The sequence below is a fragment of the Macrobrachium rosenbergii genome, chromosome 43 (assembly GCF_040412425.1).
Source record: "Macrobrachium rosenbergii isolate ZJJX-2024 chromosome 43, ASM4041242v1, whole genome shotgun sequence".
In the NCBI taxonomy this organism is placed as follows: Eukaryota; Metazoa; Arthropoda; class Malacostraca; order Decapoda; family Palaemonidae; genus Macrobrachium; species Macrobrachium rosenbergii.
Genome location: NC_089783.1, coordinates 28660863 through 28805041, shown reverse-complemented (window position 1 = coordinate 28805041; position 144179 = coordinate 28660863). Strand labels below are relative to the sequence as shown.

The following is a 144179-nucleotide window of genomic DNA, read 5'->3' as shown; positions in this document are numbered from 1 at the left end:
GGTGATAGAAATTTTCTCGCTTTAATGTGGTTCAGATTCCACAATAAGCTGTAGGTCTCATTGGTAGGTAACCAATTGGTTCTTAGCCACGTAAAATAAATCTAATCCTTCGGGCCAGCCCTACGAGAGCTGTTAATCATCACAGTGGTCTGGTTAAACTAAGGTATACAGTGCTTAACTTTTTCCGAGGAAGTGAGAGAGGACCTAGACTGGTGGATGGACGACAGGAACCTCTTAATAGGAGTATTTCTACATACTCCCCCTTCGGAAATGCTTCTGTTCTCGGACGCATTGACGGAGGGATGGGGCACACACCTGGAGGAGTTGCTGACTTCCGTTCTATTTCCGCTCAGGATTATAGAAGCAACCTCCACTCCTTCACCTGGCAAAAAGGGGAAGGAGACCATGACAATAAGACAAACCCAATGCTTGTGATTGCCTTAATGTCACCAACTTTAAAGTTCTTCCTAGCCTACTTTGCATGAACTGAGCTTCCTCTTTCATGCAAAGGGACCCTGAAGTCTGGCAATTGATCTTGCGCGTCTTACAACCCAATCATTTTGTTGGAGGCAGTTTTCCCTCCCTCACTGTATTGTCCAGGAGGGGAACACAAGGTGTGGTGAATTCCAGTCAGTTCATAGAGACTCACTCAGATTCCTCCCTCTAACTAGTGAGTCTTCCTAATGTAAAGGACTGCCCACCTCATGCCACCCCTCAATCTGACACCTGGACTGAAAGGCAAATTGGAATGTTTACATCCGGGCAGGCGGTACTCTCACCTCCCGGATGGTAGTTAACTGCCTAACCACCTTGTTTGAAAGTTCAATGGCCGTTTCCAGCTCCGCTGAAAGTAATTCCTAATGTAAAGGACCTCAGGTTTGTATAGTTAAGAAAAATACAGTTTACTTTAAAAAACTGTGATTTTTTAAATTAAATTGTATTTTTCCTAAATATACAAACCTGAGGTCCTTTACATTACATTTCATGCCCACCTCATGCCACCCCTCAATCTGACACCTGGGCCAAAAGGCAAATTAGAATGTTTACATCCGGGCAGGCGATACTCCCGCCTACCGGACTGTAGTTAACTGCATAAACACCATGTTCGAAAGTTCAACGGCCGTTTCCAGCTCTGCTGAAAGTAATTCCTAATGTAAAGGACCTCAGGTTTGTATAGTTAGGAAAAATACAATTTGCTTTAAAAAATTGTGATATCTTCGTGTGGCTTTCTCCTTAACATATACCGATACAGGGTTACATATACCGATACAGGGATTTTTTATGGAAGTTAAATGAAAATGAGTCGGTTGTGCCAACCCCCATAGCACATTGTAAAAGAAGAAAATGTGTAAGGCCATTTATAGGGATTCATTCCAGCCTAACAAGGGTGCTGTGCCATACATGGGTGTAAAGGTAACACCACTGCCCAAACTAACCTAGAGTGTCGTAGGCTAAGTCATAGTGTAAAATACAGGGATGCATCCTAACCTTTCCTTCTATAGTATAACCCAGGGTGCCAGCGCTGAACCCCCATCTCAAACTGACCTTAACCATAGATGAAATACAGAAACTGATTACATCCTAACCTCACTCAGCAGATCTTGACTGGCAGGGTGGGACCCCCTCCCTCCCTCAGCCTTGCAAAGTCTGGTACTTCTAGTCTACATCAAGTTTGGATTAGCCTAGGTAGTAAATGCATATACTTGTGGAGGAGAGGCATTCATGAGTGGAAGGCATTTTGGTACTGCCAAACAAATAGTAGTAGTTTTGTTGGTTTTTTACACATAAGTAATAGTTAGCCTTGTGCTATTCCATTGCTATCATTAATTTTTACACATTAGGGATTAGTTGTTAAATAATATTCGGTATCGGGTGTTATTTTTAGTTATTCCCAATGTAAAGACCTCAGGTTTGTATATTAGGAAAAATACAAATTACTTTAAAAATTTGTCATTTTAGGTTATTTGGTTATGGGAAGCTTTGTTAACAGAAGATTTTTTTCAGCAGATACTGGAAGGATTTTTGACCTACTTGCACCGCATGAGTTTGGATAAGCTAGTGCAATGTTACACCACTGAAAAGAAGTAGTGTTATTTTGTTGAAACAAGATAACTTGTTCAATTTTCTCCACTTCCTTCTTCCATTTCTAAGGTAAATTAAAATTTGTTTTTCTTAATATATTTGTATCAACAGTGTTGTTTCAATAAATGTTTTTCTTGTATTCATTTCGTAGTGATTGTGTCAACAGTTTCGTGTCAGTATGTTTTTCTTGTATTCGGTATGAAACTATGAAAATCTGCATTGGAATGTAATTAATTTTAGTGGAGTGGTGCCTGTATTGATGTCTTAAGTAATAGTAACTGAGCTGCTTACATACAAGTAACTGGTTATTTAACACTTTTAACAAAGACATAAAAGTTTTGTGAGACTGAAGTTACTGAACTAAAGTTGAAATCTGATTGACATATTAACTGTTAATGTTAGGCAGTAATTAACGTGATTGTGTTGTTTATTGGTTCAAGTATAACAAATATTTTTAATGTGTTTATTGGTTCAAGTGTAGCAAATAATGTTTTTAACAAATGCATTCTTGTTAAGTTTAATAAGGAAAATATTTGTCACTGATTTTAGTATACTGTCTGTTGAATAGGAAGAAAGATGGTAACTACTAAGCTTTTTATGTTACTGATTTACAAATTTGATGTAAGTAACTTACCAGGGAATTACATAGCTGTTGGTTCCTAACCTATGGCAGCTTAAAAAATTCAAATTTTGCGCGGCAGCACTTCTGTCGTTTGTGTGTAGGTGACAAGGTCCCCCCCACTATCCAGGACTCAAAGGAACAAGTCGTCAGAGAGCTCAATTTTTTTCCTGCCGGCTACCTATCAAAATTGGCAGTTTTCCTCAACTACTTCATCTCTTTTCAGATAGTTATTTACCCGATCTTGGTGAAGTAATCAGAATTATTGTTGTGCGGTTTTCAATCATTGGTGGATTGTTTTTCTGGTGAACTTTAGGAATTACTTTAGTTAACGATGCCGGATTCCAGTTCATCCAGTATTCGCTTCTGAGTGTTGTAAAACTAGTTTGAAAGTTTTCTAATGATTCTCATACTAAATGCACTAAATGTAGGGGGCAAGAATGTAGTAAGGATAATACTTGCATAGAGTGTCAGGATTGGGAGGATAAAAAATGGAAAACCGTAAAATCTCGTCCAGAAAAACTTGAAAAAGAGAAAAAGAGGAAAGCAGCCCTTAGGGCTGAAAATAGGGCCAGTGTAGATTCTACTCCTTATGCTAATGTAGGGGATGATAGGGCTGTTACTCCTACAATTCCTCCTGTTTCTCCCATTGTAAGTCCTCTTACTTTACCATCTACTCCTGTTCCAGGTTCACATGATTCCTCTCTCCATGCCATTACCAGCCTCGAATCAAGGTTCAATCAGAAGTTTGGATTATTATTGAATACCATTATAGAGATGGGATCTGCTATTAGATCTCTGATGGAGAAAATGTGAATAATGACAGGGCAGTGAGAAGTGATAGTGTTGTGAATGAGGAGGTGGCTGTCCGTCCCACCAGTGCTCCTAGACAAAGGTCCCTATCCCACTCCCCTGCACCGGGGAGAAGACATACCGGAGGTCCAAGGGAGGCTGGTGGGGTTTGCCTACAGGCAGTCGCCCCCTCTGTCAAGCCTGTCGTTGGTTCCCAGGCTTCGACTAAGCGCCATTGGAAAGGTGTTCCAGTGCATCAGCTTTCGTCAGATTTGGAAGCTTCCCTCGGACAAGAAGCGCCTGTATCGCTTCCCTGCTTCTTCGCGCCCTCTCAAGAGACGTGCGGATCTTGGCAATACCTCTCCTCTGGCAGTCAAGATTGTACACAACCTTCCTGCAGCTTTCAGGACCAGCCTGCTTCTCCAGTCCACCCTCGTCATTCGTTGGGAGATGGTCCTGAGCGCTATAAGCGCCCAAAGTGCCTGACTTCTTCCGAGTGCCCAGCGCCCACTGACTCGCACCTGACTTCTGCTTTTGAGCGCCCGGCGCCAACTCCTGAGCTTCCAGCACCAGCAGCCGAGCGCCCAGCCACTTCTTCCAGGCGCCAAGTACCTTCCTCTTGTCAGCCGCCATCATTATCAGTTCAAGAAGATTCATTGGCCCCACTCCAGCATCAGTTGACGGAACTTACAGGTTTTTTGAAGAAAACCTCATGAGTTCCCGAAACCAAGGACAAGTTTTTGTCTTCTGTCCCTTCAGAGGAGGAAGAGGTTGTTCAGCATACTCCTCTCTTCTGCAATTTCTCCTGGATAGCTTTCCAGATTTCTTCGTTCCTGCTGCTCCTACTTCTCCAGGTCTTACCTTCCTCTTGAGAAAGCAGTCATGGGAGGGTACCAGGTTATCCTAACTATTTCTTTCCTCCTCCTCGAAGAAGGCTCTCCAAGAGGTTCATGACTGGTTGGCCTTTAAGCTCTGAGCCCTGATCTAGACTTTTACTCCAACGCCTCAGACTTTGGCTGGGGAGCCCTACTGGGAGTCGGATAGTATCTGGTATGTGGACCCCGAATCAGCCAAGCCTTGTATATAAACATGAGACAACTGAAAGCAGTCCAGCTAGGCCTTAAGAGGTTTTCGTCCATGGTCTGCAACAAGACAGTAATAGTTCATGTGGACAATACCACGGCCTTAGCATATACAGTATCTGCAAACAAGGTGGGACCAATTCCTTTTCTCTCTGCCAGGCAGCAAGAGAGCTACTCCTGTTTGCAGAACAAAATAGTGACTCTGGTCACCTTATTTATCCAGGGAAAGTTGAGCATGTTGGCGGGCAAGCAGAGCCATCGGAAGCAGGTCCTTCCCACCAAGTGGACCCTGGATCCCCTTGTTTGCCTAGATCTTTGGAAACGGTGGGGCAGGCCAATGATAGACCTGTTTGCCACCTCCAAGAACCATCGCCTTCCTCTATTTTGCTCTCCAGCCCCAGGTCCTCTTGCATGGGCAACAGACACCATGCTGCAAGATTGGTCCAACCGGGACTTGAGTAGAGGTGACCCACGACTCAACAGCCACCCCACTACGCGTTAAGATGAGAGCCACCCAGAGGCAGTATTCACCTACAGCAAGGTCAGGGAGGTGTTAAACAAGTTTGACACACCACAACGCAACTATGACCCTCATAGCCCCGTTTTTGCCCCTGAGGGAGTGGTTTCCAGACTTTTGGCTACTGGTAGATTATCCAAGACTCCTTCCCCAAAAATCTTCTTTACTCAGACAACCCCACTTCAGAAGACACCACCAAGTGTTGTCCGCTCTTGCTCTGACAGACTTCAGACTGTTCGTAAGCTTGTCAGAGGGAAAGGTTTTTCAAGGGGAACTGCAGAGACTATTGCAAGATGCAGGCGAAAATCTTATAGCCTCGTCTACCAGGCCAAGTGGTCAGTCTTCTGTCGGTGGTTCCACGACCACAATGTCTCATCCTCTGATGCCTTTGTAACACAGATTGCAGATATCCTCCTTTACCTGAGAAACTCCAGAAATTTGTCTTCCTCCACAGTTGAAGGTATCGGGCTATCCTTAGCTCAGTATTTAAACTTAAAGGCCTGGATCTTTCGTCGAACTTAGATATCAGCGACCTGCTAAAGCCCTTCGATACAATGAAACAGGAAGGACAATTTGGTCTCCTGAAATCTGGATGCGGTCCTAAAATGGCTGACTGGTCCAGCTTTTTTTGAGCCCCCTTCGTTCTGCTTCCCTTAGGAATCTCACATGCAAGACTCCTCTTCTATGTGTTAGCGAAGTCTAAACATATTAGTGAGATTCAAGCCTTTGATATAAGGGTAGGTTTTCCTAAGGAGATGCAGTTTGCTCCTTCACCCTAGGCTTTTTGGCCAAGAACGAGGACCCGTCCAAGCCCTGGCCTCGTTCATTTACCATTAACCCTTAATGCCGACTGGACGTATCGTAAGTTGACTAAAATTGTCTGTCGGGTGATGAGTGGACGTACCGTACGTCGACAACAAAAAATTTCAAGCTTCGGTCAACTTTGACTCAACCGAAATGGTCAAAAAACGCAATTGTAAGCTAAAACTTTTACATTCTAGTAATATTCAATAATTTACCTTCATTTTGCAACAAATTGGAAGTCTCTAGCACAATATTTCAATTTATGGAGAATTTTTTTTAAAAACTTTCCTTACGTCCGCGCGGTAACTCAGCCGAACATCTCAGAAATTCTTTCGTCACTTTGTCGTAATGTTTGCACCGTTTTTATATTAGTTGTTACATAAAGTTTTATATATGAAAATGTGTGCAATTTCATGTAGAATACAAAAAATAACTCATGGTTGTAGCTTTTATCAATTTTGAAATATTTTCATATAAATCACGATAAATAGAAAAAATTCGACCTTCGGTCAACTTTAACTCGACCGAAATGGTCGAAAACTGCAATTGTAAGCTAAAACACTTACAGTCTAGTAATATGCAATCAATTACCTTCATTTTGCAACAAACGGGAAGTCTCTAGCACAATATTTCGATTTATGGTGAATTTAAAAAAAAACTTTTTTTACGTCCGCTCGTTATGAATTCATGCATCATTTTGTGGTAATATTTTCTCTGTGTTGCTTTGATCGTTTTACAATTTATATACCAAAATCATCACAATTTAGTGTACAATACAAAGAAAAAAAATAACTCCTTAGCTTTAACCGTTTTGCTCACAGCGCGATTTGTATACAATTATATGAAATTTTTTTTCGCGCTGTCATATATTTCAATATTTATATATGATAATAATATTTTTTTTCATTTATGATGGTTGCATACTAAACTTCAGGCAATGACAAAAAAGGAGCCAAAAATGAACTCTTAATCTTGAAAACTAAGCGTGCTGTGATTTTTTGAAAAAAACTTTTTTTCCGCTTCGGCACTAACTCCCGAACGCCACCGGCATATGGCAGACACTTTTGTAAATAGAGGCTCAGTGTTTAAGGGTTAAGGATTTAATAGATGTTCTTGGTCATGACGAAGAAGAAAGACAACTTTGTCCAGTCAGAGCTGTTAGATATTATCTGAAAAGGACAGAAAAGATCAGGGGTCCATCCAGTAACCTCCGGTGTTCGGTTAAGAACCCTGCTCATCCTTTCAAAGAGCGCCTTTTTGTTCTTCCTGAGAGATTTGATTTGAGAGGCACATTGGTTCCCAGAACCAGGAGGATGTTTTACCAAATTTTAAAGTGAAAGCCCATGAGATCAGAGCGGGGTCGGCCTCTTTGGCTTTCAGGCATAATATGTCCCTGACTTCCATTATTCAGTCGACCTACTGGAAGTGCAGGTCTATTTTTGCCTCTCACTATTTGAAGGAAGTGGAAACAGTTTGATAATTGTGTAGAGTTTTCAAGTTTTGGGGAGCCTGGGGGTACAATGTATCTGAAGTATCCACCAGTCTTAGTGGATAGGTTGTGGTGTTTTTTATAAGTGTTTTCAGAGTAGGTGACAGCGTTGTCTTCTCGTTTTTAATTTTTGGTACTGCACCCAGGGCAAGGGCACCTTTTGTATGGTTTGCTAATGATCAGGCCTTTCCTCGGCTGCAAAGCTCCCACTTAAGTAGAGGTGACCCACGACTCAACAGCCACGCCACTACGGGTTAAGATCAGCACCACCCAGAGGCAGTATTCACCTGGAGTAGCTCTCTTACCAGGTAAGGAAACAACAAGCATTGCATTCAGTGCTGGCAAATTTTGTATTTCAAAGTCATTACCATGCCTTAATGTTTTGGAGTAGAATATGTCCATGTATCCCACCTCCATTCAATGTGGGGTTCAGCTGTGTAATTACTTGGTAAGGTGCTTATATGAAAATGACATTTTCATACAATAAAATAAAGTTTCATATATACTTAACAAGTAATTACAGAATCAGCACCCACCCTTCTCCCCTCTTATGGACATAAGGGCACAGATAAATTGAGCTTACCTGCCAGGTTGTTTCCTGTGATCCCCGATAGTAGCTAGGGCCTGTCACCTACATAAAACATAGGAAGCGCTACCAGAAATTTGTTTTAAAAAGTTGCCCCCCGAGATAGAAACATTAGGCCTAGCTGCTTAATTACATGGTAAGTATATATGAAACTTTATTTTATGAGTGCCATTTTTGTCATGAAAGATAAGCATGGTTTAATGCTGCATGTAAAGTTGCTTACCATGGAAAACAAAAAATTAAGTATACCTTAGTTTTACCAGACCAATGAACTGATTGACAGCTCTCCCAGGGCTGGCCTGAAGGATTAGACTTATTTTACGTGGCTAAGAACCAATTGGTTACTTAGCAACGGGACCTACAGCTTATTGTGGAATCCGAACTACACTATAGCGAGAAATGAATTTCTATCACCAGAAATAAATTCCTCTAATTTTTCATTGGCCGGCCAGAGACTCGAACTCGGGCCTAGCGAGTTCTAGCCAACAACTCTACCGACTCGCCCAACGAAGAACTACCCCATGAAAAACAAGAAGCCTATCTTCTATGAAGGAACAATCGATTGGACTTTGGTAGCGTAATTTCACTGCCCTTAGAAGTCAAGCTCAGTTTGTCTTGGAGAGAGCTGAGAGAGCTTATAGTGAGGGTGTGAGAGAGATCATACGCTCCAGTGGTGGTGACTCTGGGTGGTGGTCTACCCTTGAGTGATCACTCTTTGGAGTTGATTCTAGCTTTCCTCCCCTTGTAGGAGCTGACTGAACTGATGTATATTGCCCTAAACAGAAGGCAGAGCTGTTGGTCAAAGTCTTTTTGAGCAAACAGTGTGGGCTTCTCCATCGTTTTTAAAAAGATTGCTGATTTCATTGCTGTTATGATTACTACCAAATTTTGAAAAATAGTTGGATTTGCAAGTTTTCCTTCTGTCTGGAGGAAGGGAAACATTGCTGCATTACTTTAGGGATTAAGTCTTATCCCTCAGAATACAGGGTGATTTCAGTTACCACTATTTTATCCAAGGTTTTCTAGCTGTTGCTCATTAGGCATCTTATTGAAGATAGCTTGCTACCAGTGTTACAGTATGGAATTTGTAAAGGCTTTGGTATTTGTGACTCATTCTTGTCAATATCTACCATCTTGCAGAGTGCCCTTGATGGGGGTGCAGATGCATACATGGTTAGTTTAGATTTTTGTGCAGTCTTTGATTCTGTGAATCATAACACATTTATCTACTAACTAAGATTAGTGGGAATTGGGGGATCTTTTTTTTTCTTTTAAGTGAATTTTCAATAGGCAGAACCTAAAGTGTCTGTGTTGATGGCCAATATTGTAGCGCTAGCAATGTGATTTCAGATGTGCTATATATTATCTGTTAGTGACAGGTTTGCATACACCAACAGTGCAACTGCTATTTCTTCTCCTGACCTGAGGTCTGTGGTTGCAGAATCCTTGAACAGAGATCTGGTACATATTCATTGACAGAGTAGGTTTTGGGCATGAAGCGTACCCATTATAAAACTCAAAGTATAATAGTAGTTTTTCGATCCAGAACACTTGCCTTTGGAGACTGATTTACATATAAATGTTATTGTTTTAGATGTCAGTTAGTCTCCTTAGATTTTAGGTGTAATTCTTGATAAGAAATTGAGTTTTTATTAGCATATACATAATACGGTATCGCTTCCTCTGCTTCTCAAAAGCTTAGTATCTTGCAGAAATGTTTGTGAATGGTTGTGGTGAAGCTGTTATTTAAGGTTTTATTCTTCCATGTTTGTTCTTTGTATTCAGGTGCTGACTCCTCTCAACTCTTGGATAGTTATGTCACTGTAAAATATGTTTTGCCAGCTCTAAATGTTGACTTCTTGGATAATGTAACAAGCATTCATTATTTTGTATAAAATGTACTATGACAAATATCCTTTACACTCTTATTTACTTGACCCAGCTGTATTAGCTGGCAGCACTATTCAGGCTGCTGCTGCAAACGTATAATTTTCTATTTTTAGGTTTAATACTACTTAGTTTTTCTTAGAAGTTTTACTTTGGCTACAATCAGAATGTGAAGTAGTTTACTAAGTGCAGTTGTGGAGTCTTTTGAGCTCCAAATGCTTAAGTGAGAAACAAATTGTACTTTTTATTAGCATTTCCTGAATTCAAGTATCAATTTTGTTTTTGTTCCATCATATTATTATCACCTTTTTCTTTAACTTCTCTCTCTTTGCAGGCTGATTGTTCTTTGGATTTCTCTTTGGATCCCTTTTGGGATTGCAGTCTGTTGACTTTCCTAAGGATTTCCAGCTGAAGATTAAAGAAAGTTAGTTAGGAAGTGACTCCAAAGATGCTGTGGGTGAAATGACAAAGAAATCAATCTCACACAAATTTAATTGATGGCGTCACAAGAGATCGCTTATTATTTTAAATTATAACTGGAAGAGATGGTAGGAGCAGCACCATTTGTCTGGAAAGGCAGGTATTTATATATTGTATTCTTGTTGCCCAGAACATCCTGAACTGTGAAGCAGGTATTGAGAAGGGAATATCTTCTAGGCAGGAGGCATAGGTACCAGAAGTTGTTTTTGTTTTAAATTTTTTGCAAGTCTCATTCCCATGTTTTGGTCTCTCTTTAAGTTTTTGTAATGGCCTATGGTCTTAGGGACACTCCATGTAAGTTTTTTCATGAAGGTTGGTGGTTTTGTTGTTTTGAGATTAAGATAAAGTAGTCATCATTATGCATAGGTGATTGACATTTCTAAAACTGTTTTCTTTTCAAGAATTTTATAAATCATGTCTCTTGTAGACTGCATTATTTGTTCATTGGTATTTCCTGTTTTCATGACATTATTTAAGCACTATATTACCTACTTTTTATAGAGAAATGTTTTTTATCCGTGGGAATTGAGTCTTATGACAATATTTGTTCCTACAGGGACACAAACTTGACACCTTTCATATATGGAGTATCCTTCAATGTATGTTCAATACTGGCTGAGAACTGACTAACAAGGAGGATATCCTGATGGGGGAGGGGATGGGGTTACCCACACTGTTCTCATGCACATCCTACATTGTCCCTTTAGCCACTGTTGTGTATGGATGTAGCACATTGCCCTCTTTCTGATTTGGCTGTTTTGCTGCCTGTGTGGCTCATTACCATTATCTTTCTTTCTTTCTTTCTTTTTTTTTTTTTTTTTTTTTTTTTGCCTTGACACTGTGTGTGTGTGCGTGCGTGCGCGCGCTTCTCTGAGCACAGTATGGGGAATAAACAGAACTAAGGCTGCTTTTGGGGTTGTGGCCACCCATATAACTTGTTCATGTCCCCCCATTGCAGTGGATCTGTGCATGGTGTGTACATCATGTAGAGATAGGGCTTGCATTTGTGCACTCCCATGATAAGTGTATACAGTATGTATTTGGGTCTTCCCCTCAATGGAATCATTGTTTGGGGGTGTTAGAAGGGCAAGGAAAGGCTCCCAGTTATTCCTAGAGAGAGTCCCTATGCCAGAAGTAACTGTTTAGTCCTCCGCAATCTTTCCTACTCTCAATTGCAATCTTCTTCCCCCCTCCCCTAGCACTTCCACTTCTGGGAAAGAGCAGTCACCTCTTTGCAAACCCATTAACCCCGCATCAGATGATGAGGAAGTTGAGGATAAATCTTTCATGTACCTACAGGTTTGGCATTTCTCCCAGAATACTGTATTGCTGATCCTATGGAGGGACTCTGTTTTCTCCCTGCTTTCTCAGCAAATATCGTACAGAAGGGCTTTCATTGCATGATAGCACAATCTTAGGACCCCAGTTCTACTTTACCCCAAGTAAAGTTGATGTGGCCATAGAAGTGAAGAAAGAAGATCCCTGACATAACCTGATCTTCTTCTTAGCCACCTTCGAGCCATTACTGGGAGGCAAAGCACTGCCTGTGAGTACTATCTAATCATCAACTCTGGGTACCCAGAGGAAGCCTCAGCCCCAGGAGACTAAGTAAGAACAGGCCTGTCTTCTTCTGCAAAAGGGCTCAAACATTTCCCAGCTCTTTTGGCCCCTGTTCCAGGGCCAGTCAAAGAGAGAAGGCAGAGGAAAGAAGAAAAGAGGGAGTTGCTGAAAATGTCAATCCCCATTCTCTTTCTGCCATAGGTTAGGGGTTGCCTGTCGTGCTGTTGGACAGTGTGGCGGCAGCAGCAGCAGGCATTGAATTCTTGGGTAATCTCCATTCTTCAGGATGGGAACAGACTTCCATTACGAAACCTGACCCACCCACCTGTCAGTGGGCCATGTGGGCGGATGTAAAACTGTTGCAGAAAGATGCAATCAAGATCATTTTATATGGTCCCTGAAGTTCTATAGCTGCCTTTTCCTAGTGGAGAAGGCCTCTGGAGAATAAAGATTAGTCATAGACCTCTCAGCACTGGACAAGTAAATATGTCAGACTTCATTCACCATGGAGGCAGCTCACATAGTTTACGAGAAGATGACGTCATGATCCCAGTCAACCTACAGGATGCTTATTTTTATATCCCCAACCATTAGGACTCGAGGCAGTCTCTCTGCCTCACATGCAATGGGACTGTGTTCCATTCAAGGCGCTCTTGCATCAACATAGACACATCTCAGGTATGCACCTGGGTCCTAACCCTGTTCTCTGCTTGGGCTCACTTGAAGGGCATCTGCCTTCAACACTACTTGGATGATGGCTTATTCTTGTTCCTTCCAAGGAGTGACTTGTCTAAGACAAACTCCATCTCTAATCTATATGCCATGATCAAGGTGTGGTTATAAACTGGCAGAAGTCAGATACAGGCAGTCCCCGGTTAATGGCGATCCGGTTTTATGGGGCTTGTCTAGCGATGAAAATCGGCAATTTTTGGCGCCGAAAATCACCAATTTCCGCTTATCGGTGCCCATAATTGGGTATTGGAGCCAATACATACCTAACAGAGGCGCCAATAACCAAAAATCAGCACTTTTCGGCGCCGATAAGCCGAAAAAGCGCCAGAAAATGGCGATTTTCGGTTATCACACCCCCAGAATGGACCCCCCGATGATAACCGAGGACTGCTTATATAGTCCCCAAGCAATGGATCAGGTAGCTGGGGCTGGTTCTGGACATCGTTGTAGTGAAGGCCTTCTCAGTCAGTTCTGCAGGGAAGTGGTTTCCTGTCAGAGAAAGAACAGCTGTTCCTGTGTCAACCACACATTCACAGGCATCATCTAACGATCCAACCCCTACTGCTTCATGGGTGGACGTTATCCAGTATCTCCTGTGAGAGAGAGGTTTTTCTCACAGGGGAGTGAGGGAGATGTTTTGGTACCTATGCTGCTCCTCTGCAAGTGTGTACCAGGGAAAATGAACCATCTTATGAGATTGGTGTTATAGGAGGAGTTACTCTCTAGTTTGCACATCTCTGCAAATAGCAGGCTTCCTTGTCTCTAGTCACCAAGACAAAGACTTTTTGGTTTCTGCAGTGAAAGGTTACTGTGTAGTTCTCTTAGGTTTCCAGCTAAAAGATTTGGACCCATCTTCCTTAGTAGAATTATTCACATTATTAAGGGATATCGAGCAATCCTACTCTACCTGGGAGGTTTGCCTCATGATGGGATGTTTCCTTGATCCTCTGGAGCTTGACAGTTGCCTCCAACAAAAGGTTATCTCAGTCTTTGAATAGAGACCTTAAAATGGTTTTCAAATCGTGTCTGTAATTGGTGAAGAGAGTTGGGGCATTAAATGGCTTGTTTTATTTTGTTTGGCACTTGGGAGCGTGTTGCTCACTCTCTTTCTTCCTTGGTTCCAGACATGAAACTCTCCTTTGTTCCAGATAAGAAATTTGAGTTTCTTAATCCCTTCTCTCCAAGACTTTGTTGGTGGAGACTTGGCTGAGATGTTGCTGTGTCATTAAGTGCTATCAGAAAATACACTTAAGGCCAGAGTGCAGGTGGCTTTTCATTAGCACTAGTTGTCTTGAGGAGGTCCCTTGGAATACATTTCTCTCTGGTTTCATGAGATCATTATATGGGCATATGGCTCCTCAGAGGAGGAGTTGAGCCTCCTGACTTGTCTAAGATCTCATGATGGTAGGGGCATGGGGGAATCTGACCTTATGGAAGAAATTCTCTGTATAACCCCCTCGACTTGGGACCACCTTGACGTGGTGAGGGGGCTCTTGAGCCCCCAGGAATATGTGCCTGGGTTTGAGTCCAAGAGTCCCATATATTATATATTTGTTTGGAGTAATTTTTGTGGAATTTTCTACTTTTGCTAAAATTTGTTGGACCTGTTAAATAGGAAAAGATGCAACTGTTCCTTAAGGCTGGGCCACAGATTCCAGGGGGGGTCTGGTTCTGGGGATAGGACTCTCGGCATTCTATCTGGTTTGCCCATAACATGATTAGGGTAGGGATGATTGTATTCTTGTAATACTCTCAGTCCTAACAAGTGGGTTTGGCTTACACTTTGGCCACTCCAATCATGTTGTGCCATCCCCTGTGGGGTAGGGTAGGGATGCGGACATTTGGGAGTCAGTTCTCACTTGTGCCATTGGTGGAAGAATAAACTCCATGAAAAGCTGGTGATATCTTTTCAAGGTTTTTTTTTCTTTCTCCCTCTCAAATCTTTATAATAAGTTCAAATAAAGATTCAGGTACCCATGGACCCTTCGATGGTACTGACTCAGCACAGCTGACAACTGCTCCTCTGTCAGACTTTTAGAAAAAACTAAAAAAAAAAAACCATAGAGTAATTACGCTGGAACCCTATGCTCCAGTACAGAGCAAACCTAAAAAAAGTGAATATCGTTTTGACCCAACAGTGACTCTCTTCGACTCCCTCTTGGCGAGTGGAAATTGGTCAAGGTTTCTAACCTTAAAAACAGAACAGAAAATTTCAGCCCCAAAGTTAGAAAACTAGCTATTAAACAGACATTCAATGGCAGAAATGTCACTTAGACAGATAAAAGACGTGGCTTATAGAAGCCACAAGTCACAGCAAAGAGTCAGTCTGAGGACTATGTGTCTATAACGACAATAGATAATACAAATGTAAAAATGAAAAAACATGACACTATGAATAACATTCAGGGTACTATTGTGCTTCCTGAGAACAGTGATGAACCGATCGAAAAGAGTATTCTCTTGGCCTCTCTTAAAATAAAGTTATCTCAAAGTCCAAGGTTATGAGGTACATAATATGCCAAGTAAACAAGGAAGTAAGCAAATGGTAAAAATTGCAAAAATAAAATTTTGAAGTTCAAGATCTACCTCAAAAAGTGAAAATATTAGGCCAAAACAGAGAATAAAACCATTTGTCCCAAAGCCACTAAAGTGTAAAATTGTTGTAAATATGGGCATGCAAAGAAGTATTGTAGAATGAACCAATGTGTGCATATTGTGGATCTGAAGTCAAACTACCTTTACCTCATACTAATTGATGGATGTCGCCCAAAAGTATCTTGATACCTTTTCCTTGACACCTGTGGTGGCTGCTCGACATGGGGTGTGATTACCAGGTTCTGGACCCAGCATCCTACATCATCTTCAAGTACTTAGGCTTGGTAGTTCTCTTTGTGAATGAATGAGGCATGAATGGCTGTTCCGCCTTACTTTCTTTTACATTTCCATACCTGAGAGCATTCAAGCTGAAGTAAGCACTGGACCTGAATAAGTTTGAGACAAGTACAGTATGAACACCTTTTTACTAGGTTAAAATGTTTTGCTCTCTGTTCCCCCTTCTATAACAAGGGGAAGGGGAGACATGGTAGTTTTTTCTGAACCCACCATATATTATCAGCCTGGAAAAGCTGCTGGCTGATGGGACATTTTACTCAGAATCTCCTAGTTCTCCAAACTTTATTCCCAAGAAGTTTCTGCCGTACAGAAACTACAGGAGGGTCCAGACCTTGCAGTCTGTTTTTCATAGTGAGTTAGGCAGCATTGCTAATCCTTCATCCTTAGGTTGCAAGCAATGAGAGGAATGGTCCTACTAGTGGGTACTTCATATATGAAAGGCACCTGATAGGAACAGATTACAAGTGATTTATGTTTTTTGTAGGTCTACAAACCCAAAGCCTTTCATATAGGTTTTACTCGGTCTCTTTTGCCAAAAGGATAATGGCTGGCATCCATAAGGAAGGAGTGGGTAATTTCCCCCCCTCCTCTCTGTCTCCACCAGGTTACCCTCCTTGTTAGGCAGTTTACAGCTGTTACCCTCCTTGTTAGGCAGTTTACAGCTGTTACCCTCCTTGTTAGGCAGTTTACAGCTGTTAGGCAGTTTATAGCTGGTCCAGCACATGCTCTGTGAAATACACCATATATGAAAGGTCTTGCCTTGTATACCTAGGAGATCTAGGTACCATCAAAATTTGTGAGTTTTGACTTGGAATATGTTCATGTGGTCCTCTGTAAGAAATTCAAGCCTCTGCTGATCTATCTATTGCTTATTTTTGATATCCATAGGAGGGAGTGACACATGGATACATGACTATTGTTAAAGGTACTTGAACAGCTCCACTTGTTGTTGGAGGTTTGACACTTTTCTTTCAATGAGAGAGAAAATTTTAAAAAACAAAATATTGATGATACAGGTTTGACACTTTTCTTTCAATGAGAGAGAAAATTTTAAAAAACAAAATATTGATACTAAACTATAATTTGTGGCATTCCTAGGCTTTTGGCATTGTGCAAAATTTCGCTCAAAGTAAAATTAATCTTCCTCAGTTTGAAAGGCAGCAAATTAAAGTTTTTGCAATTAGTAATTTTAAAGCATCTTGTAAGTATACATTTGCCAGTGTCCTTTGGCCTTCTTACTTGGAAGACTCTGTGGTCATCATATAAATTTTAAGCAGCAGTTATAAGAGTAATAGTTCATTACTACCTTACCACATCAATAAAAAGTAGGTATAAATTGGTTAAAGGAATTTGGGTTGTGAAACAAGTAAAAAACTTGTAATTTTTCTTTCAGGAATGGGTGCATGTATGAAGAGGTTTCTCTATTTCAAGACAAGCAATGGCAGTCAAGAACAGTGAAATTGGCATTGCTATGAATTTGGTGGTTCAGCGGCTTTTCAAGCTGTGCCATGATCTTATCATCGAGAGAACTGAGCGAGTATTGGAATTTGGGAGGATTTGGTTTTGAAATCCATTGAATATGAGGAATTTGCAGTAACTTTCTGATCTTAATGACATCCATCTATTGCCAAAAGATAGGAAATAGAATGAAATTTCTCACAAAAGTCCTCCTTGCCTATGGTATGTATGTTTATAACACAGGCCAGGAGTACTTTTTTCAGAGAAGTGCCATTCTATTTCATACTTTAAATAAAGTATGAAATAGAATGGCACTTCACTGAAAAAAGTACTCCTGGCCTGTGTTATAAACATGCATACCATAGGCAAGGAGGACTTTTGTGAGAAATTTCATTCTATTTCCTATCTCCGGGCAATAGATAACCTGTGCATGTGCATAAATACAAATTAAAATGTCCTTTCAGATATTAATAAAATAACCAATTTAATCCCAAGTGAGTTTTAATTCTCTCACTCATATGCAGTAAACAAAAAAATGTAACCATACTATATAAATTTATAACTGCAAATTTAAGTATTTCGGCAAGGTGTATGCTCTTTATCTGTATGTAAAGTTATACTTTCAAAACTGCATTGATGAAATCAGACTGCAAAAGCAGCTTGCACCACTTTTATTATTTCCCTCATCCTTACAGGAGTGCTATAGTTTAATACTTTCTTTTTCCCTCTTACTTGAATTGAATTGAATTCAACACTTTCTATTTTCCCTATAAAGTGTTAAACTAGTGGAGCTGGAGGATTTTTAACTTGTTACAAGCAGATGGATTGCCTGATAATCCAGAAGTTGATCCAACCAAACATTTCCTGATGATAATCAGTAATGACTTCTAGTACAGCAGCGTAGTGGTCATACTGAACTGTCGCAGGATTCTTACGGCATTATTAGGGCAGTTTCAATCTTGACAACTATTCAGGCACAAAAACCAGACCAAAGGATCCTCCTGCTCCTAGTCCAGTGGCGTGCGTAGTGGTCATAGTGAACCATCACAGGATTCTTACTGCATTATTAGTGCTGTTTCAATCTTGACAACTATTCAGGCACAAAAACCAGACCAAAGAATCCTCCTGCTCCTAGTACAGTGGCGTAGTGGTCATAGTGAACAGTCACAGGATTCTTACTGCATTATTAGTGCTGTTTCAATCTTGACAAGCATTCAGGCATGAAAAGACCAAAGAATCATCCTGTCAGTTGCTACATTACAACCAAGTTAACCACCCTTAACATCGAGCTTCCTTGGGCTGCTTGTGCCTGTGGGCAGAAAAATATATTAATGGGTTATTCAATAATGAAAGCTTAAAATACACCTTTTAAAAAATAAAATTTTATGAAACATTGCTGAAAAGTCTTACATTATTTGGTGTATATTTAAATGTCGTCACCTGGCAAAAATATGAAAGTAATACTTCTATTCCAGATCTGGGGTTGCTCACAAAATTTCATCTTAATCCATCCTATTGAAACACCTACTAGATGATTTAACTGTTTCATTCCTATGTGACAGGGTTTTCTTTTATACAGTACAGTATTTTAAGATACAAGAATAAAGATTGATAAATGAGTACTGTTCATTGTCAAGGAGAAGTAGGAGTATAATTAAGTAAATAATCACCTAGAGTAAAGAACAAATGATTTAAGTATAAACTTGATTAGTACAAGTAGGTATAAAATTCATTAATACAACTTCAATAAACACTTTATCAGCAAATAAACACTTTCTTATTAGCAATCAACAAATAAACACTTTCTTCTTAGCAATCAACAAATAAACACTTTCTTATTAGCAATCAACAAATAAACACTTTCTTATTAGCAATAAAGTTTCAAACAAGAAACGTGTATTTTTACTTTAATTCATTTTAGGCATTGAGTGAAAATTTCCCAAAGATACAAGTAAATTCATATACTGTTCAATAAATTATTCCAAGAAAAGCAAATTAAGGTTATTGAATGTCTATCACTGTTTGCCCATCATAGCACTCAAGTTCCATATTTTTCCAGCATAGTACATAAACCAAGTTAAATCTGCCCTTTAGCTACAGGGAAAATGTAATTTACCTTTTGATCAAGAAACTGGGCAGCATACTAGCAAAGCTAGTAATGTAAAAGTACTTCATTCTTAAATTTCCTGAATATTTATGACCAGTCTCACTGGCAAAGGTATATTTGTTAATGGTTCCCAAAACCACAGAATTATTGGAAACCACTAAAGCATGAAATAAAACCAAATCATGTCCCACTGGTGAAGAGGCAGAGTAAAAATATTTTGCCAAGAGATAATAATCAGCACCTGATGAAAGCAGTCATATCAGGACTGTTATCCAATGTTGAATGAATGTAGGCTTGGACCACAGCTTCTGATGAACCTAAAGAATAGGTCACTTCAGTCTGACCAATACTGTTATGTATACTGTACTTATTACATACAACACCACAGTTCCTGAATACTGATATAGCTTAATACTTAAAAGTACAAAGAATAATTTTGTTGAAGCTGCAGCACTTGAATGAAGTGCAGCATTAAATTTCATGGAAAAATTTCAAGGAGGGTAAGCAAGTAGGCCACTTCTTGAAAACAGACCGTCCCAGACTCTAGTTTCACTTTCAAGCCTTGTCAAGATTGCTATATAGAAGTAAAATGAGACTTAAGCTCTCTCTTGGCAAGTGATAGAGCACCAGCTAGCTAAATCTGATTACCAACCGTTTAAGCCATGTTAGCGGTTCTAGCTACACTGGATAACTCCTGTGTATCCCTTGAATATGCCTTACTACTTCTAGAGCCTCAAGGTGTGCCAAGCTTAAGATGCCTTTTTACTCAAGATTTCTAACAACATAACAGGATTATTGCATAGAACTTGGTCTGGACGACACTGTAAGAGCAGTTCACCCATTCTGATAAGCACTTCGTTGATGACTATTCAAGTACTTGAACACAAAATAAGAAAATTAAGTGTCCATTTCCTATGAAACAAAAACTAAACCTCAGAGGACGTTGAAGCCTTTAAGAGGTGAGGAGGAAAGAAAAACTCATATCTGGCCCGTATGGAAACACCTTTTTGAAGCAAATATTGAATGAGTGACCACTTCCCAATTCATATAAAAACATTTAAGAATCAGCCCTATGAGTCACCACCCAAATGGAAGGTAGGAGAAGCAGACTGGAAGAAATTCAGGGAGTCTGTTCTCATGGATAAGGATGTGAAATCATTTCCATCTATCTTGGAGGCATATAATTACTTCAGTGACACCACCATCAACAGTGCAATTGCCTCTATTCCAACAACAAAAGGGAAGCCCTCTAGACCAGCAGTTCCTTGGTGGAACAAAACCTGCAGTAGTATGAGAAAGATCACTAGACAATGCTATAAAAAGTATAAGAGGAGTGGAACTGCCCAAGCCAAATTTATTTACCAACGTGCTGTGGCCAAGCAAAACAAATATTTTTAAAAAGCAAAAAGTCATGGATGTACTACATTAATGGCATTATCTCAAAAACACCATCCAAAACAATTTGGAAAAAAATAAAAAAACTAAATGGCAAGTTCGTCCCTGAACCTCTGCCTACCCTTAAGATAAATGGTGACCTAATCACCCAACCAGAGAGGGTTGTAAAAAAAACTAGAACATTTCTCAAGAATATCAAGTCGCGAGAACTGTTCTCTAGAATTCCAAGACATTAGATATGCCCAGATTTCTCTCGATTTAGGTGAAAATAATTTTGAACCATATAATGCAAAATTTACACTGCAGGAACTCAAAGATGCATTGCAGAATACCAAAGCGTCATCCCCTGGTGAAGATAAAATAGGCTACTCTACGAAATGCTGAAACATCTCCCAGAAAAGTCAAAGAAATTTCTTTTAGATAAAATAAATGAAATCTGGGAAACTGGTAGTATTCCTAAGGGCTGGAAATTATCATTAATCCTCCCTATTAAGAAACCAAATGAGGATCCTCCTTTACCCAGCAGCTACAGACCAATAGCTCTCACCAGCTGTGTTTGTAAGCTGATGGAAAAGATGATTAACACCAGACTTGCATGGCACTTAGAAAAATAAATTGCTTTCTCCATCCCAGTTTGGCTTTAGGAAAAGTAGATCTACTTTAAATCCCTTGCTCAGGCTCTCAAACCAAATACAACAAGGTTTTGCTAAACAAAGCCAGACAATAGGAGTTTTCTTTGATTTGGAAAAGGCATATGACACCACATGGCATTATGGTATTATAAGAAAGTTGTATAAAATGGGCATTAAAGGAAAAATTATCAGATTTATAAATTCGTTTTATCAGAAAGATATATAAAGGTAAGAGTTGGGAATCATGTATCACGACCTTTCTCACAAGAAGAGGGAGTTCCTCAGGGTAGTGTCCTTAGTGTCACCCTCTTCGCTGTTGCCATTAATGGAGTATTAGAAAAGATATTACCAGTAAAAGGCTCTAATAAAGATGATTTGGCTCTTTACTGCACAGGATATGATGCAGCATCTACTAGCAGGTTCATGGAAAGAGCCATCGATAAAGTAAGCAAGTGAGCTAATGAGCAAGGGTTTCGATTTTCCGAATCTAAAACTGTCGCTGTTCGGTTCTGCAGACGCCGAACTAAGGAAGCCATTCCATCTCTTACCTTAAATGGAATTATTTTACCGTACTCTACTGAAGTAAAATTTTTAGGAATGGTCTTTGATGAAAAGCTCACTTGGAATAATCATATTGACCAGTTAAAAGTGAAAAGTGCAGAGATCACTTAAATATTTTAAAAGCCGTATCTAATTTTAATCGGGGTGCTGATAAGAAATCGTTGTTGAGGCTTTATAATGCAGTATGTTTAAGTTAGACTATGGCTGCCAACTATATTCATCTGCTTCAAAGACTAAACTCAAGGAACTGGACGTTGTGCATAATATGGGGCTAAGGATCTGCACTGGAGTTTAGAATTTCGCCCATTGAAAGTATTCATGTAGACTCCCATCAGCTACCACTGGACTTGGGGAGGCATGAGCTAGGTCTGAGACACACCATGCGGCTGAAAAGCTCAAAGGAGAATCCTTCTTTTGAGATCTTAAAACAGTGTGACTAAGTCTTTTTAGATCTAGATCTTCAATACCATGTCAAATCAGACAGCTGGGTGAACTGGAGGATGAAAGTATAAAAACGCAGAAGATCCTACTAGTGAAACATCCTGCTATCCCTCCATGGTTTATTCCAGCAATAGATGTCTGCATTAAAGAGACAAAGAAGAAAGATCATCCGGAAGAAGAAGTCAGAAACAAGTTTTCTGGAGCATGATGAGAGGCATATAAATAACATGAAAATCTATACTGACGGATCAAAATCGGAAGATGGAGTTGGATGTGCAGTGGTGTGTGAGGGGGAATCGTATATAAAAAAGTTAGCAGACTCCTCATCCATATTCACTGCTGAAGCAACGGCCATAGTTGATGCTTTAAATCTTGCATCTGATAAATTCAAATCCACACCAATATATAGTGACTCAAGGAGCGTTTTAGAAGCCCTAAAGAAGTTTAACACTACCCATCCCTTAATTCAAAAGGCTCAGGAATTGCTTTTTTATCTTTCTATTTGCCACAAATCAGTAAAGTTTTGATGGATTCTTGGGCACACTGGCCTAGAAGGGAATGAACTGGCTGATAGTAAAGCAAAGGATGCAGCAAAATGTGATTGCTTAACTAATAAGGTGCCACATTTGGATATGCGTCCAGCTATCAGACGATACATTCGTACAAAATGGCAGCAGAGATGGACTTCCATTTTATCCACAAATAGGAAGTACAGAAACATTAGAAAAAGTATCGATTTTTGGAGTTCGGGTTTTAATCGTAACAGAAGATTTGAGATCATCCTAACACGGCATAGGATTGGCCATACCCGCTTCACTCTTAGCTACATTTTAGAGGGAGCCAGTGTCCCAGTTTCTACCCACTGTGGTGGTCAGCTATCCGTTGAGCGCATGCTGGTGCACAGTCCTAAATTTAATCGCCTTAGGGCAAAGTACTTACAAACAGGGAAGACTATTTTAGAAATTTTAAATGACGACGTTAAGGTAGATAACCTTATGAGTTATCTGAAAGAATCTGGTTATTTTTATGAGATGATTTCAGTATACTTAATAAAGATTTTAGCCATATTTATTCTTATACTAAGTATATATTTTGAATATAAAAGTTTAATATATACTTATTTTTTGTTGGTTCTATCTAATATGATTAATTTTTTACGTTCACATTTTAACACTGAATTTTACTAGTATATCATCATTCACCTATTCATTATCAGTCATATTATTTTGTATATTTCACCTTCGTTACGGCGCTGAATAATCCTGATGGGTTCCGGCGCTTGGTCTTCAAGACCTAAATTTTATAATCAATCAATCAAAAACATGCTCTTTCCTATATTGATGAGCAGTCCACAAAATGCAGTTAACCAGAATATACATCGACTTAAATAAAAAGCTAAAGCAAAAAAAAAAAAAATCATAACAGGGTACTATAGCAGATGCAATGAAGGAAGTTATAAGCAATAAAAATGTTTCGAGTGATTGGTCCTCTCAGTGTTAAAGTTTTGTGTGATTGTTCGCTCAGTGGACAGGTTATCATCTAATTATATAATATTATTGTTTCCAGTTTTCAACCACCAACTACTGACAAGTCTTGTAAACAAATTACTTAAGAAATAGCCAATAAACAAATCACTCAGGAAATGGCCAGTAAACAAATCACTTAAGAAATTACCAGTAAACAAATCACTTAAGAAATGGCCAATAAACAAATCACTCAGGAAATGGCCTGTAAACAAATCACTTAAGAAATTACCAGTAAACAAATCACTTAAGAAATGGCCAATAAACAAATCACTGAAGAAATGGCCAGTAAACAAATCGAAACAGCCAGTCGACAAATCACTTAAGAAACAGCCAGTCAACAAATCACTTAAGAAACAGCCAGTCAACAAATCACTTAAGAAACAGCCAGTCAACAAATCACTTAAGAAACAGCCAGTCAACAAATCACTTAAGAAACAGCCAGTAAACAAATCACTTAATAGCCAGAATCTCTTTCAGTTTATCAACGCATGAAATTTTTAGTTACAGAATTAAGAATGGTCAAATTCATTCTCATTTACTTAGGAAGAAGCCCATACACAAATGAACTGTGAGAGTAATTATCCTTTCTGTACGCAATGCAGCAATCAGCATAAGATGCAAAACCTGCGATACAGAGAAAGAACTTCTCGAATACCTAACCTTAACTAAAGCGACAGAACCAACAGTTCCGGGTGTTGGGTTGGGATTCTTATCACAAAGTCAACAGTTTATAAATACTGCACATTACTGCCGGTCAGGTCAGCGTGCCTGAAGATAAAAGCTGGACCAGATTTCTGCCCGAGATACTGACACATGCCAAAAATGATGTGAAACAGAACCATGAATGTACCAAAAATTAAGGTGTGTTTTCAGCACTGGAAATAAAAACATTTTACCATCTGTCACGAGACTAAATTTTAAGGCCCTGAATAAAACAAGTAGGCAAAATTGAGAACTAACCAGCTATTATGAGGGAAAAGTTATGCTTGAAAGGCTAGAAAACAATTTTATCTGAAACCAACCTCAAAAAATAATTTCAACGTCATCGCCATTAGATATATAGTCTTCTCTCTCTCCATCTGGTGTGCTTCTTGCAAACAATAGAATCTCCGTTCGGTCAGAATCCTCGCTACTAACTACGTCCCACCATTTGGTCTTCCTCATTAATCAACATACCTGTTAAAATATGCATTGTGTAAGTTTAAGAATCTTTAACCATACACAAACTTTTGAGGTTTGAGCAGGTCCTAGGAAGACCCCGAAGTGATATTCATGTAAAAAAAATAACGTCTACATCAACTGGAAATTATGGTCTTAATGATTAATTGCGCTAGTAACTATTAGTTTATGTTGAGTATTGAGAGCTCTTGTTGAGAGTTCTTGTTCAGTCCTATAAATTTAATAAGTTTCTACTGTAGGCTAAGTGGCAACCAAAACTACTTCACTGACTACCGTAAAACTGAAGATGTGACTTAATATTCGCTGGTTGTTCAGCTTGCAGGCATAAAATTTCTGTTCGTTCATTATGCAGACTTCAGGTGATTATCTGTAAAAAAAAAAAAAATTAAATACTAGTAAGCACTGGAAACTTCACTTACGGACCTACAAAAAAAAAAAAAAAACTGGCAGTAAGTCATACTTTCAATCAACCATGCACAATTTATTCATCACTTATACCAGAAAAATCTATCCCGTGCAACTCTCAACTTTCAACACATATTGGTGTATTGCTTTTGTTTATACTGCATGCAGATAGATCACCACAAATCCAACTTAATCCCGGAGTACCCTACCGGACATTATTATATAATAAACGTTGTTTTATGCAAAGAACCACCATCCAAATGCCGCATTACACCAGTACAACCTACATTTTGCCAATTACCACATGAATAATGTACATCACTTTTCAGTAATATTTTTCAGTGGAAAGAAAATTTGACAAATCGTTTTTTAACATAAATGTCTTATTCTACTCCATAAAGGTCTTATTATACCCATCTTACTCTATAGCAGCCATCTCCAACCTATATCATAAGCAGGCCTTATTCAGAGCGTCCTAAAATAATACGAGTTAAACACGGGAGTACCGGGTTGGAGGCTACATGGTTCGTTTTACATTGTTTCCATCGTTTTATCTTAAGAGTGGAAGGCAAAGAACTGCTGGCGACTGAGTTCTGCAGTAGTTCAGTATGTTAATTTTTTTTTTTAGAGAAATGAACTGTTAATTGAAGTTGTCAAGATCGTGTTTGCAGGGAAGTGGATACTGTATATGTCTGATCAATGATGCAATAGGGAATCAGTTTTGATTGAAACCGTACAGCCATACTCAGTAAAAAACCTTAAAGAAATTATCACCTGTCAACAGACACGTTATAAAATGTGGCCTGGTTTATTTTCACACGGAATATCTCAATCGAGACAGTATATATGGCCACGATAACGAATTTATTAATTCTGAAGTTCAAAAAGCACAAAAAAGGCAAATAATTCAAGTTGATAAACAATACATTTTGTGTGTGCACTTTGTTTAGGTTAAATTTTTAAGCTTCTAGTTTTTTTCCCAGCATCATAGAAGTGGAATCAAAGTAACCGCTTTACGTCCAGGGCAAATTTCAACAAAGATGAGGTCTGTCAGAATTCGGGATCAAAGCTGTGACTAGTGCACTGTGCACAAAATTTTCAAGTACAAAATGAGAAAAACATGTCAGAAAATTAAAATAACTATTTCCCACAGCTTTTGGGCCGAGTATTTGCTGCTATATGATCTCTTTATGAAATACTCTATCAATATTACACTATGACTGAAAAGCTGTTGTATCGAAATTGAAATTTTTTCTTTATTAAATTTATATAATTATTTTGCTGCGAGGTCGGGCATCACATTGTAACTACTAAATTTAAGAATTCGCACTGCCTTCAATATTGGGTGTGATTTCAAGAGGGGATGATGACCCATGGGACTTTGTTTAGCCGGGGCAGCTCTCATGTATGTGACATTGAACATGCGTGTTCTTCCCTGGTAAAGACTCTGTGGAAGGCAAGAATATTTTCGGCAAAAGACTGGTATTTAGTGATGTTCATGATACTGATGAACTCAGGTCACAACTGGTAACATATGACCGCAGTTATACATTGCATGAAAACAGTTAAAAAACTTACTTCTGCCATTAATTATTATGGATACACCTCACGGAACAGCTGACATACCGAATTTTGGCATAACATTGAAGTTTGACACCTAAGGTGAAAGCACCACCTCGTCAAACTGACTTCTCAGTGTACAAACTGATAAGAATGAAACAAGACTAAACCCAGATATGCATTTTTTTTTCTTACAAGAAACACGCCATTAGATGGATTGGGCTGAAGTGAAAATTTGCCAGTATTTAGGGAAATACACCAAATCCATCTCTACTTTACCGAGTATGCTTACGCTACATGATCCTTTGTTCAGCCATTCTGTGAGAGCTTCCTATGGCAGAAAGTGAAATATTCAGTCAAAATCCAGTAAATATATGTTGGATTAATACTGTACAATGTCATCAGTATTTACTAGGTTCATATCAACTCATAAGCCCTAAAACTGGTAAAATTGCAACTAATGTTCATATGAAAAACCAAGTATCTGGGCCACCCACAGAGTACGTATAGAAGATGCTTGATTACTCTCGTGTTTTCGTATTCACCTAAAGCTATCACGGTTAACTAGTTTATAGAATCAACATTTATAGAATCAACATTTATTTTTTGCCGTTATAATCGACTGGGCACGAGGATCTCTATGATGCTGAAGCTACCATGAGATGTGTGTTTATAGAGGAGCAAAGACTAACAAATTCCTATTGCTATATATTTCCAACACAAGAACTAATTCTACAGAAAATTAAAACATACCTCAGCCATGCATCAGTGACACCATTCACTACAGTGTATACAAATTTGTTACACAGGCAGCCTGCACTTATGCCCGAGCATCCTGATCAATTTAGCCACCTCACGTTTTGTGTTTTTTGCTAGAAAAATACCCAGAACAATTACTACTGTTGTATGAGTGTTCATGAGTAACTTGATCACGCGTACCAGTGACATACCATCATAGACCAGCACAGACAAAGAGAGCTCCGTAAGTTCTCTTGTTTCTATAAAAATGGGGGGCGAAAAACCCACGGAACATCAAAAGTTGAGAATGGAAACATTCAGTATGATTAAAGAATGAAAGCGAATTAAAGTAACTACTGACTAAAGACTGACCGCCTGTATTACCCACAGGGCTCTATTATCCATAGGGGCAAAATAATGAGTCAAGGTCAAAAGGTTCGTCCAGGCAAGAAGAAACGCTCAAGTTGAGATACATTAAAATTAAAAATTGTTATTTTACAAACTTCGGCTAGAAACAAATACAACGACACTTGAAAACTGAGGGCGTTTGAAATTAAAGGTAGATGACTCAATAATTTCCGATAACTATTTAATTTACATAATGAACAAGCAGCAGAGGCAGAAACAAGTGATGAACTCTAAGACGTGAAAAATGAAGATCACTGGTAAGGAAAGTTCATCTTTCTGAACAAATATTCAGCAATGATTTTTTATTTAGAAGAAAATGCAAGAATGCCAGAGGCTACATCTGACATTAAGGCCTTAAAGTATAAGACCAATGTAGCTGATTTACGGAAATGAGACCGCATAAAGACAAGCCGCCCCTTCCTTACCGTTTGGATAAGCGACATGAAGAATAAAACATACTAAAATGCTTTCCTTAAACTGCCCCGCAAATGCCACGGGACAGCTAACTAGGCAGGTTTCTTAACTGCTTCGTTCCCAGTGTTGGAAATCATTTAGAGAAAGTAATAAATACAAGATCATGCTAAAGCTAGAGACTGGTCTGAAAAGCACTGTGTTGCTGCTCGTCAGGGGAGTATCCCATCCAAGAATTCTACCAAACTGTCTGTCGTTCGGGGGGTGGAAGTAACCTTGTCCCCTAGGTTATAAAATGCGACCTAGCTTGTTCAATCTGCAATGAACCTCCTGCAGTTGTGAAAGTTAGGTGGGTGCCCACTGCAGTAGATAGGAACGAATGATCCCTTCAAGTCTTGTAAACTATTGTCTCGAGGTTTTGTGGGAAGTTTCTTTTTTTATGAACGTTGTCATCCTAGCTACTTAATATCCTCAAAACATCATGGTCCTACCTTTGCAATTAGGACGAGTATTAAAATCCAGGAAAATCAGTTCCCAATCAGAATAGTAATACATACCAGAATTGTTTGATACCATTCAAGAGAAAAACTCTACCTGAAAAACTGGTGATAAATCCACCAAAACCATTACGAAAACGAACGATTTTAAGGGACAAACAAATGAATCCTGTCTACTGTCATAACCTAAGACCACTTTATCAGTCATTTGCTAGACAAATGATCAGAAGTTACCTATTCTTCACCCTTTGAAATATTTGAATGGTTTCTGATGTTCACGAATCTGTCAACTTCAAGCTGAAAACTTGCAAAAAATTGGCCGGTTTTATTATTTATTCATCCAGTGAGCGACAAAATTATCTTGGAATCAACAGTCTACGGAATGTGAAAATTTACCCAAACATATCCCTATCGTACACGACGCAGTCTTAAAATTTTCGCATTACCAAAGACATTCTTGACAATGCAATAATTTTCTAAATATACATGATCATCAGTAACCTTCCACCTGGTTTATGAGTACCTGAGCTTGTTATTATGCCATTACCTGTGCACTAAAGAAACCCCCTATCTGAACATTGTTCTTGTAGAAATCTCCAGAATTCCTATAAACACCCTTTCCTCGTCTACCGAGTACTTAATTTACGCTTGGTAAAAATTCATGGAATATTTAATGTCCCGATTCCTAACAAAACTATACAGTGATAACACCCTACAAATGTGCCAGGTTTCATAAAATATACCAAAACTGCCCCTTGTCACCATGCAATACGTTCACAATGTATTTCATGCATTTCCTCAAATATATTACCCCAGAGTACGCTAGTCCACTAGCTTTAAGAAAAACCACTAAGTAAAAAGGCTGATCCAATATATTACCTTTAAGGTAAGCTATTGGTACTATAATTTTCTTACAAAAATACCCTCGTCTACGTCGTTAGCAGCTGCATCTATTTAGAATCGGGTTTTAACTCAAAACACTTCTTAGTTAACATATATAACTCAAACACTTCAGTTTAGGCCTTCATTTTACTTGTTTGGCCAAATACACAAAACTGTGTTACAGCTAAGTCAGCACAGCTTTAGGTCCACACATTTATTGGATTGCGTCTATGTATTGTCAGCAAAGCCAGACAATACACCTCATATAAAGTCAATGTCTTGCTCTAATCAAAATAAACACGGACTCTTCTTAACTTACCAGTCCAGCAGAGCTTTGAAAATACGTGGTCACACCCGTAACTCCATCGTTTAAATGAAGCAGGCACCCGGTCACCTAGAAAATGTGACGTCATATCCTGGCGGTCAAGAAAATTTCACGCAAACAAACCTGAAAACGGCCACTTACACCAAGACCACCGAGTTCTGGTTTAAACACTACGGCAATTTACCAGTCAGGACTGCCAACGTACATGTCAGTGTGGGAAGAATTTTAAAACCGATTATTTAACTTAATACATGGTATAATTACAAGAAAACTATTATTCTTACGTATTCCTATACAATTGTTTTAGCCTTTATGTTCCTAGCACGCAATCTAGTTTTTCTTAAAAGATCTGTTCTCATATCAACATGGTAATTTTGGTTTATTCCCCTGCTGTGGACATTTTAATACTTTTCCAGAATGCAATAGCCAAATTCCTACCAAATTTTGCCATTCAGTAGGAACATTTAAGACAAGAAGTTAATTAATTTCGTTCCAAACTTACTGTTAAATGCTTATCGAAGTATTTTATGGTCCGTTAACAATAACCACTTGATGACATCAGCGTAGTGAAGTCAATAGCACATTGATTTTGTTTTGCAATGGAATGTAATTCTGTAGTGCTGAATATTTCCTCAGTTCTGCCTACTACGTTTACACAGCTGCAAGTGAATCCAAGTATTTGCTTACGTAAGCCCTAAGTAATTTTCAAACTCTGAGCAACATCTAAGGAATGATTTATGCGGAAATAATACGTCTAAGAAATTAGATGGCTAAAATGATTCACATTTAGTATGGCTAAGTTATTACCTACATAAAAAATAAGGTTAGTCAACGTTTGTTTATCTATGTTGTCATTGCAGTCCAACTCTCTTTCACACACACACGCACACACACACTTGCACGGAGAAAGGGTGCGTGATTATGAAAGTATATGAATAAATGACTCAATCATAATCATGCGTAGTAATGTACTAAAGATTTTACTGAAAACATTGCCCTGTTATCTCTGTAGTTACAAGAAAAATCAAAACGATTTCCAATTTTAAAGAGGTGGTGGGGGGAATCCTAAATTCTTAACCATTCATTGTCATGAGAGAAGCAAAGAAGTCACAATTTGTCTAATTACCGTTGCAGAAAGGGAGAGAGAGAGAGAGAGAGAGAGAGAGAGAGAGAGAGAGAGAGAGAGAGAGAGAGAGAGAGAGAGAACCATGATAAAAAACACCTTATTTTTCTTGGTGCTCTAACAGCCATTATTTTAAAACATTCATTAGAAGTGACTACCTCCATTTCTTATTGCACACCAACTGTAACTGATTCTGTGGGGTAAGAAGATTCCCAAGGATGTCATTTCATGTTAAGGCTTGTTTTTACCACTGTCATCGACCTTTTACTGAAATTTCTTCTTGAATCACGTGAAAAGTGAAAGCAACGTAGCAACAACCCCTAATGATGTACATTACTACCTAATTTTTCAAAGGAGAGGATAAACAGCTCTGTGCTGTTTTAAGATTGTTCGTACAAGTGGTTGGTCATCCTCAGTAGTATGTTAGTTTGTTCAATGCCCAGTTTTAGAGCGTTCAAAAAGCATATAATTTTCCTCATTGACAAGCAGGACAACGGCAACAGTTACCACCTTCTGATTGTACATTTGAATTCGTCAAAGAAGCTGCCCTTCATGGACTGAAAACATTCTTCAGCTGACTATATTCGACTACTTCACAGTGGAGTTCTTGAGTGTTCAGCATAAATGAATAGGTGGTGAATGTTAGACATAGAGTTTTACGGGGGTAAATGACCTATTCACATACAGTATGTGGATACAAGCCAATGCTTGAGAACAAAAGTGATGAAATTATACCCAAATCTCTTCCCGTTGAGTACCACTGAGACTTGATGAAAATGCATTCATATCCAAAGCTTATTTGCTGTTGATTGAGGTTGGACAGTCATTCAAATTGTTATTACATTGTACTGACTGCTTTTTTTTTTTTAGAGAGTCTGGAGAGTTCATTATCAAATGCCTGTGGGTTAAGAGCATGTGTCAAAGTACAAATGGTAAGACAAAATTATTTCACTATATTGATCTCTTCCTACTGAAGAATGCCAAGCCATAATGATATTGACCTTTAGTGGAAGATACTTTTTTGAATTATAATAATCATTTTCATAATTCCGTTAAGTCTGACACATTATTAAGAGCTTTAATGATGCAAACTAATCATATAGGAAGAGCAACATTTAATTATGTCTCACCAGATAGCCATTTCCCTTTTGATCAGTCTGTTACTTTTAATATCTGCAAGAGCATACAACCATCATATCTACACTGCAATATTTATATTCACCTTGTAAAATTTTAAAAATCTCAATTATTTTCATATATACAGCCTTCAAATTTACTTTCATTTTTATATTCACAAATTACAAATACTTTGTTGCTTCCTTTTTCTTCAGACTTAAAGAAATTCATTGTTTCTTTACCCTTAAGTTTAGAAAGTTCACCCCATAAAAATACTGAATTACCAATACATGTGATAAAAGAGGTTGAGGCAATGATTATGTAAAAATCTAAACACCACTACTCGAAGGATGAGAAAACCAGGAGGCTCAAGAGATGTGCTCGACTTTTTATTTCACCAGTATATTATACAACAATTGAATTTTACTTCAGGAGACATCAAAAGTGCTTTAAAAGAAATAAATAAAACTGGTTGACACCACTGACAGCTAATACATGCAAGTAATGACTTGTACTCTGTTACTCCTTGATCGCTACATCAAGTACACGCTGAGTCGACATTACCTTTGCGATGACCAATTGGATACTGTAATATACTGTACCAAGAAAGAAATGGGCCCCTAAATGCTGATTAGTTAATGTCAATGCATTTCTGTTACTAATCATACTCTATTATCTCCTGAACCATACAGCATGTTAGAAATGGAAAACAGATAACTGAATTCATGATAAAACAGATAAAAAATTTGGGCCTATAGGTAACATAATAGAATTTTCAGACTTTCAACGCCAATGCTCTACATTCTAAATCAACAGAATAACACGAACTTGATATTCTTACCCCCAAATATGCATAAGACAATGAACATGAGCGCTGAACGACAAACGATTTTCATGAATTGCAAGTCAATTTGTAAGGGACTTAATAATCTCAAAACTGTACCTGAGAACATTAGCAACTGAAATAAATATTCTATGATTTCACTGTCGATAGTGTACCGGCACTAAGCTAATGTTATCATATACAGCCTATTTTGTAGGAGTTGGGAGCTATTTACATGATATAACAAAGGGTGATTTTTTACCTACAAAATGACTGGCAACACTTTGATAACATGTCTAAACTGTACTACAGAAACAAAAATATACATTTAGTTTATTTCACTTCCACTTTTGTGTTGTCCGTTCTAAAAAACGTTCAATTCTCTTTTAAACAATTTATTTGGCCTTCCACTACAGTTAGGTAGAAATTTCTATCTGGCATCAGCTATAAACCCAGAGATCAAGTGGTATATTTACAAGGTTAATAGGTATAGATCATAAATTATGTAATGTAATGCACTGTCCTGGTGTTTATGATTCATTGTTAAAAAAAAAAGACATAAAAATACACCCAACAAAATGTCAAGTTAAGAAAGGCTTCAGTGCCAACATCATCTTCACTGGGCGGAACATACAAAAATTTGTTGAAGATAACTATTCTATTTACACCAGAGGTCCAATAACCGATGCTGCATATTTATGAAATAAATTCTACTCTATTTTGGAATTCAATGTTTTATTTACAGTAGCATAGTTGAAGGCTTTTCTAGATATTTCTTGAATGCTGCTAACCACTGTGCCCCAACAGCACCATCCACTGTGCGATGATCACAACTTAAGGTTACGGACATCACTTGAGCGGCTCGGAAACTGGGGGAAAAAAGATCAAAATAAAGAAAACAAACTACAGATTGTTGGATAATCACTAATTACATGGTATAAGGATCATTATTTGTAACATATGAAATGAGGATTAGTAATGCAAAGTTGACTTTTTCAAACTACTGTACAATATTGTTTAGGGAATGGTTCCAAAACCCATGTGTACATTTATATTTTACCGTCCAAAAAGATATGATAGCAGAAATCTTCCTAAGCTAACACATGATGTCTTCTCCATCATACAAAGCTAAAATATTAAATCATCCAAAACCACCAAGGTGAAATATAACCTTCAATATTCTCAGATCATGGATGAACTTGTATCTATCACTGGTCCATCCCTTAACGAAATGAGGTGCTGCTACGAGAACCAGTTGTGCATGGGAATCTGTTGACAAATGCACGATAAAGAAGTGCAAGTCAACAACTAATTTTGGCTACCACCTTTCACAGCAGGTTAAATGTCCTTTACATTTCAGTCTTCATATCTCAATGTAAACTGAATACATGACTAAGGGTACAAAGAAAAACTGTTAATTTGAGATTCTGAGTTTTCAAGTTGATAATTTTCAATGTACGCGATAAAAAAGATAAAGTGTCATCACTAATAACTAATGATCACATAAAAACCTAATGAGAGCAGGCCAAAATAAGAAATGACTAGCTATTGGTGTTGTTGAACAAAAACTTCATTGTTCTATTTGAGGACAGAATTACTGTACTTCACTTGTGTTGCCCACTATAGATGGTATTAGGGTTTCATTGCAGTTCCTTTTAACCCCAGCCCCAGCTGGATTACTTTCTATCTTTTAATTTTCACCTGTTCCCCTTGGTCTCTTTCCACTTAACTCTCCAACTTTCTTAATTTTACCTACCTCTAAATTCTGTCTCTCAACTAAGAATAAATCATTCACACTAGCCTTAAAAGTTGAGAAATGTGAACCAATGATCTCCTTCAACAAAACCTACAAAGCATCATCTCTGGTTCACAGTGTTTGTCTGAGAGAGAGAGAGAGAGAGAGAGAGAGAGAGAGAGAGAGAGAGAGAGAGAGAGAGAGAGAGAGAGAGAGAGAGAGAGAGAGAGAGAGATGGGTGATGGTATCCTGAAATGCCCAAGCCACTGGGGTAGTATTTAATGTTACTATCTAATGACTGGTAACATGGGATCACTCTTTACTATGCTTACATGCTTTACAGTCTTACTTTAAATGGTGATTTCCACTTAAAATATTTAAGTATTGCATTTTCTCCTTTTTTTTAAATGAATTTTTTATGTGGTCCACATACCAATTCCTGGTTACAAGCTACAGGGTCTGTGAGGAAAAAGCAAACTATTTCATTACTAAAGAACCTCAAACATGATAAAATTTATGTGGAAGCAAGTAAGCACCACTGTACAATTAAGATAAATTTTAAGGATTTTAAGCTTGAAACGAATAAAATTTGAGTTACAAAACCATGAAATTGTTCTCTCACCCTTGTTCTGTATTTTCATCAACAATGAGTCGCTTTTCAGTTCCACCTACAGCAAGAATACAAGACTGTGGAGGATTGATAATTGCGCTGAAGTTCTTCACACCAAACATACCTAAGTTGGAAACAGAGAATGTGCCACCCTGGAAAAAAAAAAAAATTAAAAAATGAAACAGGAGTCTTAAAATGGATTATATTGAGGTTACATCACTTACAAAGAGTGGGGACACAATGGTGAGTAGGTACAGCAAGCATGTACAGAATACATAAATGTATCACAACACGCTGTTTAAATATCTTCAATACCTCATTTACCGTCTGTTTGTGCACAATTTGAAAAAAACTTGGTTACTATTTTTAAGCTTTTTCAATCATGCAGTTATATTAGGTCATATTTTTTATTTCTACATATTGTACGTATTCATTTGTTAACATCAATTGAATTTGCACATCATTTTGCTGCCTTAACCCTAAATAAAAAATTAACACTTCCAAGGAGTTGTCTTTAGTAGCAGACTGTGCTCTGCTTCTTTAAGTGGTTATAAGCTTTGCAAAAAAAAAAAGCTTTTGGAAGTTTTACTATGTTTCATCAAGTAGAGCGATTCACAGTTAGAAACCTATACATTTTGATATAACTAAATGTATATGAGTATTCCTATGTCTCTTACTTGATAAGGAATGTTGCAAAAGTGCAAAAGCTCATGACTGTATAATTTTAAGTACACAGTACCATATATATGTGTGCATAACTAAGAATACTTTAAACACTTTGAAGGAGCATTGGTAAAACTATTTTACACTACTATAAAGTTAGTTACCATATAATACTTTCTCATATAAAGCAGTATTGATAAAAGTGGATAAAGGCCTTTCATCTTGTTTCTGGCACCACTGAAAATGCCCTGCATCTAGCCAGGAGGTTTGCTGTGAGGACCACCTACCATCTATAGCCTGGAGATGCAGTCTTGTACAAATAAAATGCCATAACTATACATCTTCTAAATTGGTGTATTTAAACACTTTCCTTCTAATCAGTGGTAACAGACAATAAGAAATTTCAGATTCATAACCAATGACATTTGCAGTCAAAAAAATTATGTAAGGTATGTTACATACAAGGAGGACTGAAAAGTTAAAAATAACAGGAATTCATCCACCTGGACAAAGCTACTTCTTCAAATATGCCATCAAATGAATTATGCATTTAATAAAATGCACACTCAGTACCGTACCAAGAAACTGCAACGTACTGTTTCAAAATCCTAATGCAGCGGATTATCTAGTTAGTTACTGGGTGCATTGATTCTCATTAATCAAGAGACCCTTGCAAAATTGTCAAATACCTGGAATTCATGTGGCTGAAGCTTTCCTTCTCTTGCTTTTGCTGCTAAGGCCTTTACATCAGTTGCAATGGTTGCCAAGCCTTTCTGTTCTGCTTTAAACACAATTGGGGTGATGAGACCTCTATCAGTGCTGACAGCAACACTGACATCGACGTTATTGTAACTGAAGGATAAACAGAAAGAAATGAATAACAGCATTGTACCTAAATGGTAAACAGTTCAGCTTTTGATGACATGTAAAAGATGGTTATTATGAAACACAATTTCTATAGCCTAAAGGTGGAGGAAAACTTGAAAGATGTATAGTATAAGGCTAATTACAATTAAGATCATTCACGAATGTAAAAATAAATACATTTATGTTGTAATACAAATCTTACTTTAAACAGTTCACAAAACAGATGTTTGACCATTTTCAGATCATAATATTCACACCAAGTGGGCATAAGTTTCTGATTAAACCCAAGTAAGTACAGTATGGGGATTTTTTAAGATTTGCCACCTTACCTCCTAATGACTGTGTCAAGCCAAGAGGAATTTGCCTCGGGAACTTTCTTGCACGCTAATGCAGAGGCTTTGATTATGAAATCGTTGAAGGATATTTTGACACCTTCCTTTTCTAAGAGTTTATTGAATTCCTGTCGTAACTGGGCTACTTCATCCATACATACGTCTATACTTAGGTAGTAGTGAGGAATTGTCTGAAAAAAAAGGTGTCACCATACAATGTACAATTCAAGGAAGTGCAAACAGATGAATGGAGAATTAAAAGTACAAGTACAATTGCTCAAAATATTAAACTTCTGGAAATCTGTTAACAAAATAAATATTACAGTTCAACAAAGGTATCCTTTTGAATACTGTACTAAGAAAACTAAAATATACTTTAAAGATAATCATTATGACCAAAAAATGTAACTAAATAACAGACAAAACTCAGTAATTAGGAATACTGTAAAATAATTTGACATTTACATTGCCAACCTCACCTGTTTTGACTGACAGAGTCGTTTGGCAATAACATTACGGATGTTGGATATTGGTATGTCTGTGTATGTGGCACCAGGTATAGGGGCAGCGGTAGGAGCAGCAGCAACCTGAGAAAAATTGGCAGAAAAAATAAACAAAATTAATATCTGGAATGGCCTTGCTTCTTATTATAGCTACTTAACATTAACTACACAATTCATCATACAGTACTGAAAATCTTCAGCTGAGTATGATTTTCAAAATCATTTAATCTAATGCCCAAACAGTGTTTTAACAGAGGATATTTTAAGAAATATGAATATCTTGTGCAAACATAATAAACTTTTCAATTGAGAACAATAACCAACATGACAATGCTATACTATATAAAATATTTCATGTGCTACAGCAATAAAAGTTAAATACAGTACACAATTCAAAATATTTTTTACATTCCATATCTTCTTACATTGTATAGAGATAATTGTATTGTCAAGAACTCAGTCAGTAAGTGAAAGACAGCAAGTATATCCCTAAGTTAATATTCCCACCAATACAGTATACAAAAAAAAAACCAGAATTATGCTGATAATCGACTACTGTAGTTACTACTTAGAACTTTGGTGGAATAAAAAACTAACTTAAAACTAGTTTGATACACTCCTAACCATTAGTGATTTAAACATTAAAGCATTCATATATCCAAGTACTCTGCCACAGTGCATGCACACACACACACACACACTCTCTCTCTCTCTCTCTTGTGATTTAACATACAATCGCCAAGGGCAGCCAAATTATTTTCTGCACATCACAATCAAAAATACTAATAAACTATGGTACCCTACTTTTATCCGCACCAATAGGTACAAAAAGAGAAATGGGCAACCGCAAAATGCAACAAAAAAAATAGCAGTATGCTTAGTCTTATGCTTATCCTATGTTAGGATATCTCAGAACTCTAGCCTAACCTTTCAAGATGTCATGCCTACCCTATGAGAACATACAACAGGTTAATTAAACTAAGAATCCATTAAAGAAAGAACAATACAGTATTAAACTGTGGTGTAAAATATACCAAATAAAACCATATTCAACTCAAGAAATTTGTTATGATGCAAACTACATCTCCAATCACGACTGTTTGTATTGCACACACGTGATCCACACATACTGTAAGTACTGTATTCATGTATGTACTCAATATGTACTGAAGAGGAGGAAAGTGAAGAATACCTAGACATCAGAGCTGAGAAAGTAACAACAAACAGAGGAAAATATAAGAAAGTAAGTTCAAGCATGTGATGAATAATGAACAGCAGGTTAAAATTAATAAGCGGGAAAAATGATTCAGCATGAGATTAATAGAGCAGCATCAAGAGAGTAATTTATTAACAATTATATACAAAGATGTTAACATGAGTACAGGGTAAGGTTGACAAAATAATTGTTACACATAAGACCCTGGACTTATCATTTACTCATGTTAATGTCTATTTTATACTTAATTGTTAACAAACTACTTTAATTTGCTCTATTAATTTCCTGCTTAATAATTTTGTCTTATTAATAATTTTCTTCTGCTGTTCTTCTCTCCAATACTCATCTCTTGTTTGAACTTTCTTTCCTATATTTTCCATATACAGTATATGTATGTATACTGTAACAAGACAATGTAATGAACGGTGCATATATACATAAAAATCCAAGAAAAAAAAATCACAACAACCAAAGACTAATAAATTACTACACTACCACAGTCTACCCTTCTGACTGTCTATAGTCATCATTTCCTTTAGTATTCACCAGTTTCCTTTAGTATGAGAGACTACATATAGGAAGCTGTTGTACTGTACCTTACTCCCAACGTCAACTTCGCTCACCTGTCTATAGAGTGCACTGCACTGTACTACACTAAGTACAGTACAATGTGTACTGTACATGCAGTGTACTTTATAAACACATGAAAACAGACAAGGTACAAGCTTAAAAAATAATGAAAATTTAAGACAAAATCCTACCATTCATTATTGTTTTTCTCATCTACCCTACTTATTAGAGAAAGTGTTTCTACATAAAAACTAAATAAGTTTCACTGATATAAGGTATTCATAAGTAAAAATAAAACATACAAGCAGTACATATCAAACCCACTACATATCTACAATCACTCTCTCCCTCTGTCTCTCTCATTCTTACATCTTTCAGCATGGTATCCTCAAAAAAGTAATTGTAACACTTGCCAAATAAGGCATATTCATTTGTAAATCAGCAATAACACTTACTCAAAACCATTTCCAATAAGGTAGTCTAGAATCTCCAGCTTTGTCTTGAGGGATGAGACCTTCTTTAGCCAGTTAGCACATAGAGGTCCATCAAACACAAGAGCATAAGTCCTAACAAAGCATATGCCACACTCACAACTGCTACAACAGACTGGACATTGCTAAATTTCAGTACGCACACTTTCAAAGGATGAATGGCCACAGGACTGAAGGGACTCGGATTGCAGATCATCCTCCACTCACATCCAAGCCATGTGCTTCTTATCACTTTCCCTACTCCAACTCTCTCATCATAAATATGCCAATCAGCACACAAAATTCACATTAAGCAAGCCCACATACAGAGCACTGTCTCTCTGCCCAGCATCTGATCTGGAGTAATCAGCAGTTTATGGTTTTATCTGCACTTTTTGGTTAACTGTTTCCTGATGCACTGAAAAAGTGTTAGTAAAGGTGGGTGCTGGTAAGGGAAAAGCAGATAAGAGGGGATCTTGTATTAACTTTACCTGATGGATAAGCTGAGGATATTTCATGAAAAAAAACACCACACTAGCACATACCCATATCCTTAATAGGTATTTAAGCATACAATGAAGTCTCTGACAGAATCAAAGATTCCCTCTTCTGATAACTATACTTACCTTGGACTGTGACTTAAAAGTCTTGTCAATTACCTCAGCTTCTAATTAAGATACTTCTGCCATGGAAAATTACAGGATTTACATTTTAGCTATGGTAGACCAAAAATTACAGGAGAAAATTATCACTGTAAATACCTGTGGAGCAGCAGCAACCTGAGCTGCAAACTTTTCAACATCGGAGCCCCGTAGCCAATCAGTAGCACTATGACCAATACCAGATGCTTGAGCTATGGCCTGGGGAGTGAGAAATTGAAGAGTTTGAGCTCAAAATAACACACTTGAGTGATCTCAGCAAGGTTAAAAATTGTTAATAAAATCAGTTTACTTCTACAGCAAAAACTTCGCACTAAACAAAAAATTTCTCAAAATGATTTATATTCATGTGACCTTTTGAATTCAGCAGTTGTGTCCGTATATTCCTCATTCACAAAAATATTAACAACAAAGAGCATCAAAGAGCAGGGTTTATGTTAAGTTTATGTTAAGATGTCACAGAAATGGGAACTTATTTTAAATTCACATGTATAGGACTCAGACAATCTAAGGCACATCGATCAAAAGATGAGAGCATTACACAAAGGAGGTTATACAGCATTTGACCTTTATATTGATATATCATTCACTAGTTTAAAGTTCTGGAACAACCCATCAACAACATTATACGTATGATATTTATGAGATAAATTTATGGAAACAAACCTCAAAATAACTAATGAACTGCATAATGACAGTTTTGTAAATAAAATATCCTTCTACAATGGCATTCATCAATTTTAAAGGGTGTGTCAATCTTCATATTTTATGGAATGATCAAAATTGAGTTATTGAAAGCTTTGGACTATTTCATGTCTAAATAAACATAAGCTGAAATGTTATTGCTCAAAGAAATTTTCTAATCGTGTTTAGTTTAAAATAATTTATATACTTGCGTTACCCACTAAAATATCTCTGTTTTCTCTAGTGAAAGTATTGAGGAAAAGTAAGCTCAGAGTAACTCACTCAAATTTTCTGTTCCTCTTGGGACTCGTCAAAGTGGTACCACACATGCACTGCGCCAAACAATTTACATATAATATTTTGTATTTCTTGAATTATTTTTACAGTTTTGTATTTCTTGACTTATTTTTACAGTAAAATAACCATGATATGTAACTCAACACTGTATATACAGACACAACAGACATGCAAATGAATACCAATCTTCCTTATCACCATTCAGGTATAGAAAATTTATGTTGTCATATGTGAAATCATTTACAAATCAATTTATTTTTTGACAAATGGTAAAAACAGTGAATATTATGTTTTACTTCCTCAGGATATCTTTACAGCGTGTCTATTCACAAATAAAAAAATACATAAGTATATGGCAACCTTTCCTTTGGGCACGTCCCATAGTGACACAGTGTGCTTCTAGTCATGTCATGCCCCGCTTTTTAGTGCATTTCTGAGTACAATTTTTTCTGTCATAACAGGAGCAAAGAAGAGATGTATTTTAAGAAAAATAAATAAAAACAATGAGCAGTATGAGAATTGAAAAGACAAAAGAAATCAAAACAAAAGGCAAGTCTCCATTGATGATATGTCACGAATTCAATCACCCAAGAGGAAACCAAGCAGGGAGCACATTTCTTTTCATCTGGCTATTTTCTACGTGTCAGGTGATGTTTCTTAGACGAAGAAATAGTTTTACTGCAAAAATCAGCTTTCTACCTATCAAAGTTTCATAGTTTTTACAAAATAAGCAAAATTTCTCTTTGTTTGCAGTTTTCTCAAAACTTGTATTTCAAAAAAGTTAATAAACATACCTTGGAGAAGACTGAATGAACTTCAATGAAACTTCAATGAAACTTTCACTGGTCTCACGTAAGGAAAATTGTTTTTGACAAACTTTTTTATGTATATTATTTATGAAAAATTAAATAGTTTTTTAATTGTAAAATTTATAAACTTAGAGGTCGAATTTTGTGATTTCCTTATGCATATACTTTCAGTATTAGTTGTTTAATAAATAGTGAATATTTGAAGCAAATCTTTACAACCATAAGGTAGTAATGCTCACCTACTTTATAACTGGGCCTTATGGCATCGGCACACCCCTTAAACATACTTGTGCACTTATCACAGGTTAGATTTGTGCATTACTGCTACCATGAATATTCATGAAAAGGCTCATATTTTCCCATATTCATTTTGGAACAAAACTAAACTGCTTAGAACGCAGCTAACATCTCTGACATCAAAAAATAATCAATGACTGTGCTCTCTCAAGCCTTATCAGATCTTATTAACTCTTAATAAACCATGCATACTCATACCCTTTGCATCAAATATTTCATATTTTCAGAAATTCAAAAGAATTTGTTTGAAGTAAATATTACAATGTTACATGGGAATGCTGTGTCATCTTTCCTGTCCACCCTTTTCATGGCTTTTGTTATGAGAAATGTGGATGGCGATAGAAGAAAATGTTCACATTGGAATAACAATAGAAAGTTAATAGGTTTAGAATATGGAGATAATGCAAAACACCACAATAATCAAAAAGCTTTCTTAATGGAATGCACCCGTTTTATAACGAGAAATGGGACTTGAGATAAATCTAAGAACAGAAAAAAATAACCGAGTATGAGCAAAGGGATGAAACAATACTACAGTAGATGGAGAAAAGATTCAAAATGTAAGGTAGTGAGAAATAATGCTACACAGGAAATCAAAGAGGTTCAACATGTAGCTGGAATAATAATGAAGAGGAGATGAAAATGGCTTAGACATGTAACCTAGGAAGAACTGTACATTACACAGTCAGTTGGGCACCTCTGGGCACTAGAAGATTTGGAAGATCCAGACTTACTTGGATGAGGACAATGAGATGAGAAGTTGGAGATGGAGTAAAGGTAGGGTAAAATGAATGCACAGGAAAGAAAAGAACTGAAGAATTTCAGAGGCCCTTAAAAATGCACTGCACTGGGGCTATAATGATAAGGGACTCTACCAATTCATTTAGATTTCCAAAAGGAATTATCTATTAAAGCAAACTACAGACAGGGAGGTTTCTTACTACTACAACTATATACTTAATACCTTCCGAAGGGTTTTTCTCTGAGGCCCTTAAAAATGAACTGCATTGGGGCTATAATGATAAGGGACTCTACCAATTCATTTAGATTTCCAAAAGGAATTATTTATTAAAGCAAACAGACAAGGAGGTTTCTTACTGCTACGGCTATATACTTAATACCTTCCGAAGGGTTTCTCTCTGCTAATGACAGAAAAATATCAAAGGGCTTCTCCATCCCTTTGTCAGTAAAATTCCAAACAAAAGCAATTATAATAAATAAAAACTAAGAAAAAATACTACCAAATCAACTACTAGAAAGCTACAAAGTTATGAGACTTACTGCCAGGTCCACATTCTGCTCGCCGGCTAACTTCTTTGCATAGGGCGATGCAAAGACAAATCCTCCAGGTGCTGCAGCTGGTGCTGGGGCTGCTACTGGTGGGGGAGGAGGAGGAGGAGGTGCTGCAACAGGTGCAGGAGCAGCTGGTGGGGGAGGAGGTGGTGGTGGAGCAGCTGCTGCTGGAGATGGGGCAGCAGGAGCAGCTGCCTCCTCTGTTGGTTGGTAATCTTTGAAGGCTGCAACATCTTTCTCATCACTCACAATGATGCACAGCAGCTGGAATTGACAACATTCAGGTTATTCCAAATTCAAAAGAAAATCAAACAGGATCATGCAATAACTTGAAGCATCAGGGAACAGATTTCTTCAGTACCAGTAAATGATGGACAATCATTCACTACTTAGATTATCAATATACAGTATACTTTACATGATGAAGAGCTGTGTAGCAGGATTTAGAACTGGAGTTATGGAGTTCAAGTCTGAGTAGGAATCAACTGCTGGGTTACTGGAGTCGAGAGATGACATGGCCAAAATATTCGGACTGACTCAAAGCAACTTGTAATCCTGTTTTAATGCAGTAAATTTCCATTTCTCATTTACACATGTTATCTTTTTTTAAATAATATTGCTAACTAATTTTTTTAAGCATTTCAAGTCTAAAATAGTGAAAGCTATAATAATTACCAATAATGAGTATTTCCATCAGTAACTACTGTACATCAATTTCATGTATGTTTAGATTGGTATGTGGGGGAACACATGTAAGGGTTAATGTGTGTGCTGTCGGTGTGTTATGTAGTATGTTAATAATCAAAAAGCTCTCTTTTCCTCTCTCTTATTTGTAGATATATACTGTACACACATTTACTCAATCTAAAGCACTGACTTCCCATTTGCTTTATATTTTTTATATAATAAGAAAACACTTTTTCCTTTGAACAGATACAACAAATGTTATTATTTTAACAGTTTTATGCTCATCATCATCTTCAATGCTTGATGTAAAGGGCATTAGTTTTGCATTCACATCACGAACAACCTGAAACATGTAATGAGAAGTTCCACTGATAATACTGTAGTACAATCTTGACAATATCACTGGTTTCCAAATCCTAGCATGATTGATTGTGCATTCATGTTGGCTAGCTCTATGTGAATTAATAATGTAAACTCAGTGGTCTGCTAAACTTTTTATTAATGAAAAGACTGAGCATCACATTTGGTTGTGTGAGAGTGTATTTATGCACATGCAAGCTCCAGTGTGTGCACTGCTTGAGCATCAGGAAGTTTATTACTAATAATATGCTATACCTCTTTCTCTTGCTGCAGTTCAAGATCTGTTTTCTCTCTATGAAAATTTTCATTATTGTAATTACAAGAAATATTGAAAATATTATAAGTTCACATCAGGAAAACAAACTGGTATTGAGAGCATCCTCTCTCTGTAGCATGGGAGTGTGTACACATTTGCCTGAGAATCATATCTGGTTGCATAATTACAATCCTTCACTCAACTTCTAATAAATTTTCACATATACAAATGTAACAAGAAGGTAATATTTACCTTTTTACTGAAAATGACAACTAAGGTAATAAGAATCATCATTCCAGAAAGTATGTGGTAACATATACTTTGTAAAAACAAAAAATCTTGAAAAGCTGGTAACACCTATTAGGTATAAGCTTCACACATTTATGTTATAAGTACATATATTATACAAATATTTCAGGCTGTTCAAAGTTTATGCAAGGTATGTTAATACAATATTAGCAGAGCAGTTCATAGATACCATACACTGAGGGGTCTGAGTTGTAAAGGAATGTTTTGTGTGATGATCTCAAGAGCCTTCAATGTCAATCTAACCAGCTAAACACCCACCTACCTCTGTAAATACTGAATACTTCATATAAAATTAAATAGTTAATCATAAAAAAAAGAAGTGAGAACTGTGCTCCAATTACCATCACATGACCAACACAACCAACAGTAACAAATAAAGTTTTAAATCTCTAAGTTCCCTAAATCCAAACCTCTTATTCTATTTGTGCTATACTGGCTGAAACTAAACCACCAACTGAGGAATGAAGACTTGATTCATTACTGATGAGCAATCCTCAATAGAAGGTAATGTCTAATAACAAAATTTGCCTGATCTCAACTTACTCTGTGAGTAAAAGCAACTACACAAAAAGAAGAATAACATCCCAATAAAAAAAATGTAAATGATTAAAAATTTATAAAGGTACCTTCAATGCCCACTCTCTATTTTATGCAAGTTGCTAATAAACTGAATTCAAGACTATTCAGTGACATTTTTTAAACTTGAAAGGCTTGCTCGAAGGATTTTTTCTTAAATGAGGTGAACATCACTGCAAGACAAAGTTAATGAAATTAAGACTTCTAAGTGGGAGGAGAAATTTTTTTGTATTACTCATATGAATATGGTGTACTCTTGCTGCGGCTCAATATTAAGTTATCATTCAAGTAGGATGTGAAACCAGTGTTCAGAAATTATTAGTTTTCAACCAAGATGGATAAAGTTGGTTTTGAGAGCCAATAACTTTAAGAAACTCAGGAACCTTCATCCTATGGTAAAAGTATCTTACAGAAGTGTTTAACATGAACAGACTGAACATATCTAAATGAATGACTCAAAATGGGTATTTATGATTTATGATCCATAAAACATATTCAGGTTTCTGCGATTTGAAATTAGCATCCAAGTGTCAGACTGCACTGGGTATTGCCAATCAAATCTTACGAGTGGCATGCTCTCTTATACGGTATTGGTGTGCATCACTTGTTGTGGTAAAGTGAGACTGTGTAAGGCAATCATGATATGAATGTCTTATGTTTAACAGCTACCTCATTAGCATTCTGAAGCCAGAGATCAATCTTCTAACTTGTCTGCTGTTACATTAAGCAGGCCTTGTGATGCCACATTTCCAGTAGGCTCTATCACTCTACTTGTTTAGCTTCAAAATCACCAGCTTGTATGCATCTCTAAGTTTTCTACTGGTTTTCAAGAATGGGGAGAGAGGGTTTGAAGTTGACGTATCAATACCCATATTAACTATGACATTCCAAAAAAATCCTTCCTTAAAAAAAAAAGGCTCAAATACCTGTAGCAATTAGCCTATACCATATAGCTAAGGGCAAGTTTTCCAAATCCCTTGGAAGCCATTCGTACACAACCTGAAACTTTAGTATACAGTATTCAGTATGATAACTCATTACAGTACTAGGTCTGATGTGCCAACAAACAGGAAGTAATGTACAGACATAAATATAACATTTTTTAAACTAAATTTAATTCTGGTACAAGTCCATTACAGAATAGTAGCCTTGCCCTATGGTCAGCAGCTCCTAGACACTGCAGATAAGCATAAAATGAATAAGAAACAGCTGGTTTCCACTTGATCAGGTAAACACATCTGGACTCCAAAGCTCCTTCTCACTGAAAACGTCACATTCTGTGTGTCTGACCCTGCTACCAAAGAAGTGGGGGATGGGGGCCAGGGCAGGTAAATTAATAATTTATTAAAAAAAAAAAAAAATAAAATGTTAAAAGGGCATAAACATCAAACTCACCATATTCAGCCTAGTACTTCAACAACACCAAACAAATGAATGAAAATACACAATTATAATGAATAACATCACTATAAGCAAATGGCAGATAATGAGATAACTACGGTGAGTCACCAACTTATGGCGACACCAACTAATGGCGGATTTGGTCTTATGGTGCTTTTTCAGCGCCGTAACTTGATGTTGCATCAAGTTACGGTGCCGTTGACGGCACTAACAGCAAGAATAGGCATCAAGTTAACGGCACTTACAGCGCTGTAACTTGATGCAACATTAAGTTACGGAGCTGTAAGCGCCATTAAAGGCAAAACACCGACTTACAGTGAAAATCAACACACCCCTAACCAGCTCTGAGTTGTAAAAAGTCCATCAAAGTCTGCTTTATGCAAATCCTGCAAGCTACATGCAAAAGCAAAAACAAGTGTCTCATTTAGTTTAACCATATTATCTTATGGATGCTAATCAGTAGACTGGTAAATGCTCGAGATCTACATTTGGCAAATATTTGCCCTGAGAGATATGCCAAAGCATTCTAAGGATGTAAATGACCATGATTATGTATATAAACAAGTTTTCCTACCACCCCCGCTAAGCTAAACTTCAGAGTTACATTGTGGCTAGTCAGCTTGCTATTCTTAACTGCCGGGTGTAAATACCCAGTACTACACTAACTTTACCAAAAAATAAGTAAAAGAGAAAACAGGTATTGTTGGAAATATTAAGACCCTAGATAGCCAAGACAGCTAATAACAACAGTGACATCATGAGAATGGAGAACCCACAAATGAAGGTTACTAAAACCATTCTTCAGTTGATGACTATTCTCTGCTAAGACTGCAATATTCCAGGCAGCATAGCAGGAGCCAAATAAGAGGTTTGTACATTGTAAGGGCAAACATACCTTTCCTAGGGGGATGTCTTTGGTACCTGCAGGAATCAAGATTTTTGCAAGATATCCTTCCTCTGGTGTTTCCATACCCATGGTAGCCTTGTCGGTTTCAATTTCAGCCAAAAGGTCACCCTCATTCAAAACATCGCCTGTAAAGGAGTCATTCAGTGCTTTTCAATTTCAAGGCTTAAAAACCTGGCGATAATGCAAGAGAATAACTTTGTATTTTATTCATCTGGATACGAATGAATATATGGAATAACATGCAAAAGTATAAAAGCAAATAAATAACAGTAAAAATGACATTTTTATGATAATATAACGTTTCACTTATACTTACCCGGTAGTTACATATAGCTGTCGTCTTTGACGTCACGGCAGTATTCAAATTTCGCGCTAGCGCTAGCGTTATGAAAGGTGATCCCTCTACCCCCCGCCCTCTATCGGGGTATCGGGAACCGTCCCAAGAACACGTCATAAGTTTTTGCCCAACTGCCCAGGTGAGGGGAGGAGGGAGGGTTATGATTATGTAACTACCGGGTAAGTATAAGTGAAAAGTTATTTTATCATAAAAATGTCATTTTCACTTATACAACTTACCCGGTAGTTACATATAGCTGATTGGCACCTTGAGGAGGTGGGGCACTGGCAGCTAATAAAATTCTTGGAATTATCTACTTGCAACAAGTTAGACATAGGTTCCTTACCTTTAAAGGTAGCTGACTCAGTGGTTACTGCCTCTGTAGTCTGCTGGCCTTTATATTGTGCCGAGAGGATATAAGGGATCCGTGTGTCGGACACAATAAAAAACAGTACCTGCCGTAGAGAACATGGCTGCGTACGGACAAGTCTGATGCCCTTGATCAGGGCGCAGTACGACGAACAACAAAACGAGGGATCACCTAACAATACCATAAAACCAATACCAAAGATTAAAAACTGGAAGATACTAACACACCATGTATCTCCAGGCAACCTTAAAAAACAACAACCCCACCAACAAGGTGAAAATGTTAGTTAAGGAGCGGACTCCTTTTCACCCTCCCCCAACACCGTGTCAGTCGCAATAAAGGGCCCCAGCGTACTGCACTCTTCGAAAACAGTTTGCACGTCCACTAAGTAATGCGATGCAAACACTGACTTGCATCTCCAAAAGGTGGACTTAACCAAGTCTTTCACAGATAAGTTTCTGCTAAAGGCTACAGAAGTCGAAACCGCTCTAATCTCGTGCGCCTTTACCTTAAGAATACTCATCTCCGAGTCAGCACACTGCTCATGAGCTTCTTTTATCAGGCTTCTCAAAAAGAAGGAAAGGGCATTCTTAGAGAGAGGCCTAGAAGGATCTCTAACCGAGCACCAGAGGTGGTCACTGGGACCTCTGAGCTTCTTCGTTCTCTGAACGTAGAACTTGAGAGCTCTCACAGGGCAGAGGTACATCTCGGGTTCTTTGGGACCGACCAATTGGGAAAGGTCCTTAATTTCAAACTCTCTTGGCCAAGGTCTAGACGGGTCTTCGTTCTTGGCTAAGAAACCAAGAGTAGACATACATACTGCCTTCCCCTTAGCAAAGCCTACTCTTTTGTCTATCGCATGTAGCTCACTTACTCTATTGGCCGTAGCCAGAGCTACCAAAAAAAAAAGAGTCTTTTTCGTGAGATCCTTCAAGGAGATGTTCGCCATCGGTTCAAAGGACTGAGACCGTAACCATCTCAGCACTACGTCAAGATTCCACGCCACTGGTCTCTTCTGGTCCCTCTTTGACGTATTAAATGATCTAATCAGATCTGAAAGGTCTTGACTCAAAGACACTTCAAGACCCCTATGTCGAAAGACCGAAGCTAACATGGCTCTATACCCTTTAATGGTAGGTACAGCAAGCTTTTTCTCTCTGTGGAGGAACAAGAGAAAATCGGCCATCTGGGCTATAGATGTCGAAGAAGACGACACACCTTCTCTTCGACACCAGGACCTAAACTGTGTCCACTTCGCCTGGTAAACATTGTCAGAGGAGTCTCTTCTTGGCTTCGCGATAGCTTCCGAAGCCTCTCTTGAAAAGCCTCTCTTTCTGACGAGTCTCCTGACAGTCTGCAGGCGACCAGATGAAGAGCGGACAAGTTTTGGTGGAACCTCTGAAAGTGCGGCTGTCTGAGTAAATCTGGTCTCTCTGGCAGAAGTCTCGGAAAGTCTGACAGTAGGTTTAGAAGGTCCGGGAACCACTCCCTGGACGGCCAGAATGGAGCCACCAGAGTCATCCTTACGTTCCGATGGCTTGAGAACTTCGAGATGACTTGCCGCAGGATCTTGAACGGGGGAAAGGCATAAAGGTCCAGGTCCGACCAGTCCATGAACATTGCATCCACGAAAACCGCTTTGCTGTCTGGAACCGGAGAGCAGTAAAGGGGCAGCCGAAGTCGTTTTATCGGTTGCAAAGAGATCTCTGAGCGGACGCCCCCATACCTTCCATAGCTCCTCGCAAACTAGGGGATGTAAAGTCCACTCGTTGGATAGGACCTGGTTCTTTCTGCTGAGAAGGTCCGCTGCTACATTTCTCTCCCCTTGAATGAATCTCGTTACTAGTCTGGTCCCGATCTCCTCCGCCCAAACTAGTAGCTCCCTCGAGGTCTCGTAGAGGGACCACGAGTGAGTGCCCCCGTTTCCGAATGTATGCCAGAGCGGTCGTGTTGTCCGCCTGGACCAAGACGCATTTGCCTTCCACTTCTTTTTGAAAGGCTAACAGGGCTAAGTGAACTGCTTTTAGTTCCTTTCGATTGATATGCCAGTTTCTCTCTTCTCTTTGCCACTGGCCCGAAACTTCTTTTGTCCCCATAGTCGCTCCCCAGCCCTTGTCCGAGGCGCGGAAAACAGAGTTAGGTCTGGGTTCGGAAGCTGAAGAGGAAGTCCTTTTGACAGCCTTCCTTCTGACCTCCACCAACGGAGGCACTCCTTTATCTTTTCCGAAATGGCGAATGTGAAGGAGTCCGAAACTGTTTCCTGGGCCACTTCTCTTGCAGGTAAAACTGCAGTGGCCTCAGGTTCAAGCGCCCCAGTTTTACAAACTTCTCCACTGAAGTTAAGGTTCCCACGAGGCTCATCCATTCGTTCGCGGAACAAATCTTCCTCTGCAGAAAGTCGTCGATCTTCTGCAGGCATGAGGCTATCCGTTGGCTGGACAGAAAAGCCTGAAAAGTCTGAGAGTCCAGACTCACTCCCAAATAGACAATCTGCTGACTGGGAGTAAGGCAAGACTTCTTCTCGTTGATAATAAGGCCTAGAGACTTCGCTAATTGAAGAGTCTTTGATAGGTCCTCCATACAGCTCTCCCTCGAAGCAGCTTTGAGCAGCCAATCGTCGAGGTACATGGAAACTCGAATTCCTTCCAGGTGAAGATGTCTGGCTACTGATAACAGGACCCTTGTGAAAACTTGCGGGGCTGTCGACAGACCGAAGCAGAGGGAACGGAACTGATACACCTGTCCCTCGAAGACGAACCTCAGGAACTTCCTTGAATCTGGGTGTATCGGGAAGTGAAAATAAGCGTCTTGGAGGTCTATCGAAACCATCCAATCCCCTGATGTAAAGACGCCAAGACCGACTGAGTTGTCTCCATGGAGAATTTTGTCTTCTGAGCGAAGACATTCAACGACTCACGTCCAGGACGGGTCTCCATCCCCTGATGCTTTCGTAACCAGGAACAGACGATTGTAGAAACCTGGAGATAGAGGGGCATGAAGCAGTTCTATCGCTTCCTTCTCCAGCATGGCTCGGACTTCTGCGAAGGGCGTCTAGTTTCGCGGAGTTGTGCGAAACGCCTGTAAAGAAACTGGAGCCTCCACTAAAGGAGGTTTGGAAAGGAAGGGGATGGCATATCCTTCCTTTAAAACTTGGATCGTCCAAGGGTCTGCCGAGATCCGTTGCCACTCTTGCCAGAACCTTTGCAGTCTGGCTCCTACAGCTGAATGGAGGACAAAAGGTTCATTTCTTCTCTGGGGCCGTCGAGGTTCTAGGCGTGGCTTTGCCTTTTCCTCTGGCCCTGCCAAAAACACGTCTAGAGGATCTTCCTTTATACTGTCCAAACGAGAAAGCGGGGGACGAAACACCGCGCACAGAAGCGGTAGAAAGCACAGGTCTTTTCGCTTTCTTGGCAGACTGCGACAAAAGATCCTGGGTTGACTTCTGGGCTAACGCCTGGGAAATTGCAGCAACCAACTCTTGCGGAAACAGATGTGCCTTGTTCAAAGGAGAAAACAAGAGAGCCGACTTCTGGTTTGAAGAAACACCTTTTGCTAAGAAGGAGCACCAAAGTTGCCTCTTTTTGAGAACCCCTGTCGTAAATAAAGAGGCCAGTTCTACTGCACCGTCGCAGATGCCCCTATCAATGCAGTCCACTACTCCTACCACATCATCCAAGAGCTCGGAAGGAAGATTAAAATCCTTAATCTTCCTGGCTAAGGCCACAATCGCCCAGTCCAGGAAGCTCACTATTTCAAGAGTCCGAAACACGCTCTTGAAAACTTGATCCAGTTCAGAGGACGTAAAGAAAACCTTCGCAGAATTAAGTGCGGTCCTCCTACTGGCATCCATGAGACTGGAGAAGTCCCCCTGTGCGGAGGCAGCCACACCCAGGGAAAACATTTCTCCAGTCTCGCACCAACTCCGTTACGGAAGGAACGAGCGAGGAGGAGGAAGACAGAAGACGTTCTTTCCAATTTCCCTCTTCTCGGCCAGCCAAGCATCCATCTTCTTAAGGCCTTTCTTCACCGAGACGGACAGGACAAGTTTCGTAAAGTCCGAAGAAGAAACAGAAGCCTTGTCCCTCTTGTACTGGGACCCAGGAGACGGAGGAGCCGCAGGTGAGAACGAATCAGGGAACTTCTCAATAAAGAACTTCAAGAGCTTCTTGTAAGAAGAGAGTTGCGGAGACTTCTCCTCCTTACACTGCTCCTCTAAGCCCGAGAGGAGTTCGTCAGAAACTGGGGATAAGTCCAGCTGGACAACGTCTTCATCCAAGTCTCCTTGAACTGAAACTTGAGTTACACGAGCGGGGGCTGGAAGGCTCGTGACATATTCTTGCTGTGTCACCGAAAGAGTTTGAGCCTGTTGAGGAGCCATCGGAGGCGCAGTTGATACAGCAACCGAAGGTGGCGCCAAAGGAGGAGCCGTCGGTACCATAACGACAGGTGGCGCCAATGAAGGCGCAAGCGGCGGCGCTACCGGCGGCAGACAGAGTAGTCGAGGCGGGCGCCGCTGGTATCACAGGAAGCGCCAAAGGAGGCGCAATCGGCACAGCAGCCAAAGGTGGCGCCAACGGAGGCGCAAGCGGCGGTGCTACCGGGGCGACAGAAAGAGGAGTCGAGGTGGGCGCCGCTGGCATCGTAGGAGGAGCCAAAGAAGAGACTTGACTTTTAGACAAAAGTTGTAAAATCGAGTCCAAACGGGCGTTGATTCCGTCAATCACAAGCTGTTGAGGACCATCGAATGCTGGAGCAGGCGCCACACGAACAGGAGTGACAGGAGTCGCTGGCGCCAAAGGAGCAGACCTCTCAGATGCAACTGTCTTATAGGGAGGCTCAGCCGAAAACGAATGAGACGAGTCCGACGAAGAAAGCCTCTCCGGTTCTGCCCAAAAGCTACAGGAAGGGGTAGGATCCTCCAGAAGAGCCTTCTTCTTAGGAATCTTCGATGGTGAAAGCAGACGAGACCTCTTCAAAGGTCTAGAAGCGTCGCGAAAACGCCAACCTCTAGGCGGAGAGGAACTCCAACTGGATCCACTCGACACTATCCGCTCCTCACCTTTTCGGTGGTGAGGGCCAGCAGCCTGGGAAGCGGCAACAGGACTGCTTGAGGGGGCAACTGCTCGGGAGCAGGTCCCACTCACCTCCTTTCGGCTTTTGGCATGCCTTCTCCCTGGAACCTGGGAGCCTGACAGGGGCCTAAACCTGGGAGCGTGAATGGGCCGAGAAGCTACCTCCTCCACAACACTTACACAAGGCACAACACTTGCATTATCACTGCGGTCTACTAACCGCTGCAAATTGTCTCCCATTTTCTGCATGGAAGACATAAACACATTAAGGACTGACACGGTATCAGGATTGGGAGAAATGGTGTCCGGGGCAGGTAATACTACAGGAACAACAGGGGGAGCAGGGTTAATAGGGTTTACGAAAACCTCTTGACTACCTCCTGACCTCGAAGACCTAGAAGAGGCCTTCCTAATCCTATCTTTCTCTAGCTTCTTCATGTACTTCCCCAAAGCACTCCAGTCAGACAAAGTTAGTAGTTCACACTCGTTACAAGTCAAGTCAGCAGAACATTTTGCCCCTGCATGAAAAGCACGAAGTGTGCGGATCTAAACTAAGCTTAACAAGCCTGGTTTTGCAGCCTTTGCTGCAAAACCGGATACCACTAGAACCTGAATCAGACATAATAGTCTAACTAATAATAACGCTCAAGCAATAACTAGCGCCAGCAAAAACAACAAACCGAGTACTTCACCAAAAAGGAACTAGAAGTTCGATTTGTTGAGAAAACTACCAGCAGCAGAACCGCATTACGGTTCGCACGGCAAAAACTAATGGCGTGTTCTTGGGACGGTTCCGATACCCGATAGAGGGCGGGGGTAGAGGATCACTTTAAAGAACGCTAGCGCGAAATTTGAATACTGCCGTGGACGCCAAAGACGACAGCTATATGTAACTACCGGGTAAGTTGTATAAGTGAAAATTAAAAAAAGCTTGTATTTAAATTTCTATTTAAGATTCCAGGAGTCAAAGTTCCTTTTCAGAAATTGTCAAACAAGACATCTGACAACTTCAAAACATTTCAAGATGGTACTGTTCAGGTAAATATAAGACGACTTACAAATTTTAAATGCTACATAAATACAAAAACCAAGTACTATATGTATACAGATACCAACATGCAGTGAATCATGAGTGGAAGTATGGTACAAGATCAGCAAACCAACAGTACTGATTTTACTGTACTTCATATATTATTCAAAATGAAAAATTCTGCAGAGCGTAATGGTCACAGGTGAAAATAAAAAACGGAGGGTATAAAATTAATAAATAGAGGAAAATGAACAATCAAACAAATAATTATATGGAACAACTGTAATGAAAGTCTGAAAAGCTAAAGAAATTGTGCACGGTCCTTTAAAGAAGTACTAAAATTCCTTCCTCTTAGATAGATAGAGAAATAAACATAGATAGAATATAGAACTTAGGCCAAAGGCCAAGTGCCGGGACCTATGAGGCCATTCAGCGCTGAAACGGGAATTGACAGTAAGAAGGTCTGAAAGGTGTGACAGGAGGAAAACCTCGCAGTTGCACTATGAATCAATTGTTAGAGAAGGGTGGAAAGTAAGATGGGAGGAAGAGAATATGAACAGAGGTACAGTAAAAGTAATGAAAGGGGTTGGAGCTAGGGGCCAAAGGGATGCTGCAAAGAACCCTAAGTAATGTCTTCAGTGCACTGAAGAGGTTCATTGATGGCCCTAACCCCCCTACGTGATAAGTTCCCCTTAAACTTAACACAGGCATCAGCAGTACTGTCATGAGGGTCATTCCACAGATTTACAGGGGCTGCACTAGCTCTTCGGTGCCAGTGCTAATGATGGAAGTTCCTGCCAAAATAAGAGCTTGCAGATGATGGTCAAAATAGGACATCTTCTGACACAAGTCTAAATTATTATCAACAACTGTGGGAAAAGGAAACCGCTATTTTGAGTTAACTTGTCTACGAGATAATCCTGAGAAGCCCCGCACACATATTCCAATAAATGTAGAATAAAAGTTCTAAATCATGTGGCATCAATGTCATTACCTTTCTTGATATACCAAACATTAAAAACAATATCTGGTTTCTGATGGCATCAGAAGAAATATTTTATTCAGTACTGTGAAAAAGAATCACTAGAGTTGAAGGTCAAACCAAGTATTTTTGAATATTCAAAAATCAAGTAAAATGTTACCTATACAAAATGAAACACATAACAGGAGAATGATGAGATGCACCAAACAATAAAATATTAGTTTGCTGGAGTTGCCCCATGGACTTCAGCCTCACCTATGGCTAATACTTCTGTTGAAACTAAATCCAGTGCAATACCATGTCTGAAAGGGCTCCTTTATCAGCTGAAGACAAGAAGACTTACAGAACTCCACAGCTGACCTGCCTTTCTGATTGATAACACCAGTCACATGCCAATCTCTGGCTTAGCACAAACATCTTAAACATTACCAAAAATACCTTACAAATTCAGCTCAGGGGCTATCAAATATGGCCAAAACTATACTCTCCAAACAATTTCTCTGACAATACACAGGAAGCTGGGCTTACAATGAACAGCCATATCCTATGAAAAGCTGTGGTAGTTCATAAAGGCAATCTGAACAAACCCTGGATTAAGGAACCCTACCTTAAAAATTATCCCCCCCACCTTCCTCAAAAAAATGGCAGAAAAATCAGGCTATGCTTAAACTATGACAATCAATATTGACTGCGAGAAATCCTGTTTATCTTATTAAATAATCCAAGATAAAAACAAATGGAGGTAAATTTTATGACAGCATTCTGAATGCACAGAAAATAAAAATATCTAATAAAGTGATCTGAAAATCCAAAAGAAAATCAACAGTGAATCATGGCAAAGAAAGCTCTCCAGGACAGCCACATCAGCTGGAAAGGACAGTAATGATGGTCTTGAAGTTGGAAAGGACAGTAATGATGGTCTTGAAGTAAGACGAAAGAAATAAATTAAGAAACATGGAAGACATTTTTGATCTTCTATTAAGAAATTTTTTCCTCTATTCAGTCTACCCAACAAACACTGAAAAATAAAACAAGGAAACAGAATAAAAAAAAGAAGTGTTTGCATGCACCCTTGACTACAACACTTTCTGGTCTATTTTAGAGGTCTGTAAGATTAAGAAATATTTCAGTGTGCATTAAAAGGAAGTAAATACTGTAACTAGCCAGAACATACACCTTTTATCAAGGTTGGCAGTCATATCACTAGGCAAGACTAAAAACAATAAAGACCACAGCAAACTACCTTGTGAGACACCTAGCATGACAGGCTTAAGCTTACTTAAAAAAAAAAAAATGTCTGATGTCAGTCACTCAATGACTATATGAACTGTGAAGTTTATACAGGACAGCCTTATGATTAACTAGGTCAAAGGCAGTACCTAACTTAAGATGTCATGATGAGCAAGTCTGGACTGATATTCATTATCAAAGCTGCACTGGTCAACTCAACCACAACTAGCACCAAATTATCTTGTAAATACAAACTAGCTATTAGGAATTACATGTCCAGAAACCAATGAAAAGCTGGAGATTGGCCTGTAAGGAATATGTAATGATATTAACCTTAGGCATACTACTGCACTGAATAAACCTGACTTGTCTGGAAAAGCCATTTTTAAAATTAGAAAAATAATATAGTTTTCAGAAGTAATTACAGGTGAAAACCATCAATTGCAGACCCTCTAAACAGTTATAAAAATCCAACTATTAGCTAATGTGGATAGCATAAGTACCAACAATAATATTAGAGAAGCTTCATCAAAATGGTACCCTTGAACCTTGAGCTTCTAAAAAGAAAACTTCATGAAGCATAACAGAAAAAAGCCCTCTTGAACCTTACCTTCTTTCTTTTCCCATGACACAAGTGTTCCCATTTCCATGGTTGGTGACAAGGCAGGTAACTTGACCTTGACATGATCTGGGTAATCGCCTGAGGCATAATTGCGTACCAAGGGGCTCACAATGGCCGTTGGCTTTGGTGTGCCTGCTGCACGGGTTTCCAAAAATTTTCCTCCCCTGGAAATAATAGAAACTTCCTATAAAAAAGCTATTCATGTCTTGGCGCCAATTTAAAACTAGAATGTTGCAATTTACCACAGTACATTATATCAATAAAAGCAAAATACCCAAAGTACAAGGTTAAAATGACAAATCAAAGTCAAACACAAAAATTTCTATACTTTCAGCAAAGTGATACAGTACAGTTTTGACTAAAAAATACTGTATACAATTAACTGATAAGTACAGTATAAACCAAGTAACTTTCCCTCCACGCAAAACTTTCCAATGATAAGTGGTTTAGTGCTCTTCATACTAACCACTGTACCTTAAAACATATGACTAAATATGAAAACGTTTTTATGATTCTCTAAAGAAAACTTATTAACTTAGTTTTCATGCTAGGATACTCATTTAAGTTATCTTCAAGGCAGTCCTATTAAAAAAGTTAAATGTCAAAATGAAAGTCTGAAGTTAGCCAAAATAAATCATTTTTATACTTGTCCAAAAATATTCAACAACAAAAATTTATAATTAATCTTTTGCACCTTATAAAACTTTGATCAATTACCTTCCCAATAACACAGAGAAATTTATTGCCATGCACAGTAGAGAGTACGTATTGCTTAATATATAACAAGGGCCACAACAAAGGATAATTTTTACTCTGACTTACATTTAGTAACATTCAGGAAGCAGCAAACTTAAAAATGTTTTGTACATAATGCACAAAATGTATTTAGAATACAAGCTCATTGCAACTGCAAAATTTATTATTCTTTGTCATTTTTGATGGCATGTATACACCAGTGTTTTAGTGAAATCTATCAAACTTTCCTTCTCTCATGTATAATAGTAATGCTGAAATAAACTGCTATTCCATGGAAGAAAGCTAAGTATATCTTAGTTTAACCAGACCACTGAGCTGATTAACAGCTCTCCTAGGGCTGGCCCGAAGGATTAGACTTATTTTACGTGGCTAAGAACCAACTGGTTACCTAGCAACGGGACCTACAGCTTATTGTGGAATCTGAACCACATTATACCGAGAAATGAATTTCTATCACCAGAAATAAATTCCCCTAATTCTTCACTGGCCGGCCAGAGACTCGAACTCGGGCCTAGCAGAGTGCTGGCCGAGAACTCTACCGACTCGTCCAACGAGGAACTATTCCATGGAAGAAATCCATAACTAAAATTCAAAAGGTACATATTACTTAAAGAATCATTCCATCGTCTTTAGTATGATAATTTTTCTTCAAATATAAAAATCTCAAGATCTGATTCATAAATTATATTCAGACCTTGCAGACTAAAGGGTACTTTATTTTGCTGTCATTATATAAGACTGAGAAATGAATTATATATTTTAACTAATGAAGCTGTGGTCAAAAGATCGAGAAAAATTCAACATCTTTCAGCAGCCAGAGAGCATCCACAAGAAGTTCATGATCTCTTACAGATGTTATAGAGACTACCTTCCCTTCATCTCTTCATGCAGTCCAAACAGTACTATTGCAAACATGGTAATATTCACCTGAAGTGAGATTATTTACGACATCTAGATGCTGGCTTTGTTCCATGCTTGAAACTTTAATTACTTTAACATCCCTATCATGATACATACCATTTTATCCTATACTATCAGATGGCCATAGGCATTTTCCTCTAAGAGAAACTGCTGTTTGCCTACTTTTTCTATACTTTGCTGGATATTACACGTACCCACCTTAAGAGAAGTTAATTTGTCTATCCACCCTGAAATGCTGTTCTACATTTAACTGATTATAGTTACTAAGCTGAATCTTGCAGAAAGTGATTCTATCACCTTATCACTAATACTCTACACTGTACATGACTGATTTTAACTATACAATGATACTGAGCAACGTTATCATACCAGTGCACTCACTCCATAACTAACTAAGGCTCCACGGAGCATTTTTTCTCACTGTATGAATGCAACACCTCAACTTCTCTTTTACAACACGGGTAGTTTGCAGTTTACGTTGACGCCACATAACGCCGTTTGTCCCGTCCGCCAAGGTAAGTAGTTCCACACAAAACGCCATGTTCTCTATCTTTCTGGGGGGGGGCCCCGGCCAGGTAAGGGCATGCCGCACTAGGTTAGGTTAGGTTGGTTAGTTATGGTTTCATCATTAAAGTACTGATTTCGTATGTTGGTATTCCTCCGCGACTAGAAAACTGGCAGATGACACCCCGCGTCAACGTAAACTGCAGGCGCTCCCAACACAGTCCTCTCTGTCTGAGTACCATCCATTCTGCACATTTCTTTATGCAATACAGCCTCTGGAATTCTGAATTCTAACTGAGCCTAATTAGTCAGATCCAACAAGACCCTACCAACTTCCACAGCCTAATCCTGGTCTAAACTAAAGTAACATGCCCTATGGCATGGGGTGGGATGGGGTAGAGGGAACTCAAAACCTTGGTTAAAAATGTGGCAATTGCAACTGCAGTGATATATACCAACCTAACCCAGGCCACAACTTCCATCCTTTGCTTGGTGGGGGTGGGGGATGAATCTCCTTAACCCACATTTAAAGACGCCTAAATTTTTTATATTGATATTCAGTGGCTGTATGTGCACAACTAAATTATAAGAAAAGAAGGGTAACTCAACAGCTTTGGGATTTTCACCAAGTGCACTTAGGTTTCAGGGATTGGAGTACTGTATGGCAACAATTACATAATAATCAAAAGTATCTCTTAATCATTTTAGGACATAAGAATACAGCATTTTTTGTGCCCAGTTAAGATGTGTTCAGCTCAACATGCATTGCATCTTTATCAGCAAATTAACCCGAAATGATTTAGATAACTTTGCTCTTTTCCATTTAAGCTTCCATTTCAACTTTCAATATTTCTTCAGTTTCTTTAAATTATTATTATCATTTCAGTAGATGAAACCTATTCACATGGAACAAGTACATGTACAGTACACAGGGGCCACTGACTTGAAATTCAAGTTTCCAAGGAATGTTTCAACCTCCCACTGCAGACCCCACACTGCAGCAGTACCTGATCATGATACAGAGCCAGTGATTTTTCATCGTCCTGGGGGAGACGCGAACCTGTGACATCTGAGTGGTATGCCACGACTCTAAACAATATACCAGCGGACCAAACATTAAAAATACAATTCCTTCACTACAAATTAAAACTTTTTTGGAGATACAACACACAGTATGTAATGGAGACAGGCAAGGCTGGAAAACTATGCAGAGTTTGAAAATATTGTACCACTGAACTTCACCTTGAATACTATACTTGTGGAATTCTTGTACGGTAAAAAGTTACCTAACCATAAAGCTAGGTAAGAAAATGATGGATAGCATACGTACGATTAGCCTATTTGGGAAATGAGAACTGGTCACCAAAGACAGTGGGAAGGAACTCTCAAGAGGCTACGGAGCCCTCATGGAAACAGTGAGAAGATGAAAATGAGGCTTACATCATTAAAGCCTTGTTGCATTATCTGATAAACTTCTCCCTTATCAATAATTTCTCTCTCACTTTCTATGAGGAAAAACGCAGCAATAATCATCATACGACCACTGGTGCCACCCAATGCAGTATTAGACAAAACTTAACCTATCACTGTACAGTCGTCTGAACACCAAGGAGCTATTCATAGGCTAAGCCAGTAAGCTTTTTATGAAAACAAGACTGCCAAGATTAATTTTCCCAATCAATGTTATGCCTAACCTTCAAAACAAACCGGGGTAGAACTATGGGGTTGCTCCTCATTGGGTATTATCCTGGAAACTGGCTTTTCCTATGGAATTTTGGTTACCTATTAACAATTTACCGTTAATCTTTCGTGGTCAACTGTAATTAACCTGTAATTAACATCAGAACTGATATATTTTTGTATGCTGACCATCCTGGAATGCTATGGCACATGCGCAGTGTTATAGGGGAGCTTGTGGTAAAAATGGAGTTTCCTTCACCGGGGGGGGCCGGCTAGGTTAAATTAGGTTAGGGTATGTTAGGTTAGTATAGTTCCCTTTGTAATAGGTTCCTTAGCCAATCCCTTCTTGAACATAGGGCTTCCTAACGACTTGCGCATGCTCGGAAACGTTCCATAACAACAACATGGCAGTCCAATCTTTCTCCCAGTGATTTCCCCACCCAAAACCCTGCATTCCCAAAGAGTCCCCAACCATGCTGGGTTGATATGAGGTTAATAATAATTAACCAACAATAAACACCACCACCTCCTTCATCAGCAACACTTAAAAGTATAAGAAAACTCAATTTCCAAGGTAATAGTCTGTACAGAGTTACCCTGGGGTTTTACCCAAATTAGTGAAGGAGAATCTACTGTAGATTTTTAACTTCTGCCAAGCTCTGTGGCCTAGCCTAAGCCCGGTAGACCATGAAGCTTTCCCTGGCAAAATGGCCAAGGTTGAAAGGTTAACATTATGAATTCTGGGCTGTTTATTTTGAAAAAGCTACTGTACCCCGAGAATACATTGAGGTGGAAAATATATCATTAATCTAGCTGATTTTATTGCCAATATTGCGTCACTGACCAAACACTGCCTGCCTTGGACTGGCTAAATTGGGCTTGGGGTTACGAAAGACTGACTCCAGGCCGAATTTTAATGTAAAACTCGGCACGTTGCGAGATCTTACAAAACTGCAGCCAAGCAAACGCTATGATAATAAAAACTACAGCATTTGACATCTTCAAACATCGAAATCTGGCCTATAAATAGACAAAATAGCAATCAAAACAAAATCAGCTGATCGCGCCGGCGGGAGCGGAGATGGCAATTCTCACCTTATTTTCCTGACAGCTGGGGCCGATACCACGGTAAAATGGCGATGGGGTCCCTTCTTCGACACATTCTTGGGTGCAAGTTTGGGCAAAGCCACCCTCAGGGCTGCCGAAGTCCGCAGCATTTCCCTTTACTTAACAACAGACGATACGAAATCGCGTGTCACGGCCCTTCCTCCTGCAGACGACTGGATGAAGCAACGGATGTGACGTCATACCCCGCCCAACAGATGGCACTATAATAGTACTGTAAGCAACATCTCTTGTTTCCATGGCAACCAGGACGCCGCAGCATCCAGTCTCTATACTTACAGTAGTACCTGTATATGCGAACTGATATTATACTGTAAATCAACATTTACAAGGATTTTCGAGTGATTTCATATTAATAGTGAAATGAGTCAATGTACAGCTTTATTCATTTATCTGTTGACTGTTACTGTTTATAGTTAAACATCGAGAACACAAGAGCAGATGCGTCTTACCGAGTAGCACTACAACCACTGGGAATGTAACATTTTTTAATCAGTAAACGAAAATGGTCACTAAAATGGGGAAGAAAGTACACCAGTATGCAACATACATTTCTTTCTAATTGTTTAACAGCAAATGTTCTGCAAGTGGACTCGAAACAACCAAAGGAAACATGAGCAAGAGAGAGATGAAATTAGGTTCTCCCAGCTCCTTTCTGATTTCTGGAAAAAGCGAGCCTAGTTCCTTGTGATAATTCCTTGCCAGTTCTTTTGCATTTCCTTCCTAATTTGACAATTCGCTTTCAGTTCTTTTTCCTTTTTATTATTTCTTCTCAGTTCTTTTTCATTTTGACATTAGCTTTCCAGTCCTTTCCCAGTTCTTTATTAATTTATGAATATATTTTAGTTTTAAAAGAATTTCTCAGGTAAGAACAGAATTAATTTGTGAACTTCCAATGTTTAAGTAGCAACGAATTTACAATAAACAGGGGTTTTGGCACGTATTAGCTAAAAATTTCACCAAGTCTCAAGGAAGCCCCCCGTCCCAAAAAAAGAAAAACACAAAAACAGAGCTGGCAAAGATTATAAGTCAAATAGATGTTCACTCACCTGTGCTGAATCTGAGTAGCTTAACTGTTAGTCTGAAAATTAAGATTCACATTTTCCATCCCTCAAAAGATCGATTAACCGGGGTTTGAATAATTTTTTACATAAATGGTAATGAGCAACTCTATTAATCCTGCTCCAGATCTCCAACCAACTCCAAGCCGAAAGTTAAATGTTCATTTAGTTGACAACAACCTGGTCCGCATGATTTTTTTAAAATTAGAATTTTACCATGTATCAAGGACTCGAAAAGAAACTGGCAATGAATTCAGAAGAAGCTGGCTTACTTCTCATATTAGCTATACACCAGCAGGCATTCACCTGGAAGGAAACATCTTGTTTGTATGTTTTTTTTTTTATTCAATTTTCACAATATCTTAAAGAACTATCTTTGTAAATCTGACATCTAGCCTTATAACCTACCAGCTAAGACCTGTCTATAAGTTAATGAATTGAAAAGGAGCCGTCACAAGCAACTAGTTCAAAATGATAAAAAAAACTAAAAGGAACAGGAAATGAATGACGAGCGAGAAATCAACTACATCTAGATGTAATGTAAATTCTGTTTCAAAGATATGTCGTACAACCAGATGATGGAATGAATCTTCTATGGATTCTTGCGACGTAGATATTTAAAAAAAAAAAATGCTGTCGGTGTCTTTTGGAACTCTTAAAATTATAATGAGAAACGATATCCTGCCACGCAATGTTAACATCGGTGTGGATTTTCCCTACGAGATCAGTGCAAGAGTGCTCCACAAAAAAAGGGTGGTATTTATACTAGTTACCCCTTTCACTATTTGTGAAATGACGAGAGATTTTAATTCGTTTGTTTGTGTGTGTGTGTGTGTGTTTTTTTTAGGCTATCTTCTGAAGATCTTTCTCACACTTATTTAATCTTCTCATGAGCTGTTGAGGGAAATGTATTCTCAATATTTATTGCTTCCGTCATCATGATCGCAACCCGTTACCATTTATCTTTAGTTCTCAGAATAAGGGATGGCGTTAATTTGTATGTTGTTGTCGAAATTACAGTTAATGAACAGTTTAAATGAAGAACAAAGCTAATAAATGTCATACTCTTCATCCCAACACGGTCCTCTTCAAATCTTTGAGTAAACTTGCTTGAAAATCACCGTTTCGTAAAGATGCTGTACACCGACTGGTAGAAGCCGTTGCAAAGATTTGCCATTACTATTGTTTCCTATATGTACAATCGTTTTACTTAAAAAACACAAACAAACGAGGAATAAAACGAGCAAGGGAGCCGTTTCAAAGACAAATCCCTCCTGCTGCTACTACTACTACTACTACTACTACTACTACTACTACTACTACTACTACTTGAAATTAAGCTTTGTTTGAACTTCCTACTTATCCCTTTATAAAAAAAATATAAGCATAAAAGTTGATGAATTTCATGAAATCCAGTACGAAAGATCATTAACTATAAACTGAAAATATTTAGAATCAATAAAACAGAAAAATACTTAAACCAAGTTCTGGGGCATTAGCCTATTTCTCGATGCTAATTAAACATTATATCTCATTGTGCGAAAGCCGGTTATGAGTCTGAGAAATCATAAAGATTACAAAAGAAGTTGTCGAACCATATTGCTTATTTTTTTTTTTTCATAAGTAAACTTAACTCATAAGTAGATATATCCATGTAAAAACATAGATTTTGCTAAATCATTTAGGTCATTCTGTGTCAGAGAAATACTTTTCAAGAATTTGGTCCATTTAATTCGAGAGTAATAGCTTTTATTAAAGGACCTGGGGGCATTCTTTGTAAAAAAAAAAATTAGACTTTACTGAATCATCTGGGTCACTTACTGTCCTACATAAGAGTCAGTCGTAGAATTTGTACTATTTTGTGCACAAGTAATAGACTTCTTTGGAGTAACTGGACCATTCTGTATTTCCTTTGCATTAATAGCATTTCACGTCGAAGGGCGCCCTTTACCTTCCTCTCTCTCTCTCTCTCTCTCTCTCTCTCTCTCTCTCTCTCTCTCTCTCTCTCTCTCTCTCTCTCTCTCTCCTTATAGATAGTTGATAGTTTACTTCCTATATACCTCCCGTAATTACCAGTTGTTTGTCCGCCATTTCAATCTTGCTGTTTATACTAGAATGACAAAATTAAGAACAATCACGGCACATGGAGGAAAATCGAATGCAGAAATAACGGAGACAATATAACAAAATCTTTGTGTGTATGATTTTCATAAAAAACCTGGGTACTGGAAAACAAAATCACGGGACAAGAACGTGTCAAGGAAATTATATTATTGATCAGATAAAGAAGATTGATGAATCACATGTCAAGAACCAAACGCCAAAAGAATGGTATCAAAGGTCATGGTACGATATATAATCCCTTCACACTGATTACAATATAACTTCTCATGATTATCTACTTGTCAAGTATTACATTTTTTTAATTGTTTTGGGGGGGGGTATCTAGTGACACTCCAGAGCACGTCTTTTTTTCTCTTGCGTTACGGTTTCTGTAATTTTTTTATGTAATGACCTTGTTTTTGTGTAAATTTTTTTTTGAAACAATGATTGTAGGAGGCTACTCAGTAAAAGTTAGTTTGGACTTCTGTTATCAGACAAAAAAATAATATAGACATGAAAAAATTTTGGTGTTTAATGTTTAGTCTAACTTGCAAAGAAGTAAAAGTAATACATAGATTGTCAGATTGCCTGAGGGACCAAACTTTAAATTCCAGACTAAAAAAAAAAAGGTTATTCAAAAGGCCAGTCAAAATAGTTATGGCAAAGTTTGTTTCTTCTTAAATAATCTTTTTTATTTTTCTCCAAGGAGAAAGTCGATGATCTGATTAAAGTTCAAGATGAAAATTAGATATCTTGGGAGATCGAAGGGTAATTTTAAGAAAAGAAAGAAAGAGGAAGAAACAAAAAATCCCCAACTGGCACACTAAAGAGTGAACGTCATAGTTCAGAAGAAATGCTTACAAAAGGGAGATATATCAAAGAAGTACGTTCAAGTATGCAGAAATGGAAGAACTGAACTGAATGTGGCGAAAACACGACGAGAGAAGAACAAATAAAAAGAGATGGAAATAGAACGATAACATAAAGAAGATTAATGCAAGTGACTGGCGTAGTAAAATACACACCCAAGCACAAACACACATATACACACACACACACACACAAACACACATACGCCCGCGAACGCGCAAAACCAATCATAGTAACCAAGTAAGTAGGAAAAGATAAACAACCTAAGTATGAGACAAAACAAAGTCATCTAAGAATAAAAAAATACAATAAAATTATGTTTGCAAAAATAAAGACAGGGTAACAACAGAAACAATCTCATGGTACAAAAGACAAGGAGGAGGAGGAGAGAGAGAGAGAGAGAGAGAGAGAGAGAGAGAGAGAGAGAGAGAGAGAGAGAGAGAGAGAGAGAGAGAGAGACTTACAACAGAAGCAAAGACTGAAAGAGGTCAGAATTTAATATTATGGAACAGTAGGGGGGGAAAAAAAAGTAGAAAATGCGCCGAAGTTTCTTCGGCGCAATCGAGTTTTCTGTACAGCGTATAATGCTGTATGAAACTCTCAGCCACGGCCCATGAAACTCTCAGACGCGGCCCATGAAACTTTCAGCCCACGGCTCAGTGGTGGCCTGTGTTGTTGGCACATATAGCGGTGCCAGATGCACAATCATAGCTAACTTTAACCTTAAATAAAATAAAAACTACCACGGCTAGAGGGCTGCAATTTGGTATGGTTGATGATTGGAGGGTAGATGATCAACTTACCAATTTACAGCCCTCTAGCCTCAGTAGTTTTTAAGATCTGAAGGCGGACAGAAAAAGTGCGGACGGACAGACAAATAGCCATCTCAATAGTTTTCTGTTACAGAAAACTAAAATGAATTCACAGAGTATTGCTATAAAAAGAACAATTGCATTATTTTTCTTTGTGATCAAAGGTAGTTTAGGGAGGCCAATAAGTCACGTTTATTTGCTCTCTTGAGCTAAAACTTAAAGAAGTTGTACAGCTATTTAGGAAGAGACCGAAGAGAGCAGAAGGGAAAGTGAAAGGCAGAACGCAAATGCAGTTACTGGGGTTGCTTCCAGTGTGCCACCAAAGGCATGGTGTAAAAAAAAAAAGGCCAGATGAAAAAGAATGCTTTTTAGGCGACAATTAAAAAAAAAGCGACTTAAAGACAATAAAATGGGAAAATGAGTCGTTTTGCAAGACTCCAAAAAAAGTAGATTACTGAAGCTCCGTGGTGCAATCGTAAAGGCAAATGGAGACCAAATATTAATGTCACTACCAAAACAAGAGGCCAAGCTCGAAGAACTGTCATGGTAGAAAGGCAGAAACAAGAACAAAATAGACAAAGGGAGGACGAATAATGTCATCGTGCAAAAACGAAAAAGATGGAAAGCAAATATGGGTATCTGTGGAAAATGAAATAAAAAAATAAATACAAAATTTTTCATTAAAGAATAAAATTTTTTTTTTTTTTTTTGTTTTACTGGGACGGCAGATTCACGTCATGGTGTAAATGGACTATTTATTTTTATTTTTGCCAGGCAGACAAGAGTAAAGCCACGTGCTCGAGAATGAAGACAAACTTAAGCTAGATAAACACATATAAATAAACAAGCAAATGGTAACCTATCTTAAAAACATGTGTTCGTTATTTTTTTTTTTCTGACCACTTGGTTTTTCTGAAGGGAGTCTACCTGTACCAAAGTTTTTCTTGTCAAATTCTTTTTTTTTATAGATAAATGTAATCCAGATTTTTTTTTGTGTTAATGACGTGCCGACTAGAACATGGCTGTGTGCCAAAGTAAACTTTTTTAGTAGGGCACGAACACTGATAAAAAATATACACATAAAAAAAGCAATTTCGCACGTTGACTGGCAATTCTAGTGAGACGAAAGTATTCAGAATGATTAGTAGAACAGGAGCTGAAGGAAAAGAATTTTTTTTTTATTCTTTTTCAGATCATTTAAGAAAGTTGCCTTCAAAACCAGGTAATTACAAAATTGTACAGAAAGTTACTCTTTATAAAAATTACATTTAATTTCTCCCTGCTAAAAGAAACTACCTGAGAAAACGAATCGGATTTTTTGCATTTCTTTTAATGTTTCCATTATGGCCCTCGGCTACAGATGTTGCTACTTTGAATAGTAATAAAAAGAATATCAGATGCTAAGGTATTGAAACTACTCCGAATAATTACATTAAACCACAAGGAAACCAAGTGATGCCCTAAAAAAAAAGTAAACAGTTATATTGTAAAAAAAAACGAATGTTGCAGGTAAAACTGTTTCTCCTCTTTGTTCCACACATAGCACCAAATTCACCCAAACCCAACAGTTCTCAGCAGTAGCAAAGATTCGAGATGTAAATTCTGTCAAGAGTTGCATGATGTAAGAAAAAAAACAATGATCTCTCTCTCTCCGTATTCCGTACGTGGGCCAGGTAGCCGAGATGTATTGTGAGATACTGTACCTGGGATATGAATATCATTGCTGTGAAACAGCAGCTGTTTTGCTGCGTCAGGAAATTTGTTTCGCTCCAGAAATTTTTGTATTATGAAAGTTACTGGACTCCCTGATTAAGAGACTTTAAACTTATTTCCTAAGCTAGTTTCTTATATGGAGGAAATACCGAGAAATAAACCTTATGACTAGTTATCTGGGTGACGGCTGTTACAGCTTGGGTAAACCGGACGTCAATGACGAACTCATGACAAGTCATATTATTTCTGGTGATGAAATTCGTACAACAATGATTGGTCGTGCCTTCTCCTGATAATATGATATTAGGTACAATGGTTCCTCTAATGAAAGGTAAATGGTCTAATGCAAGCATTTCTGATAACTATACGACAATTACTCTAAGCAGCTTATTGGCAAGTTGCTTGAGACAATTATGAAAAGAGAAAAAAGTCATTTAAATACAAATAACCTGCAGTTCAATTTCGAGAAGGGCCATTGCCTAAAGTTATCCGAAAAAATGTTTACCATAAAAATGTCCTGTGATTTGTAGGCTTCTACTGAACAGAGGTTAAGAGTTCGATTTCACGGTGCATTTTCGAAAGTGTTTTTTGTAAGTGATGGGGTGAAACGAGGTGATATTATCTCCCAACTTTTTGGGTTCTTCTTTTATAGACACTTTGCTTCTAAAACCAGAGAGTAGTGGTGTCGTATGTTATGTTGGGAGCATTGCACTAAGTTTTGCTACATTAAAATATGTATAGCTATGCGCGGAAACATGATATTCAGTTTAATTCTAAGAAGAGCCAGCTGATTATATTCAAATATGTTAACAGTCCAGTACCTGACCATAGAATTATGATTAATGGTGAGGTTGTAGAAGTTCCTAATGGTGGACTTCATTTAGAGCACATAATAAATGATAATATCACGCATATGGTAGCACCCGAATTTTTGGCGATTTTGAAAAGCAGTGAATTTTTTATTTTTAACTTGATTTTATGTCTGCTAGCTACGCGTTCTACTCCATTTTATGGTTCACAACTTTTATCTTGCTACGAAGAGTGTTTGGATGATCGTATTAGGCTTCGAGAGTGGGAGTTCGTCAAGTTTGGGGGGTTCCTGGGAGAACCCACTGCTCTCTTCCGTCACACTTGACTGGTGTCATGTTCCCTGAACTCTGGTTTTATAAACGAGCACTGAATGACGATGATAATTTAAACACAATGTTACGATAAGACCTTCTTCCATGACTGGCATGGATGTTAGAAGCCTTGAATATAGGTATGATCTCACTGTTGGTAATATTATCAAATATTACAAACTTCTACGTCTTTAGGAAGAAAGTGTTATGTCATCATATCAGATAAGGGTTTTGTGTGGTTTGAGAGGCCGTAATTCAGGGTAATTTTTATCAAGAGGAGACCGTAAGTATATAATAAATATTTTGTGTTTGAAGTACATGCAACCTTCTTTTAAACACATCTTTAATTGTTGTTTTCTTTACAGTGGCTTTTTATGATTTCTTATGTGTATTGATTGCTTTAATTCTGCTTATTTTAATCTTGTATAGTGCTTTGTGAGAGGCGAATAAAGAGTACTAACAGTCAGTAGATTATAAAATGTTCATCTTGCAGTGTCCTAAGGAATCAGCTGGTGAAGTATAATAGGAAAAGCCAGTGATCTATTACTTTCTCTGGCGTTACAACAACTCGGGGATTTCATTTCTAAATCTAGATAGTAGCAGGCTGGAATCTTGACTACCACTTCCACTCGCAGAGCCTTCCCTAGATTGCTGCAATAATGGTGCCTCTGTGTTATTCTTCAGTTATTTTTGCCAACTAATCACATTGGTCTTAACCTCTGTTTTGGTAGCTTCGAATTAAACAAGTTTATCCAGTTTGTTGAGTATTCAGCTTGCACACCGGCAAACATCAGCTTCTACTTCGGATTACAAAGGTTTCTTAAGCTAAAACCGTATCAGGGAAATCCATGGCATCAAGAAATGTGGAATCATCTGGCAGCGCTTCTGATGAGCACTTTCTTAGTTTCCTCACCATGACTCTCATAACAGTGCAGAGTAGAAATAAGACATGGCTCTCTAAATATAGGTCGTTCACTATACTAAAATTGTTCACTTGGATATGACTTAGTTTACCACAAACTTCTGAACAGCTTGGTCATCACCTAGCATCAAGGAAACATCCCCAGTAAGACTGAGCAGCCTATACTCTTACAGCGGTTCCAGTGATCAAATCTGAGTCCACATGAAGTGGAGGAAGGGGAACATCAAGCGGGGAACTAACAAAAAGTGAAAAAAGTTCTCCAGAAAAAGGTTCTCGGTGGAGTAACAGGCCTTTGTACCAAACAAGAGCTCTATGAGTGCTCACCATATGACGACAGATGATAATGACGTCGTTCCTACAGTAGATAAAGCTGGCCATGTGCTAGCACGGGCTCCTACGAGCAGCCTGAAGATCACACCGGAACCCAGCTGACTCGTGTAGCAATTTTAAACTCTTTTGAAGAGTTTGTTCCGAAAACTATTTTACAGCAATATAGGAGTGGCATGGCAGGCAATGTTGACTCCGTGGGTCGGTCAGATGTAGCTGGCAGTAAACACTGGCGAAGAAAAGCCAAGCGGCTAGCCTTCGAGAATACATCTGCATACAAGCAGAGTTATATGTTTAAAATCAGCTATGAATTCGATAGTGAGTGAGGCAGATACCGTAACTATTTTCTACCGCGATAGTGAAAATTATATTTTCAGGCCAAACGATGAACCTAAATCTAATATTTTAACATTACGATCCCTTCAAAGAGACACGATACATTCTTTGAATAGAAATGAGACAAGTGAAAAATGCGCCAAAGTTTCTTCGGCGCAGTCGAGTTTTCTGTACAGCGTATAATGCTGTATGAAACTCTCAGCCACCGCCCATGAAGCTTTCAGCCGCGGCCCATGAAACTTTCCGCCACGGCTCAGTGTAGCCTGTGTTGTTGGCACCTATAGACGCACGATCATGGCTAACGTTAACCTTAAATAAAATCAAAACTACTGAGGCTGGAGGGCTGCAATTTGGTATGTTTGATGATTGGAGGGTGGATGATCAACATAGCAATTTGCAGCCCTCTAGCCTCAGTAGTTTTTAAGATCTGAAGGCGGACAGAAAAAGTGCGGACGGACAGACAAATAGCCATCTCAATAGTCTTCTTTTACAGAAAATAAAAAGGCAAAGATGGTTAAAGATAAGGAGACATTTGAATAATAAAACATTCCTGGGTGTAAAGGTTTCGTCACTTGTCATGGAAGCAAATGACGAAATACGAGTATAACTGAGAAGAAAGGCAGTCATCCGTAAAAAATCTGACTGCCTTTGTCAGTGTTCACTTTTATTTTCAAAAAAAAAAAAAAAAAATAAAATAAAAACAAACAAAAAACAAAGCAGGAAGACAACTATTCTTCATTTACTGTTTATTGGACGAGAATAGAGAAAATTAACTGGTAACTGAATATCTTCATTGGACTAATAATGATTTATGCAGAGATTTATCATATAATACACACACACACACACATTATATATATATATATATATATATATATATATATATATATATATATATATATATATATATATATATATATATATATATATATATATATATATATATATAATCAGGTATATTTTCTTTCCATTAAGCTATATCATGGATGAACCCCTTGTGCAGTGGACCTCCATAACATTAACTGCTTCATGCATTTTCACAGTTGCTTCATCAGCAGCATGTCAAACCCCCAAACAGACTGCGTCCCTCACCTCTATCCCAGATATTAAGGTCATTCCCTTTCAATACCTCTTTCACACAATCCATTCAGTGGTTTCTTGGTTTTCCTCTCATCCTCTTTTCCTCTCCTCTAACACTTTGGAATTATATACTCTTTCCACCAGCTTATTATCCTACATTCTTTCTACGTGAACGAATCATCTCAGAACAAGCTGATCCTTTCTTTCATCTAAGCTAGCTTTTTACCACCTCTGTCTATCTCCATATTTCTTACCCTCTTGGTTAATCTTACGCTACATATACTGCACAAACGGTTAATCTCAACAGCTTCAATAACCTTTTTCTTTTCATTCACATCTAACATCTTCACTTCCCTTCCAGTAAGCAGAGTTGGCTTAACAATTTCTTCTTACTTGGCCTCCATTAACACTTCAAGAACTTCCGAATCTTTTGCACATACCCTGATGCTTTCATTGCTTCAGCTCTTCTCTCATCCTGCCATTACCCTTTATATTTACTCCCAGATACCTGCGCAAATCTACTGCTTCTATTCTTCTACTTTCAGTGTTAACATTCATTGTTCCACTTTCCTGGTTTTCATTTGCCCTCATAACCTTACTCATGTTCACGTTTTCAGTCAACCTTCTCTTCTTGCAAGCACTTTTAAAATTCTTTTACTAGTTCCCTCAGTTTTTCTTCGTTATCTCTAATTGGTACTGTGTCCTCCATAAACATGTACCATTCCAAAATTCATTCTCGGTTTATTTTCTTATCCCACAGCAGTGCCTCTGTAATTATTATACTTTCTCTGATGTCTTGCATTACTCTGTCCATAAAGATACTAAATGGTTACGAAGCAGGCCTGTAGTGAGGGGTTGTTCAGAGCGTTCAGATGAACCGCCCCCCTACAGAACACCTGGAGTTCCACCTGGCCAGTGTTACTAGAATGGATACGAAAGTATCATTTGGATACTTTTTGAAATCACTGTACATTTTTACGATGCTGACGAAAATAATACGAAATGGTAGAAATTGTTAAAAATTGGATACTATTTTACTTTTTTTTTTGAGAAATTGGAGATGTTTTATTTTTTGTATTTGCTACCCCAGCAGCAGCAGCAGTTAAGGAATGTGACCCACACCTTTTCCCCAACATCAGGATTTTACTTCAAATTACATGCACCCTACCCGTCACATCCTACGAATGTGAGCGGAGTGCCAGTGTTATGAGGCGTGTGTGAATTTTTTTCACATACACTATTTACAAACATTAAGGTACAAGTGCCGTTTAATATCCAATTCACTCAACCTCTGCAATCACACCGAACGGAAATTATAACTGATAAGCAATTCACAGCTGAGGAGACTCGAACTCTTGACAGCGGGAGCCGACGACAACAGTGACGACATTTTGCCATTCAGCTGTCAAGAGAAGTAGAAGTTGATACCGACCCTGCCGTACATATGCCCGTCGAATTCAGCGCATGTACGGCAGAGTCGGCATCAGCTTACACCTCTCCTGACAGCTGAATGGTAAAATGTTGTCACTGTTTCTGTCGGTTCCTGATGTCGGGAATTCGAGTCTCCCTAGCGACGAATCGCTTATTGGTTATAATTCACCTTCGGAGTTATTCCAGAGGTTAAGAGAATGGAACATCGAACGAAATTTGTGGCTCAACGTTTGTGAACATAAAATTCATGAATAGCTTTACAAACTTACCAATCGGCTATCATGGTGGAGGTGGGGTGATGTCGATTCTTAATAGAAAAATAAAAACCAGTATTTCTACTTAAACCATCCGTCATTCAATAATGACTGCCGGTTCCAGAGTAACCTATCGGTGCTACTTTGGCTTGTTATCTACGCGTCACCTACTCCGAGGTGCTAGTACTAAACACAGCATGATAAATGTAAAGTAGACGGCCGCACGAAGATATCGTTTATTAATATAAAATTTGTCGACCACACGATATAGAAATGGGTATATAATACTTTGATCCCCAAGGGCCTAGTACTAAAGACGGTGTCCCAAGGAGCTTCCGCCATGTTTAGTACTAGCACCTTGGAGTAGGTGACGCGTAGATAACAAGCCAAAGTAGCACCAACCTATCTCCATCATCAGGCCTGACAACACAAATACAGAAAGAACAATGGAGCAATCACTAAAAACATACACGAACACTGGAATACAGTAATGTAAAAATAAAGTTATGTAAAAATTGGTAATGTATAGGTATGCTCAAATCTGAGGCGACATGATTCTTTTTGTGTCGTCCAAAATCTCAGACTCAACGTAACGTTGCCAAGTAGTGTTAAACTTTTTTTTTTCTATTTCAAATGCCATACATGTCGACAAGTTCGCGAATTCACAGCTAGCACTATTTTCCCTATGGTCATATAAATATGATCCCTTTTATGCACTGGTATAATTCGCAACTTGTGTGATTTGAACTGATGTTTTTTTTTTATTGCTTAGCTCAAAAGTAAGTATAGCTTAGTTTCTTAGCTCAAAGCACAGCGTGATAAGGATAGCGGTGCCGTCAATGACAGCGCGCTTAACATGCCCCTCGAGCTGGTCAGCGTAACTACCTCTGCATCATTATAACAGTAGACCTAATAAGCCCAACAGTCATAACAACATTTTCAAAACAGGGATATGAATCACAACAAGTTTTCTTTGAATGTTGAAGTTTTAGGCTGTGCTCAAGCTACCTGTATGTTGCAAAATGATTTATATGCCTAAAAAATTAATCTAAGCCTTCTGAGATATAATCTCTGTTACTAAAGAACTTATTTGTAGAGATTATCTGTTCTTTGAGGAATAAAAGGTGATGATGATTTTAATTATATGGAGAAGATGGGTATTAATCGAAATATCTATTAGTATTACTACCAAGGCCTATGGAACAAGTATTTTTTAACTGGCTTAAAATATTATTTTCTTAAAAGTCCTTCTGCTCGCTTTTGGTGTAATTTATTCATTCATAAGGTAACTTGAAGGGCAGGAATGTGTGGATACTTCATATTCTTTCTGGCCAGAAATTGTTAATATAGAGATGTGAATGCTAAGTGTACTGTATTTATAGTAAGTAAAGAAATCTAACACACCTAGGCCTAGGAGCAAAATCTTGGCTTTAACAAAAGAATAATTCCACAGGTGAGTGTTTGCTAGTAAGCCATAATTTTTGAAGCGGTTAAGAAATATAACTTAAATCATTTTATTTTTATGAAAATCCAAATATTCCTCTAACAAATATGAAATAAACGGTTTCAAGATCATTTCATTGTCGCTACTCACTGTAGACCTATGTTGCACCTGGCGATTCATGTTGCGCCACCACTCTAATTGCGTCACACACGCTCCGTTCACCTGTTGATATCAGTGGATGCATGCTAGCTACAGTAATACTTTCATATTTACTTATTTACATTTTTTCACCGTTGAGGCGTAAAAACAATGAAATAAGACTATTTCAAATTTTATGGTTGCATTGGAAGCAATATTAATGTTATGATAAATTTTTTCGGTTTTTTATTTGACATTTCAACTGAGATTTGATGACGACTTTTTTTTTGTTAAATGTACCGGCTATGAGTAAACGAAAGTTTTGAAAATGTTTCGTAACTGTTTTTCCGAAATTTGGCTACACGTGATATTTTCTCACAGTTTTGAAATATACATATAACAGATTTCACTCTTATGAAACATATTATGGCCTTATTGTATGCAATAATCGTGTTTCCGAATTGAAATAATAGATAAATATGGAGCATCTTAGTTGCCCGTTCGTGAATTTTGAACGAAATCCTATGCAATCATGTCGTATCGTTTAAGAGTATAGCTGTACAAGCGTAAAAATTAAACAAAGCAACACTTAAATAGACAAATAACTGCAATATAAAAACATACACATATGCACACTAAAATGTAAATACACAGCACCTCTGTGAACCTCCGTTGTTACTGGGGGAAGGTTTCAATTTCAAAACCTAAAAGTTTTACCACTATACTACAGCTCCATGGGAGCCACTCGCCTGGAAAGAATGGAAAAAGAGTCCAAGCATAAACGGTGATCGCTACTTTCTGCATGAATGGCACTGTATGGTGGCTTTGCTGAAATCTTATTTGTTTTAAAGGATCTTCCACGATGCTTAAACCATCGCACGCGCTCTTGGCTCTTTGCGTTCCCACGTAAAATGCATTACAGCAATTACATTCATATTTATAAATAGCATAAAATTTTAGCTCTAGGGCAGGGGTTCTCAACCTGGGGTACGCGTACCCCCAGGGGTACGTGACAGGTTTCTCAAAATACTTCGGTTTTGAATAACTGCAAACCTGTTTGTAGGAAGTGGCCTACATGTGCTAGGCTAGATGTGTCCTCCACTAGAACCAGGACACCAAGTGACAACCTTAACAAGGAAACTCCTGGATATGTCACTAGAGAGAAAACTCTCTTGGACTACACAATTTAAACTTAATAAACTAATTAAAAAAAAACCATGCATTTCTTTTGACCCTTCCAGATGCTGCATTGTGGGAAAGGGGTAGGTGACCAATACTGAAAGACTTCAAGGGGTATGTAAGACTGGATAAGATTAAAAAGGCTGAGAACCCCCGCTCTAGGGGTACAACGTCTCAACACTTCAAAAAGCTATCAGTGGTATACTTAAGTATAAATACTACCCCGATACTAATTTGGGGTTAAAATTCTCTTTTAGTTCGAGCAGCCTATTTTTCATGGAAAAAATCTTATTACCATAGAAAAAACATAGAAAAATATAGCAGCGCATTACTGGCTTTTGAAATAGCAACTTCAGGGGATATTAACAACTTTTCCAACTGTTTGCCAACACATGTATCTATGAGTTATATTAAAACCCTTTTCATGAGGCATTTCTTTTATAAAATGAAATTCTGAATAAAGACAAAAATAACTTGAACAAATAACATACGCTACAGAATGAGCTTGGTCAATTTTGTTATGAGTCCCGCAAATGTTTGTTTCCTGTATACAGGTGTCGAAAAATTGTTTTCAATTTATATATATATATATATATATATATATATATATATATATATATATATATATATATATATATATATATACACACACACACACACACACACACATATATATATATATATATATATATATATATATATATATATATATATATATAAATGTGTGTGAGTGCCATATGTTTTGTCACTCGGCATCGACAGGCACCTCAGGACGAGAGATGTCCCTATATTATAGTCATTGTTCAAGAGGCGGTGAAATGGCGTATTTGGGTCAATCATCCCGAAGAGAATGGCTCAGACAGGTCCTCGGAAGTAGGTCGAATGGCTGGAGATATACTCCGAAGTGCTTGTGGAGGAAGCGAGCATTTGATTGACTGTTCGTGTCTCGGTAAGGCAGGAGAGTGGTCAGGCGTTTGCGGTTATTTTTAGCTTTAGTAATTCGATCCGCAACATTTGTGGATTCAGTGTAACTTTGTGCTTTGATAGGCATTATTTCTCTCTCTCTCTCTCTCTCTCTCTCTCTCTCTCTCTCTCTCTCTCTCTCTCTCTCTCTCATATGTATTTACATACAGATATGTATATATAGATAGATATCTATACATATATGTATATGTATACACACATGTATATATATATATATATATATATATATATATATATATATATATATATACACTGAAGTGTATCAACAAACGAAATGTTCTCTGATATTTAATTTTTTTATTTGTAAGAATCAGTCAGCATGATTGCTTTTGTGTCCGTTACGAAATGCCATCGAGTGTAAGAAATGGTGTTAATATCTTCTTAAAAGGTTATGCCTTATTAAATGGCTGCTCGCGTTGATGTTAGAGATACCTGACTTACTTTGATTTCAAGACGGGTATTGGCTAAGTGAACACCTGTGCTAACGACGCACTGTGAATAAGGGCGTGCGTAGTTGCAACAAAAGAACGTCGTGATTGCAAGAAAATGCGTTTTCACAATACGTTTTCAGAATACGTGAACGCTTTCCCGCGAAATTGCGGAAACTTCCGTGAACTAGGAGTGATAAGGCATTTGCCTGAAGTGAATAAGAGGTCATAAAACAGGGATTAGATATTATTTTCCAAATAGCAGAATCTATTAAAGATATCGTTACATTGATCGAAGATTATAGATGAAAGGCAGGATTCGCCCATGCTGATAGTGATAAAACTAATAGTCGCCGAAGGTCCCTAGCTAGTAGAATCTAGGCCTATAGCCTGAGCACAACGAATGTCAAGCAAAACTTAAGGTGCACCGATATAAGTTCCAAAAATCAGCGGATATAACTTTCTTGGCAGTCACACTAACTTCACACACTTATCTGAGATTGGGGTAATAAATCCATATGAGGATAATTGAAAGGAACTCGAAATGCGTTGGACTGATAGTAATGAAAGGATATGAAATGGGGTAGCAGTCACTCACGCTCCTCCATAGGGACCAAACAATGAATGTACAGAAGGTGCGTTTTACAGTCAAGTTATTCTGAGCTTCACGTTCAGGCGTTCACTACGGAATCAAGTTATATCTTTCATTCTTTACTTCATCGTTGAACGCTAATTTCCCTACTCATAGTGACATTATATGTCAATGATGCTTGTTAATTAGCACAATTTTAACTTGTGAATGTTGTTATCATCTAATACTGGTAGCTACTTTAGTGACTGGTGCGTGATATTTTCGCCACACTTCCGATGCTTGACTCGAGTGAACAGTGTCTGTACACAGTTGTGTTTCCTGTACACAGTTGTGTTTCCTGTGAGATCCAAATAACACGTTTCAGCGGTTCTTTGACTGCCTCTAATTATCATTCGCGAACTGTTACTCAGGCTTTATACCGGGCCATTTAGTTACAGAAAAGTTACGATCCTGTAGTCGCAAAACTTGTTCCTAAGTATTATTTGTGTAATGATGTCCAAAACATCTTTTGATTTTATTCAGTTTAATTTCACTTCTTAACATGTAAGCAAATGCAAATAAGGTGCGTATAATAAATGCAAGTAAATATTTGGAATATTGTCCTATTCTTTACTACAATATTGGTTAAACTTAGATCTGTTGATCATACGAAAAGAAACCGAAAGTTTTTAATACTTACATCAAATCTAATATTTGCTTGTTAATGAGTATGGATAAATACCCTTGCAAATCATACTGAACTCTAATTAATACAACTGCGGCCCTCTCTACTATTTTGCCAATTGCCCCAATCCAACTTGACCTTTTAACATTCTTCCTCCAACTGAAATTAAGTTTTGGTAAAACCTTTAATATATCATGGACAAAGAGTAAGCACACGCTTATAAATTATACAACAGACCTTATTAAACAACAATCGTAACGAAAGAAACGTAACCTGTAGGTAAACCTTTTCGTTTCATCTTTGATTATACGAATTGGAAATGAGTATTTTGCTAGCAGCCTAATACTGAATGGATGGTAATTACCCCACTGACCTTTTCTACTCATTAACTTGCGGGTGAGTTTCTGCCGTGGAGCACCGCATACCGCTTGTCACTTCCTTCGCTTGCAAAACGGGATAGGAAAGAAAGATATTTATAGATACAACTTCGCTCACTTGTGGAGGAATTATCGCCGGTAAAATTGAAAGTCTTCTCCCGAAGGGTTGTTGCAAGAACACTTGTAATAACTGGTTTCCATCTTTCTTTTTCGCTTCTTTTCTACAAGCATGCTACATTTTAGTTGTTGGTGATTTTATGTATACGTGTGTATAGAGAGAGGGAGATTGTGTGTGTGTATATATATATATATCTATATGATATACATACACAATGTATATGATATACATATATATACATATAAATTCATGAATTAATAAGCAAACAATATATCAAACCAACAGTTGATATTCGCTGTAGGCACACTGAAATGTGCAAACGGAAAACGCAGCTTGTTAAAGTACAGCTAGGCCGAAGAGGAGACATAAATGTATATATATAATACTAATAATGTGGAGTACAGCCTTGGCAGAGGCTGTTCAGTTATGCCTGTAGAGGTGACTCGTAGCCACACCCTTGAACACGTAATACTTGTTTCGTACTTTTCCTTCGACCGCATCCTCTAATTTTAATACTAAAATTTCATTGTCATTCTTATCTTTCTTTTTTTACATTGCTCAAAGCCGGGAGCATGAGAGGATTGTAAAACCATGTGGCCACATACATACATACATACATACATACATACATACATACATACATACATGCATACATACAAACCACAGTAAAACGATAACAAAGTTTGTTGATTTCTGATTATTGTGGTCACACTCGCTTTTAGTTTTCTGCAAAAGAAAACTATTGTGACGGCTCTGTATGTCCGCCTGCACTTTTTCCTGTCTGCACTTTTTCTGTCTGCACTTTTTCTGTCCGCCCTCAGATCTGACAAACTACTGAGGCTAGAGGACTGCAAATTGGTATGTTGATCATCCGCCCTCCAATCGTCAAATATACCCTCTAGTCTCAGTAGTTTTGATCTTATTTAAGGTTAAATTTAGCCATGATCTTGCGTCTGGCAACGCTATAGACAGGCCACCACCCAGCCGTGGCTGAAATTTTCATGGGCCGCGGCCCATACAGCATTATACGCTGTACAGAAAAATCGATTGCGCCGAAGAAACTTCGGCGCATTTTTTACTTGTTATTTCTGATGAACGATATCTTTTAGTTGTATGCTCCTTGTTTTTACTTCAGGAGATGAACAAAATATTTTAATAATATTTCGTGCCTCATAAGATTTGAAATCTACACCTATTGTTGCCTTTTTTACTCCAGAATGTTGACCCAGTGATTCCGTAGAATTTCTTCGCGAGAAGAAATTCTACGGATTGTCATGGAACTTGAACAAAATAATAATTTGAAAATCTTTGGTGCTTCAACTAATTTCAAATCGACTCTTATATTCCTCTCGCTTTATTCTAGGAAGTTGACTAAATAGTCCCGATTGACTTACTTCTTCGTGAGGAGTCTGGAAGCCATACTTTTTGCAAGTTTCACGTCTTTTAGTCATGAAAGTGCTGAACTAATAAAAATAACGTTTTGAAAATCATTCAGGCTTCACTGGATTTCAGACTGACTTTTATCTTCTTCCTGTTTTGTTCCAGAAAGATGATAAAATGATTCCTGAGTACTTTGTATGTTATTCCTCTTCCAGTTTTCAGTTAGTTGGCTGCGAAAGTAATGAAGTAAACAAAATATTTTGGAAGTCTGTCATGCGTCCCTTGATTTTAGATCGACTAATATTTTCTCCTTAGTTTATTCCAGGATGTTAACAAATTGAACTGGAGGATTTCTTCTTAAGGACTTCGGGGGGCCATTTTTCTTCCAGCTTTCCGTCCCTTGGTTATTATTTTACTGAAGTAAATTAATTAAGAGTCTTCTTTGCTTAACCTGATTTTAATCGACTGCTGTTTTCTCGTTTTCCAGGAAGTTACCAAAATGATCCCTGAGGATTTCTTCGCGAGGTCTTTAGGAATCGTCATTCTACCAATTTTACGTCTGCTCGTTATCTTGCTGCTGAAAGATATTGCCCAGTACGAAATTGCCGATGTTATTTCTCTGGAGTATGATTTCATTGTCGGTTCGTATCCAGTATTTGTTATGTTACTCCGTGTACTTGGTATTTTTAGCTAAAAATCCATCAGCTTTGGATTTTGATTTCTGATGTATATATAAATAATATATTTCCTTGATTTTTTAGTGAATATTCCATCTTCATTAACGTTTCATCTTGTATTTTAAATATTTTTTAATGAACTAGTATCTAAGAAGGATTTATTTCGAATGCTCATTCAAAATGCACTATATTTATATTATATTGACTTATTACAATGAGCCATACATATGACAGAGAATATGATTTTAGACTTTTTTTAACTAGAGCCCATTTTGTACTTGTTACGTCAGCTAAATTATCCCTTGAAATATAATTGTTGGCACCCTCTCAATAAAAAAAAAATAAAATGGAAAACTCAGCTCTGAAGATTTAAGGATAGTAAAATAATTTTCGTCATTTGCGCAGATAATGACAAAAGAAGTATTTTGAGAACGTAACTTCTGTATTTAGAAATTCATGAAACTTACAGTTCTAGATAATATCTTTTCTGTCGACATTCGGATGAATAAGTCCCTCAATTCATAAATATCTAATGAGTTTCTTACATATGGAACTTTTCCATCAATTCAGTTTTGTAAATAATAACTGACAGAGTTAGCATGATAATTTTACTTTAAAATTTATCCAAACTAACTCTGGTTTCCGGAGTTGATATCTTGTATAGTAGTGATCATAATTCCTGGCTTTCACGAAGTAGCGCTAGTAAGAATCCTGTGCATCGAAAGAATAGGACACTTTCATAACTCCTTTGCACAGGAACCTCCTAGGATTCATTCACTTCTGCCCACAGTTGGTTCCGGAACAGCTGGCACCATTATTGCCTCTAGACTTTCGGAGATGAAGGACTGGAAGGTTCTCCTGCTGGAGGCCGGGTCTATACCCTCTCCTGACAGCTACATCGTTCCCTTCATTTCTGCCCAGTTCATTGCTGGGAACCCTAGCATATGGCGCCACAAAACCGTCCCTCAGCAATACTCCAATCTGAATTTCATTGAGCAGGTAAAGATGGTCAAGTAGTGTTCGGTTGACAGTTGTTGGTTAATTTGTTTAAAATATTTCCATTTGAATTGCTCCCGTAGGGGGTTAGTGCCGTCGGTGCTCCTAATGCGGTGCACTGTAGGCATTACTTAAGGTTCTTTGCAGCATCCCTCCGGCCCCTAGCTGCAACCCCTTTTATTCCTCTTACTATACCTCCGTTCATGATCTCTTTCTTCCATCTGACTTTCCACCCTTTCCTAACAATTGATTCATAGTGTAACTGCGAGGTTTTCCTCCTGTGCCTTTAAAACTTTTTTACTGTCAATTTCCCTTTCAGCGCTGAAAAATCTCTCCCAGCACTTGGCTTTTGGACCAAATTCTATATTCCATTCTATTCTAATCTGAACAGCATTGATCAGGTAAAGATAACTGTTTATCATATTAATTAGATTACAATAATTTGGTTTCCATTGACTGAGTAAAGTCTTCTTTCTCAGCATCTTTTCCCACTTCTGTGTGGGGTCGACGTTTCTGACAGCTTTCCTCCACCTGCCTCGGTCAAACACATCGTCCTCTGACAACTGTTTGTCTCTCAGATCTTCTTTAACAGCATCCATTCACCTACGCTTCGGTCTTCCTCTCGCTCTCCCACCAGGCACCTCCACCCTCATCACTCTCCTCCCTATATTATGTCTCATCCCTTCTCATCACATGGCCATGCCACCGCAGTCTTCTTTCAGGGGCCTTCTTTGCTAGTTCTACGACTTTAGAAGCTCCTCTTGTTCTCTTATTCTTGATCCTGTCAATTTTTGTCACTCCACACATCCATCCAAGCATTTTCATCTCTACCACATCCAATTTCTTCTCATGTTCTCTCTTTTCGGGTAAAGAGTGTTGGTATCTTTTAGTTACTAATACTACTACTACTACTGATGCTACGGCTCCATATAGCACGACTGCTCACGGTGTGTGCGCAGTGCGTGCTGTCTAATGCACTTGAGCCTACTCCAACTTTCTCATAGACTGACTGATTGATTATAAGTTATCTGGCGTTACAGCTACCGGGGTCACTGACACCAACGGGCTTCGGGATTACTTCTCACAAAAAAATATACCCTTTGTCGAATAACCTAAATGACTTGACTGGAGAGGTACCCAGTTCACCTGGAGTTCTTAGAATGTTTAGTGTTCTTGCCCCATAAAAATACATTTTAACTCTAAAAGTGCTCTTATGTTAATTTTTGTGTTTTTTACCAACATTCTTTTTGCACGCAGAAACTCATACCAGCGCCACCTGCACGAATGACCTAAGTCTAAGAATTGAATACACAAAGCAAGTGGCGTTACTACAGAAACAGCATGAATATGTCCACGGCTATGTGGTTCACATAACCGAACCTGATGTACAAAATGTTTTTAATGAATACAATGTTCCCAACAGTCAAAACGTACCCAATGAATGGGTATAATTTGTCCTTTGGGTATGTTTTGTTCATTGAATATATTTTGTTCATTGGGTGCATTTTGTAATGTGGGTACATTTGGTACACTGGATTCATTTTGTCCAATGGTAACATTTGCCTGTTAAGCATGAGTCGCTTATCAAATGCATTGTCTGTAGGGTGCATTCTGCCCATAGTGTTTTATCGGCAGAGGTCACTGCCTAAAAATGAAGACTTAATTGGAATATATGTATAGAATTTAGGCCAGGCGCTGGGATCTATGAAGCCATTCAGCACTAAAAGGGAAATGGCAGTAGGAAGATTTGAAAGGTATAACAGGTGGAAAACCTTGCAGTTGCACTATGGAATTGTGAGAGGGTGGAAAGTTAGATGGAAGAAAGAGAGTACGAACGGAGGTACAGTAAAAGGAATGAAAGGGGTTGCTGCTAGGGGCCGAAGAGAAGCTGCAAAGAGCCTTAAGTAATGCCTACAGAGCACCACGTGAGGCGCACTGACGGCACTACCCCTCTACGGGGAAAAAATGAAGACTGAGAACCTGTCTGCAGAAGAATAAGAATCAGGGGATTTTGATTCAGTCTGATGTATCAGTAGAGGCTTGAGCTTTCTATGTAGTAGGCTTCGTTTCTTTCTCACATTCATCGATTGAGGTCAAGCTCATAGATTGCGTCAGTATGCAGCCCCTGCGTTTGCAATTTTAGCTCCATCTCAGCTGTAAGTTCGATTCGCACCTTGACGATTGACTGCCAAAATATGCCAGATGCCATATTGGCCCGGGGATGGGGCTAGTGACCTCATCCAAAAATATACTTGAAGAAAACCGGAAGGGTAATTAATATCACCTGGAGCCAACCACACTGACTGGAAAATTCGTGTAGATGGATAATTATAATGGTAAAGATAGATAATATAGTTAGAAGATTGTGTATTCTTCTTCTTCTTCTTCTTCTTCTTCTTCTTCTTCTTCTTCTTCTTCTTCTTCTTCTTCTTCTTCTTCTTCTCAGCTTAGTTCCGTTTCTATGCGGGGTCGCCGTTTTGAATGAGCCGCTTCCATCTGCCTCTGTCCCGCGCTTCTGCTTCGTCAAGTCCTTCTTCTTCTTTTAACGTGCTTGTTTTCCCATTTGTATGGGGTAAGCACGATGCCTTCTTTTGAAGGACTTTGATTTGGCTTTGGGGGTAGACTGTACTCTCGATCGGCTGCCCTGCCTGTCATCGCTTAGACCCCGGTAGCATATGTACATGTATTGTACCAGTCACCAGCGCCCTTTCTCCCAGCAGCTAGGAATCGTTGCGTGGTTTAGGTCGACAGTCGAGATGTGTGAGGTGTCTGTTATGTTTTTAGAATATGTTGGAGTGGCTTTGTGTGTATTAGTCTGTAACACCCATTTGATTTATCTGCTTCGTCAAGTCCCTTCTCCCTCAAGTCTTCCCTCACACAATCTCTCCATCTCTTTCTTGGTCTTCCTCGTCGTGTTCTACTCTGCACTTCCATCTCCATGGCATGCCTTCCAATAAGGTCTTCCTTCCTCCTCAGTAGGTGTCCGTACCATCTCAGTCTCCCCTCCTGCACTTTCTTTGACCCTCTTGTATGCTCCTTCCTAATCCTATCCTCCCTCTCCACACAAGACATCCATCTTAACTGTTTCATCTCTGCTACGTCCGGTTTTTCCTCCTCTCTCTTTGCCACAAGAAAGTTGACCATCATTCTGAATAATAATAACCGATATATGAAATTATTTACTAATTCATTTTTCAGAGAGGTCTAGCACCAGCTGGCCGGGTCTTAGGGGGAGGGTCCACCATAAATGGTCTCTCTTACGTGCGAGGAAGCAGACAAGATTTTGATAACTGGGCTGCTTTAGGCAACCCTGGCTGGGACTATCAGTCAGTCTTGAAGTACTTCCAGAAGTTCGAAAGTTACAATGGACCAGCCGGGCCCCAGAGTAAGCAAGAATTAAGATTTTTCGTACAAAAAAAAAAATAAAAATAAAAAAAAAATTGTAATTATAGTTTAGTTCTTGTGTAATGTAAATGTCTAAATTCTAAATGACAGCTGGGCTATATGAATTATACTGATGATATTGATAGAAACAATAACATAATACCTCATCGTATAATAATAATAATAATAATAATAATAATAATAATAATAATAATAATAATATTAATAATAATAATAATAATAATAATAATAATAATAATAATAATAACAATTTAGTTCTCGTGTAATGCAAATGTCTAAATTTTAAATGACGGCTGGGTTATATGAATTATAATGATAATATTGATAGAAACAAAAGCATAAGACCTCATCGTCTAGAGATCATGATACTTTATGTTTAGCAAATATCTCTATACTGCAAAGTGTAGAAAATTTTGTTTACTTAACCCAGCTTGACATTTTAAATTTTAACGTTGCATTTTTGTTCATTTAGCATATTGTTAAATAACACATAAAAACTTCAAAATACACATAAATCTGTATCCTAGCATGAAAACTAACTTTACAGAGACTCTTCAGAGAGAAACACCCTGAAGTGTAAACGCAACTAGCAAGGGATGGGTGCGCTGTGAATGGGGTGGCATATGCCAGAAAAATACGTTGAAACAAATTTTGCACTATGTTGTCGGATTAGGGTGCGTGTCAGTGGCGTAACTAAGGGGGGTTGGGTGGAGGGGTTGTCCGGCCCGGGCGGAACGCTGGCATCTTTTGAGCACGTCTGGTCTGGCCTAATTCTAGGTTTTCTAGCATATTTCGTCTGATCGGAACACTGAACAGCGATTTATCGACTCTGCTGTTGGACTTTGATGTTGTTATTAGCGAATTCGCTTCTAACAGAGCTTGTTGTAAATCTACTGTGTTGTTTTTGTTTTAGCTTTATGAAATAAAATAAATGACTGAGATGTTAAGGCTTAAAATGTGCGTTAAATTTTCACCACTTTAGTACTTTTTAGCTCGGGAATGGGGAGGCACTTTCAGAGTCCGCCCCGGGCGCCACTAACGTTAGTCATGCCACTGATGCGTGTCCTATAAAAGATGAAGGGAATACTACGGTAACTTCGCAACTGTAACGTAAATACAATATATCAAGTACGTCATGTCGCTTTGCAATCTTTTGACGATTTTGTAATGGCGAAATGTCGAGTTCATCGCTCACAGACTATTTGCGTTACAAACAGAAATACCAGCTGAAACAACGGAGCAGTTTAAAGGAAGTAACTGAATGCCGAGTACTTTACCGCATTTTACACATCTTCGGGGCACAAAGGGTCATAAAGTAAATAATTTTTATTATCATACTTCTATGTAAGAGCTTTCTTTCTTATGTATTATATACTTCGTTTCCTTTTGTGTTCCGCAGATGTGTGAAGGACACGAAAATACTGGACACTCCCTTTTTTCTTTTTAAACATTTCCTGTGGCTCCTCCTGACAATGAAATCACATGAAGATCTGTGACATTTAAGCACACAGAAATACATATGTGGATGACAGTGAATCTTATACAGAAGGGTAACACTTACCTTTGCCAGTGGTAGAACTCTTATCTAATATTTCCCGTTGAGATGTGTCCTCATCATTCAAAACAGATTTTGTACTGTAATAAAATGATGAACAAAAAAGGTTAGAGCCATATAGCAACATAAAACACATACTGAATTAACACTTAATGATAAAAACAACAAGTGTTCTTTTACTGTAATATCATTATACTGCTGTAAACTACCATAAACTATCTTAAACTTTGTCCCTTGAGTGACAGTCATCAAAAATCTACCCTTTTTAAAGAATTGTACAATGGAAGTTCTAGTTGAATTGAATCAATGTAATAATAAAGAATAACAAAGATCAAATTATCTTTTCCATAGACGAGTACTATGGGAATTCAGGTCCAATTGGTGTTACCCCAACAAAAGGAGGACCCCTCACCGATGCCTTTTTGTCTGGTGGTGCCCAGCTTGGGTATCCTGTGCTGGAGGACTACAACGGACCTCAGCAATTAGGTAAGGTTTGAAAAGAACTTTTTCGAAACACTACTTATATACCCCGAGGTTGATGATGCCGCGATGTCTTCATTTTTCTTTAGGAACTGTCCAGAATAGTACATGAAAATATTCAGCGTCTTCATTATTTTCTTTGTTTATTTTTGATGGACCTCCCATTTCATGCATCTCATTTTTATTGTTTTGTTACTGACATTTTATTGTATCTCTACATAACTGTGTTTCAGACAGACGTGTCTTGAATGTCTTCTGAAATGTATATAAGTTTTTGCGTTATTTCAGTTTTTGTTGTCAATGATTTAGGACGCTAGCGCCTGCCAGAAAAAATAGATATAATCAGGTATTTTTAATAGCATATTTGCAGCCATTAGGGTAAGAGTATAAAACTTAAATCAGTTTGAAATTAGTGATACTATCCTCATTGCGCTTAGCCTTCAATCAACAACAAATCTACATTTACATAACCATTTTAATGAACAAGAATGCATTTTAATGCTAGTACATATCTCGGTACGCTTATAGAAAACCGGCTTTAATTTAAAATTTAGATGTATAGCAAGCTAAGCTGAATGAAAGAAATATGAGAGATATAACTTTGTTTTCCGTTTTCTCAAAAGGCTTTGCAAAACTGATTATAAATAGCAAAGAGGGTCTACGCTCTTCAACAGCCCACGAATACCTCAAGGACTCCTCAAGACGACCCAACCTGGACGTTCTTCACAGCGCTATGGTTCATAAGGTATCTGACATCATCACTTTCTTAATTCTTCTATATTTACAACTTATGCTTTACATTTTCTCGTTGCCAGCAACGGATGCTTACAATATATGCTTATTTTCCAACTGTATTATTTTGGTAAATCTCTAGTTTAAAATGTTTCACTAGTTAGATTTAAGATCAGCACTGGTCCTGATCTACTACTTGATTTGAGTTATTTACTACTGATCTTATTTTGTTGAGCGCTGCCGTGATATAAACTTGCCTTGAAATCAACTGATATACTTGAAACTGACGTTAAGGTCTGTGCTGCATATAACAACAAGGTCACAGTCAGTGCTGCCGTGATATGACCTTATCTTGAAATCAGTTAATGCAACTTATACTGAAGTGGAGGTCTGTACTACATACATTGGTTTATTCACTTTCCAGGTTATTTTCAACGACGAAAAAAGAGCAGTTGGTGTGCAATTTGAACGCTATGGCAAGGTAAGCACATTGATTTAGTGAGTAATCTATCCTATGGATATAAAACTAGCTATGTAGAGAGCCTACTAACTGATAGTTATTGAGATTTATTACACAGCTACATTGTCAGACAGACACTGGCTTGTTTTTGCAATTAACATGCCACAGAATGTTAATTCTATGCAACATTACGGCTCATGGTATGTGTTCCACGAACGACATTCATTATGAGGCATTTGACATGAAGACATAGTGAAGATCTATGGAAGCAGGTAAAAGCCAAGGGATATCCCGAAATCCTTGAAGCTGAACCACTTCCCTCAGCTGGTAAACAGAGTAAGGCTGATAAACAGTAGTCTCACTGCCGTGGCAAATTAGGTATCTTTTCCAGCCTTTGGCCTAACCCGCCGACATCTGTGCCCTTTCAGTCGTTTTCAGAATTGTTTCAATGCACTATAAGAGGGATTGTTTGACACACTCCTTTTTTTCAGTGGTTTCCTTCATTTGGATTTCAAGTCTGTTCACTGCCTAATGGCTCCACCTAATGGCTGTTCCTTTCCATGCACTTAGATCCAATTGTACACACAAAATTGACAGTTTTACTATAAACGAGAGCCATCTATGTTTTGATCTTTCCTCAAGTTCTTCGACAAACTGACAGGAATTTGCCATATTCTGCTGAATTCGAGCTAAACATATTATTCTAGTGACATTTCGTTTCAGATATTCACCATCGGCGCCAAACGAGAGGTCATCGTGTCTGCAGGAGTTTTTGAGTCGCCGAAAGTGCTGATGCTTTCAGGCGTTGGTCCTAGGGAACACTTGCAATACCATAATGTAAACACTTTTATTAATTATTGACTGAACCCATGTTATAAAAATATTTGGAATATGGCCTTCATTTTACATATGCATAGGAAAATTTGCATTATATAATATATTAATTATGAAAACTCATAGAATATGCCAGATCTCTTTAGCCTTGACGCACTGAGAAATGTAACATTTCATGAAATATAACAGTGCTTATAGAAAGTGAAGAATCAAATGTAATATGGACACGAAATCATACCAGTCCCATGAAACAGGGAAGTTCTAATGGAAAAGGACAAATTTCATGAAATAAGACATGTCTCATGAAATATAAAATCTGGCAAGTCTCATGGGAATACAACAAGTCTCGTGGAATACCAGTGTCTTATGAAATATAGCCGAAGCCATGAAATAGAGATGAACTATGAATTCTGACCCAGAGACGCCATGTTACTGGACCTTCTTTCCAGGTGGATGTCGTAGCAGACGTTCCAGGAGTGGGAATGAACCTCCAAGATCACGTGGGTCCCATTGGGCTCTGCTGGACCGCGAGGAAAGGGGTATTGCCGAATCCTGTGAAGGAACTCACACTTTCTGCTATAATAGAATTCGCCAAATACCGAACAGGTAATTACGTAGCCTGAGGGAAAATTCCAAAATAAGGTTCTTTGTCTACACCGCAAACTGGCCTTAAGCAAGAAAGGGTGTATGCTAGTATCTGTGAGTTAAATTGACGTTAATTGCACTTCTTAGAAACACGGAGCATATTAAGAACGATGCGTTCAGAAAAACTGCAGGGTAATATAAGTACTGTATAACGTACAGGGTAATTTTCCAAAAGACTTGTTCATTTTCTTCCGTGGTGTTAGCTGAAAGGCAAGCGTATGCATCTGCTCTTATAAGCAACTGTAAACATCGGTATTACGTTATTCAGTGACAGAAGAATTGACTGATAAAAAACTTAGCAGGCTGGTTTTTTTCTGGCAGACCTAATGATTACCCCACAAACTGCTTTCTGTTTTCTGTGACAGGTCGAGTTGTAAGTTTTTCTTCAGTTTCAAAATATGATTTGCCTAACAATTTTTTTTTTTATGAAAAGTGATTCTGAGAAGTTACGTTTTTTACCTGATTGAGAGACTGCTCATTTCCTGCCGAAATTGGACTCGGATGTTCTTGATTTTTTGGGGGTAATGTGCACACTAAAAGTGCCCTATTTTTTTGTCAACTTTATCTATTCTAGTTTTACAAGGCAGAAGTTTTTCAGAATAATTTCATGTACAGGAACTGAATTTAGACACAGGGAAAGGGTACAGGAGTCTATGTCATAAGAGGAGGTGAACAGTACATATTCTAATTGTTTCCACCCAGTCTAATACCCATTTACTCCTAATCAACCGGAATGCCATCTCTTGACTGAAAATGAAGTAAATAATTGTTTCAAGCAAACTGGCAATTGAAATTATCGCTTTTTGAAGATTTCGACCAAGTAAAGAACCGTGTTAAAATTTTCAACAATCTTCTTATAAAAAACAATGGTAAGTTTGGGGTGTGACTACACTACAATAAAACCTGTCATAAACACATGTCGGCAACTTGTTGCATACATATTACAAGCGGGTTGAAAACAAGTCAGCGACCTTAGCAAGTGGAGGGCGAATCTTTGGCAAATGCTGCATAATTGCATGAAACACTGGTTAGAACTACCGGTAATTTTTTAACTGATGCGTATGCAGGTTAAATTGCCGACGTGTGCACGACATGTTTGACTTCAGTGCAGATGCACCTGACAAGTACTAGCTCAGAGGACACAGAATTTGTTTTCATTACTTTCTCTCTCTCTCTCTCTCTCTCTCTCTCTCTCTCTCTCTCCATTTGTAATGTAATTATGATTATAATACTTTCAGGGAAACATATTAACCTGTATCAGTATGTTTCAGCATTACAAAGAGAGAGAGAGAGAGAGAGAGAGAGAGAGAGAGAGAGAGAGAGAGAGAGAGAGAGAGAGAGAAATCTTTACAATTTGAAGTTCCTCGTTGGCCCAGTCGGTAGAGTTCTCGGCTAACACTCTGCTAAGCCCGAGTTCGAGTCTCCGGTCGGCCAATGAAGAATTAGAGGAATTTATTTCTGGAGATAGAAATTCATTTCTCGGTACAATGTGGTTCGGATTCCACAATAAGCTGTAGGTCCCGTTGCTAGGTAACCAGTTGGTTCTTAGCCACGTAAAATAAGTCCAATCCTTCGGGCCAGCCCTAGGAGAGCTGTTAATCAGCTCAGTGGTCTGGTTAAACTAAGATGTACTTAACTTTTTTTTTTACAATTTGAAGAAAGTCAAGAATTCCTGCACGTCCATATTTGGCCTGGAGTAACTGGTGCTAATTTACGACATTTATTCTGTTAATGCTTCTTCAGGTCCCGTGTCCGAATACCCAGGTGACAATCCTAACGCCTTCATCAACGTGAACGGGGGCATTGACCCCACGTGGCCAGACGTCATTATTTTCCTGAGTTCAGTGTTGCCAACGTATGACCTGGGAATATTCTATCCTTCCGCTTACAATTTGAGGAAGCAGGTAGGCCTAATGGTAATCTACTGATGACTTGGGGACGATACCGAAGTTGGATTTAGCTAAATTAATTGTTTTTAATTCATGCAACAATATACATATGTATAATCATCAGTTTTTGTTTGTCCGAATATCTGCTTTGTAATGGTAGAACCAGTTATGTTTTTCCGTGTGGCAGTACAGATATCACAAGAGCGCAAACTTTAAAAAGATTATCTCTATCTTAACATGTAGTAAGGCAGAAGCCCTAAAGTAAGCTTTCTTGATCCTATCTGGCTCATAGTAGGTTAACTAGTTCATCTGAACTGATAGACCCTTGTAGGATACTCGAAGACGATCCTTAAAAGCTTTTTCCTTACGATTGCAGGTCTACTTGGAGCAGTTCAGGGAGCTCTATGGAAATGAAGGATTTTGCATGGACCCTTTTCCCCTTCGGCCGGAGTCCAGTGGCACTGTAAGATTGGCGTCGAACGATCCAAACGCTCTCCCTCTCATTGACCCAAAGTACCTTTCTAATCCAGCGGACGTTGCCACTCTCATTAAAGGTGAGTTGAGGTAGATTCAGAGTAATGTTTCTCATGGGAATGCCCTGCTGGTCACTATAAACCTCTATTGTTAACTGGAAGGGCACGGTTACCTAGAATCTAGTTAGTTGATGATGTTGATGAATCTTGAGAACTGGAAAAGTACGTGGAACGAATTGGTGTTGGTTTGGTATAATGGTTGTGCAATACCCGAAGAACTATTTAATTTAATGAACTAAACTCTTCACCTTTTGGCGATTAAGTGAGAAATGCTTTTACCTTCTGATAAATCCTAAGAATCTTCACCAACCGAAGGATTTTTTGCTAGACTTTTAGAATTAAGGAATGCAAATTATTTTACCCTCTTCGTAATTCTATGTCATTAATGTCATTTAAAATAACTATTGTTTAAGGTCAGCTGATCAATTTCTTATGAAATTTCAAAGAATAATAATTTCAAGACAGCTTATTTCCCCTTGAATTTGACTCGCGAACCTTGAGAGAAATAATTCATGAATGTTTGGCTGAGATATTTCTCTATTGAGTTTTGCTTTTTTAACATGTCTTCCCAGCTGTCAGAGTAGTCAAGGCCATCGGCAACACTACTCGAATGGTGGAGGATCTCGAAGCTAAATTCCATAACAAGGTGAGTAGCGATAAACAAGAAACACATTTGATAAAACAGTCTGATTTTTATCGGAGGTGACGGTGAGTATTCCCGGCCGACATAACAGGAGGTTCTAGCTTGCTTCTGATTGGCCGATGGTTTTCAAGTGTAACCTCTGACAGGTGGAGAGAAGCATGAGCTTCCACCAATCAGGATTAACTTCAATGGTATTGACTGCGAGTATTCTACGTCAGCTAAAAAAAAAGCACACTATAAGTTTAATGCTTCCTCCTTTTACAACGTTAATCATTTAAGTTAAAAATGGCACTCCATTTACACCTGATTTTCCTTTTAAAGGATAATATAAACAACTCTCTTACATCACGAATAGCACGACTTTATGCTGTGAAATCACAGAAAAAGTATAATAGCATTTAAAGTGTGTTCGGTTTTTAGAATTCTCAGTATCCAATTTATTCATCAAAGCGATTCAGCGGGCTCTCATGCCATTCAGGTAAAGTGAAACTATTAACAAACCCCAAACTTGATTTTATTCTTAATTGCCTTATCTCTATTAATTTTTTTTATTGTATTTTTAATTTTCCTCGCTAATTTTTTCTTTTGCTTCGGAAACTTGCTATTCTGGTTAATGATTATTTTGGATCGTCCCATGCAAAATGTGTATTCATGATTAATAATGATAATATACTAATAATAATAATCTTAACTTAAGATAGCCACTGCGACAATATAAAGATATTAATGATAACATTAACCGGAGATTGTTTCTTTAGCCACTGCGACATTGCACAGCATAAATCGAAATTAGAAATTATTCATAACTTAGCCACTACGACAATACATATTAATAATGACAATTTTAATTAGAGATTATTTCTTTCTTAGCCACTGCGACAATGCAATATATAATAAAAATTAGGGGTTCTTCATTACTTAGCCACTACGGCAATGCATATTAATAATTACAATTTTAATCTTAGTTCTTAGCCACTGCGAAATTGCATAATATGAATCAAAATTAGAGATTCTTCATTACTTAGTCACTATGACAATGTATATCAACAATGGCAATTTTAGAGATAATTTCTTTCTTAGCCACTGCGACCTTACATAATGTAAATCAAAGCTAGATTTTATTCATTACTTACCCACTACGACAATGTATATCAACAATGGCAATTTTAGAGATAATTTCTTTCTTAGCAACTGCGACAATACATAATATAAATTAAAACTAGGTTTTATTCATTACTTAGCCACTACAACAATGTATATCAACAATGACAAAATTTAGAGATAATATCTTTCTTAGTCACTGCGACAATACATAATATAATTCGAAATGAGAGGTTATTCATTACTTAGCCACTACGACAATGTTTATTAATAATGACAGTTTTAATCTTAGTTCTTAGCCCCTGCGAAATTGCATAATATGAATCAAAATTAGAGATTCTTCATTACTTAGCCACTACGACAATTCTTCATTACTTAGCCACTACGACAATGTATATTAATATTGGCAATTTTGATTAGAGATAATTTCTTTCTTAGCCGCTGCGACAATGCATAATATAAATCAAAGCTAGATTTTATTCATTACTTAGCCACTACGACAATGTACATTAATAATGACAATTTTAAATAGAAATTATTTCTTCCTTAGCCGCTCAAACAATACATAATATAAATCGAAATGAGAGATTCTTCATCACTTAGCCACTACGACAATGTATATTAATACTGGCAATTTTGATTAGATTATTTCTTCCTTAGCCACTGAAGCAATGCAGCACAGAGGTCTACGACAGCGACAAGTACTGGGAATGCTACATACGCCACATGACAGCGACATTTTACCATTTCACCAGCACATGCAAGATGGCCCCTCCTGAGGACCCCCTGGGAGTCGTGGACGCCCGTCTCAGGTGAGGGATGAGGGATGCACTAAATTCCACAGATGTAAACTGAGCAGTTTAAACACTGAATCAGTTAAGGTCCTCGTTCTGTACAGCAAGGTGCAACGTTAACGCCAATTTGTGTGCTCCAGGTGGTTTTATAGCCCGCGCTTCTGGTAGAGTACCAAATTCAAGGTAATGGAAGAGAGAGAGAGAGAGAGAGAGAGAGAGAGAGAGAGAGAGAGAGAGAGAGAGAGAGAGAGAGAGAGATTTTCGAGTACCAAATTCACTGAAGACGAGGAAGAGAAGAAGTACAAGACAATGGAAGAGAAGGAGAAAGATAGATATAGAGAGAGAGTGATTTTCAACAGCCGCATTGCCTCTACCAATAGGCTCTTGAAATCTTCACTTTCAATGATTACTCTACTTTCGTCACTGAGTTGTCTCGATTCAATAGACATTGTTTTTGCCATGTAACAGATGCAAGTCATAGTGCGATTATCTTTCCCGTCGCAGGTGTCTTCACATAAGTGAGAAGGCAGACGAAAGACAGTAAAGTAGCCAGAGTGTTGAAATTGCCCTGAGACACTTAAATTGGATCATCACATCTTATGTGTGTGTGTGTGTGTGTATGTAATGTGCACGTATGCATACAAATAAACTAATTCTTCAGAAATGGATGGTTTCATCTAAAAGAAATTAAGTACATGGTAGTGAGTCGACTGAACCGGGATGCAACCAAAGTGGAGAAGTGAGTGTAGCTAATACCCTCATGCCAAAATGTTAGCTGAAAATAATATATATATATTTTGTAACCAAGAATCTTTTTTCATTTTGGAGGAGGTGGCGCCAGAGGGGTATAGCCTCCTGGTTTCTCAGTAAGCCTTGAGGGATGAGGTTGGTAGCCCCTCACCCTTTTACTTAACCCCAGCAGATGCTGGTACCCATTAACAGCTGAACTGGTGGGAGCGATCCACGGAGCTAAGACATTGTAAACACACTGGTGGCATCCACCTTCGAAGGAAGCGGTGGGGTCGCTTTATCTATATATATATATATATATATATATATATATATATATATATATATATATAATATATTATATATATATATATATATATATATATATATATATATATATATATATATATATATACATATACATGTATATATATATATGTATATATAGTATATATATATATATATATATATATATATATATATATATATATATATATATATATATATATACATGTATATATATAAATGCACACATGCACAAACACACACACACACATATATATATATATATATATATATATATATATATATATATATATATATACATGTAATAAATATATATATATGTATATATATACAAAGTATATATATATATATATATGAATGAATGAATTTTATCATCACCGTGATTCATATACAAGCATTAAGCTACAAATGTCCTTCAATATCCAATTCGCTCTACCTCGGAATAATATATTTTCATACATGTTACCCGAAGGGGAATTTTTTAGTGGTAATAAGTTATTATCAACTAAAAAATCCCTGAACTTATTATCACCTAAAAATTTCTTCGGGTAACATACATGAAAATACATCATTTCCGAGATAGAGCATATTGATATTAAAGGACATTATATATATATATATATATATATATATATATATATATATATATATATATATATATATATATATATATATATATATATATATATATATATATATATATATATATATTATTTGGGCAATGGTTTCCAAGTATCAGAGACGAATATCATCTGACGAATCCCCGGGCAACAGTCAAGCAGAGAACGAAATATGACAATCGCTCTGTGGTGGGGTCAAGGATGCTGTCTGTAAACTCTATATTTTTTGTCTGCCATTTTTAATTTTTTCATTTTACGAGATGATTTCACCTCCGTCTGCGTTCCTCTCTTCGGCAGAGTCCGTGGGGTGCAAGGTCTCCGCGTAGCAGACGCGTCGATCATGCCCCGAGTGACGACGGGAAACACCAACTCCCCGACGATGATGATTGCAGAGAAGGCTGCCGACATGATTAAGGAGGACTGGCTGCTTACCGATGTTTCAGACGGCCGCAAAAAGCTTTCTGCCGAAAGTTCCTGAGTCTCGAAGAAGGAGCCTCACAGCTGTGACTGTTGGGAAGCCTGATCATCAACGATATCGTGATCAAAGGGAGAAAACTATGATGTATAAAGAAAACGGTATGCATAATACCATTCAGGTAATCTGACAGGTGGTATTTATAGAAAGAAAAATGGCTGATGTGCCCGTAAAGGAAATACCCTATCGCTTATAAAGATTATCAGTCTTTAAACACACGCGTACACATACCTGTCTGTCTATCTGTGTCTATTTATATATGTGTGAATGTTTCCCCATTAGGGCTGGAGGCCTTGTGGTGACGAGTGCATCCAAAAAGTATGATGGGATCCAGAAGTTAAGACCTATTAGGTCTAATTTACACACACACACACACACACACACACACACACACACACACACATATATATATATATATATATATATATATATATATATATATATATATATATATATATATATATATATATATATAGTCTAGACTATATGTGGGCACATCTGTATATTTACTTGTTTATTTATTTATCTATTTATTAATTTATATATATTTATTAGGCAATGTAAACACTGCCATGACCTGGGCTAGGAATTGGGAGGATTTTTTTATTCCATTTCCATGCCCTTTCTCATGTCTGTAATGTCAGGAACAAAAGATTAAAAAGTCAAATGAGGTATTTTGTTTAATTCATCTTAGCAACCTTAACAGTTTCCTGAAGTATAATGCGATATATATATATATATATATATATATATATATATATATATATATATATATATATATATATATATATATATATATATATATAAATATAATGGCTAAATACTACTGGTCATGATTACCAGAACAGATCTACATGTGTTGATATTTGGTGCATGGAATTCTTGGTTTGCTTTCTTATACAACTTTTACGATCCCCCTTTTTTATCTGAGAAGCTACTATCCCCAGAGGAAATATATGAGGAGAATTATCTTTGGAAAGGCAAGGTCACCTCCTACATTAATGAGGGTCAAATTCCAATGCTTTGTCATATAGAGGAAGTTTTTTTGACTGTCAGGATCAGTTATGATTCAGTGACAGTTGTCTTGCATATATGCCATCGGAACTTTTCATTACTAGAATACTGATATCAATTACTAACTCGGATATTAGTCATTGATATATATATATATATATATATATATATATATATATATATATATATATATATATATATATATATATATAATACACACACATATATGTTTATGTATATATATATATATATATATATATATATATGTATGTATATATATATATATATATATATATATATATATATATATATATATATATATATATATATATATATATATATATATATATATATATGCATATATTTATATATGAGCAAGCGAGATTGAAATAGAAAAACATACAAGAAAGACCAGTGCAAGGCATAGTGAGAAATTAATCATATGAAATGGAGGGCCAGTGCGAAAAAGCGAAGGCAAAGACGGTTACGTTAAATTGTCACAGCTCCCGCTGACTGACGACCAACGACACCAGAAAACCAGGCGATCACGAGAAAAATATCATCATTTATCATCGAACCGAACACAACGATAGATTCGAGGAAGAGAAAATGGCGATCGCCAATATCATTCAGAGAGGAATAACACCTAAACAGGTCCATGTACGCGTTTACTGCAAACCGAACCTGACAGCTTCTCTCATCATGAGAAACAATACCAGCCCGAACCCAGACAAGGAAGACAGTACCAACGTCGTTTGCCGCTTTACCTGCCCAGAGAGGATATGCCAGTTCTCCGAAAAAACGTACGTTGGTCTAACTTCGTTCACACTAAAAAGATGCCTACAGGCCCATCGAAATAATGGATCCATCCACCAACACTACATAGACCATCACAACCGCAAACCCGCGACACAAGAGCTAGTGGAGAATACGCATACCATCTACACAGAACATAGTCGCCATAGATTAATCATAGCTGAATCTGTTTGCATTTTATGACATAAGCCTACATTGAACAGACAACTAGAAGCGGAAAGATCACTCCCATCTAGCAGAAGCCCTACAACATACAACGCCAATATAAGAAGCACCATCAACATCTTTTAAATCACACGCTTTCTCTCGCCTTGACACCCACCCCCCCCACACCTTTCAACTCCTCCCATCCCCGTAATCCGTATACCTGCATTTCCATTTCTGTTTTGTTTGTTGCCGCCAGAACGCGTGATTTTGTTTTCATTATTTTTCACAACGTAAATTATGTTTTTAATATAAATTCTATTGTATTGTAACTTTAATAATTGTGAAAAAATTAAAATTGTTTATTTTGTACTTATTGAGATTATAATGATTTATTGTTGTATTAATATTGTTTTGGACGCTACACATCCGTCCGCACACTGTGACAAAACAACAAGACGCTATGTCCAGATTAACCTAACCATCTCACAGACTCATCAACATAGAGTTACGGGCTGCTCTGGGAGCAAGAGCCCGTGCTGGCACAAGGCCAGCTAAATCTGAAACAACAACAACATGTCCAGATTATACACTTTGAAGGGGTCACGACGAGTGACGGAACAGCTGTGGTGTTGTGTTTATAATAAATGGAACAGAGAGTTAAACTTCGTTTTTTTTGTCCATCAGCTAAATTTGGAAGAACGTAGAAGATTCAGAAAACATTGTCAAATTAATAAGAAGTTGGCCAACAATCAAAAAGCCATAGAATTCAACGAAATTTGCATATATATACACATATATAAATACAAATATATATGCATATATATATATATATATATATATATATATATATATATATATATATATATATATACATATATATATACATACATACAGATAACCTGCTCCCCTCTCAGCTTGGACATGTCCTCGTAGTATATGGCCACGGTCCTAACACTCAGTTTTAAAATTCGCAATATATTCGCGACGAGGGCGTCTCCAATGCAAAGGGTTACAAACGAAAATAATAAAGCAAACATTCAGTGCCAAGAAAACCTCTCAAGAAACATAAGTTCAGTCCCTGCGTTAACTCATGCAAATTACTTATATTCCTAGTTCCTCAAAAAAAAAAAAAAAAAAAAAAAAAAAAAACAAACAAATGGAATTTGATTTTAATCAAAATTCACCTCATCACAGTCTGTCCTGACTTTGTATACCACTTATAGGTCTGTTGTCTCAGGCAGGGGTCGTTATAATCACATTGTTTGAGATTTCCCGTCATTCCCACTTGCGTTATGCCACGAATACCACTCGATTCTCCTACTTGGCGGAGTATCACTCATTTTCCGCCACGCGGATACATAGCACGCTCGTTATATAGACGAATACCTCACTGGAAGCTGCGACACTTCTACAGTTTTAAGGACTTCATTCAACCTACTGTATAATTTAGATTTAGGATCGACGCCTCATTCGCCGCTTGTCTGGTTTAGTTGTCCACTGTCTTCATTTGAAAACTTCTGTCCCATAATAGTACCACCAGGCTTCACATAGCAGCGGCCTGCCCCATCGGGTATATTCATATGGTCTACACCCCCCTCGCCACACTCACATTGTCTTCGTGCCCCTCGACGCACGGTTATATGGGCCGCCCCCTTTCGCGGTTGGGTTTTGGTGTGGGGAGGGCCGGGTTACCAAATTACCTTAAATTTGTCACGCAGTAGTCTATTTTATATTGTCTTTTCATGATATAAATTTAGTGGACTCTCAACATCTTGTTCTTTCCGAAGGATTTTTCCACAAAACTAAGGGACGCCCCGTCGTTCCCAATGATAACCTCTATTATGTTCGTGTCTACTCTTCTCGCTACGTTCTTATTGTCTTTTGTCCCATTTACTTTCCGACAAGAATGAACAAAAGCCATATATATCCCAACGAGACGGAGGACGGGTCCTACACCCGCATCTATAGTTAAAACCGGATGTCCGCACATCAAGCTACAGCGAGTTCCTCGCTTATTTCATTTGGTTTTGTCCTACCTCGCCAATTAATATATGGCCGTCCAACACTACTTTCAAATGTCCTTAGGCTTTCTTTTATTCGTTTTGTATACGCCACCATCGCGATATGCACGGACACTTACAATTTAAGCGTTGCTACCTGAACACTTGGTTTACAAGGACCACCTCGGCCAGAGGTTGGAATGCCTTTCTGTATTCAATTATCCCTCTAACGCTGCAAACTTACCACAGCATTGCAACAAAACATATAAAGTCTTACAACAAGGTATTACGTGTCCAAAACATTTCAACATCTACCGCAAGAAGCAACAACAAAGCAAACATTAATACAAAAAAATAAAATGTCTACACCTAGCAATGGAATAACCGATATGTACATATCAAAACAATAAATAAGCTGTACACAAGTAACGTGTGATTCTTATTGGTTATCACCATAGTTTCCCTGAAAAATTTCCTCCTGTAAATCATTAATAGCTACATACACTCATCTACACTACAGTGCTTAAAAACATCTAGTAAATGGTCTTTAAAACTAGCTTTCAGGTAAGAAAAATTCACACACTTAAGGAAAGCTTAGTATGCAATATTAGCATTGCAATGCAACATTCCCCAGTTCTTGCTTCCCACGACGGGTTGTGATTAATTAAAGAATAATATCAGAATTGCCAATTAAATTACCTAGGAAATTAAGTAAATGGCATAAGAGAACATTTTCATTTCAAATTTCTCTGTGATTCTTTAATGTCATAACATAAAAGTAAGTCTTCAAAAAATTTAAAGGTAATAATTTCCAGGCATTAGGTTAGACTTTATATTATTGCATTAAAAAAAGGAAACATACTAATTCGGGGGCTGGGGGAGAGGTACTAGCTGATGTTGCATAATTTTTATAGGGGGCGTCTGGACATGTGTTATGATGCGTGAATAGGGGGAAGGGGTGGTAAAAAATTACCAAAAAAAGTGTTACGCAATTTTTGAACGGCCCCTAAGAGGAGAAAAAATACATACGACGTACGTAGCATATAAAAAAGAGAAAAAAATATACGCTAAGTTTAAAATACCCAAGAGAATAATAATTAATTACGACGGAACCTCATTGCATTCCTTTTTAACTAAAACATTGCCCGTAACCGTTCAACTTCTCTCCTTCGTCGACCTAACGATAATCCCGTTTTCTTTCTACAGTGTCCGGATTAATTTGGCCTGGTTCCTGGTTCCTAAGCGCTTATCCAACAAACACAGTGGAGGGAACACCACTATTCGCGTGGGGTGCAGAGCTTTTTTTTTTTTTTTTTTAACTTGATGCAGTTTTACTTTACACCTCTCTCTTTCATACTGTTTAATACACTCTTTGAACTGAATTCTCCCCCCGCCCCTTTTATTTACAATTTTAAGCGCTTTTAGCCTGACTTTATTTAATAGTACACCAAACTGTTTATTTTAATCCTTGACCATTACCCTTTTCTCCAACAAGAAACTCCAAAAAGTTAGAGGTGTTTCTAAACTAATTACTAAATATTGTCAATAAATTTCTGCTTTACTTTTAACCCACCCCCCTCCCCCCTTTAATTTTTTCCAACTCAGGCAGTGCCATGCTATTGGCTTTGACCACCAGTGCTTCCCAGGTTAACAAAACTCTTAATTTTCAGGGCTAGTCAGTTTTCTGTTAGGGATTTCAGGGTCTCTAAAGCAATGCCAAATTCTTTTGTGTTTTGTAGGGTTTTACAACTGAATGAATGTTCGCTGCTGTCCTCCTCCACTCTGCAGATATCACAAACCTCGTCCTTGCATGTACCCCGAATGTTAGCCTTCAATTCCAACATATTCAGCCTGGCTTTCATCATCATGCGCGCCATTCCGTGAAGGCGTAGCTTCCTCCCTCCGTCTTCGATTCCGTGTCATGACACCTGCGACCGGGTTTCTTGAAAGGGCATCGACTACTTTATTTATTTTTCCTTTTATACGCTCAAATCCAACACGATTAAATTCTAATAATCTCTATTCAACGACTTTGCCGTGCAGTCAAGTCTCCCTTCATAAGTGACTGGCATCACACGGCCCGTCCTTTAAGTGATGGATGTAGGATGGAACTGCTGTATCCTGCTTCTTACCTGTCACTCATACGCTCTCCTCACTCCGCATAGAATGCCAACAGTTCATCTCAGCGGTTCCTGTTTTTTTTTTTTTCTTTTTTTCAGTTCCTCGAAGTCATCTTATCTATACTTCACTTTCGATAGTTCAACGATTCTGTTATACATAACAAAGTTTGTTTCCACGGAGTTTCCTCTCTCCCAAATGTTCTGCAGTGATCTTCTACCTTCCTTACTTCAACAGTTCTCCAGTTCCCTTTCCTGGTCCCACTGTATTCGTTATTACTTCGGTGCTTAGGCTGTATTTGTACGGACAAAGCTTTTATGAACAATTCACTGAAAACAGTGTCAAAATTATCTTTTTTTTTTCTGAGGGGAATCTCTCTCTCTCTCTCTCTCGATCATAATATTTTGTCTGGTTTTCTTAGTTGCTGATGGGAATCTGCTTCGGTCAAAACTGTAATCAATCTGAATTAACACCTCAAGTGGCTTATTAGATATTTCGAGCTGAACTTCGAAAACAAAGGTTACATCGATCTGTGTAATTTAAGAGAAAATAACCTGAAATTTGATATAGGCATTTGAGAGGTAACACGAGACTATAATTGCCTTCGGTGACCATTTCTTTTTGTAACCGTTTATAATTTTCACTTGTAACTCGAACTCACGGACACGAGTGAAGAAAAACTGAAGCAATTAATGCAAACACGAAAAGCAGTTATCCGTATGCACTTTCTCACGAAGTTATTAAATGCTCTTGATTGGAAATCCCAGGTTGCTTCGAGCTTCTACCAGTGCTTTAAAAGTGGCCCCTGAATAGCATACGGATTCCTTGCATGCAGATACTCTATTATTGGTGAACGTCTGCTTCCATTTTTGGTTTCATGGTAATGAACGAAGACGTGGTGAATTAACTGGCATTCCCTTTGCAAATTCTGTATGAGATTTCCAGTTGAGGGAGACAGCACGTGAAGACTAGACCTCAGCAGCTTTGTTCATCGGTTTCAGGTAAGGGACTTAGGAGAAGTGATGAATTGCATTATGTTACAGGTAATTTATTTCATCTATACAGTATTTATGAGACGAAGCTGAGGTTAGATAACTCCAAGTTGATTTTAACAAGGCCCCACTTCAAATACGTAGCTGTCTAAGATTCCCAAGTAAACTTCAACACATTCATTTATATTTAAAGAGGAGAAAATGACTTGGAATGCTGAGCACGACAACACAATGAATCACTAACGGAAAAGCAAGTCTGTTTCCAGCATTCACGACGATGATGAGAGGCGCTCTCCTACTGCTCTGCATGACGACTCTCGTCCTGTGGGAAGCGATATGTCTCTGTGAAGGATTCCGACAATACAAGATCATGTACAACGGAGGAACGAAAGTCGACGCTCTTTACCAGAACTTTGGAGTGAAGACAAGGGTCAGGTGAGCATAAGAATGATTGTTATGCGGTGCACTTTTATTTGTATTGCGTTGCACCACATATGAATAACTCCGTTTCTGTCTGTTGACTTTCACTTGATAATAACGTAGGGGACTCGGTAAGTTAGGTTGAAATTGTCTATTAATACTTTCTCTTTTTAGGAGTAGGGTAAGTATTTCGCCGGGCACGGTTTTTCATTCATTTATTCTTAACACTAAACTATTTCACACGGCCAGCCACACTGGACTTAGAAATTTCTTGATGTCAGAGAGTTGAGTGACACAGACCCTACCCAAATGGGTTTCAAAATAACTCTCACTAAAAATTGATCAGAATGAACTCTGGACCTATGTTGAATAAAACTCCGCCTCCTTGAGGACGTCTACTTTACTCTTAATGGTTCAATCTTAACTCCCACTTTTGGCAAGGACAAATCAGGTCAATTTTGCTGACCTTTTCGCTTCATAACCTTTCCTCTAACTCCTCCTTCCTTTCCCACATCTTGGAGGTTTGTTATGGTTACACTTCAATTTACTTGGTCTCATGGCTCATCATTTTAAACTATCAACATCGTCTCTCGCTCTCTCTCTCTCTCTCTCTTTCATAATCCCGATCAGTGAATCTCATACTTATTCACTGCATAACATGATCGTTAAAAAAAAAAAAAAATATATATATATATATATACTCGTATATATATATATATATATATATATATATATATATATATATATATATATATATATATATATATATATATATATATATATATATATATATATATGAAATTTTTATCACACCGTGATTTATATACAATCATGAAGCTACAAATGTCGCTTAATATCAAATTCACGCTACCTCAGGAATATCTCCGATGGAGAATTATCACAGAAGGGGAATTGATATAAGTGAATGAACTGGTACCCGTCGGGACACGAACCCTTGACACGGGCCTATTCAGCGACTCCAGTAGACGTTACCACTACGCCTCTCTTGGTACCAATTCATTTATCACTTATATAAATTCCCCTTCGGTGATAATTCTCCATCGGAGATATTCCCGAGGTAGCGTGAATTTGATAAATAACATTTGTAAATTCATGATTATATATATATATATATATATATATATATATATATATATATATATATATATATATATATAATGTACACACACACAGACACACACACACATATATATATGTTGTCCAATATGTTTCTCTTTGGTACAAATCTCAATGGTTAACAGAGATATGGTAGAGTCATGATAAAACTTGGTATTGTAAAGATACAACTTAAATTTGACAGAGTTCGGCGTAATAGTTGAGTTGGCAGTATTGTACAGGTCGAGCTTGGCTTTCCACCACTTCTTCACAGCCAAGCTCGACCTGGAATTTTTATAATACTGCCAACTAGGGTTGCAACCCGAAAAAAAACAAGCTTGTTTATTTTTCGAAAAAAAGCGAAAAAAGACAGCCTGAAAAAAAACAGGCCAAATTTTTTTTTTTTTTTTTAATTGTTAAAAATTTAATCACATTCTATTGCTTCATAAAGTACAAAAGCTGGCTAACTGCGCTTATATTGTGTCTAGAGCTTGGGTAACAAGGATTTTTAACACTGGAAAGAAAAATCTATTAGTGTGAAAAATAAAAACTAGGGAAAGTAAGGAAAACTAATAGTATCTCAACCATCACCCACTTAACAACATTCATATCGTTATAATTTCAATATTTCACATTTGAACATTGAAATTTTCAATTATCAAACAAGTTTTATTGTTAATTTTTAATATCTTGAAACCATGAGGTACGGGAGTCAATTATTTCAGTGCCAATGTATTTGAACAAGAAGAGAGGTATGACAACTGTATGATTGGCAACAGTTCCTTAAGAGTATGTATGATACAAGACATATACGTTTTCAGTATCATGTTCAACTGAAACTTGTATCATACATGTATCAGATTCAGAGGTATGAAAACTGTATGATTCCTCTAGTTCCTCTAATCTAAAAGGAAGGTGTGAGTCTCAAATAACATCATAAGTCCATGGTAACTATAAGTAAGGTCTTCAAAAATATAGAAATTGGATGCAAGGAAAAAACCGAAAAACAGAAAAAAACAAAAAAAAAAAAAACATGCTTTTTCTAATATATATATATATATATATATATATATATATATATATATATATATATATATATATATATATATATATTACTATATACAGGAGAAAACCACATATTTCGATTAACAAACTCCTGCAATCCTTGTCACCGGCGAATATGGAATGTTGGTAAGTGACAAGTGTATAAATACGGCATATGCAGGCATGGCAAGGGGACGTTGGTGGTATGTAGAAGGCGGTTCATGTCCTTGGATGGAAACGGGTCAGTCCATTGTTGTGTTTGGGTCCTCGTAGCTCCTACCTGTGTAGAGTCTGGTTGGCATAACCGCAGAAACACTTGCTTGGGAATAGGTCTTACGATTAACTCTTGGGTGAAATCCGATTTCCAGTGACCTCCTGACAGATTCACATTGTCAGTTTGACTGGTAATGGCAAACTCCAGAATCTTCTTTTTTGTACTAAAAGCTACTTCTAATAAACATTTTAGCCCAACCCCAGTTTATAGTATGGCAAGTATCCCTCATGTGTGTGAAAATCACCGAGTTCTCTGAAACATAACTTACTGGTTCCTTATGCTAATTAATATTTGTGGACAAGATCTACCAGTATCCCCAATGTGAATTTCAATAGAGTTATTGCATGGAATCTTATAAACACCGACGTCTGCATGTTTTTATATAAACGTACGTTAATGAGTGAACTTTCGGTGGATTTGGGATAGTGGAAAATAAATGGATCGTTACATTTGACATATTCGGTTATCTCTTTGATGTTTCAACAAGACGGAGCTTTACTTTATTAAATTCATGGACTCTGCCATCATCAGTCAAACCAAAAATAAGGACCTGTCAGGAGGACAGTGGATATCGGATTTCACAACAAGTAAATCCTAAGGCCTCTTCTCAAGAAGGTGCTCCATTGATACGCTCACCGACCCGACGCAGACAGGAGCTAGCAACGCCCAAAACACAAGGGAATAACCTTTTTTCTAGCCATCCCGGGTCAATAGTCAACTACGTACTACCAACGTCGCACTGCCACATCTGCATATGCCTCATATATACTCTCGTCACATATTTGTCCATATTTCATCAGTGAACAGGGATATGGAAGACTTACCTGAAATATATGGTTACAACGTGTATATAGCATTTTTATGGCCCTTTGTATATATATATATATATGTGTGTGTGTGTGTGTGTGTGTGTGTGTGTGTGTGTGTGTGTATTATATATATATATATATATATATATATATATATATATATATATATATATATATATATATATATATATATATATGTATATTCTTACAAGTGCAGTCCGGGAATGTGATTGCTATTTCTTATACAACTTTCAACGACATATAACAATAATTGGACTACACATGTAAACAGCTTAGGAAAGTAATTTAACAGTACGTAAAATGGAATTTAAGAGAAATTCAGGGACTCACTTAAGATATTATAATTAATAAGATCAGAAGAAGTCTACACAGGAGCTTGACTACTACTACTGTAGCCCCATGGCACTGTAATTACGTTAGTTCACAATAACAAATAGTGGTATGTACTAGCAAGATCAAATGTGGGCTAAACTCTCCACAGTCTTAAGATAACACAAAACATGCAGTGAAGATGATCACACTGAATGTAAGGAACCTCTTCTACTAGATGTAATGGTAATGATATCTTGCGGCAGACAATAAATAAATAATCTTCAGATGTAAATATCTTGAAGGGATCTTCTCAAAGTCGGAAGATGGGAATGGCACCGTGGATAACAGTTGGGCACACAGTGGCACAAATCACCTATTCTGCAATACAAAATGCACTGTCGCTCGATTGCAAAAATGATTACACGTTCAGCTTGGGAATGCTGAAGGCTGAGAGGGAATTCACTCAAAGAAATAGACTGTAGATTGAGAAATTAAGAGCAATGTGAAATAAAGTAGTACATTTGTGCGTCGAACAAACTCCAGTTTCAACTGTACCTTTGTGTGCTGGACAAGATGTCTTGATGATAAAGCCAGACTTTGCTTTTGAAGACAAGGGATCAGTGGTGGATGGGATCCGAGAAGCACGACAGAGTTGACTGTGTGGGAGAGGGGAGGGGGGGTCGGAGGTCCAACCGGCAAGGATTCTACCTTGATGGTGGCTCACGTATTTCTGTCTCATTTGTGACCCCTGACCTTTCCCTATATCCTGCCAAACCCCCGCGCTTTCTTTGTTGCCTGTTTCTGGGCGAATACCGTTAGATTTTCTAACTTCGCTGGTTTACGTTGGCGGGTAAGGCTTGGCTGAAATGGAAATCGGACAACAGCAAAACACTTTGATAGAGAGGGAACAATGAAGGGACATTAAGAGCTGGGAGAGGAGGAGTCCTAGGCGGAGTCGTATCACGAGAGTTGTCTACAGCAGCAAATTGCTAATTGGTAGGGGAGTGTTTTCACGACTTCTGGTTCTGCTACTCTGGTGGTCTTTAATGCATCTCTAATATCTTACTTTACTTCTTTTACTATTGATTGCATCGAGGAGCTTGCATCGTGCATGCACGTTATAAATATATATATATATATATATATATATATATATATATACATATATATATATATATATATATATATATATATATATATATATATATATATATATATATATATATATATATATATATATATATATATATATATATATATATATATATATATATATATATATATACATATATATACATATATATATATATATACATATATATACATATATATATATATATATATATATATCTACATATATATATATATATATATATATATATATATATATATAATATATCTACATATATGTAATATATATATATATATATATATATATATATATATATATATATATATATATATATATATATATATATATATATATATATATATATATATATATATATATATATATATATATATATATATATATATATATATATATATATATATATATATATATATATGAAGATATAAAGGACCATAAAAGACTGTTTAGAAGAAAAAACCACAAAATTTGATTAACAAACCCTGTAATCCTGATCACGGTAGGATGTGGACAGTAAATAATGAAAAGTGTATATATATTTACAGTATATACATGAGTGGCAAGTTGACGTTGGTAATATGTAGAAAGCGGTTGTCGTTTATTAGAAACGGGTCAGTCCGTTGTTGCGTTTTAGTCCTCAATACCTCCCACTTGTGTCGAGTGTGGCGGGCGTTCTCTCTCTCACTTCCTCTCCCTCTCACTCACTCTCTCTCTCACTCCTTCCCTCTCCTGTTAAGATAGTTGCGTCAGTTACATTGCCCAGCATTTTTGACATTTTATTTTTCACCCCTTCTCACCCCCTATTCCTGTCGGGGCTGAATCTGGACTTAAAGGGCATCTGGAGTGTCACTATACATCTCAGCGACTTCAACAACTGTGGATTAGGCACTAATATCTGTCGTTTTCGGTTATTTTTACATGTCACCCCCTTCCCGCCCTCGCCCCCTTTGGTGCCAGTGATATCTTACCCCCACAATATTCTTTCCCAGATAGTAAGCCATATGTATACCAAGTTTTGTTGAAATTGCTCAATGCGTTTCAGAGTTATTTGGGAACATACACACACACACTTATATCCATTTTTATATATATAGATAGAACTAGCTGACCAACCCAGCGCTGCCCAGGAAAACTCTGAATGACAACCGATAAACTCTCTCCCTCTCCCCAAGTCTCCCTCACTCTTTCCCTCTTTCTCCTCCCTATCACCCTCTCTATTCTCTCTCTCTCTCTCTCTCACTTCCTCTCCCTCTTTCTCTCTCTCTTTCTCCAACTCTCACTCACTCTTTCCCTCTTTCTCCTCCTTAACACCTCCTCTACTCTCTCTCTCTCTCTCTTCTCCCTAACACCCCCATACTCTCTCTCTCACGTCCTCTCTCTCTTTCTCTTCCCTAACACCCCACTACTCTCTCTCTCTCACTTCCTCTCCCTCTCACTCTCTCTCTCTCACTTCCTCTCCCTCTCTCTCAATCTCTTCCTTTCCTGTGAAGATAGTTCCTTTGATTACATTGCCCAGCATTTTTGACATTTTATATTTCACCCCTTCTCACCCCCCGTTCCTATCGGGGCTGAACTTGGACTTTAAGGGCATTGGAAGTATCACTATTCATCTCAATGACCTCGAAAACTGTGGATTAGACACTAATATCTGTCAATTTTGACATTTTATTTTTCACCCCCTTCTCACTCGCCCCCTCCTATTGGGGCTGAACTTGGACTTAAAGGGCATTGGGAGTGTCACTATTCATCTCAGCGACCTCAAAAACTATAGAGTAGACATGAATATCTGTTGTTTTCGGTTATTTTTACATGTCACCCCTTTCCCACCCCCACGCCCTTTGGTGTAGTGATGTCTTACCCCCACAGTATTCTTTCCCAGCTGGTAAGTCATATTATGCATACTAAGTTTGGCTGAAACTGCTCAATGCCTTTCAGAATTATTCTGGAACATACACACATTCACAAATACATACATCCATTTTTATGTATATAGAAGAGATATGTGTCGCCTGACCTTTTATTACCTTTAATCACAGGTGCTCCGCAATATGCGAAGCCGCACCTCAGTGTTGGCTCTTTATGCACGACACTACGACCAGCGAGTGCCACATTCTCCCGCCCCTGAAGAGCCTTGTCGGTATTACCTTAGCGCCAGCGACTCTGGTGACTTACTTCGCCTACAATTTCAATAATAAGGTCATCCTCATGACTAACAACTCCGGCACCTGGAATGACGTTAAGAAAATGTGCCAGAGTATGGGGGCCAATCCAACCGTTACCTACGACCAAACCCACGCCATTCTTCTGCACGTTCTTTATCAGGTACGCGCAAAGCTTACACAGTTCTCCTTTTTTCCTTTGTTTTATTTTTGTCGTCAGTGTCTAGAGATATTCTGTGAGGAGACTCGAGAAGATAATCTCATCGAAGGAATGTATTAATGAGATAGATCTTGCAGAAAGTGGAGACAAAGAATAAAGAAGTGTAACTGGAATGTTGGAGAACGAAAAGCCTTAGGGTAAAAGGTTTTCTGATCTCTGGGAAAACTTATGCCGCGTATCACTTATGCCTTTTGTGAGTACCGTAGTACATGAAGATTGGGTTGACGAGTAGTTGATGATGCCACCACAGTGGTCCATGGAAATTCACTAGTCAGGAAGTATATCTGCCCCGATTAAATTTCGATTAAAAACTGTGGAGATGATTGTGATAATTATTACTGCGTATCGGTGATAAATCATTATTGCTTATTGACAGCCATTCTCTTTAGGAGATCAGATTTTGTTACGGAAAGCGTCAGTGCATTTATCGAATAATGCATTCAAGTTAATTTTCCTCGGCCACATAGTTTCGTGTCCTCGCGTGGTAAGAGATTTATTAGCCTTACGCACGCGAATAACTAATCAAAATTCTGATTCAGGAGAAAAATTGCTATTGACGGATGAATTCTGATTCAGGAGAAAAATTGCTATTGACGGATCAAGACTGGAGCTGGACAGTTTAAACAGAGTGAAACCAATTTTGGATAATAATTAAGTGTAGAAACTCCTGAAGACCAACACATTATTAACATCAATGCATTTCTGTGGATTTCTTCACCCTGTTCATAAAATTATTTCGACTTTCAGGTAGACGAGTATTTCACATCAATTCACAGATCTCCATCAGACGTCAACCAGTGGCTGGACAATAATGAGCAACCTGCAATCCTCGTACAAGGCTTTTACCCAGGAGAGCCCAACAACTTCGCAGGTGTTCAGAATCGCCTCACTTCGTATGTAGGCTTGTACAGTGACGTTAGTGAGGTTTACACAGTTAAGGGAATTTGCCAGATTGTGATCTGAAGCTAAATATTTAGTCACGTTTTATGTCTTCATTTTAGATAAAGCCACTAGCCTTGTCCCTCGAAAGAGAGCTGTTCTATCGCCCCTGAATACTTCTGTCTGGAATTTAGATCAGAGCGCAAAAAAAAAAAGAAGGTAGATAAGCAAACTTACTGTTTTCATCAGGCGGCCTAGAGAGCGTTCACAATACAGTAAAACAAGTCATAAACACACATCGGCATTTATCGCATACATATCACAAACAAGTGGAAAACAAGCCAACGATCGTTGGTGGAGAACAAATTTTTGGCAAACGCTGGATTATCCTATAAAGTAGTAGTTAAGACTAGAAATAAATCGTTAACTCGTATTTAATCTGCTTGTGATGTGATGGAGATATGTTGCCTCTGGGTGTTTTTGACTCACTCCCAACTACCAAAATAGTAATTGCAAGCACAAGAATTTTGTCTAAACCTAATTTAATTGCATGCCGACGCTCAATCATTATTCTAAATGTAAGCGTTTTTATTATTTTAACTTTTTGTGCAAATATCTCTTCAAATATATCAAAATTACTTTCTTATATTTTTTATTGAGTTATGCTATCCAAGATACATTCCTGTGTCCAAAATAGCGAAAAGGAATATGTCTAGCCTGCCATTTAGGCCTTCTGTTGTTTACAGCTGCTGAAAAATGACTTGGGAAATTCCTTTAAGAGCAATATATTTACTAACAGTCGGGACAAAACTCCCGAAAAGGCTTGTGGCAATGCCCTTAAGCGTAAACTTCCTACTTCTGAAAGTGAGCTCTAGACAGGCTAATTTATTTTGGCTCTTTGCTTTATTATATACCTGTGGTCGCTGAATCTCTGAATGGAGAGTTGGTTAAGATTAGTGCATGATGCAAATTATGATGGATCAAGTTAAAAACTAACAACACTCAAAGTCTGGGTGTTAGCGCGTCTGGGACATTTGAATTCCCAGATATTTCCATTGACAGACTTTGTTTAAGCACACGCAAATCATTCAGAGTTCTAGGCGTCCTTTTAGAGTGCAAGGTCGCTCTTGAGAAACATGTCCAGTTGACATCTTCAGCTGCACGAAAAGCGGTTTACAGAGAATATCGTTCTGCAACCTTTCTGGTTCTCAGCAAGTCTTTTCAGATGAGTTCACAAGCCTCGTGCATTCTCTCTCCTGATTACAGCCCACCGTATTCGGCTAGCTACCACATGCGTAATTTACTACTTGGGTCAAAAGAATGTCTTCTATTTCACGAATTAAGTCTAATATTTCAACCAGATGTCGTGACTCCCTTTGATGGCTTGGTGCTAATGTCACTTCTTCCTCTCCCCTCACCAAATCACCCGGAAAAGAAATAATAATAATAAACACTCACACTTTCAAGACATGAAAATAATTATTTCTCTCTCTCTCTCTCTCTCGTATAAATTCCGTGTAGTCATAAAGATTACGTTTTTTTTTTTTTTACTATGAACTGAAAGTAATGACATGTCCCAAAGCTTTCCACCTACTAACTACTTTTCCCAAGAGGAAGGTGTCTACGGCGTAATCGAGTTTTCTGTACAGAGTATAATGCTGCATGAGCCGCGGCCCATGAACCTTTCAGCCACGACCCGGCTGTGGCATGTCCTATAGCGCTGCCAGACGCACGATCATGGCTAACTTTACCCTTAAATAAAATAAAAACTACTAAGGCTAGAGGACTGCAATTTGGGGTTGATGATTGGAGGGTGGATGATCAGCATACCAATTTGCAGCCCTCTAGCCTCAGTAGATTTGAGATCTGAGGGCGGACAGAAAACGTGCTGACAAAAAAAAAGTGCGGACGGACAGACGACGCCGTCACAATAGTTTTCTTTTACAGAAAACTAAAAAAAAAGCAATTAGTGTCTGAGTCGCCTAAGTCTGGCACCCGTCACGAAATGAAAAGTGAGAGAATGAGTTATTATCTAAAACTGATTGATTGACTGAGAGTTGTTTCCGTAAACCGCCGTCACAACGACAATGGGTATCGACTCCGACCAGTGTTTGTGTATAGGCAGAATATCTTTCCATGGATTTAACACAGAATTTGTTTGAGTTCATTTTCAAAATTACCACAGATTTATGCGGAATGTTAGGCTTTGGTTCAAGTTTTCCATTAAAATGGAACTGAAGTGTTTGACCTGGATTACAGGTGACCTCAAAATGTGACTGCAATCTCGAGCCATATCGACTTTTAGTCCTTTGCTGTTGTTTCCATATCAGAGACAATAAGAAATCAGGAGCTCTTACCGTAAGTTACCAAGTTCGAGGATTCGAACCTACTTCGCTGACAGCTTCGAGTTGCGAATAATGTTCATACTCGAAGTATCAAGTATTATTCATACTTAAGTGAAAACGCGATGTCTCGAATTTGTTTTCAAAGCGTGCTTTATGTCACAGCAATCTTTTCTTTTATAAGGAGCAGTTTCTCGTGAAGTAATGATCTTGGTACTATCCATTACAAGGCATATTTGTTAATGTGAACGCCACACGTGGAGATAATTTGTTAATTATTCGAGGATGTATTGAGGAAGGTAATTACGCTGGACAAGTATATCACGCAGCAAGATTTGATTAGAGCAAAAAACTGTGTAATTTCCTGTTGCTGATTTAACAACATAGCCTACACACGAAGCGGCCCGCCTGCATGGTTGATATAGTGGCGTGCGTAGTCTTCAGTTTTTGCCACCAGTATTGTAGTGCCTGGTGCCTTTTTTTGTGCCAAGATGCAATAGAATTCAGCATTAGAAACCACGCCAAAGGAATGCGACAGCAAAGGTAAAGAGAGTTCAATCATGTTGTCCAAAATTAACTCCAACGATCTGCTTGATTAAATTTAAGAGGCAATTAAAATCCATGAAATCCATTCGACCCGAGACAAAGACCGCTGATAATGGAACTGTTATGTGCTCGCCGTAGAAATGCTTTGAATAATCCGGTCCTGGTCGTTTCGGCCGTAAGTCACTTTAGGCCGTAACATCCAAAACAATGTAAGACGCTATGTTTATGGTATTTACCGTTATGTTTATGGTATTTACCATTATTATTTCATGTTTTACGTACATCCCCAAGGGGCTGGTACTAAACACGGCGCCCATTTTGCACGTAAACGTGCTTACGGCCGACACGACTTACGGCCGAAACGACCCGAAGGCGAATAATCAACTCTATCTTCATGTGCTGTAGCTTTATGTTGATCAATTGAATACTCACCTTTAATTAAGATATATGCTCATACTTCCAGCAAGTTCAACCTTGGAGAAATCCTTTTGCAAATTGATCTGTGCTCCTTTATTGAAGTTTTCTTGGATGGTCACCGATGTAATCAAACTCCGATCGAGGAATCTATACAACACCATATAATCTCCTACTGCAAAACATTTGAAGCGTTTCAAAAGCTTTGGGTTATAGTCTATAATGCATTCATAGCGATTTTATAAGGAAGATTTAGGAAAGCGAGCAGATTTTGTTAGAGGACCAGGCAGACCGCTCGAATCTGGAATTTATCATTATCTTAATTACACTGTTAGGATTGCAAAATGCCCCGTATAAAAAAAAAAAAAACCTGCTGTATGTTACTGTTACTTGAACATGCTAAATCCGGTCCTGGTCGTTTCGGCCGTAAGTCACTTGGGCCTTAACATCCAAAACAATGTAAGACGTTACGTTTATGGTATTTACCATGATTATTTCATGTTTTACGTACATCCCCAAGGGGCTGGTACTAAACACGGCGACAATTTTGCACGTAAACGTGCTTATGGCCTAAATGACTTACGACCGAAACGCCCCGAATGCGCTAATCGTCCAAAGGAAGGCCGTTTTACTCGAGTTTCTTCCGTTGAGAAGACCAGTGTTGGCTGCCCTGCATGCTAATGGCCTTTACTATATAAAAAAAAAACAACATCCACGGCCCTTTGCAGCTAAGCCCCGCCCACTTCACGCCAGTGATTGGCTAGTTCTCGAAACCGCACTGGTTAACAGTCCAAATGAATAATTTGCCAGTACGGATTTGACTCCGCTCGGTGTTGTTGAGCTTCGTGTACGAATGATGACACCATAGATTTGAGTTCCCGGAGTTGTGAAGTATGCAATTGATATCTCCGATAAAAGATATATCAAGTTATATGTCATTATGAAGATCTTGGATCATTCTGTCTGTGGATCTTTTTTTTATTTTGATCATGCGCAGCCTGTATACACAAGCATCTTGCCCTTTTTTTTTTTAATTGGTGTTGGCCTACATAAGCGATTCCACATAAACCACATTAACTGAAATGAAACATAGACTTATGCAGCCAGTTCCGATATTATGGTATTAATTCATCATAATCCTGCATGTCAAATGTGTGATTAGGCCTACAAGTCAATTTCTTATATTTTGAGGCAATGACAGGGCATAGGCCTTCACGTTAATTTCTTATATTTCAAGGCAATGACAGGGCATAGACCTAAACGTTAATTTCTTATATTTTGAGGCAACGACAGGCATAGGCCTACACGTTAATTTCTTATATTTTGAGGCAACGACTGGGCATAGGCCTACACGTTAATTTCTTATATTTTGAGGCAATGACAGGGCATAGGCCTACACGTTAATTTATTATATTTTGAGACAATGACAGGGCATAGGTCTACATATCAAATTCTTATATTTAGAGACAATGACAGGGCATGGCCCTACACGTCAATTTCTTATTGAAAATAGCTTTTTCCCCTTATCTGTTGGAAATACATAATGTATATGAATACAGTGAAATGTACATTTATAAGCATTTGCAACACAAACATGTGTACTTGCGCCTATGGCCATAGTAAATGTAACGCCACTTATACCACGGAGAATAAAATTAAAATTTGTGGGCATGTAGTTGATGGCACACAAAGACCAATCATTGGGCTGTCTCAGCCTTACACAACTATCGAACTGCTCTCAATGAATTATATTGAAAATATATTTACAAAAGGGATAGCAAATTATATTACTGTGATGAGTATATATAAGATGCTGTAGCATTTCTATGAAAATGAAGGCTATGGTAGGAAGGCATCATAAGATACACAACGAAATAAGAAAATATAAATGATAGCTGAAAAATTTATGTATGAGGTGATCTAAATCAGTCCGCGAGTAGCCCATGAATCATTTGATTTTGGGGGCATTCTTAAAGATTACCCTGTTGGACAAAAGGATACAAAAGAATCAGTAAATTTCTCTCTCTCTCTCTCTCTCTCTCTCTCTGTTGTTAGGAGAATATTCTAGCATAGACTATATTCATAAAGATCTCGATTACTTTTAATTAAAACAAATGACTAAATTTCAATTAACAATAGTAGGCAGATAATTCTTTACACTAGTATTTTATGAATAGGTCTATGTTTATTCTGCAATGTTAGGTTACCATATGAAAATTTTTCGAAGACACTAAAAGCACCATAACAGCAGCAACAAAAACAAGAATAATCACAACAAGAACCGCAGTAAAATGACTGAATATACGATAGGCCTATAATCCAAACGTCATAAACTGCGTAAACCGACAAAAAGACTTAGGACATTACAGGTCTACGTCATTTTTTATGATTCTGTTGTTTCGAAAGGAGATAATGTCCTTAAGAAAATTCTCAGCAAATTATATCCAGTATGACTCGTATATCCTATCATACCAGAACTTTTAAGTATTCTGGTTTTGTAGAGTGCATGTACTGCGTTACCGGTCTAGTCTAAGCGATGTCAGCCGATCGAGGCTACGGTCACCCCAACCAAATCAAAGATTTCAATGAAGGCATCGATTTTATGACCATGTAAAAATGGGAAAAAGCACGTTATAAATCAAGATGAAAGTACCAGCCTCTGCGTGTCATCCCACCGAATATGTAAACGATTGCAATGAAATCGATTTTATGACTATTGAAATGTAGTAAAATTTCCTAAAAGCAATATGAAATACCCGTCTGCATAGTTCTGAGACAATCTTTGTGTTTAAATTTAGAATGGTGAACACGCTTGACAGTATCTGGTAATTGAGGTGCACCGATTCGAACGCAGACATTCCCTGTGTCACCTCCGTGGTCAGGTGAACCTCATTTACGAAAAACAACATTGCAGCGTCTCGGAACACTCCTGACTTCATTCATATTTTCCTATTTTTCTACCATTTTTAGGGAGATGTGTATTATGATTTTATTTCAGGGAATAATATGTTTCCTTTTGATAATCAGCAGAACTTATTTTAGTTCGGTAAACAACCGTTGCTAAATTTATGAAGGTGAAAAGAACCACAGATTAACCAACTTTTCGAAACCATTGCCAACAAATCAGCTTCAAGGAATGGTCGTGACGTAAGCAGTGGGCGGGGCTTAGCTGCAAAGAAAGGTGGATTTTGCTATAGTGTAAACATGACAGTTTTTCAAATTATTGCCGTGAGCGGATATGACAAACAAATACCTCCTGTTGGAGCTACAACCGAAATCAGCGAATTTTCACTAAATAACGTATGTCGCAAACCATAGCCATGAAAACAACCACTGTTAACAAACCTGGCGGAACGACAGGTTTTCAAGTCTTTTTTTTTTCTTTAAATCATCAAGCTGCTGAAATTTCTAAGTGTGTGATATCCCTTTATGAAGGTAAATGGAAGGGGAAAACGATACTATTAAAACTACGATTATATTCAATGTAGGGATTCTCAGTGACATTTGTATTCTCTCTTAATGAATACATAGGAGTTCTCAACCTCCGTTTTTGATCGGGAAAAGCCAGTCTTCCTTGATCATGTCTGCTGCCTTTTCTCCAATCATCATCGACGGGGCGTGGGTGTTGCCTGTAGTGACCTGGGGCATGATGGAAGAGTCCGCAACGCGAAGACCTCGCACTCCCCTGACCCTGTAAATGCCAGCGAAAAATCATCAGCTGGGAGAGTAAAAAGTCACTTATCTTTCGACCTATCAAAGGTTCCAGCTTTCAGTCCTTGTATATGGTCTCTCTCTCTCTCTCTCTCTCTCTCTCTCTCTCTCTCTCTCTCTCTCTCTCTCTCTCTTTAGCTATGTTAATCTTCATTCACCTATCGGGCGTTAGTGCCGTCAGTGCACCTTGTGAGGTGCAACATAGGCATTACTAAAGGTTCTTTGCAGCGTCCCTTCGGCCCCTAGCTGCAACCTCTTTCATTCCTTTTACTGTACCTCCATTTATATTATCTTTCTTCCACCTTGCTGTCCACCCCTCCCTTAACAAATATTTCATAGTGCAACCGCGAGGTTTTCCTCCTATTACACCTTTCAGACCGAATTACTCTCAATTTCCTTCCCAGGGCTGAATGACTTCATAGGTAAAAGTAAGTATACCTTAGTTTAACCAGACCACTGAGCTGATTAACAGCTCTCCTGGGGCTGGCCCGAACGATTAGATTTACATTACGTGGCTAAGAACCAGTTGGTTACCAGGCAACGGGACCTACAGCTTATTGTGGAATCCGAACCACATGATAGCGAGAAATGAATTTCTATCACCAGAAATAAATTCCTCTAATTCTTCATTGGCCGGTCGGAGAATCGAACGCGGGCCCAGCAGAGTGCTAGCTGAGAACGATACCCACCCGTCCAATGAGGAACTATGACCTCATAGGTCCCAGTGCTTGGCCTTTGGCCTAAACTCTATATTCAGTTCATTTCGTGAGGTGTTGCCTTGAGCAGTGAAACGTGGCCCTTTAACGCAGCAGATATTCGTGGAAGAAGGTCGACAGATTACATTCGCCCTCATGGAAAGCTCATAGTGACCTCTGAAAAATTAAACAGCCAAAAGGATCTGTTCTTTTGACCTTGCCACAGGTCCCTCGTTCAGCCTTGAAAACGAATAATGATGAGAGGTCATAACTAAAAAAAAGATAAAATTGTACGACACAAAAGGATTTGTTTTCGGCTTTTGTGATTTGCAGACTTTCTTCATGAGCTAAATTTCTTCGTTATAGTATCTTTATCCTTGTTCACATATGCAGTGTATCTAAATTTTAGAAATTTCTCTATATTCGTTATCTGATCGATTCATTGCACACTCACACACACACACAAACACACACACACACACACACACACACACACACATATATATATATATATATATATATATATATATATATATATATATATATATATATATATATATATATATAAATATCACACACACACACACACACACATATATATATATATATATATATATATATATATATATATATATATATATATATATATATATATATATATATATATTGACTTTTATATTTTCTCACTTCTGCTTTCAGTCTTCCTTTAAAATTCCTTATCCAGAATTTTGAAGACAGAGAAAGCAGAAGTGAGAAAATATGAAAAAGTCCGTATCAATGCCACAAAGGCGATAACCTACAAAAAAAAAAAAAAAAAAACTGTGAAAAGAAAAACTCTTTGAAAAATTTATATATATATATATATATATATATATATATATATATATATATACATATATATATATATATATATATATATATATATAATTTATATATATATATATATATATATATATATACAGTATATATATATATATTATATTATTATTATATATATATATATATATATATATATATATATATATATATATATATATATATATATATATATATACACACAACTATATTTCCAACTATATTTTACCTAAGTCGGGAATCCACGACGCCAAAAGGATCCATAGGTGGCGCCATCTTGCAGGTGCCCGCGTAATGGAAGAATGACGTCGCCATGTGTCGGATGTAACATTCCCAGTACCTGTCGCTGTCGTAAGTTTCGGTTTTGCATTCCCTCAGTGGCTAAAGAAGGAGAAGAAGAAGAATATGAAGATGAAGAAGACAAAAAAGAGAAAAGGTTTGTTTCCGAGAGAAGAAGACTGGTTTAATTGAGAATTGTTGACAACTGTATTATTTCGGAACCTGTTCCTTAATGCTTTTTCGCTATTGGAATGAAATCGAATATGCTGATACGCTTTAACACCACAACCAGTGATTAAAGAAGGCTGAACTAGAAATTCTGTTAGGACGTGTTATTAGAGTCAAGAAATAAGAAAATATATTATAAGAAGCACCGGGATAGTTTAAAGACGGATTTCGAAGTTAAATGCTTACCAGGTTAAACCCAAAAAGTTTTTATTTTTTTAGTTTTAGAATATTATAAACCACGAACGAAGACGTTGCAAGGCTAGATGATAAATCATTCAATATTCATTTAATCAGTATCTGAAGATTTAAAATTCCTTTTTGTTTTTTTTTTTATACCGTGATGACAATTCAGACCTAAGGCAATGGTTTCTTACAGCTAAATATGTTTAACAGTAGACCGTAATATTTGCGTTGGAATGACTCTATCCCTTTCTTCTTCTCTTCCTAACTTTATAAGAAGAAACATAAAAAGAAAATAAAGAAGAGGAAAGATGTCTTACTTTCTGATGAAACTTTGCTTCAAATTTTACTGCAAATGCCGTGGTGTTCCCCAAGGCAATGGCTTCCCTGATTCCTGAAAAGGATTAGGAATTTTCTTTTGATACTGAAGAAGGCAGAATGTATTTGAAGTAAATTATCAACTAATCGTAATCATTAGAAACGAAGTTTTGGAGAAAGAGCTTTCATATTTTGAATGAAATTTTTGAAATTTATTTCGATCTATCGGCCTGTCTGTCTCATTTTTTGTATATGAATCAGCCTAAAATGAATAACAGACTTTACGCTTTGCTAAGAGACGATCGACTGTTGCAAAATGTTCTTGAAATAAATTTGCGCTAAAGTCGTAGTATCACAGGAAAGCATCATGAAGTTGATCGGAAACGAGTGAATATTTTGATGCAGTCAAGATAATCAGACCAAAGGTGAAAAATGCACTTTCACCTCTTGTAAGCTTTCGAATATCATCATCCTCGGCCAAGAAATTTGGGTCGACCGTCGGAGGAGTAAGTGGATCACTCGACCGAAGTCTCACGCTGCCTCTGGACATCGGTTGAATGAGCTCTGGAATTATGCAAAAGCCTTCTCGTCCGTGGAGCTCTTTAAAGAAGTTTTGGAAAGGCTGAAAAATGAGAGAAATCCATTCAGAACTATGAATGAAGTTTTGGAACAATTCGAAATCGACATAGGGTTAACACATATTTTGCTTTTTTTACCTAGATCCAAAAAGATAAAGCTCCCTCTAGGTATTAATTAGAGAGTTTGAGCTGGGCAGTATCTGAATGCTTTATTCCACAGGAAAATGTGAGGAACTTCAATGGAAATTATTGGTAAAGGAGAATCTGAAATATGTTTTGACTTGGACGTCCCTTTGAATGGCCTTGTGAGATTCTCACCTGTGTCAGTCAGCACCTAAGGGTATGTGTTAATAGTTATGAGTCTTTATGGTTGAGCTTTGTAAAGCTCTAGTACATCCAGCAACCATAAAAGCTGAGCTGTGGCCACTATGAATATAAATAATCTAATTATTAAGAAACATAATCAGAAGAGCTCATCCCCAACGGACTATAGAAATAAGACATTACCTCTTTCTTCATATTAAAAACAGCAGGATAAAAGATCCCGTAATCATACGTTGGCAACACAGAGTTGAGATACAACATTATATTTGGCCAAAGGGGATCTGCGCCCCCTCCAACATTAATCCAAGCATTAGGATAATCTCCCGGGTACCTAGCCAACGGACCTAGAAAGAAAATTCAATACTTGGGGAACTCAGTCTTGTAAATTGGCAACTGCTGTGAAGCAAATACCTTTATGGTATCATTGCTCTTCAAAAGTAATAGAGATTTCTGAAATGAATGGTAGCCTGATTTACATAAATTGTGTCACGGTTAGAAATTGTGGAAAGAATTGCTTAGAGAGTAATGAAAAGACATTAATCAATGAATAAATAACTATTAATGTTTAAGGTAGTGACATCGATAGTTCTGCCATGATCATAACGGATTTTTACATATTTATCATCTTTTTTACTATTACTCTTAATGAAAATTCAAAATATATTTTGGGTCAGATAATATTTGCAATAACATACATAACAGTCATTTCGTTTTACCGTTTAATGAAAGAAATGAATTTCTACTTGAAATTCAGTAACTTGTTCGAGAAATAAATTATGATTTTTTGTATACACATATAATTTATATTATATATATATATATATATATATATATATATATATATATATATATATATATATATATATATATATATATATATATATATATATATATATATAAGAATGCGTATTTATTTGCTTACTGACATAGCGTATTCAATCTGGGATTTGCTGGAAACCTTTCACTATGCCAGAGTCCTAGAATTAAGGTATCAGATTGAAAACAAATATAGTTACTCAATAAAATATTTATTTTTATTTCATTAATCTACCAGAAGTGTCTTGAACTAAGTAGTGGCCTCTGAAACTTACTCTTCTTGTCACTGTCTTGTAGGAAGCGCTGCGTTTCCCAAAGGAAATGATTGTAGAAGATCTCATCCTCTACAGACAGCCTCCCTACCTGTGCAATGAGAACCACTGCCCACGCAACAAGTCACAGCGTTCTCTGCCCAGTAAAACAACCCACGATGACTGTCCACTAAGACCTACTGGAATAAGACCCCACTTCGTCTATAGCCATTGCCTTTGAAACGAATCCCACTTTCTGTCCTATAAGATCTACCCATGACTTGTGTAATGGGACCTACGAGCCATGATATTAGACTAACTTCACGATAACAGAGCCTTACCTGTTCTGTGCTGATTGAACTCTTGCAGTGCAGTGAAGTCGATCTCATTGAGAAAGTTGGGTATGAGGCCTTTCCTCACAGTCCAGCAGAGTCCTAGGACGCCTAAATGATCCTGCAAATTCAGACCTACGCCTGGGACGTCCGCTATCACGTCTACCTGAGCTTAGGCACACAAATAGGGTATATTTGCATAGCTGCATGTACACATGAAGTACTGTATATACGCAGTTATGCACATGGCTAATGAAATTACACTCGTTTCTGGTGAATGTAGTAAGCAGAGTTTGTATATGCAGCACACATATTTTGAAGTGGATGTTGACAGTGTCAGTATGGTTCATTCTCTAAGAATTCCTCATTTTGCATGCCTAACTGAAGGGATAGATCGAGAAGAATATCAGGAGATTTTCAGATTAGATTCTTACACTGTGAAGTGCCAAGTGTTCCCGGGGACCAACACCGGAATGCAGAAGTAGCTTAGGTGATCCAATGGTTCCTGCAGAAATTATCACTTCTCTTCTGACAGAAACTGTCTTTACCTGGGAGCGAAGAAATCGAGGGGGAAAATTTAAGATGTATTAATTTCAAGAGAAATTTAGAACGTTTAGAATCAATAAAATCATATTTGATTAAAAAAGTTTAATCAAATATGATTTTATTGAATCTAAACGTTCTAAATTTCTCAGTCATTAATCAGATTTTTTAAGACTGGTGGAAAAATGTTCACAGAATTTATGATTTTCCTGAGGCAGAAGTGTCTTTTTAATGTTCTAGATTCTCAGTCGATATAGTTTGTTTTCAGATAACGCAAGCAAAAGAGTGGTTTGTATTTTTGAAATGAATAGATAAATAGACAACATTCTGAAGCTGATAAATGAAATTTGATGGTACAAATACTTTAAATAAATAAACCGGCCAGATTTGAAAGGCATGAATATGAATAATATTACCATATATTTTTAAATTAAAAAAACATTGATCGAATATAAGAAAAATATATAAAAAAATAATTTTAAGTATTTCTAAAATAAATAAGCCCATCAAACTTTACAGGTAAGGAAGGAAAAAATAGCGGTATAAAAAAAATTTGCCAGATTTTGAAGACAATGTATGTAAAATGACATTATAATATGGCACCACAACGTACTATAAAAAAAAGTGAGGAGAAAAAGGAAAAGAAGTGACGGAAATATTACATCCTAATAAGAGACATGACAACAGAACCAATGAACCCATTTTAATCAATCTGTATTTATACGAATTGTGGATGCTTTCGTGCAAATAGGTCGTCTCACCCGGGTGAATCATTCATTAAGTAAAAAGAACGAAAGAAGAAGAAGAAGAAGAAGAAGAAGAAGAAGAAGAAGAGAAGGAGGAGGAGGAAAAGGAGAGGAGGAGGAGGAGGAGGAGGAGGAGGAGGAGGAGGAGGAGGAGGAGGAGGAGGAAGTGGCAATGAATTATCCTTATAATACTTGAAATGTGAAAACAGTGATTCAAATCACCTACCCTGCCTTCATGGACAAACATGACCCCTACAGCTTTCTTCTTGGTATTGAAGACGACCTGACAAGGAATACAGATCTTGAAATGAACTTAAAAGATAATTCTGAAAGATGATGTTCATAATATGCATGCTGGTAAGCTTGGCATCATGAACAATGAGGCACCATGATCAATGACGATCAATATTGGTGAGGAACTGAAAGTGTTAAAATTGAACTCGTCATTATCCTTATGGCGGAAATGAAATACGAACAATACGAGAGGAACATGAAATAATGATGAAAACAATGTTCATAAAAGAAGATTCACCTCAACATAGGTGGAGCTTGTTTAAATAAAACTGACAAACCTACGACACTCAAAAAATGATTGACACGTATGAAACTGAGCCCTACCTTCAAGACAGTGGCTGAATGAAGTACGTGGAGATTAGAGCTCGTCAAGTGAGACTTACTTGAACGTTGCTTCGCTAAGTAAGGCCTAATATAATCATAGAATGGTGACGAACGGCGCCCATTTTTGACTGTCATCACCATTCCAGAAATTCCTAGGAAAAAAAAAATCGTCAGATCTTGTAATGCACAGGTGCGTAAAGTTTGCAGGCCAGAAAACTTCAGCACGAAGAGTTGTAATAAAAAAAAAAAATAAAATGGGTAAGGTAATTTGTTGGGTTTTGAATAAGATACTGAAGGAAACGTCAAAATTGTATTTTTGACTGAGCATATCTATTATCAAGGAATGATGATGAAAATTAGAAAAGACATGATATTTCGAAAGTAAAATGTCAGAAAATTTTTTTTTGACAAAATCTTCTGATCGAGCAAAGACGGTTAAGATTAGATGAACATGTAAGAAGGATATAAAGGTTCAATACGATAGAAACAAAAGGTACGACTTCCTACAAGACAAAGCACAGGAGTGAAAATTTACGAAAGGGAAGCAACAATCAAAGAAGGAAAACAGCAAAGAGGACAGGAGATTTAAAAAAAAGGAAAAAATAAATCGAAATCGTACGGAGCCAAAAATCTAAAGAAACGGAGGAATAGCCGAACAACTGGAAAACGGCAAAGGAAAAGGATAGGCAGAGGATACAGAAAAAAATAAAAGTCAGTAAATAATGAAAAGAAAACGTTTAAAAAAAGAAAGACAGAAAATAGATAGAATAGAACATATAAAGATAAGATGCTGTGGAAAGTATGATAACACCTAAAAAAAGTAACAGAATCCTTCAAAGGAAAAACTTTAATCAATAAGAAAAAACTAAACAACTTCATAAGCTAAGCGAATGAAGGAAAATGGATTTAAAAATTCATATATCAGGAAAGACTTTAAAAATGAAAATAAAATCGTATAAAACACCCGGCCCCCTTCCACAAGAAACTATCAATGAACACTTATGGATGAACCCACCAGTTTCAATTTACTTTTTTTACAAGATATCCAGTTCTAACCTTGCAATTTTCTCTTCCTCTGGAGAAATACAAGCTTACCTAACTGCTCCCGTCCGTTCGGATCTTCATTGACACGGTAGCCCCTTTCAGCGCCTCCTTGTACGAATGCCTGTGCCAATTCACCCTTTGGTACAGGTAAGATACCGATAGGGCCATCCCTGCCATAATGAGAGGCTGAGAGAGAGAGAGAGAGAGAGAGAGAGAGAGAGAGAGAGAGAGAGAGAGAGAGAGAGAGAGAGAGAGAGTGTTAGTTAGTTAGTCAGTTCTGGTGCACTACATTCTAGTAACTAAGAATTATTGACTGGATTTTAATCTAAGATCTATTTAAAGATTTTTGATTTTGAATCAATGAAAAAAAATTAGGTACCTGGATAATTTGTGGCTAAAGAAAACCGAAGAATCTCCTCTGGATGTCAAATTTTAACTCCAGGACTGTTAGTAAGGACTTTAAATTGCGCGAAGAATGGGAAATTTTAATGTCTTCATGAAATTTTCCCAAAGGATACTTAACACCCCCGAGCATTTCTCAGTTTGTAACTATATTTAACTGTTGCGAGTAACGCTAACATGTTTACATTTACATCTTTCTAACGTTATAGTAAATTTCATAGGAAAAACTTCAGCTGCTAAGTTTTATTAGGTGTATAAAAACCTTAATATCTATTCCACTTTAAGTTGTAGACGTACTGCCAGCTGTGATAGACCCTTTGTATCCTTCCAGTTTCTGGAAATATCTCTGGACAGAGCCATAATCCCAGCCAGGATTTCCTAGTGCAGCCCAGTTATCAAAAACTTGTCTGGAACCGCGGACATAAATGAGACCATTGATGGAAGACGTCCCACCCAGAAGACGCCCTTGAATGAAACGAGTCCTCTGCAAGAAAGGAAATGAAATACTAAAGATTCTACTTTCAAAAGTATACTGCAATACCATTTTGCTTGCATCACTAACTGTAACACGTTTGTGGTATTGCACACTCGAAGTTTAGTGTGTTTGTAAGCATAGTCGACAATTATAATATGAAATGTGACACTAGAAAAACAATGACATTTCCGCTAGCACGAATGTTTTGATTACTTATGCATATATAGATATGACTAAGGCTAAACACTGATCTCCAGTATTGTAGCCATCATGAGATGTTGTCAATGGGCTAAGGAGTCCAGTGATTAATTAGAGGTAAATCTTATCCGGAGAAAGGTACCAGCAGCAATGAATTTGTGCAGAGATGATGCCTATCTTTATTGAGCAAAATTACATAAGGCATGCTTTAGAAATGACACTATTTATCAAAAGGAAAATGAAACCTTCTCTCGTGGCAAAGGGATACCACAGAAAGCAAAATAAATGGTTTTGAGTATCTTTTGAATTCACTAACAATACAACGTTTCTTACAAGACTTGCTCACCTGATCGACAAAATTTTTCAAAGCATATTTTTGCTGGGTAGTCATATAAGCCCAGTCATAGGAGTTTTCAGGAATGAACTGCGATGAGATGAGAGGAATGAGGTAAGTGTCTGCATGAGGAATCCCGCCGGCTTCCAGGAGTAAAACTTTCCAGTCTCTCTGCTCTGAAAGCCTAGTTGCAATTATGCTTCCAGCTGATCCTGACCCTACTGTTGGAAGAGAGCTAATTCAAGCATTCACTTAGAGCATCGAATAGGGACTGAATAACTACGTTTCGTTCTTGCATTCAGAAAACATCACCTAAATGATACCGGCAGATATTACTGGACCTCCATTATAGGTAGCCTCGGTTTACTTTGTCAATATTCATTTGCATATCCCTCCGCGTTTAAGCTGATGCCACCTAATAAGGGAAAAAGCTGCCTGGTAAGCACTAGGAAAAATGTCCAGTAGAATTGTAGGAAATCGAAGACCAAGGACAGCAACTTCCCCAGGCCTTAAGGGATTTGGTGCTAACAGGTACTGACGTCATTGCTTTGGGTCAAAGATAGCCTACATGCTTTAACTGTTAAAAACCATAATAATTAAAGATAAGGAAATTTTATTGCCAAACAAAATAAAATAATCAAAATTGTAATTTGGTTTGTACACGAGTGAATTTTGGTATCCTCGATAGTTCATTCTTACACACTGGCTGTTGAACAGAATAAAATAAAATTTTTTTGTCTTTTTATTATATTGATTTAATTTATTATCAAAGTGGCGTTAAAAGTTATTAGATCATTGATGTCAAAATACCCTATCTATTCTTATTAATTATTTTAAAGGAGCAGAAGTTCCTTGCAATAAACGCCAGACAATTGATCTATATTTGAATAGTGGCGGGACGGAATTTACCTGACCAGTCAAAAGATGGGAGGAAATGACCTGAACTGTTGGAACTTTATTAATAATAATAATAATAATAATAATAATAATAATAATAATAATAATAATAATAATAATAATAATAATAATTTTCTGTAGACTTTCTAATCAAAAGTTCAGATTATCAGTTGTTTCAGTGCGATCGCAAAGACTTATGGTGTTTTATCCCTTCCAGTTCACCTGCATTTCCTCACCATTACAAGGACATGGTCATAATTCATCTGTAGGAAAACTCCCCGAGAAACCGTAGTATCAAAGTCATCGTACATAGCAAAGAGGTCACATGAACTTGGTGTACACCAGTGATCCCCAGGCTTTTGTAGCTCGTGGACTCTTTTGGAATTTTTAATTTCTATGTGCCCCCTTGGTCCTCAACATCCTTATGGAAAAAAGAGTACTTCAGTTTTATAGTAACGTTTATAAAAATATCAGTCTAATAAATGCTCATTTGTTCTCTGTTTAGAAATATAATTCAATAACATGCATAAGAAAATGATTACAAATGAAATCTAGGGGGCAATAGGGTAAAATTTTAGTGGACCCCAATTTCCCAACATTTTTTCTGTGGGCTCCATGAAATTTGCCATGGCCCCCTTGTGGCCAATAAGACTCAGGTTGGGAACCACTGGTGTATACTAGCCAACTCTCCCTCACAGAGTTCTGTCACTACTCTGGGTCAAAATACAGTACCCTTGTTAACTTAACATCACTTATTATGCAAGGGACCTAGCAAGGCAGGAGCAGTTAGGTTGTGCAGGACAAATCAACAAAAGAGTGAATAAAGAAGAACTGGCACAAATACAAAAATGAAGGCATTCGTTAAGTAAAGGGAGCTGAAAGAACTTCAAAAGTGAAAGGAACGTCTGAATAATTCTCAGCTTTAGGGAAGCGACAGTATCAACATGTTTTCATTCATGCGGTGAAGCACCTTAGTATCAGGTTTTGATAAGTCCCTCAGTGAAGTTGTGTTTGTTCCTTAGATAACACACCATTTTTCTTCTGTCTTGCTTCTCCATTTACAAATGGCTCTTCATTGCCCTTGTCTAGAGTAATGTTTGCGCATCTGCGAAATTTTCTATTTGATTTTTGTCACTCGATTAATATCAGTGCTAAGCGATGCCACTTTTCATTGATGAAAAGGTTGCATGCTACACTCTGGTCTGGAATCATTGATTCCAACTGGCTTCTTCAGCACTTTAAGTTTTGTAAACAAATATTCCATTGCTGTCTCTAAACACCTTTAATACAGTTTATATTTTTGCAGATGCCGATTTAAAATGGTAGATTCTAAGGTCAGATACATCATAAAATCTGCATTCTGGAATTTTTTCGCTCCGGGGTATCCTGATAGTCCTCTGACCTTTTACTGTTGAAATGGCGAGTCTATTATATCTTTAAGTGTCATAACATTAAATCTTTTATAAATTTAAAGTATATTTGAACTTTTGACCATTTTGATAACAAGAAGGGGCTTTAATTTACGACAGTAAATTATTACATACTGCGTTCATCAAACGTAATTTGCACCGCGTAAAAACTGAAGGTATCTTGCATCCTGATCGAGGTGATTTTTTATTTTCTTTTTATTCTGCTCAACTTTTTTTTTTTCCAGACTGCTTATTGTCCGTTTTGATCAGTCTCCTAGTAGCAGCACACCCTTCTGCGTCACATGAACTAAAAGAAAGAAAGAAACAGAGAGGGAGAAAGAAAGACAGAAAGGAAATATGAATGACTACAAACCAACGACAAAGTCGTATTCTGGCTCGAGGTGTGTCGGGATTTCCGTGTATCCTGTGTCCCTCACCAACAGCATCAGGGCGATTCGCACCAATGGCAAGGCTGCTACTCCGAACAGCCGCGCGACAGCGCCCTCAAAGCTCATCGTTTTATTCTGCAAGGTCGTGCAGGGGAAATTATATATATATACATAAAAAGCTGGGAAATACCCACCTAAACTCGCATCTTCGCGTTTTTTATATGTACAAAAAATATTTATGTATACCAGGATTTTTTTTTGTCACGTTTTTAATTTCACGCGTTATTTGGTTTATTTCTATATGACGGAGAACAGCCAAAATACCTCCAAATATATATATATATATATATATATATATATATATATATATATATATATATATATAAATACATACATATATATATATATATATATATATATATATATATATATATATATATATATATGTATATGTATATATATATCTGTATATATGCATCTATACACACACACACACACACACACACATATATATATATATATATATATATATATATATATATATATATATATATATATATATATATTGTTTTTATTCGACGTTTGTGTGCTAAATTCTTTTAATAGATATATCTGAGATGTTATGAATTACAATGACAAATGGCAAATATACGAATGTGGGCTATGCTTTTTGCAGCGAATGTATGGAGAAAGGTAAAGAAAAGAGACAACTGTTACTATCACCTGGGCAAATGCAATGAATATTTAGTAACCCCAAATCATCAACGATCCTTGCGCAATAATTGCATTTATGATAATCATAGATGTAGTAATTATGATTGAGAAAATTATGTCTCGTATTCATCCTCAACAATGAATCTGGGTTTTTAAAGAATTCAAGTGAATATTGATTATAACGAAACGAAGAGAGAGAGAGAGAGAGAGAGAGAGAGAGAGAGAGAGAGAGAGAGAGAGAGAGAGAGAGAGAGAGAGAGAGGGCAAGGTAATCGTTCGTAGTTAATTGGGAAGACTGTTAGCTAAGGGTTAATGCCACCTAATTTCACCTTGAATTTTAGGAGTGAAAACTCTAAATAATATCTTACCCTGCAAATATAAGAGACGCCGAAGCAACAAGATTAGAGATTATAAATAGCTATACGAAAAAAAGTATGTTGGACGAATAAGAAATGAAAGAAAAAACTTTTGAGCAAAAAGAAAAAATGAAAAACACAAAACGCAAGCAAAAAAGAAAATAGACAAAAAGACAGACACACCCATTTTCCATCTTGTGCATTTCATCCTTAGCCTTGACTTATTTCTTTGTTCCCGTTTTTGCAAAATAAATGGAAGATTCGACCAAAAATAATGAAGAGCACGGCACGAAGCCAGCAATGATTACATGAGACCCTGTAAAGTCTGTTAGGAATCACCAAAGACACACAAAAAGAAACTGGAAAGCATAGAAATAAATTACAAATTTGGTCGTAATATAGGAGTGATAAAGTCGGTAGGTTCAGAGAGCGATAACAATCATCCCACGGTCAGGGAAATCAAGTCTTTCTTGACCGTGAATCTTCCTCACGGTTCTCATTTTATTACGATATATCGAAATGAATTTAATCGAAATTTGATATTTCCCACTATGTAATTTCCAGTGATAGAGCTACATAAGACGGCTTGCAGAAGAACTTATATGCAAACACTTCTTTATATCCCTAGCTAGGCTCTCGATTAATTGTTCCAGAACAGTGGTTCCGAAAGTAGGGCGTACGCCCCACCAAAGGGGTTTATTTGATTTTTAAGGGGGAGGGGGGCAATTCGAGAATATTTAAACTAAGTTAATGGTTTTTTTAGGCTTCCTCCACGTGAAGAGGAGTTCACTTTTTGAATAATAAGAATTATATATTTCACCACAGGGGGCATCAGGATGCCAAAAAATGATTAGGTGGGGCATGGCCAAAGAAAGGTTGGGAACCACTGCTCTAGAAGCATGAGAGAATGTTTTAATTGATATAACTAATATTTACGACGGCGCTGGTTCCGGCGTATCGCGAACATTTTTTTTTCTCAAAATTTGCCGCGTCATGTCCCTTCTCTTACCTAGCCCGAGTTAATCGAGATATCAGTTTTTACGTGGATCTCTGCAGGTGTAAATCATTTTTGTCGATAATTTTCATCATATTTATTCTTCTTGTCTGTTTTCACTTGAGAGTTAAACAAGACAAGAAGGATAAACCAGAAGAAAGTTGCTGACAATTACACCAGTCGAGATGCACATAAAAACTGGTATGACCGACTGATGAACTCGGGTTGAACGATAGTGACGTGACGCGGCAAATTTTGAAAAAAAATTGTTCGCAACATCGTTATAAAGATTAAGGTTTGGTCAGAATTAATACATTCTCTCATGATGCTTGAAAAATTAATAGTTAAAGGTATGAAGCAGCGCTTTCATAAAGACGTTTCCATAAGTGATCTGTCATGCAGCTATACCACTGGGAATTGCACTCAACATTATGTTATACACACACACATATGTATGAATATATATATATATATATATATATATATATATATATATATATACATATATATATATATATATATATATATATATATTATATATATATATATATATATATATATATATATATATATATATATATATATAAATCAATCATTCAGTCATTTCCCGTGGCACCCACGGGGTGCATAGGGCCTCAATGAACTCACGCCACCACATTCTGTCCTAGGCTAACTCCTCAAGATGTCCCAAACGCTCATCTCCTGCTTCCCGCCTCACTGTCCTCAACCTCTACCTCTTCTACCAAGGGAACCCACCTTCAGTGTATCCCATACTATTCCTTGTCTTCTATACTCATGGCCTAGCCACCTCCAGTGTGAGAACTTAACATACTCATTGACCGGCTGCACCCTCGTTACTTCTCTAATTCTGTTATTTGAGATCCTATCCCTCCGAGCTCCTTATTTTCAAAGGCTAAGAAGAAGTCACTGTACTGTACCATGACTCATACCCATAAATCAAAATACTCCTAGCCATTAGCTTATAAATTTTGATTTTTGTATGCACAGAAAAATTGCTATTATTCCAAATATTTTTAATAATTCCCGTTGCCTGATGAACGTTTTTTATTCTTTCCATAAATTCTGTGCTCAGAGAACCATCCTTATCTGAATAAGCACCTAAATATTTAAACTTATTCACTTGCTTTACAACCATGCCTTCACTTAGACAATCCTGCGCATTTTCAATATTCATACTCATGATTTCAGTTTTTCATCTATTAATAAGCAAGCCAACATTTCGACCTTCACTCACCAGACAATCCAACACTCTCTGCATCTTTTCTGGTCCTTCGCAGATCAAAACTATATCATAAGCATAATCTAAGTCAAGAAGTTTCCCATTTTCTCCACAGAGTATACCTGCATCCGTTTCTCTTTTAACCCTTCTCATAACGTAGTCTACGACCAATACAAACAACAAAGCAGACAGAATACCACCCTGAATCACACCCGACCTAACTTCAAATGGCTCAGTCAAACACCCATCAACCATCACTTTACAAGAAATGCCCTCATGCATGTTCATAACATAATAACCCCCACAAACTTTTCTGGTATTCCACAATGCCTCATGATTTTTCCTATATATTCCCTCTCTAAATACTATCAAAGGCCTTTTTAAAATCAACAAAACAAAGACTTAACAGAGTTTCACTGCATGAGCTTGCTGTATTAAATGCTTAGCTATGAAGATCTGATCACTGCAACCCCGTCCCTTTCTAAAACCGGCCTGTTTATCCCTCAGAGTACCATCAACCACTGGCTCCAACCTATTCAACAATACTCTACTGAAAATTTTCAAGGCTACAGGTGACAAAGTGATTCCCCTCCGATTACCACACCTACTCAGATCTCCTTTCTTTGGAACTTTAATGATCACACCATTCTTCCAACCTGATGGTATTATCCTTATCTCAGTGAATAATATCTTCAAGACAAATACTGATATATCCTCCTCCACTTTAAACATTTCCGGGAATAAACCATCCTTTCCTGGTGCCTTATAATTCTTTAAGTGTTTTATTGTCTTAACTACTTCTTCTATCCTGATCTTACCTTCATCAATATCTAAATCTTCCTGAGCAGGCGGTATACCCTCTCCTGGGGGGAATGGTCTATTAACAACTGTCTCACGTGCTCTTTCCATCTGTTTCTGATTTAAGCATTTTTGGTCGATAAATTACCTTCCATATCCTTGACTGGTATATCCTTACGCTTGCTAGCATTGCCTTTCAGCTCTCCAATTGCTTTATATACTATCCTTTGACTCAGACCATCATTTTTATTCATTAATTTTTTGTTACCTCAACATTTTCATTAACAGATCTCCTTTTTTCTCTCTTAGTCTTTTAACTTCTGAATCCAAACTCAAGTACTTGGTTCTTGCTAATTCAAATTCTTCATCATTAACAAAATGCACCTCACTCCCCAAATTTGCCTCACCTCTCTTTTCGGTCATATCCCATGTTTCCTCAGACATCCACATCTTTTTCCTCAAACCGAGTCTCCTTCTGATTGTACAACCAGCAGCCTCATGCCAAGCTTTATTCATATTCCCAGACATCTCTTCTACACTTTTCCCTCCCTCCTCCAATGTTTCCGACACCAAAATCCTGTTTCTGCATTCTATTATACAGTAAATACCTCCTTTTCCTCTCCTTCCCTTCTAAGTATATCAATATCGCACCTATGAACAACAGGTTTTCCTGTCTGACTTTTTAGCTCAAATCTTGTTTTTGCAACGCTGAGATGATGATCACTACCAATATCTGTTCCCCGATTAACAGGAGCGTCTAGCAAAGAGCTTCTATGTCTTTTACTAACAGCAATATGATCAATCTGGTTTTTATATTTTCCACACGGTGAAACCCATGTCGTCTTGCGTATATTTTTGAAAAAGTGTGCACCCAATGACTAAGTCATTTGCTAGACAGAAAACTGATTAGAAATTTCGCTAGTTTATAGGATGGTGCTTGATGATCCTGTTAGCTAACGAAATTTCTCATCAGTTTCCTACAGCCACTGACAGAAAAAACACGTATGATTCAAGAACATCATCAATTCTTGTGAAATACCCGAAGGTGCAGTGCTAGCAAGCTTTGACGTTACCTCCCTTTTCACAAACGCTCCTATCAAAGAAACAGTTGATATAGTTTTGAACTCTATCTACAATGAGATTGAACAAGTGAGAAATATTTCAAAGAATGCTTTTAAAATGCTCCTTAACTTATGCATAAACGAAAACCACTTCTTATTTAATAATTTGCACTACAAATAATTTGAGGGTTTCGCCATGGGATCTCCACTTTCAGCCCCAATGACCAACATATTTCTGTGTTTTCATGGAAAAAGATGCTTGATGATTCTCCCCTAGAGTTTAAACAATCGTTTATCACAGTTATGTTGACGACATTTTTGGTTTCCAGGCATCTAAGTCACGTACAGCAGTTCCATGAGTGCTTAAATAGTAAACACCCTTGTATTCAGTTTACCGTGGAACGTGAAAAAACAACATTCTTAACCTTTAAAGCCCTGTCCACACTAGGGGCACTGCCCGACGGGCAAACACTGTTCCCATAACCCGTTCCACTATGCTGACCGACCGAGTTGGAGCCAGAACGATGCGATTGTCTGGTAACACTGCTTCAGAAGCGAAAGAAAATATGAACAGGTGGAAGTGCCCGTCGGGCATGCCCGCTAGTGTGGACAGGCCATTAGATGCAAGCATTACCAAAACTACCGCAAACAGTAAGTCACTCTTAAGATACAGCATTTTCAGAAAGTCCACTTTTACCGGTCTTGGAATGAATCTCCAAAGTGCTACATTCCTTAACTTTAAAATAAATAACATAAAGACTTTAATACATAGAGCATATTCTCTTTGCAGCTCCTGGCAGTCATTTGACTCAGAAATAAAATTTCTTTTAAACTATCTAAAAAATAATGCTTATCCTAGTAACAAAATACATGAAGAAATAAAAAAGTTCGTAAACAAATCTCTCAGTATAAATAGCAAAATAGATATACCAAGGGTTGATAAACTGACTATATATTTTAAACTGCCATATATAAGTGACCCATGTTCTAAATACGTTGCAAGAGAACTAAAAAAAATACAGCTTTCCACACATTAACCCCACGTTAATATTTACCAACAACCGTACTATTCAAGCGTTGTTAAACCATAAGGATAAACTCTATCTTCAGGCCTTTGTCTGGCATGACCTATATTTACAAGTGTGACGCCTATAGCGGCACCTACAGTATACTGGCCAGTCAAAGAGGTCAGTCTGGACTAGATTTCCAGAACATTACGGCATTTCTCCACGTACTGGATGCTTGATGACCAAGCCAACCCGATCACCGATTTGACAGCACACAGGAGAATGTAATACAAGTAGAAGATTAGAAAATTTTAGTGTTCTTGGTACTTTTAATGAAGAATCATTATTGAGAATCTCTGAGTCGATCGAAATAATTTTTAGAAAACCAGATCTTAATCTTGACAATTCATCTTATCCCTTGCTTTTAATATAAATTATTTAATAATTCATTTATAATGTAAACTGTTCAATTTCTGTTTTACCCACTAAGTATTTTATATGCTATCGTAAATCATTTCAAAGATTTCATCAATTATCTCTATTGCTGTGACGTTTACTTACCTTTGTCAGCCAATAATGATTGTATAATCTTTTAACTATTAAAATGCTGTAATGTCTCTTTTAGGCTTGACAATGTTTTTATGAAGAAACAACGAAACGCGTCGCAAATAAAACGTGGCGGTTCTCAACCTACGCTCTTCTTTTCCTGCTGAGACTGAGATTTCCAAAGCATCTGTCTACTTTCACTATATATATATATATATATATATATATATATATATATATATATATATATATATATATATATATATATATATATACATATACAGTATACGTAGACAACCACATGAGAGGTGAAAATTAAAGACCAGGTACCAAGCGCTTTCGTGTATTGCGTACACTTCTTCGGGATACAGTATATATATATATATATATATATATATATATATATATATATATATATATATACACGTATATATATATATATATATATATATATATATGTATGTTTGTATGTATGTATGTATGTATGTGTATGTGTGTGTATGTATGTATGTATGTATATATATACATATATATATACACACATTTAATATTGACTTCACTTTGCTTTGGAAAATATCTCACTCCTTGGGGAATTGTAATTGATGAATGCACTTGCCCCGTCCTGGATTTGCATCTGGGACTTCCCAACAACAATTCCTCCTGGGTTTAAGGCATTCCCATGCTATAGTGACTTATATACTAATTGGTATTATTGACTCAAGATTTGCGAATAAAAAATAGTCATGTGTATACAACCGACAAAAAATAACATACCAGAGAATAAGATGAATCAGTTCTAAAAACTTGACGAGAAAAATCCTTCGGATGGACACTTATTCACTCGCATCGCAGTCGAGAGGACGAACCACCTGAGAGAGTATTCTCCAACAGACTAGTTCTTGGGTTCACCTCCAACGTGCGGAGGTGAACTGAACGTGCGACCATATCCAAGGTCAGCCGGTCTGTCATGAAAAAATTGCGTGCCTGCCTTCTCCTCCTTCTAATCCTTCAGGGCTGTTCATGGCAGTAACTGAGGTTCAGTGAACTCCGTCCGTCTAGAAAGGAGGATTCCTAAGATGGTTTACGCAGGTGCGACGCTCTTCAAGGGCGAAAGGGCCATTTGCTCAGAGGCTCTGCGTACCTGCTCAGCTGGTTTTAAATAGAGACCCTCAACTGGTGTCGTTTGGATTTCACGGGTTTTCCTTGTTTTTTGTTTTATTATTTTTCCTTTTTTGCTGTACGGCAGATAAAAAGTAAATAAAACCAGGATCTGTTTTTATTTGACTGAAATATTCTTTGCTTTTCATTTTCAGACTTCAGTGTTGTTTTCTTGAATCTCTCTCTCTCTCTCTCTCTCTCTCTCTCTCTCTCTCTCTCTCTCTCTCTCTCTCTCTCTCTCTTTTCTTCGTCTTTTTCGTCTTCTTTTTCTTCTATGCCTGTTCTATTTCGGCGGCATTTTTAATTAAAGTTGTCAGTTTAACCTCCTGATATCTCGAGTTTTCTGCTGTATATTTTTCCGATCGTCGTTTAGTAACTAACATATCATCACATTTTCTCAGGAAATTTTATTTTTCCTGATAATCTTCTGTGCTATTCATAAATCATGGCAAAAAAAAAAAAAAGGAGTTTTTGACTCTGCATTAGTATTAGGTATTATATTAAAACTATTTAATGATCCCATGAGTTTTTTATCCTTACGGAAAAAGTGAAAGAAGTGATTTAATTATTCTTTGATGTGGTAAATGAATTTCTTGCAACACACCCTGTTTTATGTCCAAGATTTTATTATTATTATTATTATTATATTATTATTATTATTATTATTATTACTGTATTTTAAGGAAGCCACTAGATTCATCACTAGACTTCAAAGGTCTTGTACCAGCAATTTCGTCTTGAACAAGAAATGGTAACTGAAACCATGAACATTTCAAGAAGTTGGACAGCTATGTAATAAAATACCAAATGGTAGGGTTGAAAATGAAAGGGAAAAATGGAGCTACGTAGCTTGGACCGGAGGAACCCTTACCACCATCTACAGTTTGCCGCGCCAGGCGCACTGTAAGCAGAACCCCTTGCGGAAAGTATGCTGATTCAAAATCAAGATAAGAGAAAATCGAAATAAAAAGGAAAAACGGAGAAAAAATTAATTTCACCTGAAATCGAATCTTTAAAATGGCTTCTCTTCACTCAGAGTTGACGTGAGGGTGCTGTCCCTAGACACAAATTGAGATCACAGGATGTTTGGTTCCTTATTCCAACCAAGCAACGAAAAATATCCAAGAAATATGTTTTGATGTCCTTGAAATGAAAATAAAACATAACAGAAGACACTTTGCCTCTCCTCCTTGCCTTTCATTAAGCAGTAATCGTCAAACCACCGTAACAGTTAAGAGATTAAAGTCGTCTTCATAACGTTAACAATGCTGTCTTTGTTTAGTCCAAGGAGAGGTTATTTTCAATATTCGAATATATTTCCCAGCGGTCCCAGAGAAAGCATTGACTTATTAGCTTTTTTGTGAAGGCTGTCAGTCATAAGTGCTCGACTAGCAGAATTAATAAGTCCTTGTTTGGAAATCTTCATATCATGCTTGACTCTTCCACCTTTGTAATTAGGTACCCCAATTTTTTTTTTTTTCTGAGGCAATACTAGATCCAGGAATCTTTTTTTTTGTTTTGTTTTTTGAACTTTTAAACATGACCATAAGACATTCTACCACTCTTAATTTCTCCCTTCCAGTTTAATAATCGGATTCATTCTCCACTTCTCTTACGAAACACCTGTCTTCGCAGGTATGCGGGTCGTTGGGCCGAAAAAGATTTGTTCGCTCTGACGGATGAGAGAACAAAAGAAACGGAGAAATAAACACCGGAGAGCATGATAAAACGGAGTCGTAAACTATGATAGACAAATATACAGATAGACAGATAGATATACTTATTATTTCTTAGGATCAGGATCATGTTTATATATACACATACACACACACACATATACATACATATATATATATATATATATATATATATATATATATATATATATATATATATATATATATATATATATTGTCACGATGCGTATCAAGTACCTGGTTATTACACAACTAATCTCAAATTTCAAAAATATACCTCACTTCAGCCAGATACTTGAACTCTCATAACATTAATTATTACGACTTGTTGAAAAAAAAAAAAGTGAAACTTTTTTCACTTTGTTCTTTTTAACCTTTGAGTGTAGTGTCCACCCTTTATGGTCCTTGATTTGCTTGTTTCAAAATTTTACGAGTGGTTTTTTTGGGGGGGTAAAGTTTAAATTATTTATAATGGTTAGTTCGTGTTCTTGCTTTGGAGACTCATTCAGTTTCAGAATGTTACGTTTAAGTTTGGAAACGCATCAATAGTTTGCAACCATAAAATTCCTCCTTTAAAGTGATTAAATTTAATACTAGAGTTTTGAGACTGAACGAAAACCTTTAATCCACCTCAAAAGTTTACTTCTAGTCCCAGCGTTTGAAGACGGATAGTGCATTTTCACTCAGCAGCCGAGACGGGCGTGTCAACTCTTCTCCTAATTTTCACCTATCCAGCCTAAATTTTA

At 37.6% G+C, this 144179-nt stretch overlaps 3 protein-coding genes and 2 long non-coding RNA genes across 6 annotated transcripts in view; 2 read left to right on the top strand and 3 right to left on the bottom strand.

Annotated features, from left to right (window-relative positions):
• Positions 1 to 17468, top strand: part of LOC136828695 (uncharacterized) — a 22522-nt gene extending 5054 nt beyond the window's left edge. The window contains exons 2-4 of the long non-coding RNA XR_010850185.1: positions 2008 to 2151; positions 10193 to 10434; positions 16916 to 17468. This is a non-coding gene — a long non-coding RNA (uncharacterized lncRNA). The remainder of the gene's footprint in view (positions 1 to 2007; positions 2152 to 10192; positions 10435 to 16915) is intronic.
• Positions 17469 to 17753: 285 nt separating this feature from the next.
• On the bottom strand, positions 17754 to 30128 carry LOC136828697 (uncharacterized). The gene is made up of 4 exons (XR_010850186.1): positions 30042 to 30128; positions 25095 to 25188; positions 24665 to 24818; positions 17754 to 18289 (listed from the first exon to the last, which is right to left on the bottom strand). It is a non-coding gene; the product is annotated as an uncharacterized lncRNA (long non-coding RNA).
• A 2526-nt stretch (positions 30129 to 32654) lies between these two features.
• On the bottom strand, positions 32655 to 63452 carry muc (dihydrolipoamide S-acetyltransferase muc). 2 transcript variants are annotated; one of them, XM_067086822.1, is made up of 10 exons: positions 63210 to 63452; positions 58242 to 58417; positions 48599 to 48735; positions 44103 to 44378; positions 40837 to 40935; positions 37796 to 37903; positions 37314 to 37507; positions 36807 to 36969; positions 35467 to 35606; positions 32655 to 33978 (listed from the first exon to the last, which is right to left on the bottom strand). In XM_067086822.1, exons 1-10 carry the CDS (start codon positions 63329 to 63331, stop codon positions 33849 to 33851), a joined length of 1545 nt encoding a protein of 514 aa, XP_066942923.1. In that variant the 5' UTR covers positions 63332 to 63452; the 3' UTR covers positions 32655 to 33848. The 2 variants fall into 2 exon arrangements, with proteins under 2 accessions (XP_066942923.1, XP_066942924.1); XM_067086823.1 differs by lacking the exon at positions 40837 to 40935 and having other exon boundaries at positions 63210 to 63413.
• A 19620-nt stretch (positions 63453 to 83072) lies between these two features.
• On the top strand, positions 83073 to 99774 carry LOC136829034 (glucose dehydrogenase [FAD, quinone]-like). The gene is made up of 13 exons (XM_067087421.1): positions 83073 to 83214; positions 84041 to 84249; positions 87445 to 87631; positions 89558 to 89692; positions 90310 to 90431; positions 90843 to 90899; positions 91602 to 91715; positions 92162 to 92318; positions 94101 to 94261; positions 94623 to 94800; positions 95352 to 95425; positions 97184 to 97335; positions 99270 to 99774. Exons 1-13 carry the CDS (start codon positions 83073 to 83075, stop codon positions 99448 to 99450), a joined length of 1869 nt encoding a protein of 622 aa, XP_066943522.1. The 3' UTR covers positions 99451 to 99774.
• A 21556-nt stretch (positions 99775 to 121330) lies between these two features.
• LOC136828692 (glucose dehydrogenase [FAD, quinone]-like) lies at positions 121331 to 141467 on the bottom strand. The gene is made up of 14 exons (XM_067086819.1): positions 141353 to 141467; positions 133847 to 133997; positions 131180 to 131388; positions 130458 to 130644; positions 129810 to 129944; positions 128715 to 128866; positions 128323 to 128379; positions 127242 to 127355; positions 126817 to 126973; positions 125592 to 125752; positions 124951 to 125128; positions 124509 to 124582; positions 123731 to 123882; positions 121331 to 121931 (listed from the first exon to the last, which is right to left on the bottom strand). Exons 2-14 carry the CDS (start codon positions 133986 to 133988, stop codon positions 121778 to 121780), a joined length of 1872 nt encoding a protein of 623 aa, XP_066942920.1. The 5' UTR covers positions 133989 to 133997; positions 141353 to 141467; the 3' UTR covers positions 121331 to 121777.
• Positions 141468 to 144179: the final 2712 nt, after the last annotated feature.

Excerpts from the sequence above, each read along its gene's own strand:
- muc (XM_067086822.1), bottom strand. The coding sequence starts at position 63,331 with ATGCTGCGGACTTCGGCAGCCCTGAGGGTGGCTTTGCCCAAACTTGCA. Across the intron at positions 40,936-44,102 it reads AGCAGAATGTGGACCTGGCA|GCCATAGCTCAAGCATCTGG; the intron begins GTAAGTCTCATA and ends CTCACTCCCCAG. Across the intron at positions 33,979-35,466 it reads GATGAAAATACAGAACAAGG|TTTCCGAGCCGCTCAAGTGA; the intron begins GTGAGAGAACAA and ends TTTTTCCCCCAG.
- LOC136829034 (XM_067087421.1), top strand. The coding sequence starts at position 83,073 with ATGATCCCTGAGGATTTCTTCGCGAGGTCTTTAGGAATCGTCATTCTA. Across the intron at positions 83,215-84,040 it reads GGAGTATGATTTCATTGTCG|TTGGTTCCGGAACAGCTGGC; the intron begins GTTCGTATCCAG and ends TTCTGCCCACAG. Across the intron at positions 89,693-90,309 it reads CAACGGACCTCAGCAATTAG|GCTTTGCAAAACTGATTATA; the intron begins GTAAGGTTTGAA and ends TTTTCTCAAAAG.
- LOC136828692 (XM_067086819.1), bottom strand. The coding sequence starts at position 133,988 with ATGAGCTTTGAGGGCGCTGTCGCGCGGCTGTTCGGAGTAGCAGCCTTG. Across the intron at positions 124,583-124,950 it reads TATTCGAAAGCTTACAAGAG|GAATCAGGGAAGCCATTGCC; the intron begins GTGAAAGTGCAT and ends AATCCTTTTCAG. Across the intron at positions 121,932-123,730 it reads GTCGTGGATTCCCGACTTAG|GGTCAGGGGAGTGCGAGGTC; the intron begins GTAAAATATAGT and ends TGGCATTTACAG.